At 46.4% G+C, this 141212-nt stretch overlaps 4 protein-coding genes across 21 annotated transcripts in view; 3 read left to right on the forward strand and 1 right to left on the reverse strand.

The window, feature by feature from the left end:
- Positions 1 to 6037: 6037 nt before the first annotated feature.
- Positions 6038 to 21728, reverse strand: SLC16A1 (solute carrier family 16 member 1). 5 transcript variants are annotated; one of them, XM_030232080.2, is made up of 6 exons: positions 21637 to 21655; positions 20779 to 20937; positions 12735 to 12992; positions 9292 to 9435; positions 7968 to 8828; positions 6038 to 7551 (listed from the first exon to the last, which is right to left on the reverse strand). In XM_030232080.2, exons 3-6 carry the CDS (start codon positions 12949 to 12951, stop codon positions 7286 to 7288), a joined length of 1488 nt encoding a protein of 495 aa, XP_030087940.1. In that variant the 5' UTR covers positions 12952 to 12992; positions 20779 to 20937; positions 21637 to 21655; the 3' UTR covers positions 6038 to 7285. The 5 variants fall into 5 exon arrangements, with proteins under 5 accessions (XP_030087940.1, XP_030087939.1, XP_030087938.1 ...); XM_030232079.2 differs by lacking the exon at positions 20779 to 20937 and adding an exon at positions 20634 to 20761 and having other exon boundaries at positions 21637 to 21653; XM_030232078.2 differs by lacking the exon at positions 20779 to 20937 and having other exon boundaries at positions 21637 to 21728.
- On the forward strand, positions 21078 to 64393 carry LRIG2 (leucine rich repeats and immunoglobulin like domains 2). 10 transcript variants are annotated; one of them, XM_050985431.1, is made up of 19 exons: positions 21078 to 21217; positions 22793 to 23038; positions 24125 to 24219; positions 45818 to 45889; positions 46929 to 47063; positions 47580 to 47723; positions 47854 to 47997; positions 48746 to 48889; positions 49123 to 49266; positions 51403 to 51483; positions 52305 to 52376; positions 52516 to 52584; positions 54032 to 54195; positions 55440 to 55760; positions 56730 to 57011; positions 58276 to 58725; positions 59198 to 59347; positions 60229 to 60510; positions 61398 to 64393. In XM_050985431.1, exons 2-19 carry the CDS (start codon positions 22976 to 22978, stop codon positions 61622 to 61624), a joined length of 3039 nt encoding a protein of 1012 aa, XP_050841388.1. In that variant the 5' UTR covers positions 21078 to 21217; positions 22793 to 22975; the 3' UTR covers positions 61625 to 64393. The 10 variants fall into 10 exon arrangements, 9 of the variants coding, with proteins under 9 accessions (XP_050841388.1, XP_050841393.1, XP_050841386.1 ...); XR_007780208.1 differs by lacking the exons at positions 21078 to 21217; positions 22793 to 23038; positions 24125 to 24219 and adding exons at positions 40438 to 40727; positions 46367 to 46441; positions 60895 to 61260 and having other exon boundaries at positions 61398 to 61543; XM_050985436.1 differs by lacking the exons at positions 21078 to 21217; positions 22793 to 23038; positions 24125 to 24219 and adding exons at positions 40438 to 40727; positions 44639 to 44721; positions 46367 to 46441.
- On the forward strand, positions 21297 to 22016 carry LOC127060782 (uncharacterized protein C10orf95-like). The gene has a single exon (XM_050984962.1). It carries the CDS (start codon positions 21297 to 21299, stop codon positions 22014 to 22016), a length of 720 nt encoding a protein of 239 aa, XP_050840919.1.
- Positions 64394 to 85445: 21052 nt separating the features above from the next.
- Positions 85446 to 141212, forward strand: part of MAGI3 (membrane associated guanylate kinase, WW and PDZ domain containing 3) — a 57401-nt gene continuing 1634 nt past the window's right edge. The window contains exons 1-22 of one of the 5 annotated variants that reach the window (XM_030230922.2): positions 85446 to 85834; positions 112287 to 112403; positions 113838 to 113957; positions 115386 to 115595; positions 116891 to 117065; positions 117834 to 117913; positions 119119 to 119176; positions 120213 to 120307; positions 120911 to 121099; positions 122480 to 123079; positions 124078 to 124109; positions 125893 to 126046; positions 126537 to 126628; positions 128287 to 128479; positions 129174 to 129359; positions 131105 to 131290; positions 134737 to 134830; positions 134920 to 135040; positions 135559 to 135702; positions 137843 to 137981; positions 139333 to 139421; positions 139834 to 139967. In XM_030230922.2, the coding sequence (XP_030086782.1) occupies positions 85513 to 85834; positions 112287 to 112403; positions 113838 to 113957; positions 115386 to 115595; positions 116891 to 117065; positions 117834 to 117913; positions 119119 to 119176; positions 120213 to 120307; positions 120911 to 121099; positions 122480 to 123079; positions 124078 to 124109; positions 125893 to 126046; positions 126537 to 126628; positions 128287 to 128479; positions 129174 to 129359; positions 131105 to 131290; positions 134737 to 134830; positions 134920 to 135040; positions 135559 to 135702; positions 137843 to 137981; positions 139333 to 139382 (3357 nt within the window). In that variant the 5' untranslated portion in view covers positions 85446 to 85512 and the 3' untranslated portion in view covers positions 139383 to 139421; positions 139834 to 139967. Of the gene's footprint in view, positions 85835 to 112286; positions 112404 to 113837; positions 113958 to 115385; positions 115596 to 116075; positions 116419 to 116890; positions 117066 to 117833; positions 117914 to 119118; positions 119177 to 120212; positions 120308 to 120910; positions 121100 to 122479; positions 123080 to 124077; positions 124110 to 125892; positions 126047 to 126536; positions 126629 to 128286; positions 128480 to 129173; positions 129360 to 131104; positions 131291 to 134736; positions 134831 to 134919; positions 135041 to 135558; positions 135703 to 137842; positions 137982 to 139332; positions 139422 to 139833 lie in introns of those variants that run through there. The other 4 variants (XM_030230918.2, XM_030230919.2, XM_030230920.2 and 1 more) reach the window with 4 other exon arrangements.

Raw genomic sequence — 141212 nt, forward strand, 5'->3', positions numbered from 1 at the left:
CCATTTGTGATGCTGACAGGTACCATTTCCAAGATGGAAATGGAAGAAAAAAATCTATAAATCATTTCCTAAGGGTTATAATAGTGGATTATGGATTAATAGGAGAGGGTAGAGAAAACATAGGAAGCACTGAAGGCCATAAATCCTGTAAATTAAGTAACTCTGTGTGTCAAATGATGGTGGCTGTGTGCTCAGGTCCTTGCATGGCAGCAGATGGATTTTCTGCCTTGAGGAAGCTTTAATTCTCACCAGTATCAGGGCCAGGCACTTGCCCTCAGCTTCCCAGGAAAGGTTGAGGGACAGCAATGCTGAATCCTGTGGGTTTCCTCTAGGCTTTATAGGTAAAGGTCATTTCAGTGAAATGTTCAGAGTTCCATCTTTAGGAAGTTTAATTCCCCTCCCACACTTTGCTTTCATTCCTTCTTTTTTATTTCTCTGAAGCCTTGGAGAGCAGCACTTCTGTATTCAACCCTGCTGTGCATTCATCCTACTTGTTCTACTTGCACAAAGACATTCTGAGAGTGCTCGTACTTATTTTTCCCACTTTTTCTTGTTTTGGTTAGTTTGGGTTTTTGAAGTTCAAGGCTAAATAAAGCTGTCATAGAATAGAATTATAGAAACATAGAATCATCAGTGTTGGAAGAGAACTTTATGATCATCCAGTGCAACCATCAACCCATCACTGCCTCTCTAACCCCTAAGCCACTAAACCACATCCCCCACTGCCAGATCCAGACACCTGTAAAACACTTCCAGAGACGATGACTCCACGCCCTCCCAGGGCAATCTATTCAAGTGCCCAGCCATTCTTACCGATGAAAAAAAATTTTAATATGTAATCTGAATCTTCCCTGTCTTAGTTTAAGGCCTCTTCCTCTGGATCTCTTACTCTACTTTTAGGGTAGAAGAGTAGAAGGGACCAGCTCCCATGTCACTACAGCCTCCTGTGGAGAGTGGTAAGGTGCCCCCAAACCTCCTATTCTCTAGACAAAGTCCATTACCTCTACCAACGAACTAGCCAGAGGACCAGCACAGCACGGTGTGTCAGCAGGAAGTGTTTAACTGTAGGACGTGCCCTCTCTTTCTAGCCTGAGAAGAGAAGGCTCCAGGGAGAGCTGAGAGCCCCTTCCAGCGCCTAAAGGGGCACAAAGAAAGCTGGAGAGGGACTTAGGACAAAAGCGTGGAGTGGCAGGACAAGAGGGAATATCCGGACGCTGTCTGAGGTCGGCTGGGTGGGATGCTGGGGCAGGGCTGGGGGGACTGGTCCGGGCTGGGAATGGCCCTGGGAATTCTCATCCCGGGAATTCTGCAAGGCCGCAGGGCGCCCTCTGGCGGCCCCGCCGCCAGCGGCCGCAAGCTTCGCCCTTGGCCCCGGCCCCGCAGCCGCGGGGCAACTGCTGGAGCCCCCCCTGAGCCCCCACAGAACCTTTCTGACCCTCAAGTGCCCCCCCTGAGCCCCCACAGAACCTTCCTGACCCTCAAGTGCCCCCTGAGCCCCCACAGAGCCCGCGGGACCTTTCTGAACCTCAAGTGCCCCCTGAGCCCCCACAGAGCCCGCAGGACCTTTCTGGCCACCCGTGTTGGGATCCCCCACGCTGCTGCATGGATGCTCTCTTTAACATGGCATCAAAAAGCTATTTTGGGGAATTGTGTATCTCTGTTTCCCCTCTGGCCCCTAGCATCGTGGAGGTGCTTCTCTGCCCACCAGGCCAAAGTCCTGCCTGCTGGGGCAAGCAGGTCAGAGACCCCCTCTATGATTAGCACTTATCAGAGTCCCGAGGTCTGGGGTGACAGGAAGGAGATGCTCTGGTGACTAGAAGCTTAGAAGTCTACATGGACACAGCAGTGTGGGCAGCACGTGGTAGGGTGAGGAGGGACAATGGCCACAACAGGCTGCATGCCAGCCCCATATGCCCATGGCAGTGGCAGGAACACCAACAGGATGGTGGTTGGGGTGCATAGGAGGCTTGCCCAGAACTGCTGCAGTTCTCCCATGGGTACACACACTTCCCAAACACCTGGGATGCTCAGGGTGTGCCTGGGCACATCATGGGACCAGCGCAGCCTCTTCCTGTCATGCAGTCCAGCTCACAGCACAGACAGGACCAGTCTGCCCACTGTGTGCCTCCAAACAGCTTCTCCTCCTTTAACTCGTTGGCCTAGACCACCTCGAGCCCTCCATGGGGATATGGTAGCAACATCCCAGCCTTGCCTGGACATCACTACAGAGCCCAGACTGCAGGGCTGTTCCCTAAGGCTGCACCTGAGCAACACAGGGATGCCAAAATCTCTGGCTGAAGCAGAGCAAAGGTCCTGGGTCCACCCAGGGGACAAGCTTGAGCAAAGTGCAGCAGAGTTTGTCCTTGGCAGTGTTTGCAGTGAACACAGCCTGTGCCCCACAGAGCCACCATGGGCATGTGCTGCGCTCCATCTCCATGTGGCATTGGGGCACCCCTCACCCCCTCTGAAATAGCTCCATGACAGTTGGGTATCCTTCACCTCTCCCCAGACCAGCTCTGTGACAGTGGGACATTGCTCAACCCCCCACCCTAACACAGCAAAGGGCTCTCATTAACAGAATATAAAGTGCACTGAAAATAATTGGCGATCATCCTGCAGCCATTGATGCTCTGTCTCCTGCAATTCAGCTTTGCTCCTGTTAAGGGGCTGTTGTTTTTCCACAGAGCCCAGTCCAGGCACCAAAGGCTGAGCCGTGGCCCTCTCTCTCTGCCCGTTCCTGTACATCTGTCCCTGTTCCATGCCGTGCCAGGGCATGGACAGGACTCTCCAACATCAGGACTAAATCAGGTTGCTCATTGTGCAAGGGTGTTCAGTCTTTTCCAGGGCACAAAGCTGGACACATCTCTGTCCCACAGGCAGCCCAAGGTGGAAGAGAAAGAGGAAGCCTTCCCCGTGGGCCAGGAGCTCCTCCTACAGGTTCCTCCTGCTCCTCAGCTGCAAGAAGGGTGGTTTGAGTGATGCTGGAGGAAACGTCTCTGCAGCCATGGCTCATCTCAAAGCCTTTGTGGGAGTCAGAGCGGGCACTGCACAGCTGTGGTCATCCTCATATACCCACCTGCAGCAGGAAGGTGGCAGCTAGCAGCAGCAGTGTGGGTGGCACTAATCACCCTGACATTTCTTGGAAGTGTTCAAGGCCCGGCTGATGGGGCTTGTAGCAACCTGGTCTAGTGAAAAGTGTCCCAGCCCACATCATGGAGTGGAATGAGATGAGCTTTAAGGTCTCTTTCAACTCAAACCATTCCACGATTCTATAATTCCCTCTGCCCCTGTCCCAGCCTGGGCAGACAGCCACAGCCAGAGGCAGTGCTAGCTATGGGACTGACAGACCTTTGCCAGCAGCTGCCCACCCTGCCAGGCCCCACCAGTACCTTGGCAGCAGCTGGGAACAGCAGCATTTGTTTGCAGAGCAGCAGCCCAGAGTGCTTGGACAGAGATGCACACTCAGCATAACCCAAATCTCCCAAAAGAACTGAATAAAATCCCTGGGCAGAACAGGAGCAAGCAGGGACCCAGATCCCCTTCTCATGCTTGTCACATGCATGAGCTCTGCAGCCAGGCTCCCCTCTCCCCAAGAAGGGGATTGTGATGCGTTGTGGAGAGGATTAGGCTGTTTCTGTTTTGGGAGGCTGGGAATGTCTGTGGGTTAAGAGCTGTAGGGCTGCCAGGCCTCTTGCAGAACCACAGGCACCACAGCCCCACAGACCAGGGAAAATGGGCTTAAGGCAGCCATGGGGTTGGGGTGCATTTGGGCAGCAAGGTGATGGAGGATGGCCCAACAGCACAGCAGAGGCAGCAGCAGCCTCCCAGCCCATAACCACTGCATTCAGAGAGCTCACAGGTGAACTGCCCCCATATTCCCTAACAGAGGGAAGAAGGGAAAGGAGAGAGGACAGCTGAGGTCTGCCTGCCCCATCCCAGTTCCCACCATCAACAGGCCTAGCTGCCACCAGCAGTCATCAGCCAGGAGCAGTTCCCAGCCAGCAGCTGGAGCACACCCTGCTCCTCTAGGAGGCCCCAAACACCCCCAGCTTCTGCTGAGCAACCCTAGCTGGCAACTTCAGATGTTTGGGAAAACAAACTCCAGGGAAATTAGCTCTCAAGTATTTCCTCAATTCTGCTCGCTATGAAGAGAATTTTATTTTACTATCCCTGGAGGAAGGAAGGCAACGTGGCCAGGTGCATAAAGGAAACCTGTGGAAGAATGGCAGGAATCTGGCCAGCAATACTCCCATTCCTCACAGCTCCTGGCAAGGGGAGCAGTGAAGCACACATGTCCCCATGGATGTACTGTGGTCCTTTCCAAAGGGACCACATCCAGCAGATCTCCATCTCCTCCAGTTAGGCAGTGCAAAGGGTTCAGCCTGCAGGGCAGCCCTGGAACACAAGGGCTGGTTTGAGCATCCACTGCCCACTCAGCCATCACCATGGGTAAAGCCAGGGCTCCCATCTGCTTTTTGGAGCCCTGTGCCTAATTTTAGCTCCTGTTTTACAGGTACATAACACTGAGAGGCTCTGGGAGCCCAGGTCATGTACTTCCCAGCACTGTAGATAACTTTGCTTGCAGAAATAACTTGACTAAATATAGCTCTGCTGCTCCTGAGAGCTGAGCTAGGAGCAGACACAGGGACAGCCACTGCCTGGTGGGGGAGGCTGGCCCGGGGCAGAGGCTGGGCCTAGAAGGGATGCCACACCTGCCATAGCAAGGACTGTGCTCCACCCCAGTCAGGGCACTTATTGTTTATAGCCTAATACAGGGCAAGAGCAAGTTTCTCCTCCCAACCCAAGACACCTTTCTCTCTCACCTCCATTTCCACAGCATTGGATCAGAGGAACAAGTCCCACAAGAGATCCTGGAACAAGGACTGACACCCAGCTCCAGAAGGGGCATGGAGATCACCAGTAGAGAACAACCAGAATTTACTACTGAAGTGTTCCCAGCCAGCCACATCCAAGCAGCAGGAAATTATTTAAACACTTTTTTCCTGAGAAGCAAGGTTGGCTTCCTGCCCTAGCTAAAGTGAGCCTCTTCCAGTGGCCCTGGCTACGGGAACACCCATGTCAGCTGTGGACACAGCCCAGGCAGGATCCCCAATGACCACAAGAGATTAGGGACCCGCAGAAAAGGGCCGAGCACATTCTGCATTTCACAGGACAGATGCTCTTCCCAACAGGCATCACCAACGCTTGGCATGTCAGAAGAGGCCAGGCCCTCCTGCAGTCTGAGTCCCACCAGAGACCATCCCACACACAGGGGACCTTGTCTGTAGCTACAAAAATTTGGATAACAGGGCAAGTTTCCCAGGCATTGGTTATTGTGATGCGAGCCCATATCTGTGGTCCACCAGACACCCCAGCTATAAAAATACAATTACCTGGCTTTACAGTATCACAGCTCAGTAACTGCACAACATCCTCTTTTGCAAAATACTCCCCTGGCTTAATAATCTAGTCTTAAAGAAAACCCCAACAATTCAGGCTGCTTTATGAGATGTTTACACCAAAAAAAGGCAAAATGGGCCTTGCAGACAAGGGAAAGCAAGGAAAGCAGTTGCAATGCAGCACTTGAACCTGCCACAGACTCAGAACAAGTCCCTCAACACCACCTCCATTTAACCCCTCATTTAGTTTCAACCCCCATACAGGTGTGGATCCACTCAGCTTGGAAGGAAACAGACAGCAAGAGCATCTGCACATTATTCAGCCTTTTAAGTGCATGTCCCTCCCCCACACCATCAAGACAGTTCTCAAGGGTTTTTATAGGTTTCTAAAACCAGAGTGGCATGAGAACACCATGCTGTTGCCATCCTAACTGCTGAGCAAAGCCTCCTCTTCCAGCTGGAAAGGGGCATCTCACTCTCTCAGTACGTGTCCAGCTTCCACAGGGTGCTGGAGCAGAAAGTGGAGAGCCAGGCCCCACCACAGCCCCACTCACCCTATCCTTAAAATTGATCCTAAATCTATGTGATCTGGTGCATAGAAATCTCACTTTTAAGAAAGAAGTTCAACATTTGATGGGTAAATTGTAAAAAAACAAGTTTATTTGAAAAAACTCAAGCCTCTTAACATGAATTCTGATCAACATTGCTAGAACTTGTGAGCCATTAACCTGCTCCATGTACGTTGAGATATTTTCCAACACTAAAAAATAAAAAATAAATACGTACAAATTCTTTCCTCCCCCTTACGTGTCCTAGATGTGAGAGGTTCAGCATCCATCGCCTTAAGATCTCAGTTGAACAGAAGCAAGTAAAAGAGGTTTCTCTAACAGATAAAAGAGCAAAAGCAGAAAAAGTCTCAGGGATGTACCATCTCCACCCACCTCACCACTCTGCCTAAGGTCAGGCACCCAAAACACTTGGCTGGATGGGATGCTCTGGTGGAAGCCCACGCCACGGGCAGGATGGGGCAGCACAGCCAACAGCAGCATGAATGCCAGCACCACAACCTGAGCCCATTTCACATCACCCAGCACTGGGATGAGAAGAGGCACGATTGAGGCAGAGTGGGGAGGCAGGGGGGACCCCAACAGTCCCCAAGGAAGGCTTAGGCAAGCAGGGCTGCCACAGCCCTGGAGTGGGTGACACTGCCCCAGCAAGAACCCCAGCCATCTTTCTTCAACCTGAATATCCCATGAGAAAACAGCTACAAAAAAAGGGATTTTAAAGAACTACAGTAGCTAAAGTGTTTTCAAAACATACCTAAAGACCACCTAAAGAGCTAGGAGGCACTGGGCATGAGGGTTAAGGAGCACCTTGCCCCATGCCTGCATCTCCCCTGCAGAGGACCTGCAGTAAGAAGCGTGTGAAGCAGTATTCATCCAGGGCCGGCCCTGAAGCCCATTGTGCTTCAACAAATCCAGTATCCTGCTTTTTATGGCTTTTTAACAACAAAACTCCCCAAAACACACACATATCCCCCCACCCCCCAACCCGAAGCAGAATACAGAGCTAAAGCACAGTTTAGAGTTAAGGCTCGTTCAGATTCAGCTAGATATGGAGACTGTAAGGCACATATTAGTACATTCATGTTACTGTTAAAAAGCCAGACTATAAAAGCCCCCCTGCCCCTGGACACACGAGGATACTGCATGTGTAGTCCTGTTACCTTTGTTTAACACAGATGGAAAGACAATTCAGAGCCTGTTTAAAAATGAACACTCGGTTTAAACACTTCTTACAGCCACCCAGCGCCAGCAGAGCTCTGCCCCGGCCGCCACACCAGGGCAGCAGCGCTTCCCCGACACTCCGGGAGTAACACCAGTCCCTCACATGCGGCTCTCCTCCTCTTTGACACCACCCTCCACATTCTTCTGAGGTGAGGGGGCTACATCATTTTTTGCCTCTTTGTTCTTCCCAGTCTCATCAATGTTGGTCTCGTCCTCCTTCCCTTCCTTCTTCGCTTTCTCCTCCTTGGCCACCAGGCGATAGTTGATGCCCATCCCGATGAAGAGGTAGATCCCGGAGATGATCAGGACAACCCCGCAGGCCCAGTATGTGTACTTGTAGTCACCATACATGTCATTGAGCTTCCCTAAAAGACAAGAGAGGGTACAGCTCAGCACAAAGCCCCCAGAGCAGCTCCAGGTCATGGAGATATTCCCAAAAGCAGCCCAAGCCCATCACCCTCACATTCAGACAAGGATCTGTCCCACGTTCCTTTATTACCTGCTCCCCTACTGTGCGCCAGGGGCTCAGATCCCGCTTCCTTGGCCATTCCTCAGATGCTGGGGCAGTCTACTGATCGCTCTCCCAGGGCCATGGGCTGCCCATGGCTCAAGGGAACCCACCACCACTCAGCAAGCCCAGGCAGGACAGCCAGAGTTAAAGAATCATAGAATCATTAAGGTTGGGAAAGACCTTTAAGATCATCAAGTTCAATCACCAACCCAGCACCACCCCACTAAAACCATGTCCTCAAGTGAGCTCTCCAGGCACAGCACACCCTACCTAGCATAGGGGGTCCCAGAAGAACAGGGCAGCACTCCACAATGGTCACCAGGCCAACAGCGCTGGAGAACCGCTGAGCTCCCACCAGGTCCATCAGGGTCTCAAACAGGATTGAGCTCAGCCAGCCAAAGGCATAGCCAAAGAAGCCAGCATAAATGCAGAAGCCAGCATAGCTGGTGGACATGGGGAGCAAGAGGTGGCAAACACCATTGTAAATAATAGCGATGGCAAAGAAATACTGGATGCGGGGTCTGACCCACTTGGTGTTTGCCACCAGTCCCATGGAAGGTCTGGCAAACATGTCCACGAAGGCCAGTATGGAGAGCAGGAAGGCCGCAGAGTCACTAGGAATCTTCTTGCTCTTTGCATAATTGCTGAGGAAGACCAAGGGAGCAAACAACCCGAAGAACATGATTACATTGCCTGACAGATAGAGCAGGAAGCCCCTGTGTGTGAATAGAGACAGGTCCAAGAATTTGTTGATTGTCTGGAAGACTGAGCGCTTCTCTTTCTTGGCCTTTCCATCAATGAGGTCCGTGCTGGTGTCACCATCATCCTTTTTCTCCACTTTCCCAGCCTCCTGCTGCACTTCCTTATTGGCCTCTTTCTTCTGATCTGGCTTGGGACCTATGGGCCGCATCAGGGATCCAGCCACGCAGCAGTTCAGCAGGAGGCCACCCAGGATGAGGAAGCTGCCACGCCAGCCAAATATGCCAAAGAAGAGCTGGTTGATGGGTGCCAGGGTAGAGAGGAAGACAGGGCTGCCTGCCATTGCCAGCCCATTGGCCAGTGGACGCTTCTTAAAGAAGTACTTGCCAATCATGGTTAAGGCAGGGTTCAGGTTGAAGGCAAGTCCAAGACCTGCAAGAGAAAGATAAGGGGCTCAGGGCTTGGATGCCTCCAGGAGCACTGGCAGAAGGGCTGGTCGGACAAGTGGGGTTTCAGTTCTGGGAGTTCACAGCTCCATTTTCTAACTTAGAATCATGGAATCATTTAGGTTAGAAAAGCCCTCTAAGATAATGGAGTCCAACCATTGCCCCAGCACTGCCAGGTCGCCATTAACCCATGTCCCCAAGTGTGACATCCACATGCTTTTTGAACAGTTCCAGGGATGGTGATTCCACCAGTGCCCCAGCAGTTCATTCCAACAACTGACCCATCCACTTCCCAGCTGCCATGAGCAGGAGTCAGCCCCTGGTGCCAGCTAAAAAGGTACCCAGGCAGTGACAAGAACCAGAATTTATGCAAATTCAGACATCAACTAATAATTACTGGGTTGAAGTTGCTCCTTTCACTGCCCAACTAGGGCAGAGCTATCACTTACCCCCTATGACCCCAACACAGAAGTAGAGCTCCTCCACAGTGTTGCAGAAGGAGGCTGCGATCAGCCCACAGCCAGAAAGGCAGCCACCTACGATCATGATGGGCCGGCTGCCATACTTGTTCACCAGGATGCTGCTGATGGGACCTGGGCAAAAAAAGGAGATGCATCAGAGAGGAGTTATCTTTGCATGAGAGACCAAACACACACATGCAAGCACACTGCAGCTTTACTGCCAGAGGATTCCAGCTTTCACACAGCATTGCTTCTCCCAATAAGGAAACTGGGGTAAGGGGAAAGGACAAATGGTTCAGAGGCAGCTGGAGATAAGAGAAGCACAAAATGGTTTGGGCTGGAAGATCATCTTGTTCCAGCTCCCTGCCATGGGCAGGGACACTTTCTACTAGAACAGGTTGCTGCAAGCCTCATCCAACCCAGATGGCCATTTCCAGGGATGGAGCAGACACAGCTTTTCTAGGCTTCTCTGTACTAGGGCCTCATAACCCTCACTGAAGAATTTCTTCCTAAATATCTAATGTAAACCAACCATAAGAGAGAGAGAATTGTTGAAGCACAGAAAGCTTTGATGTCTCTGAGCAAGTTGCCTTCTGTGGGCTGAAATAGGAGCTGCCCAGCCACCAGCCAGGCACCCAGAAACAGGGCTTTGGGACAGGCCGAACCCACCTGCCTCGTGCTGCACTGTGGGCTCTGCCCTACTTGCAGCCACCCAGCCACCATGGGCTGGGGTTTCAGCCATAAAGCAACTGCACATTTCCTGCCAGAGGTTTCTGATCAAGACCAGACAAAGCTGGGAGGAAACACCTCTGGGTGGAGGTGAAGCTCCCCAGGGCTTGGGGAGAAGCAGTACTGCCCCAGGAGAAGGGGTGCTTCTGTTTTCACTGCTACCCCTACCGAAGACAGGGGCCAATTGCCCTTTTAAGTGCTTCAGTATCAGGTGCTTTAATCCAAAGCAAACAGTGATTAGAGACTTCCAAGCATGCCCTACAGACACTAAAATGTATTTAAATACACTGAATGAACATCCATTGAATATTAACAGACCTTGATTTGCCATTAACAGACAGAGAGGTTGTCAACATGTTATTCATGGGTCCTCAGATGGTACTTGACCTTTTTGCCCAGTTTAAACAAAGCCTAGAGCAGGTTACAGAAGCCTTAGTGCTGCAGAGTCTGCTCCCAGCCCCACAGCATTCTGCTGTCTGCTACACAATGCCACCAGGGATGGGCCATGGCTCTGGTCCTGTTAGAGGCAGCAGCAGCACTTGGGAGCTGCCAATCACAAGTCGCACAGAGCACTCAGCACTTTGGAAAACCTGAACCTTGAACTCCGCAAGCGTGATGGCCCCTGAAGAGTCAAAAGGCAGCCACAGACTTTCTTCTGGGAAGTCCACCTGGAAATAGCACACTCCAAAGGGCAATCAGCAAGAAGCCACCCAGCTGGGCAGTGCCAGGTACTCTAGGGGCAATTCTCCTCAACCCCTCTCCCCTCCTTTTTTTAAAGAAAATAATACCCACACCTTTTTTCTAGATTCACTGGAAGCATTTTTGACTAAACATTACCTGATCTAACTTGATTGCTTAAGCTGCCAAAAACATGTAAGTAATGGAATCTAATCCCAACATGGGGCTGACAAAGGAGCATTTGACACCATGACATCTATGCATCCTGATGGTGACTGCACAGGGCAGCTGTAGGGAAATGTGCTGCTTCCTCACACCTAGCCCTACCCAGGACAGAAGCTGCCCCTGTTCCATGAGATTCTACTACTCCAGAGGATGAACTACTTTTTCAGCCTCCAAGCAAGCAGGTGTCCTAGGAGACAGGGAAAATGGGATGCACACTGGGACTGCTCCAGTGCAATTCAGACACTGTAAAGGGTCTGGTTTCAGGCAGGAATGAATGGGGCAGCAGCAATTCCTGTGCTTCAGCAGCTGGGGGATGAATAAAAAGTCTTGAGATGAAAGTGAACCTCAAGAATCGAGTCCAACTCCTGACTGAGTACAACTCAGTCTTGAGGCTGTGGCCACTGTTCTGGGAAGCCTGTTCAGTACCTGACCACCTTCTGGGGAAAAATGCACCCAGGTAGATCTGGAGTACTTTCAGCATCCCTGCCACCAGCATATGGGCAAGCAGCTCAAGACCAGCAGCTGCTGGAATTTAATGGCTACAGCTCAGTGGAAGCAGGAGGGACAGAATAACCATGGTGGGAGGGGGACATGGGAACAACCACTACTCCAGTACTGGAAAAGGGAGTTCTTACCCCTGCTGCCAGGCAGCTCCAGACAGTGCCCCCAGAAGAACCAGCTCTGAGCTATTGGGAGAGGAGGAATGGCCCAGATTGGGTCTCATTAAGGCAGTTACATGGTTTACAAGCTTGTTACAACATTGGAGCAGGGAAATGTGCTGGTCGCTTTGCTAGCTGAGTGAGGACAAAGCAGAGCCTGTTCCCTGCAAAGGAAAAGCCTCATGCTCAGCCGGGAGCTGACGTCAGCTCCTTTGGATGCACAAATCCAACACGGCTGCAGGCAACTTGCCAGCTGGGGACTGGCAGCAGGGACAAGCTCCCATTTGCCTCTGAAGTGACCACAACAGCAGGCTCAGAGTGTTTTTCAGCTCAGCACAAGACTGTTTGCAGGCACATACAAGACCCCAGGGTCCAGAGACGAGGAACACTCTGCATGTTCTTCACCCACTAAAAACATGCATAAAGTACCCAGCTTGAGAGTTAAAAGTCTTCAAAAGGCAGCTTCAGAAGGACAGGGGAGGGAGTGGAGCTGTTTTAGTTTAGGTGGGCTTGCCTTATTCTGTACTCCCAGTGCACACTACCATGCTCGAACTGCACAAGCTGCCTACAGCACTGCTTGGCACCAGCAAGCAGTAACACGTGCCATGAGGCTTCAGTGCACTCCAAGCACAACTGAGCTGCCAAGAAACTGAGGACAGATCCCTACATACACCCACTATTCCCTGAATTGAAAAAAATAAAAATTAAAAAAAAAAAAAAATCAATGTCTTATCTGAAAGTGCCCCTAGGAGCAGGGCTGCCACACTGCCACATGTAGCAGGGCAGCTCCCTGGCCTTCAGGAGGACGCTGGGAGTAGACACAGCATCTGCAACTCACTGTAACAAGGACAAGGGCAGAATTACACAAGTCATAATTCCCCGGAAAGATTTTACAGCTTTGCAGAGGACAGATTAACCTGGTTTTTGCATTCTGGGCACTAAACGGAACTTTCTGAGCAACCTCCTTTAAGAAAACTCATTAAGGGACATTTTGCTCTCAGGTAAGGAGAGAATTCAAAGTGTTAGCAAAATTTTGGTTGTTGTCACTACAGCCAAGTGGGAATCACCAGCCCCAGCAGGAGAGCAGCACCTTGTGCTGCGATGCAGGAGCACAGGTACCACTGCCTCCACCCCACTTACCTCCTGCATACATAACAGCCAGCATGATGGAGGAGATCCAGGACACTTTGCTGCTGGAGGCATTGAAGATGACCTCAATCTCTTTGAAGAACACTGTGATAGATTTGGGGAAGGCATAGGAAAAACCAATGGAAATGAAGGCTCCGACGACCACCGCCCATCCCCATCCTCCTTCAGGAGGAGTGTATCCTGCGGGGCCTCCAATGGCCGGTGGCATCTTGAATCAAGTCGGTGATGATTCAGTTGGGGATCAAAGATCTGCAAAGGACAAAGCATTGCCTCAGCTGAAAGCACAATCTCTGCTCCTGGAATACAACTGCACAGCTCAAGCTCTGTTTGCAAGGCTGGCACAGCACAAGTGCCCCCACCACCATGAGGAAAGTTGATCCGTGAGGTGAGAGCACCCTAAGATCACCAGTGGGCCACTACAAAGCACATGCTCAGATTGCAGCTGGCCTTTAAGAGCCCAGTCAGCACACATTTTTAAGTGACAAATTTAAGACGTGACACCCTAACCTAAGCTGGAAAGGGCAGGCAGTGTCTGTGACAGCAGCCAGGACTCATCTGCATGGGCAAAGCTCCCACAGCATCTCGAGGAGTGCAACCCCAGCACTGCAAAATCCCAGGAAGCCCCAGGCCACCTAGAGCAGGAGCTGCACACCAAGGTTATTAAATGCAGATACACAGAGGGGAAGTCCCCATGCACAAGCTGAACAGGACACCCTTATTTCTGCTGAAAAAGGGCAGTTGGGTGTCACAGCACACATACCATCCGCAAAGGTCAGTGGCTATGGCTAAACTTAGCCTGAGCAGTGGGTGACCAAGGAAGGCCCCCATATGCCACCAGAGAAGGGGGAGGTGGATCCACACAGAGCAGTCCCAGCAGAGCCTGGTTCCCCTGTGGTTTGGCCCTGGCAGGGCACCTCCAGACCCAACTGCATCCAAACCTTCCTCCTTAATCAAAAAGGCTACAGCAGGTTTCACAAAGCACTCAAGTATAAAAACAATTCACCTAAAAAGTTCAAAACTAGAAGTGACTAGAAAACAAAATAAACAGGAAAATGTCTTTCAGGCTTGCTGAAGTGTGGAATCCCCTCAGAGAGGCTGATAGGGAGCAATCCAGAGGCCATCAGGTCAGGCTCTTCATGCATGGGCCCACACAGCAGCAGAACTAGATCACACACCAGAGCCTCTGTTACTCCAAATGAAAGCTGGTCCAGGCAGCTGAGAGCAGCACAAGGCATCACAGCAAGGAACTGTAGTAAGGGCAGCTGCTCACAAACAAGGGTCACAACAAAGGCTTCTGCAAAGCCACAGAAACCACGACCAGCCCCAGAACTCCTGTGCACCCCCAGGGATTTCAGAAGGTATTTTCTGATGGACTGCAGCCCTCCCCAGCCTCACAGCCAGAAATACCCCCACTTTACCCACCCTTATTAATAAGCACCACTAGCCAAGGGGACAGCATTAGGCTCCATCACCAGAGCCCACAGCTCTCTGCTGCTCAGCTTTGCACTCAAGGGAAAAAACCACCTTAGAGCAGGAGAGTCTTTTCCAGAGCTCCTGAGGTCATACCAGGCAGAGTGACAACTTCAAAACTTTAAAGCAGTATGTTGCTGGCTCAGAGAGGTGCAGCCTCCTATTTATAGCCTGTAGCCGCCCCAGCTCACAGCGATTACCATCTCATCCACAGCTGCTGACATGCCAGCATTTACCTGGCACGTCACTACAGCACAGACTACAGGACTACGGGCTCCTGCCTTTTCACTCACTCTGTGTCACTTGGTGCACATCCAAGGCTGGGACCCCCTGTGTCCTGGTCGAAGCACAGCTGGTGATCCAGAGTCATGGGGAGATCCTGCTCCTTCCTACCTGGCACTGGAGGTACTGGCGGCAGTTATCTGATACAGCAACAGGTTTGCCAGAGCCACCTGACACCTGGCTGCGGTGATGCCCCAGACCCACACGGGGCGAGAGGAAGAAAAGCACAGGAGGTTGGATTCTGTAAGCTGCTAAGACCAGTTTAGTGTGACCCAGACAATGAGTTTTCACTGGCAGGGTATTTTCCTGCATCCTGGCCAGTGCAACACATGACCATCATGAGCAGCTCCAAGCTACCCGCCACTCCAACAAAGGAATCATTGACAAGACGCTGCCCCTGGCACGTCCACAGCTGAACTATGCCCAGGAGCCAGAGCCCATTTCCTCTGATTTCCTCTCTGGGACTTAACAGGATGAGCCACATCTCTGGTGTCTGGCTGCAGGCAGATCCCTGGGCCAACACACACCTGTGGGCACCCACGTGGGACCAGCAGCCACCGAGGGAGCTGCCAGGCTTCACAGAGACTCCCAATGCAGTCTGGTCTCTTGGAACACAGAGCAGCCCACCAACCCACCATGGGCACTGGGAATTGCTGAACATGCCCTCCCCACACAAGCTGCACACTGGAGCTTCCACCACCTCTTGCTTTGAGTCACACTGAGCTTTCACAGCCTTCAGTGAACCCTAAAGCATCATCCAACCACAATGATTTATCCAAAAGATTTTCAAAAGCTGAAACTACCAGGTGTTGGCTATAAAAGCTCCCAGCAAGGAATATAATGTACTTGTGAACACTAATTAAAACTACAGGCAATAAAAGCCATCCAAGGCAAAGGCTGAGGAGGCTTTGATGAGGTGTTGGGGATTTTTCCCTTTTGTTCCTGAGACATATACACTGGTTTAATTCTTTCACTGCTCCCAAGGAGCTCAACTCTCCAAAATGACTGTGGCTTGGTTAATTTATTTTTTCCTCCCCTACAAGCAGCATTTCTCCTCCTGTAGGTGAGGTGGCATCTCTGTAAAATAAAAGGCTTCTGGCAGGTTAAAACTATGACTGGCAGGTTATGACTTCTCTTGCATTGCTGAGGCAATGAAAAACCTTGAACTGAACAAGGTTTTGAGACCAAAGATTCCCAAAGTCTGATGCCAGAGACTTTACACAAAGAGTTCTGCATGCCACAACACTCTTCCCTGACTCACTGAAAATCCTTATTAAGATCAGTTTTAGAAAGCTCATCATTCAATTGCATTAGGCTTCTTAACGATTTACTCCTTGCCCCCACATAGAACTAGTTTCAAACAAGCAAGGAAAAAAAAAAAATAAAGCACATGTAAGGCAGCCAGCCCAACTGGAAAGATTCCCTCCCTTTTGCAAAAAGGGAAATGAAAAAAACAAAACCAACCTTAACACAAAGTTATGACATTTACAGCTCTGTTTTGGAAGAGCTGCAACATGTAAGATGTGATTAGAAATCAAATTCACAGCTGCCAGGCAACCAGCTACAGTTCACCCTATTAGGAAATAAAATAACCATATTTGCAGTAATTAAGACTGATGAGACCAAGTAATGACTGTGAGTATCACAACTCCTCCCTATAAAAGTTCTGAGTAATCTGCAGGAATGGGTAGCCTACAGCCACCCTCTTCTGCACAGCAATAGTGAGAGCAGGAATTGAGACAATGAGGATGGTATCACCTCAAAACAGACCCCTCAGGAAACTAAAGCCCTGCCATCTCCTAGGTCCCACCCAAAAGCAGTTATCCTTTCTCCAAAGGGGCCTGGAACAGTATGATTTCAAGACTTTTAGTTACATAATGCAGTATATTGCTCCGCTTTTGAAAGCTCAGATTGGCAGGACTCCAGCACAGAAAGACAGAAGCTCACATTTATAGAGCACTGCAAATGCCCCAGAGTATTTCCAGGGCAAAGCCTTTATTGAAGTGGTTCACATTGCTTCTTTTTGGGGTTAAAGAAGAGGGACATTCCTCCACCCAAGCAGAGACCCTGCCCAGGCACAACACACCTCTGCCTCTACTCGCACATCCCTCCAGCTCAAGGCTTCCCTACAGTGGGTATACACTCAGTGGCATCTGCTGCCCTTTGAGCTCACAAAACATTTTCCCTGGAGCAGGGCTCTCTGAGTACCTGGGAACTGGAGCAGGGCATGCAGGGAGCCTCAACTCTAGCTCCATGGAGCAGGACAAGCTGAGAGACCCATATCTTTCTCCCATAACCCACCATCAGCTTAGTGCCCACAAGATTTGTGCTGCAGCCAACAGAGGTTCATCTGGCATCTTCACAAGTGTGAAATCCACAGTGGCTCATCCCAGCCCTGCAGGCTTTGCTTCCTGCTTTCTGCTCCTCCTGTGCTCCCCCAGCTTGAGATGGACATAGCATTGTCCAGAGAAGGATCTCCACAGCAAAAAGAAGCCCAGGGATGTCCCAGCTATCCAACGGCCATTTGGGCACCTTGTGCCCTTGTAAGCTAGACCCAGCCTTTGGTCTGGAAATGCAATCAGTGAAACACCTAGGCCAGGCAGGATGGGCACAAAGCTGCCCCTTGCTAGTAGCAGAGCTTGCACTCCCTGAGGGAACTCTTTCCTCAAGCTCTCAGCAGAAAGGGGGATGCTGTTCCCCAGGAGCTCATTCCCATCAGCCCAGCCCAAAGAATTAGCCACATTCAGCTCCCCCAAGCCCAGCTCACCACAAGAAGCTCTTCCAGTGCCCAGCACAGGGCCATAAACATCCATGGGACTTTTGCCCAACATGGGGAGCTGGCAGGCCCCCAGAATCACTCCTTCTGATCCCTGAAACTAAACTGAGATCTCCAGCTGGGGAAATGAAGGGGCTGGCAATCAACAGCTGTTCACAGCCAATAACACTCTATAGCTTCAAATTTGGCCTTTTTCTGGCCTGAAGTGAGACGAAATAGAGATTGTCAGGAGTTGAGACACCACTTCCACCAGTTTTAAGCGGGTTTACAGCATTATGCACGGAGCTCTAATTCCAGCAGGCACCCACAGCCAGGGTTTAAACCTGGCAGCACATGGCCTACGTGACTCCCCAGCGCTTCCAAGGGCTCTGCACCAGGACAATAGTCAATTGAGGCCCTGCTCAGCCCCGGCCTTTGCTGCCGGGGTGACCCAAGGTCAGCAGCACAGGCAGGGCTCACTCAAGGCCGGCAGCCCGCACGGGCAAGCTCAAGGTTTTGGCCAGAAGCAGCCCAGCCCACTCACTGCCTCTTCCCACCAGGAATGGCCAACACACTCCCAGACATGCCCCGGTCTGCCGGCCCGGTGAGCCAGCACCAGCACGCAGACAGACAGACGCCATGGGGCATAGCACTGGCAGCCACCCTCCTTCAGCTCCCCCACTGGCAGCACAAGCCTCAGCCTGCAGAGGCACAGATCATCCTGCTCACCCGACCGGGCACAGCCACAGTCTTTCCCTGGACACTCACAATTGGTCTCTCTGGTGGACACAGCCCCTCAGCCCCCATAAAGCTACCAGCATGGCACAGGGCAAGAAAGGCTGCAAGCTGCCCTGCAAAGTGAGATGTTGGGATAGTTTGTTGGCAGCTTTGAGGGAAGCCAACCAGCCAGAGAGATGAGCAGCTATTTGTGTCCACCAGAGAAGCTCCCGTCTGGGGCTGCTGTGACTGGTTGTTAGCATCAGCAACGCTCAGTAAGGACCAACCATCTTACTGGTGTGAGAAAGCATGAAGCCAAGCTTAAGCAAGCTACCAACAAGCCCAAGGAAGAAAGCATGGCTTATTTCTACACCAGAGCCTGGCTGTGGTCATGGCTCTTCTAGAGCCCTCTAATCCAAAACCCTGCAGCCAGAGGGTTTTGCAGACCAGTTACAAGAATATTATGTGAAGCAAGCAGCTCTTGCACGTAGTCTAGGATCACATCAGCTTTAGCCCTCAGCACAGCACCTAGAGTCCCCTCTCTAACTGCCCCCCCATCCCTAGGGACAGGGATCCTCAGGGCACCAGCTGCCAGCCAAGCCCCTGTCTCAGGTGGAGACAGGGGCTGCTCAAGCCCCTGCACAGGGTTTCCCAGTCACACCCTGAGCACAAGCTGTGCTCTGCCAGGACACAGAGTTGATCCTCCCTGCACTACTGGAGCTCAGGAACGCTCCCAGGACACCCTGTGAACTCCCAGAAATCCTCAGAATGAGAAAAATGTAGTATGGACTAGGATCGGCATTCTTTCATTAGAGACCCACAATGCCAGCCAGAGACAGCTCCGGGTGTCTTGGCAAATCACAAAAAGTCACAGCGGTTACCATCAAACTGAACTGGCTGTCCCTTCCCTAGGAGCAGGAGTCTGAATTTTGATGCCAGCCACTGCCACATTATTGCTACCTTCAAGCCCTCAGACCACAGATGAGTAAGCACCAGGATGGAGGTGGGACATGCACACCAAGGACTCAAAAGCACAAGGGTGGAGGTGGGAGAGTAGGTCACACCAAGGACCCAGGAGTACACAGATGGAAGTGGGACACTCACACCAAGAACCCAGCCCTCAAACCAGGACCAAGGCAGTACTGGGATGGAGGCAGGAGAGGAGGTCACACCGAGGGTCCAGTAGCACTCTGGTGACTGTGGTTTCAGTAATTAACTACAGCCCAACATGGATTTTCCTCAGCTACAGAACTACTCCGCAGCGGCTCTAAGGACACAGTGAGTCACACTGACACCACCAGTAAGAGGCTCCCGCTTTCTTAAGAGTGTGTTATAGGCTGATTCCAGAGAAGGAAATGGGAAAAGCCATAAAAGTGCAACAGTAGATTCGCACTACAGGGCCTAATGAGATGCACATCCCAAGCCTACGTGCAGCTTTTCAACTCCTCATAAAGGAGATACAAAACGACAGTGTGAAGATCACTGGGTATTTTCCACCTTAGCTGCCAGATAAATCAGGCCAACTGTGCCAAATAGGAGCCAAGAGAAAGCACACGCGAACATTCACACCTTTTCCAGGTAACACCTCCTGAAAGGGAACAATGTTTCACACCTTCCCAAGGAGCTAGGACAGCCACAGGCACCCCCACAGAGAGATTTGCCATACATTAGCAGAACTCGCCTGTAATTGGGAGGTCCTTCACTCCAGCGATTCATCTAAGACCAAGGAAGTTCCTTCCCAACAAAGGCACTATCAGGAGCTCGGGGGAGTTTCTTTACACCCAGCACACCCCTGCTCCCTGCCCTGGCCCATTTCTCAGCACTGCTCCTTTCCTTCCAGACACAGCCAAGGAAACCTCAGCGCCCAGGAGAATCCCAGAGCACTAAATTACCTCACTTAGCATGAAAATGGGATGCCTGTGCACCACAAAAAGACTTAAGGCTCACAGAACGGCACAAAACCAGAATCATTATACGTGCTTCCTTGTGATGCAACTAAGAAAACCCACCTTTTTCCTCAGAAAAAACTTGAAGCTGGAGAACATGAGTAACCATTGTGCAAAAGGTCCACACTTAAAGGGGCAGGGTGTGAGCACTCAGACCATTTACTGTTTCAGGACACAAATCCCACCTCTCCGGCCGAAGATACAATTCACAATTTCCTCATGATCCTCCTGCTCACACTCATCCCCTCTGCCTGAGTCAACTTTCAAACCCTCCGGCATTGTTAATTTTCATGATGCATTTGTGCACCCTTCTGCTGCAGGACTCCTGCTCGACCTGCAACACCCACCCTGGGTGAAGCATTCCAGCAGCATGTCTGAAGCCCAGCCCCGCTAAGCTCCCCCGAGCATTTCACCCTGGGGACAGCAAACACCTGCCAGAGGCCACCAGGCTTTAACCAGAGCAGACCCCAGGACCAGAGCCGGTAGGTGCTGGCTCTAGAAGTGTTCTGAGAGCCCCTTGTTGCCCAGCGAACGTAAGCTACCACCAGCTACCACTGAACTCTAGCAGCCCCAGCTTTCTGCTGCTGGTCACCACAACACCTTCCCAGCTGACTGATTCGCACACCAGAGGGTGGATGAACGCCCCAAACACCTATGGGGCCATCATGACCTTACTACCACCTCCTCCGTGAGCAAAGCAAAAACAAGCGTTAAAGGCACCTTTCCTGGAGCCAGAGCACGGTTCCACAGTCTATCCTGCACAGCCAGCAAGGGATCACGGTGCTCGACGCCTTGGGTCACTCATCCACCTGAGCAGCCTCGAATGCCCGAGGTCCAGCAAGGAGCACCTGACAAGAGGAGTCACCTGAAGGCCGGTAGGAGCGGCATCGCGATGCAGGGCTCACCCAGACGCTGAAGGCTGCAGGAGTGCTCCCCACGGCGACAGGGGGTAACCCCGTGCACCCCAGTACCGCAGACCCACTCCCAGGACATGGCTCCCACGCAGCTTCCAAGTCCTCTCCGCCTTTATCAGGAGTCACAGACACACAGTGATCACCTCCTTCCTGCGCCCCAGAGTTTATCGAGCACCCTCAAATGGTGCGGAGAGTCCCCCGCGCGGCCCCACAAATACGCTGGGGGAGCGGCCTGAGGGGCCGGGCAGGGGAAACGAGGAGCTCCCCAGGACAGGGAACCCCCACCTCGGGGCACCTGGGCAACCCGGGCCCCCTGAGGCCACCATCCATCCTCACCGCTCGCCAGGAGAAGGAGACCGGGGAAACCCCCGCCCCAGGGCGCTACTGCCGGTAAGAGAGGACCGAGGGCGGTCGGGGCAGGGTACTGAGGGATCCTCACCACGCGGCCATACCAGAGCGGGAACAAAACATGGCTCCCCCCTCAGTCCGGGGGCGGGGGAGACTGAAGCCGCGGTTCCAACGCAGCCACAAACGCCGGTGCGGAACCAACCGGCCACCAAACGGACGGGCTGCGCGAACGGCCACAGGGGCGGCCCCCCCGCCCCAAGAACGGCCCAGGACCACACAGCCGGGTCGGCAGCTGCGGCTCCGGGGAGCGCGGAGCCGCCAGAGTGCGTGGGGCTCCCAGAGCCAAGGCCTGACGCCGGGGCCTGACCCCGAGCCCCCCCTCGCTCTCTCGCCCCCTCGCTCTTTCGCCCCCTCGCTCTCTCGCCCGTCCCAGCGCGCCACGTGGGCTGCGCGCACCCTACCTGCGGGTGCCACCGCCGCCGAGTGCAGCCGCCCCCGCCCCCGCCGGTATAAGGGCGGAGGGGTGCGGGGGCGGGATCGGGGCGTGCCCGGCCACGCTCCGCCCCCCTCGCGCCACGTGCTCCTCGCGGGCCCCCCCGACCCCTGCTCGCCCTCACGAGCCCTGCGGGCTGGGCCGTGCGCCGCAGCACGTACCGCCCCGGCACGGACCGCCACGGCACGGACCGCCACAGGACGGACTGCCCCGGCACGGACTGCCCCGGCACGGACCGCCACGGCCCTACGGGCCTCCGGTGGTGGCGGTACGGGCTTTGGGGCCGAGTGTGCTGGGAGGCCGGCCCGGATGACTGCCCGGAGCAGCGGCAGCGCGGGACTTCCCTGAACTTGTCCCACGGAGTGACTCGGCCCAGGAGTTTCACTCGCTGGGCGGGAACAGGGGGTCCCCTTGCCCTCATCCCTCCCGGGGGTCCTGGACACGCTCCCGAGAGTCCTGACCCTACTCGTGAGGTTCCTGGCCCCGCCACTGGGGATCCTGGCCCGGCTCCTGGGGGGCCCTGACCCCACTCCCGGGAGTCCTGGCCCCGTTTCTAGCATACCTGGCCCTGCCTCCGGTGCTCCTGGACCCCTTCAGATGCAGAATGCTGCACAGTGTCTGTATTAAAATACGGCAGTGCCTAAAAATCCATAAAAATACATTGCCTGATGATTGTGCTTTTGTGCTCACCTCAACATTTCTTAGCATTGCCAACCCTTGCTAGCAGCTGTGCTCCCGTGAAGGTAAGGACACACTGCTGGGAGGCATTTGTGGTGATCACAGTTATTTCAGCTGGGCCATTGTACCCAGAGATGTGAAGGAGCTGGATGCCCTCACCATTTCACTCGCAGTTTGGTTCTGCATGCCGAACGGTGTGTGGGAGAGGTGCGTGGGAGAGGCCCCTGCTGGCAGCATGTTCCCACCCCAAGCAGAGCTCCTCATCTCTGGATGCAAACCAGCCTGTGGCAGCCGTGCATCCCATGCTCTTCACTCCCTGCATGTCCCAAGTCCTGCACAAAGGGACTGTTACCTGGGCATGTTTTTCTCTGGCTGCTGTCTCCCAAAGCCTAATGATGCTACTTGACTTCTGCGTCGCATGTGTAATGCTCTAATTTGTTTCACAGCCAAAAGAAGAGTGGTGTAGTTCAACTGTGAGTTAAGGAAGGGAAAGAAGGGAATAAACATCTCCACAGATGGAGACAGAGCAACTTTGGGGAGGTACCAGCTCTTCCATATCAAAGGAACCACTGCTCCTCCATCACAGCAAGCATGGTCACGGGTGTACTCTGAGCATGTTGAGGCACTGAATGGACCAGGTGCACTCAATAAAAGGCCAGGGACTACAACCAACTCTTTCACCCACTTCTGAGGTGAGACACCATAACCCAAAGAGTGAGTGCGTGGGAGGATCTCTTGATTCATCTGCTCCTGTGTGACTGAGCAGGGAGAGGCCTGTGCTCTGTTTTGCTTAAACAAGATAAATAACAATTCATAGGGGCAATTTTGGATCAAAGTGCCACTTGGCTCTGCTGCTAAGATCCTACCCAGGCTCAAGTGCTCTGCTCCACTGGGGACAAGCAGTGGGAAATGCTGTGGTGGATCCCAGGTGGGACATGGTCTTCCAGTTTCCTTTGAGAAGACCCAGTGTTGCTCGGATGAATGCAGCCAGAGACTATGTCCTTCATATGGCACTGATGTGCAATGCCTCAGTGTATGGGTTTTAGAGCAATGTGCAAGACAAGAATCCAGGGATGGCAAAGCTCAAGAGAGTAGGGAGTTGCCAGAGCAGTGATGGACTGGAAGGGCAGGTGAGAAACTGCAGGACATCTCTGCTGCTCCTGCTGCTCCTGCTGCTTCTCCATTTTTCTGAAAATGGGAAGGAGTCCTTCCTGCTCTGTGTTGCTGCATTTTTGTCTCCTTTAAAAGACGGATTTAATAATAATCCTATTAGGATTTTTTTTTCTTGTGAGGAAAACAGGATATTGTTTCAGGATATTGGGCAACAAAGCTGTCCTTGAAAAGCAACACTAAGCAGCCTTGCAGTCCTGTTTCTGACTGCATTTCTGGTGGACACTAATCAAGTTCAACATCCGGGACAGCCAAACCATTTCATTTCCAGAATGTGAGAGGCCTCAGCAGAGCAGTACAAATTCAGGTTTTCTGTTTTCCACTGTAAACATTAAGGACCTCTAGTAATCTCAAAACATAATCACTAATTCTGATTTCTCTTGGAATTAATGTCTGTAGCAGATGTAGAAGTCTAGTTCTCATCTGTCATAAATACACGTGTCCTGCTAGATAAGAGAGGTAACAACATGAGTCCAAATCCAGGAATTCTTGGAAATCTCCTCGGAAAGTCTGTTCTATTGAGATATCCATCCTAGTTTCCTGACTAGGCTTTGGAAAAGAGTTTTCTGAGCTTTTGGATTGACATTTCACTTCAACTGAATTTCCAGGCTCTGAGTTTACCCCATGACAACAGAAGCAGAAGAGAAGGCATCAGATCACTGTCCTTACAGAATGTGCAAGTTCTCCTCCATGGATGGTATAGGTACGACATTGTTCAGGGGTGTATTGGTGTAACAGCCTCTGCCATTGTTTAGAAAATAACCTGCCTTAGAAAGAAAGAGCCTGCTAAGATGTTCAAAATGGCCATTATTGCCATGGAAGACCTCTGTGGTTGTGTTCATTTTTATGCTCATTTAGATCAACACTTTTTACCTGCCTGGATTCCCATTGCTGCTCTGTTGCCGCCTGTGTCAGGTTCACACATACGTTCCCCAGGGATGCAGACCAGCATTTAACAAGGTTGTGTATCCCCAAAGATCCCCCTTGGATCCTGACACTTGTGGCCATGTCAGAGAGACCTGCATTTGCCAGCTTGAACAACCTCATACTTGTTACCTAGTGGCAGTGGAGATAATTCCTTATCAAAATTGGCATTGGGCCACCATGTGACCAGTGAGTGGTGAGACACACAGTCATTTGCCTCATGAGATGATGTGAGGCTAGAAGGAGGATAATCTCTTGCAGTCTTTCTCAGAAGCCCTGACCAAAAGGGACTGCCACCTCACTGTGAGCTCCAGGGGAAGGGGAGTGAGGAGGATGGTGTGGTGTGGTGGCAGTCAGAGGCAAGTGGCAGCAAGTCAGCTGGTCCTGCTGTTCCAGATGGGAAGAGCGTAACTGTGCCCTGTAGAGAGCTTTGCTTGCAGCATTTGCTTTGACCTGGCTTTGCTGCATCCTGCCTAAGAAAGAGAAGGCTGTGCTGGCTCCAGCTGCATCCTGGCAGCTGCCAGTCCTGCTCTTTGCTGCCAGGAGAAGCATCCTTTCCTTGGAGGGCTTGCCTGGAAATAAGTGAATCTTGACCACATGGAGACCACATGGCAAAAGCTGAGATGTCACCATTGTTGTAGTCCTCCCTTGTCCCTTGCACTGTGCCTCTTCCTCATACTCTGGGTTAAGAGCCCCCTGGCTCTGTTCAATGGGCCCCTCATGCTACAGCCTGCACAAGCACGTCACCTTTTGCCAAGGAACTTATCTGGCACAAGAAATGGTATTTCTATTCCTCCTGCCCCTCCGTTCCTGGACCAGAGGAAAGTGAGGCTGTTCAATGTCCTTTTTCCAATACTAACTGAATGCTCTGTGAGGACACACTCATGAGGGTCTTTGCTCTCTCTTCAAGGAGTATGTGGGCTGCTGTCTTTCCCTGATTGCTATCCCATATGTTCCTAGTGCAGTAACTTGTTCTTTCCACATTCTCCTTGCTTCTTTCCCAAGTGCTGGCTGCCTGACTAGCACATCTTGGCAACACCAGTCCTCACTCAAGCAGGTCCATCCTTTAGGGTCTGTAGCCAGTGCTGTCAGTGCCTCCAGGCAGGCAGGGGAAGGGGCTGGTGTTTCCTCTGGCATGAGGGGCTTGGTGAGTGAATATCACCCCAGAGAGTGAGAGCTCACTGGAATGGAGCATCACCACGGAGGAGACACAGAGGTGAGGCTGCTGGATGAACACTCAACTGCATCCCAGCTACACTGTTGTGTTGTTTTCTTCAAGCTGGGGTCACCCAAACCAGTCTGACCAGCACAAGATCCTGTTCTGCTACATACACCAGATGCTGCGATCATCTTTATCCAAAAGCCTTCTGGCAGAGCTGGGGACCCCTGAGGCAAGAGGCAAGGGTAATTGGTCAGGCCATGGTGGTGGGTGTACTTCTTGCCGTGTCCAGCTCTCCCATGGGATCTCCACTGTCCCAGAACATACTGTTTTAATTACTCTATTCCTGTTCTTGGGGTGGGGAGGAAAAGGTGGGGGCTCAGCAAATAATTTAACCATATCCTGCACCAAATAACTTCACGTGTCATTAACACTAGCTCACCTGCATTTCATTCTCTGTTGTATCCCTGCCCAGAGAGACTATTTCCTCCTGCATAATCCTGCATAATCTCTGGCTGTCAAGAGGTTGGTGGCATTCCTAGCCATGTCTCTTCATCTTCAAACAGGATTCAGCATCTCTCCCTCTCCACAAATGCATCTTTAGGATCAGTTTCCACTGCTGATGGGTTTGTTGACTGGGCTGCTTCTAGGAGGATGCTACCTTCTAGAAGCATCTCAGAGCATTCTAGAGCTCGGGGTAGTTTCACCATGTGGATGAGCTGGAGCTTGGGGCTGTGCTCTAGTTCCGTTTCTCCTTTGCAGCATCTATAGCAACTGTTTTCTAAAATATTGCACAAAGCCAGGCTTCTCTCTTGTAGTACTTGACATTTTTGGTCCTGCATCATCTCAGGAGAGCTTGGGGCACTCTTGTAGGTCTGAAGAGGAAGGGAAAGGACTGCAGGCAGCCTGAGAGCCAAGAGGTTTGATCAGCTGACCCTGACACCTGTGAAGATGTCTCTCAGTCCCTGGCCATGCTGGTCCCACTCCCCAGTTGCTCTCAGGCCACTCCTGCTTCTAAACAGGGCTGCACACTCCTGACCCATAGCACGCTGTGGTTGTCTGGCCTGACACTCCCCTCCCAAGTCACAACATGGCTGGGATGGCCATTGGGATGGCCATTGGGATGGCCATTGGGATGTCCTGACCCCACAAGTCCCTGGGGAGGCAGTGAATGCTGAGACAAGCACATGCTGAGAACAGATAAAACCACAAACCCCAGTATTTGTCCAGAAATCTGCTCAGAATTGCTTTGGCCTTGATGAGCCTGGAGGATTTTTTTCCTTAGGTATTTTTAGACTGGATCCTGGCAAGTACCAAATGACTGGGATTTCCTGGACTGAGCATCCAACTGATGGACAGCATGGAGCCTGCTCCTGACACTCCACCTGGGAGCCCTGATTATCAGTGCATCAGTGCACTGGGCCAGCCAAGATGACAAGCACTTAGGAAGAAAGGCACTTGTGGAGTGGGCTGTGAGGTCACCCCTGGGCCATGTGTACAGCTCCTTGGGTCTGAACACCTCTCCACTCTTAGGGAAGGGACTGAGCCCCCTCCCTCTGCCAGGCCAGCACCAGTGCAGATTCCCATGTTGTTCTGTATCCTGGGCTGCTCTGTATCTGGAAGACTGTCAGGGAATAAAGGCAGAAGCTGCAGTGAGGAAGGCAGGGACATGCTTTGATTCTCTTGCACCAGCAAGGAAAGTGCAGAGCCCTCAGGTGAGCTCCTGGTGGTTCAGACTGGGTTTCTGAGGAGGACTACCTCTGGAGTCACACCTGTGCATGTGCAGTGAACATGACCCCATTTGTGGGGCCAAGGGGAGGCAGAGGGGACAATAATCTGTGTGACTCTCCCCTGGCATCCCTACCCAGGTGCCTTGAACTCTCTTGCCCCCATGGATGGCAGCAGCATGAGGATCCTTCATCCCCATTCTGCTTCTCTGGGCTGGCTCAATACCTGAACATTTTCCCCAAAATAGCCCCCCAGAGGCCATCAGTAATGAAAAGAGAGAGAAAGGCGGTACCTGCACCACATTGCCAGCAATGCCCCAGCTGGTGCAGCTGCCTGTCTCTTTAAATGCCCAGTCCCCAGCCCATCAGGCTGCATGGAGGTGAGCAGGGAGACAGGAGAGCCAGCACTGGCAGTTTCTTTGTGGTTGAGTGTGTCACTGTTTCCATCTTCCCTTTGCTGGCAGGACCCAGTGGCAGGACAGCCACAGTGTGCTCACATCCCATACTGTGAGCACACAACCTATTGTGTGCATGTGTAAATACATATTTGTGCTGCTTGTTTCCAAAACCCCTCTTGTTCTGTTCTCAAAGAGTCTGGACTGACAATGTCAGGAAAGCCTCTGTCCCCCTGGCTTTGTTTGACCGTGCTTGTTTGGAGGAAAGATCCCCAGAGAGGAGCTCACTGCTGCTGCATGCCCTGACACAGGTTTGCTCCTGACAGGGAGTGGGCCCCAGGTCTAAGCAGGGAGGACACCCTGCAAGCTCTGTTCCCTCACAGGGCCAGCCCAGCATCATTTCCGACCCTGGGCAAAAGGGAGGAAGGAGCAGTGCCCGTGGCTGGCTCACTTGGAGATGGTTCTTTCTGAAGTGGGTCAGGTGCCCTCCCTGCACAAACACAGGCCTAAGTCCAATGCCACCAAAGCAGACTAATAGTTGGAGGCAGCCTTTGGCCCAGAACAGATTTTGGGGACTTTGCCTTTTGCTACCACGGAGATGGGATTTCATGCCCTGCCAGCAGCGAAGCTCAGGTCAGGATGCAGCTGGCTTGTCCTTGGGAAGCTGCTGCTTCACTGCCATATGCACCCTCCCTGCCCATCCCACTAGGATGGTATCCCCACTCTGCCCACCTACCCTACTTGCTCTGCCCATTCTGCAGGTCATCACAGAATCATAGAATCATAGAAACATTCAGGTTGGAAGGGACCTTACAAATAGTTTCATTCCACCTCCCCATCAACAGCAGAGATGCCTCACACTAGATCAGGTCCCACTCTTCTCTCTCTGAAATAGTGTTGTCCATAGTGTGACCAGAAATAAGGCTGTTTTGGGGAAGAAAATATATTTACATAGCCCAAGTCCTACCTTCCAAATCAACGTTACTGGAGATAAGGTTTCGACACTGTGAAGTGTCCATCAAAACTGGCTCTCACCAGCAAATTCAGTTCCACCTTCTTCACAGGCTGTTTTGTGTGTGTCTGCACACACTTTGGTGACTGAGCTCTATAGGCAGGAGGAGTTACATAAAGCAATTGAATTAGTCTTTTGTGCAAGCCAGAACTTCTTCTTCAACTTGGCAGGTACCCCATGAACTGACTTTTGTCCCATTGTGGCAGTACAACCACCCATGGCTCAACAGTTACATAGGCACAGGATGGGTGCACCATGCTGGCTCCAAAAACTCTCAGCAGAAAACAGAGAATAGGGTTAAATGTGCCTAATAAGCTCATTCTAAATTGCCACTAGTGCTCTAATAATAGTTGATAAACCAGTCTTTTGTGGGACAACAAACATTTCTGTTATTCCCCAAGCCCAGCTCGGGGATAGGATAAATAAAGCCAGCTCTTGTTTTAAAGCAGGAGGTCATGCTTCCTCTTAGGATAAAGGCACTGCTACCCTTTCCCTGGTTTACAGGCTTAAAGGAACAAAATTGAGTGAAACAAAATGTCAAAGAAAATTAGATTTTCGAGCAGGATCAGCTAAGGACAAGTCAGACTGACTGGCACTGAGCTCCCTCCACATGTGTGTTTAGCAGATAATTTGTTATCATCCCAGTTCAAAGTTAACCTGCTGGAAAGCTGCTGCAGGAGAGTTGACTGATCTGCAGTGTTTCAGATTTCCATGTTTCAGTTGGGTGCAAACAAAAAACCTCAAAAAGCTTGTTTTTGATTAAGCTTGTTGCTGCTGGGCACAAATACTTACTTTCTAGGTGGAAGTTCATTAGGGCACAAGCACCAAATGTGATTAATCACACAGTGCCCAGTGCCATGACTTGGGTGGTCGCAGCTTTCAATGCTGTCCTGTGATTTTCACTTCCCTGTCCTGAGCTGGAGGGACGAGGGGGGAGGAGGAGGAGGATGACAGAGTTTCCTTACACCCTCTGTCTTTGGGGATTCAGCCGCTAGCCCAGGTGGGTCAAAGTCTCAGACCCCTGCACCGGCCACCCTCCTCTCCAAGCAGCACCATGGGTCCCCCCAAGTCCCCATTTGGCTCCAAATGTCCCAGTGCAGGGATTCAGGGACTCCTTCAGCTCCGCCTTGTTGGGCCTGTGGCAGGAAGCTGTGGTCAAGGCTGTTTGTCTTCCCCAGCTCATCTGCTATTCTTACCTTGTGGGGGTGAGCTGTGTTTTCACTGTCTCAGAGATGGGATTTGCCTGTTGGGCTTTGGAAAAGCAACCAACTGTGGTGCAGGGAGCGGGAGGAGAGGCACGTGGTCTGGGCTCACAGCAGATGTTTGTCATAGGGCTAGTGGCAGCTGCAGACCTTGCTTCCAGGTCTCCTGCAGCACCCCAGCCCCCTTTGCCTTGTGGGACGCCCTGACAATGCTCCCCTAGGATTCCCAGGGCTCAGGTCTCCCAGGAGGCAGAGTTTCCCTCTAAGTGTCTGAGCTCTGTCAGAACCAGCCCAGCACCTCTGTTGCGTTCTAAGCTGCATGGCCGCCTCTTGCCTCTGCCCTAGGAGCCCATGTTGGGGGCAAGAAACTCAGCCCCAGTACTGCCAGGGCAGGAATGACCACACTGCCATCTGTCAGTGTTCCTCCTGCACCTTTCTGCCACAAAGCCACGGCACCCTGTCCCAGCCTCTTGTGTGTCTTGGAAAATCCCAGGTCCCAGCTGTCACCAGCCACCCTTGAGTAAATGACCCCTCCTCTGCTGTCTGGTCTCAGATCATGCCTCAGCAAATGTACAGGCCAGGCAGGTCCCCATGTCACCAGGCATGGGCCCAATAGGGCTGCACATGCACATGGCTGTGTAATGCCATAACGAGATTACACTGCAACATGACGGTTGTGAAATAATCCACAGTATCATTCAGTAAATCCCAGGATCCAATTACCTTTCCACATGACACCCCTTCCTGGGCATGGAGAGGCCAAGAGATTGCAGCCTAGTGCCCTGCCCTTCCAACAGCCTCCTGCTCAGCTCCTCCACTCCCCTGCACCTCTCTACCTCCTTGTCATTTAGGATTATCAGAGTTTGTGTTTCTCTGCAGGAGCCCTGACCCTCTGCTAGGCTCTGCTGCATTTTCACAGCCGCCTGTTCGCTCTCTAGCAGCTCACTGACCGCCTGCCCAGCCAGCCTCGGCTCAGTCACCACCCCAGCAGTGGCTGAGCTGCTGCTCAGCTGGCTCAGGCAGTGATTCCAGCCTGCCCAGGGTGGGGCAAAGGGCCAGTCTGGCTGGTAACGGGCCCACAGTATGCGGGAGTGCTGAGCACACTGCGGTGTTGAAACCAGAGAGCTCCAGCATGCACCCTGCCTCCCACAGCAGCAGCGTTGTTTGCAAACATTGTTTTTTCAGGTCATTTTCCTTGTCCTGGCAGAGCTGTTCCCGAGAGCCAGAAGATCCCTTTCTGTGAGAATAAAGCCTGGGGCACAGGTACAGCCACACTGGGCGGCCCAGCAGCAGTGCCAGGGCATGCACGGTGCCCCCGCGGCCGGCGCAGCGTGCTCCACTGCGGGCGCCACAGTCGCTCCTGGCCCTGGCAGGTGTTCAGACATCAGCGCTGTTGCCAAGTCAGGCAGGGAGTGTGGCCAGCTGCAAATTTCAGCTTCGTTTTTGGAGCCTTTGAATCACTGGCCAGCTGCCAGGGTTGTTATTTGTTAGTCTAAGTATTTTTTTCCCAAGTGAATTTCAAGCTGGTCAGAGGAGCCAGGCTGAGGAACTTGGCAGAGGGGCCTTCGGTATCCTCAGTACTGGGGGAGTGGGAGTGCGGGCAGGATACTGTGGAGTGGTCTGCTCTGCCCAAGAGACCCCAGGCAGCAGGACAGTAGGCTGCATCAGTGCTGGCAGAGCCTTCACACCAGGAAATCTTTAGTTTTACTTCCCTTGTGGGGGAACTCAGATGAAACTCACACTTATGGGGTAGAATCCATGGATCAGCCTGCTTGGTACAGAGTCTACACCTCTGTACATCCTTAATGCTGCACGGGTCTTGGTGAGGTTTCAAAAGCTGTGAGCCCAGGCATAGACCTGGGGTGAGCAGGGGATTAATATCACCCATTTCTGTCTGAAGAAAAACAGAATCCCACCTGAGCCAGCGCTGAGGCCATACTGAGGCTGGGGCTGTGTCCCATCTGGATACCAGAGCCCAGGAACTCTAACTCTGGCCCTGCTCTCTACTGCTATGCTGTCCATCCACCCTCTGGCGTGGGGGGCTGTGCTGACCTGCAGCTTTGTGCTCGGCCAGCTTGCACTTGCTGAGCCTAGGGTGCAGGCATCTTGCTGGGAAAAGCACCTGGCTCCCACACCCTTTCATGTGAAGGTTTGGGCAGAGTTCACAGGGAGCTCATATTTACTGAAGTGGCCCTGTGTTCCAGGGAGACCCACCACAGCACCAGTGACAGGAGCCCTGGCTTCCAAGGCTGTGTGAGGAGAGACAGGAAACAAAACAAAACAGGGGCTATTTTCAGGGGAAGAAATTGCTTTTCCACTCTGGAAACCTGAGCCTCTAGCTTCCAGAGATTGGGAAACAAAGACTTTGGGAAGGAAGGGCTGGTGGGTCCTTAGGAGAGCAGAGAGCCATGAGGCAGGGAGCTGTGGGGCAGGGAGCTGTGGGGCAGGGAGCCATGGGGACAGGGATGAGACTGCGGCCCGAGGGAAGTGCCAGCAGGAGGGAGCCTGCCAGGATCTGGCAGGGACAGCGCACAGGCAATTGGAGCGTGTCCTGTCATTCCCCCCACGCTTCCCATCTTCCCATTGTTGGGCAGCCCCGGGGCTGAGGCACAGCATGGAGAGGCTGTCTTTTCTCCCTTCCTGCCCCTCCACCTGTGCTCCCACCCCACCACCTTGCAGGTGATGTCTGAGCCCTACCACCAGGCCACATGCCACCAGCTCCTCAGGAATGTGGGTCTGGCACACCCTGTGCTTTGCCTGCCTCAACACCCCACCACTGTGGGGAACAGCAGCCAGCTTATCCCAGGACAGTGTGGCAGCAACCAGCACCTCCCCAGGAGCCCATCCATCGCCAGGAGCAGGGCCAGGATCCAGGTCCACACAAACAGAGACACCCACAGCAGTTAGAGGGGCTCTGTGGGCCTCTCTGTTTAGATGGATAAATCTTCCATGATCCCGTCTCCAGGCAAAGCCATTTCTGCCATGTTGCCTCATTCTCCTGACATTACCATGATGGATTTTTTAAGAGACCTTTTTGCCAAATTGTCTGAGTGTCTTTTCTGTGGCTCAGCAGTGGCCACTGACTGGCCACTGCAGCCAGATCAACCTGTCTCTTCCAAAGGCAATCCCAGCCCACCTGATGGCAGATTGAAAGGCTGTTCCTGCTGATAGAGTGGAAAAATGTCAGTGCCCACCCAGTACATGGCACAGTGGCCTGAAGCTCTGTATTGGGGGGATACTTCAGACCCCTGGAGATCCCTCTGTGTGCAGGGACCCTGCTGACATCTCCCAGCACAGAGCTGGCAGCCCATGAAGCCTCACAGACAGCACAGGGGGCACATGGGAGCCCCCTACGCCACAGCTGCAAGTCCCACACGAGCCTGAAAGATTAATGACCTTTTTCCAGTGTTTGCTTTAGGCAGACGCTCGTGCTCCAGGGCTTTGCTCAGATAACAGTCTGGTATGAGAATAAGCTCCCCTGGTGAGGTGCAATTTGGAGAACTTGAATAAAGGCTACAAAACTAGTTGCAAATAAAGAGATTAAGATCAGTATTTGTCCTTTTCCGTTTTCCTTCCTAGTGGAGCAAAAATATTCCTGTTTATTGCTATAAACCCTTGGGGGTTGTGTGGTAAACTCCCAGTGGGAATTACTGTCTCAAGAGATCAGAGATCCCGAGAACATCCCCTTGCCAAATTTACAGTTATCGTTAGTTTTAATTAGCCTTGTTTATCTCTCCCTGCGGTGGTATTTGGGGAACTAGCTCAGGTCAAACACGGAGCAGTTCCCTTATTGTTACCAGATATCCAAAATCTCCCTTCAGGCCACTCCAAACTGTCACAATGTGGACACCTTCCTCAGGCCTCTCCTGGAGCCTGGTTCTGGGCTCCTGCATGTCTGTGAGGAGGAGTAAATGGTGATGAGGAAAGGCCAGGAGAAGAGGAGACCCTGTTATCCCACTCCCAGCATAGCTCCTGCAGCCCCCAGCCACCCCAGCCACTCAGCTGTGGTGCCTGTGCCTCCCTGCTCTATATTCTTCCTAAGAAAATAAAGCATCACTGTCCCATTAATTATGTGAGTTCTGGAGCAATATTTTTCCCAGAGTCACCTACTGGTTCACGTATTCGTTTTCCAGGCAGCTTAGCCAGTAGCTTGGCAACATGGTGACCTTCTGCTCTGCTCAGCTTTGAGCATTTTATTAGCCACACTGGACTCTCTCCACCGCTCCATATTGCTGAGCCCCTCATTAGTACAATTAATAAGCCGCTGCTGTCAATTCAATCAAATGCCAGGCTCGACAGCAGGAGAAAGCTTTGGCAGATCAAGTAGGGGAGATTCTGGGTAGCACTGGGAAATTGTAGGAAACCTTTCATCTCCCCCAAGGAGCCGAACAAGAATGGAATTGTGGGATTGGGATTCTCTCAGGTCATGTTTATTTATCGCTGGCTCGTTAGTACAATAAATCAGGTCCCCTGTCACTTTGAATGAACTCATAGGTTTGCTGGAAGGAACTTGGCAGAACACCTTGATATTATTAGTGATGGTGTGGACAAAGCCCCCTGAAAGGCTGTGCCCTGGCTGGGGTGTGTGGGCACCTCACACGCACCCACTCAACCCTGCACCCCACCAGGGACTGGCACGGTCAAGCCAGGGGACCGGGATTGTCTTGGGACACACCACACAGCATGTCCCAGGTACTCAATAGTCACAGGAATGGATGATTCTCCCTGCTCCTGTGCTTGCTTCAGGAGACGTGCATGGTGGGAGACATCCCCATCTTGGCCCAACGTGTGCTGCCAGTGTGGAGCGCTGGACAGACAGTTTGGGCGACGTTCTGCGCTGGCAGTCACGTGGATCAGGCACATGACAGCACTTTGCCTTTCACACCTTTCTGTGTCCTGCCAGACTTTGTCCTGTCTCTGACGTCAGTGTGCTCTTTGGATCCCATGCTGGCTCCAGGAGCTCCTGCCGCAGCAGTGTTAGGAGGTGCTGCAGCTGCAGGACAGATGGGTGGCAGGCAAAGGCCTCGTGCTCACACTGGTGCTCACTTGCTGCACCAGTGTGGCTGTGGCTCCTGAGCCTGATCCCTGTGTCCTCTGAGTGGGACATACTAGCAGCAAGGTACCAGGAGTTGGCTTTCACATTTCACCTCTCCCTGAAGTGGGCACACCCAGTGGTTTGCCACAGATGCTGGAGGTCACAGTCTCCTTGCCTTGATCCGGTGCTTTTCCACACCAGAGAAGGGGATGTGCAGGTTGGTTCCCACATTGGAAATAATGCTGAGTGACAACAGGATGAGTTGTGATTGGTGTCATAGTCTGAGTACCCCAATAGAGCAGCATCACAAGTGTATGTCCCAAAACCCTTCCTTAAATAAATTCCCCAGGAAATCCTTTGATCTGGTCTGATGGTGAGAACAGAAATTTGAGCATAGCTTAAAGGTTACAGAATAACTGTTCTGGTTAATTGTTTAATATAAAATGGTGTTTAGTCTCCCTGATGTGATAAATATTAAACTGTTCCTAAAATTCTTTTCATAGACCTTCTCTATGAAGACCTTCACCTTTCACTTTCACCGCAAGTCAATTCTATAATCTTTGAACTGGACCTGCACCACCCTTGAAATGCAGGGATTCCCAAATCAGTTGTGTGCTGTTGAAGCATGCCCCATCTCCATCCCACCATGTTCCTAGTCCATAAGAGCCTGGGAAGTTCCTGGGGCCATGCTCCCGCTCATTAGCTCTCTTGACTCCACCTGACCTATAAATGTTAAAGGAAAAAAAAAACAAACTGCTGGGAGGGAGAGGAAGGGCTGTAGGTGTTGGCCACATGTCAGTGCAGCCAAGCTAGACTCCAGCTGAAGATGCTATTGTGTTGCAGCGATTTCCCTGGAAAAACAGGCCTGGAGATCTCCTTACTGTTCCTGGGAAGCACTTGATGACCGGGAGGGTGTGGATTCAGGGCACCCGGAAGGCTGTGGGGGTATTGGGGGATTTTGACAATGTTGTGAATGTGACCCTGAGCAGACGTGACTGCAAACCTGCAGGACTGGACAAGGCACCAGTGCCCAGCTCCAGCACACATGGCTGGAAGTCCCAAGGCTCGGCTCTGGTTCCCATACAGATAGTGGGTGTCTGCAAAGACATGCAGGTGCTGCACTTGGAGAGGTCCAGGACACAGGGGCAGCAGCTCCTGGGCTGCTGCCCATCAGCAGCTGTAGATTGGTGGTCCATTGGCCACCAAACCCATAGACTGGGAACCAGGAAGAAGACTGTGGCAATGGGGGTGTCTCCCATGTGTGGTCCAGGCAAGACCTGTGAGCCCTGGCCAGGCCCATGGCTACTGCTCTTTGGGCTTTGTCACCCCTTTCAAGGGCAAAGTTCAAAGTTCCCTCCTGGTTTGTTGACAGAGTGGATGTGAGAAGGTTAGTGTTCTGCTCTTGGAGCAGATACATAGCAGACTGCTGCCTCCTGGGGGTGTCCAGGGGAGGCAGTGCCACCAGCCCCCTGGCACTCATCCCTTCCTCCCAAAAAGTGCACTGGCCTGCATATTGGGGCCATGGGCAGACACAGCCAGGATCACCAATTTGCATCCCATTCCTCAGGGCTCTGGGATGGTGCAGACACCCTGGGAATGGACTGGAGGAGACAGGAACATTCTAAGAACCCCAGCCAGAACTCAGCCATCTCTGTGCTGTGAGGAGGGTCTGTGGTTGATGGAGTTATCCCCAAAGTGCCAGCCCTCTCCAAAGCTTCACAGGCAAATCACTTCAATATTTTTAAATGTCTGGTTTAAACCATCACCCAAGCATCCCATGCATCCCCAGTCCCTGCCCACACAGCATGGTACATGTCTGGGGACACAATGCTGTCTTCTCTCCTGCACCACAGGGGAACCTCCTGCATCCGCCACCCCTGGACAGTCCATAAATGCCCCCTCCCTCCTTATCTTTCCCTGAGCAGCAGGGGTCTTGGCATCTCCTTAGCCCCTGTTTCCTCTTCCAGCTCCTGTTGACACAGTGGCCGTGGGAGAACAATGGGGCCAAGGGCAACAGAGATACAACCTGTCTGTTCCTCTGGCTGTCCGCTCACTTTCCTGGACACAGCTGGGCCACAGGGGCCTGTGATACAGCTGATGAGGTGGCAGCATCAGGGAGAAGCTGGGCAGGGTGACCCCACAGGGGGCCCAAAGCCTAAGCAGTTTGGCTCTGCCCCATCTCAGCTCTGCAGCACTGGGCATCCCACAGCATAAGGCCACCCTGCACTGCCTGGATGCTGGTGGAGATGTCCCAGTGAGGAAAGGGATGCAGAAGTACCTCTGTGCTGATGAGAACAGGGCTGAGAGGGCAACAGGGGCAGATAGAAAAGTGGCTGATCACGGATTTGGGGGAGAGAAGAGGTTTTTTTGTGAGTTATTGGCCAGGCTGGCATCCTCTACCCTCAAGCAGTGTCATTGGCGCAAAAATACTAAATAAAGAGCTCATTTCAGGCCGCGCTTGTCAAGGCCAGCAGGTTTAAAAACTTCCCTGAATTTCCAGCCTGCGAGGAGCAGGGACGTAAGCTCAGCCTTATCTGGAGGGAGTGCTTGTCAGGAAGAAAACTGTGTGCTCCTGAGGAGCGGCTGGACGCCTAGCCGGAGGTGCGGCAGATACTGTTCAGCCAAGGTCAGAGTCCCGCTCCGACCCAGCTCCGACAGTCCCGAGGGCGGCGTGGAGGGAACAGACGCGAGGGGCCGGGAGCCCAGCACCTGCCAGCACCTCCGGCAGCCTCCGGCACCTCCAGCCCGCGGCCGGCAGCGCTTGGCTCAGCACCCCAAGGCCACCCAGGCCCCTCTGCTGCGGCTTGTGTGCCATCCAGTGGCGAAAGGCTCTGCTCCAGCACAGGCTGAGCCTTCCCACTCTGCCGCTCAGCTGCGCGAAGGAGAGAACCGTGCTGGGTTGGAGCCTGGAAAGCATCTCGCCATGGAGGACCCCGTGTTGAAGCTGCAGATAGCAGTGGGATGCGCGGAGTCTCCATTGCCACCCAGCTGGGGAGGCATGCCCAGGCCAAGGATGCTCCTGGCCGGGGCGGGGAGCCTCCTGCTGCTGTAGTGGGATCCTAGGCTTCCCCTCGAAATGCTCAGGAAGCAGTCCAGATGTTGGGAGGGGAGAGTGTCCCGAGGGGGATGAGCAGGGCTGGGCTGCAGCAAAGCCTCCTGCACCTTCCCTAGGGATCCAGGATCTGTCCTGGGGAGTGGGGAGACTCCTCATCTCAGGGAGATGTTCAAATCCTTCCATGGCAAGTCCCTGACTACTCCATCTGTCTTGTCCCAGCCAGGGACAAGAAAGGGATCGAGTGCCTCTTCCATTTTAAATCACACTGACACTGATGGCTGGGCTGGAATTACCTCCAGCAGCGTTGTTTCGGTTGTACCCTTGGTACCTGCCCTGCAAAGGCTTGTGCCCACTTTAGCACGGTCAGCAGGAATGGGCTTTGGAACACCTGTGGGCAATCCTGGGCACACAGGAGGTGTTCTGTCTATAGCACTAGCCCTGCATGAGCAAATGGATTCCAGAGGCATTGTCCCAGAGGACCTCAGAGGAATGTCATGTCTAAATGGATACAGGGGGCAGCTGCACAGGTCTTTGAGCTGTGCTGGACTGGGACTGGCAGAGGGAGCAGGAGAGAGAGTTTTAAGGGAATTGCCTGAGAAGGCAGGGCCCCCAGCAGTGGCAGTTGTACCTTGGTGAATCACAGCAGGCTCTTTCTGCTCCAAGCTGTTAGGAGCAGCTCAGCAATTAAGACTGGCTTAATATGCAAATTTCTGCTGCCATGGCAATAATCTTATAACTGCAAATTGCACTGGGAATTATTGTTGGAGAGACCTGTGCTGGGCCCTGGACTTTGTTTAAGTAGATTCTCCTAACTGAGCTCCACTGAGCCTGGGGCAGCTGCAGGCAGCACTGCCAGTGGCCACCCTGATGCAGGCAGCAGATTCCCACCTGGCATCATCCCTGTCCTTGCTCAGCCCTTTTTGCACAGATCATAAAGAATATCTTGAGTTGGAAGGGACTCACAAGGATCATCGAGTCCAAATCCAAGTCCTGAACAGGACACCCCAAAATCCCACCCTCTCCCTGAGAGTGTTGTCCAAACACTCCTTGAGCTTTGGCCGCCTTGGGGCCATGACCATTCCCTGGAGAGCCTGTTCAGTGCCTGACCACCCTCTGGGAGAACCTTTTCCTAATATCCATTTTAACTGTCCCCTGACAAAGCTCCAGACATTCCCTTGGGTCCTGTCATTGGTCACAGAGAACAGAGATTGGAGCTGCACCTCTGCTGGCCTCGGGAGGAAGCTGCAGCAGATGCTGATGAGGTCTGACTTCAGATGCCTCTTCTCTGGGCTGAAGAAACCAATGATCTCAGCAATTCCTCATTCAACGACCCTCTCACTCTGTACAACTCCATAAGAGCAATTCCCTGGGGTCAGGCTCTGCTTCCAGGGAACAAATGACAGGACAAGAGGAATCTGTGCCAGGGGAGGTTTAGATGGGACATTAGGAAGAATTTCTTCAAAGAAAAGGTGATTAGACATTGTAACAGGCTGCTCAAAGAGTCACCATCGGTGGATGTGTTTCAGGAACAACTGGATGTGTCATTTAGTGCCATGGTCTAGTTGACAAGGTGGTATTCAGTCACAAATTGGACTTGATGATCTTGGAGGTCTTTTCCAACCTAAATGATTCTGTGACCTTGGCCACCCTGGAGGCCATGGCCATGGCAGTGGGGTATGGGAGCAGCCTGAGACCCCCATTAGGACGTGAATGGCATGGAGGGGCTGCAGAGGGCACATAGTACAGGGCACACAACCGGTGGTTTGGTGTATGCCCAGATGTTGTAGCCATACTGGGCACTGGCGATGCCCAGCGCTGGCGATGCTGGTGTAATCCAGATGAAGCCCTGCAGGTCTGTTTGCACTCGTGCTGGCTGTGGGAGATCCAGGCCATGGTGCCAGTGGAGCCGCACAGCCTCGGGGACACCTCAGCACAGGTGCGCTGCACCCCCTGCCCAGGGAGAACGTGACACCGTCCCGGCAGCACCTAGGTCGTGGGGACACAGAACGGGTCCGCTTGGAAGGAACAGCAGTGGGCCCCATCTGACCCGTTCCTGCAGACCCCGATACCCACTGACAGGACAAGCTGAAGGTGCAAACGGATGAAGCGGAGCTTCCGTGAGCGTCCACCTCAGTAACGCGCCTCAAGCCGGGGCTCTCCTGGGCCCGCCCCTACGTCGCCCTCCGTGGTGGGAGGGGCTTGCGGTGGCACCGCCCACCCCGTGCCTGGAGTCCGCGGGGCCGCCCGGGCTGCCGGTGGTGTCGCCGCGCATGCGTACCCCGCCCCGAGGGCCTTGTCAGGGGCACTGGGCGGGGCTTGAGGTGGTGCCTCGCTCCCCTGGTCCCGCCCAGCCCGGGTCGGTAAGTCGGCCGGAAGGCAGTGAGGGCGTGGGGTTTGTGTTGGTCCCGCCCCTCGCCGCCTGCGCGTTGCGGTGGCTCCGGGCGGAGCGGCGCGGCGCGGCCGGGCCGGGGGATGCGGGGAGCGGGGCCGGCCGTGCGGGCCGCCCGCGGGCCGCCGCCGCGGGGCCGGCCGCTGCTCTTGCTGCTGGCGGCGGCAGCGCTGTGTGCGCGGGCGGCTGCCGCCGAGCCCTGCGCCGCGCCCTGCTCGTGCCGCCGCGGCCTGCTGGACTGCAGCCGGCAGCGCCTGCCCAGCGGGCCGGGCCCGCGGAGGATTCCGCCGCTGCCCGCCGGCACCACGGGGCTGTGAGTGAGCACGGCGGGGCTGCGGGGCCGGACGGGCGGTGGGCTGTGCGCAGGTCTCGGCCTGGCGAGAACGGGGGTGCGGGCCCGGAGGCGCGGCGGTGCGAGGCCCGGGCTGAAGGGCCGGCAGGGCTCGGGGCTCGGTGTCCTTAGCTCGCTCCTGACAGGTGGGTGCAGCTAGGTGGGGGTCGGGCTCTCTTCCCAGGTAACAAGCGATAAGACAAGAGGACGTAGTCTTCAGCTGGTGCCACGGGAGCTTCAGGTTCTACATCTGGAGGAATTTCTTCACAGAAAGGGTGATTAGGCATTGGAAGGGGTTGGCTGGGGAGGTGTTCGTGTTCAAGGAATGACTGGACCTGGCACTCAGTGCCATGGTGTGATTGACAAGGTGGTGTTTGGTCATAGGTTGCACTCGGTGATCTTGGAGGTGTTTTCCAACCTAATTGATTCTGTGATTTTGTCCGCTGGATGTTCTCACGGAGCCCAGAGCGCTGCGGGCAGAGCGGCCCGGCAGTGGTGCCCCAGGGTGGGAGGCAGCTCTGCAGGTGGGGTCTCACCTGGGTGGGGCAGAGGGGCAGAATCGCCCCCTCCTTTGCTGCTCATGCTGGGGGATCAGCCCAGGGTTCAGGGGGAGTGTTCTGGGCTGTAGATGCACGTTTCTGTTCAGCTTCTCATCCACCAGCATCCCCAAGTCCTCCCCAGAGCTGCTCTTAATCCATTCTGTGTCTGTTCTCTGTTGTGGCTTTCAGGATTTTGGCACATGAAGCATGGGTGATGTTTTTTCTTCGCTAGTACTACTCTAGCAGTTCTGAATCTAAATGAGCTATAATGTGTACCAGCTGCTTAAAATGAATCAAAGCCTAATTTTTCTCACATGATCAAGTCCCTGATGTGCTTTTCTCTATTAGTTCTGTGATACCATTTCAGCTGGCACTGAGGACTAAAAATTCTTCTTTTTCCTACTTCTCAAATTACTTGCAGGGGGTGCTTCCTCTGTGTGTGTGTGTGTGCACACGTGCACATTGGTTTTATTTTCACTTTTTGCTTTTGATAAAACCAGCAGAACAGAACTTGGTTTTCATGATGGAAGAACTCAGGAAACTCACTTCATTTTTCCTCTGAAGTTATATGTGTTTTGTGGCTAACCTGGTGGGTGATGAAAAGCCTTGTGAAGTTAGGGAGTTAGGAAATTTTTTTTTTGTATGTCTGCCTTGTAACGTTAGTTTCTTTAGAGCAAGGAATGCCAGCCCTGTGTGTAGGGGCAGAGAGAGAAGCACAATGCTGGTGTCACTGCCTCTAGTCCCATAGTGGCAGGTGTGTTTATATATCCTGGTAACCAGAGAGACAATGAATAAAAGTAGTTCAGGTATCAGTTAATTAGTTCAGCAGGTTCTGTTCACAGTTGATTTTTTGGGTGAGTTCAACTGGCTGCCTGCATTCTGCATCAACACCTCTACAGTGCCACAGTATGCTCAGCTTGGCTGAGTTAGGATCATTCTTCATCATCCATAATCAGTTTGGTATGTGTGTTCTGTTTTATTTACTTAAGAGATGAGTACTACTTAAGCTCAAAATGAATGTTTAGATGATGTTGTATACAATACCAGATGAATCTCTAAATTACAAATTTTACATATTCGCTCTGTATTCTGCACAGCTTGGCCCTCCCAGTTACAAAGGCTGCTTAAAGGATGGGTTCTTAGGTATTGGCTTTTCCAGAGCAAGGGAATGGCATCTGGTTCTCCAGAATAGCAGGAATCTTAGCTGTGTGATTGAATGATCTCTAAACACAGAAAATCAGCCAGTGTATTTAATTCTGTATTTTGTGATCAGTTGGTCTGTTTGAAAAAGAAAAGCATTAGTAACAGAATGTAGATATAAATAATGTCAGAATCACTTTAAATATCAACTCTACCCAACTTCTTGAAAGAGGACTTACTGTAATGAAAACTTTGTTGTAGTCCAAATCTGAGTGATAATAGAAAAATACTTTCCCTGTGCTTTCTGAATTAAGATTTTAATTTCTAACTCAGTAATTAGACAATAGGCTTCTGGGGAGGGATAACTGGATGTTAGCACATCCTCATCACCCTGGCCCCATGGCTGCCAGTGTTAAGGATGAATTTGGAGGAATTCAGTGTACTGAATAATTTTAGCTTTCGGTCAGTCCCGAAGTAGGCAGGTTGTTGTATGTTCCCTACCCAGCTAACATATTCTATTATAGTCTTCCTGAAAGCCTTAGAAAAATCAAGTTTCAGTTTTCTGTGTGTATTAATCTCGCTTCCAAGATCTATGTTGGTGTCCGCTAGCTGTGCCTGACACACAGGTTGGTCTGGCTCATAACCCGTGGCCTGGTTTTGCTCATTAGTGGAGTACCTGCACACCTTGAGGGTTGCAGTGTTATCTTCCATGTCCATTGTCTCCTTCCTCCGTCTGTTGCACACTGATTCTTTGGAAACAACATGGCTTAGTACTTCCTGCTCTGGTTAAGCACTCTGCTCCGAGATTAGACTGCCAGCACTGGCTGGGTGCCTGCATGTTTGAAAAATTCAGGAAAGTTTACTGCTGGGATTTGGAATCATATTTCCTTCCACCTGTCTGTGCCAGGCTCCTATGGATGCCCAGAGGCTGGGGCTGAGTGGGGTTCAGGGGAGTGTGGGCAGCTGGAGAGAGTGTCTTGAGCATTCAGCCCCCTGAGGTGGGAAGCCTGCTGAGGAGCAGCTCATGCTTGGTTGGTTTTGTGTTTTTCCTAGTGTTTAGGGCTGGCTTAATTACCACATGTACTGAGGAAGCAGAGCTGCAGGATAGTTCTGCAACTGGCTGCAGTTCCTCTCCTCTCCGGGTTCTCTTGAGTCTTTTTGGGTTTTTGGTTTTTTTTTTTGTTTGTTTGTTTTTGTTTTGTTTTTTGTTTGTTTTGTTTTGGTTTTTTTGTTTCCAAACCCACACTGCTCTAGCTGTATAATTTGCATCTTGGTGTAATTAAAAGAATACATTAACAACTGCCTGACTTGCCATGACACCCAGGATTTTAATAATTCAGCATAATTTTTACACTGAACCTGAGTGAAAGTTAACAACTATAACTATAGTGTAGTCTGTCAATTGTCAGTCCGTGTTGTCTTTTAGTAGGTCTTACAGATCAACAATAGTCTGCCGGAGCTCAAGAAGTGTTTGTACAATGCTCTTAGGGACACGGTGGAATTTTGGGGTTGACCTGTTCTGGGCCAGGAACTGGACTTAATGATTTTTGAAGGATCAAGTTTGGCCCTTGGTGTATTTGGAGTCAAGCACAGGCCCAAAGCTATTGCAGGAACAGAGGAGTGTGTGGATGCTGTGGCTTGTACAAACATGGTTGTCAATGGAAATATTTTGAATTATACTAATTTGCATTTTAATATTAATTTTAACAGATAAATACAGTTTTGGTTGCAAAGTGTGATTTTGTCTTGTGCGTCAGCATAGCTGCTGCCTGCCTGATAATCTGAAAACTAACTGTAATAAATACATACAATGCTACTGCAGCGATGATGAAAGGATCAGTGATACAGGACCTTACCAGAGGAGCTCGTAGGGAGGGGAACAGCTTTGCTGTAAACAGCTTTTTAGAGCTCTCTCCTTAACATCAGAATTGGAAATGGGGAGGGAAGCACAGTGTCTTGCTAGGCTAGAACAACTAGCTGGCATAGAACATTTTGAGCTAGAACAGACCCAAAAGAATCATTGAGTCCAACTCTTGGCCCTGCATAGGACACCACAATTTCCCACCCCATGCCCAAGAGCTTTGTTCAAATGCTCCTTGCGCTCTGGCAGCCTTTGTGTCTTGACTGCTCCCCTGGGGAGCCTGTTCAGTGCCTGACCAGTCCCTGGGGGAAGAACCTTTTCCTGATATTCAACCTAACCTTTATCTGACACAGCTCCTGCTGTTTCCTTGGGTTTTGTCTCTGCTCAGAGAGAGCAGAGATCAGAGCTGCCCCTTGGGAGGAAGCTGCAGACCCTGGTGAGTTCTGACCTCAGTCTGTTCTTCTCCTAGCTAAACAAGCTGAGTGACACTCCTTGTATGGCCCCTTTAGACCCTTCACTATCTTCGTAGCCCATAGACATAAGCTGTGTCCAGTTATTTTTGCACTCACCAACAGATTTCCGACTGTGGTGAGGGCACCAGTCTTATTGTGCAAGCATAGTGGCAGTGTCAGGTCTGTTCAGACACAATGACTCAGGCTCTGGGCGTGATCTTTCAGAGATTCACCTCTGTGCTGGGCTTGTACCAGCAAAATGTCACATAGATGGGTTTGTTTCATCTTTTGGACTGACATCTGCCTGTCCTTTCTGGTGTGGTTTGTGTTTCCATCACAAACCTAATTTTTTTGGTCCATTGTGACTAGAGGCAGCCTGTGCTCGGAAATGGATGCATCTGTTGCATTTATGCTCCAAGTCCAAGGCAAAAGTAAGATACTGTGTAAAGCTGCAGCAATGGGAATAGCACAAACACCCAGTTTGAGCATTAAAGCTGGATTTAATGACTTGCCCATTGAAAGAGTTCAACTCTTGCATTAGATTCTTATAAGTAAAACCAACTGGTGCTAAAGCGTCTGTCTGTAAGATTCCCAGCCTCAGGGTTCTCTCCACTCCAGCTTGTTTGGGAATTTGGTGTATATTGTTCCTTTAAAATAATCCTGCCTTGGCTAGTCAGCATCTTCAGAAAGCTGAGAAAATGGGGGTCATGCCGCAGGAAGCAGTTCAATAATGGGTGTTTTGTAAGAAATTACTCTCGTGTCCCTGCAAAGTTTTTCCTTCTGGTAGTGGACAAGTGTTGTTAATAAAGCTCTGGATTAAAGCCAAAATTCTCTGTTCAAGAAGCTGTCAAGAAGCTTTAACAAAAGTTTTTTGATTCAAATAGAGAAGCAGAACTATTTAGACTTCTAATTGTGAGTGACCACTAAAACAAGCTCTTTTCTTTAGTGAAGGAGCAACTGTATAATATACATAAATGAGGTTTCAAACTTGAGATTGCATAAAGTATACATGTTTTGGGTTTGTTGAGCTTTTGTTATTCTTATTCCCAGAACTAAATAACTTTTTTCTCTGTTCTCTAGGGATTTAAGTCATAATCATTTATTATCATCCAATTGGAGCATTGATTTGTCTGTCTCTACTCTCCAAGAAGTGTAAGTTGTTTTTTATGAGGATAAAGTCTAAAGATATACTATGTAATTCTAATTAGAAGGTTTTATTGCATGTCAAGATACCTGGTCTGTCTTGCAGAAATATTCAGTGCAAGTTAGTTAAAAATTGATGCTCCATGTTGGCAGCACATTTTATGTATAAAACTATTGTGTTGTGAGCAGAAATCTTTCCCATGAAAGATCAAAAGACCAGTATTTTTAAAGAGAAATGAGGAGTAGTTGTTTTGGCTATAGCTGATTTTAAGTGAAAGAGAAGTCATAGTATCCAAGAAAATGAGAAAAGCTAGCATGCCAAATTATTGGTATTTAGGCTCTTGTGGAGTCTTTTTTTGTCAACTACTAAGTATTGTTAATACAGTAAAATTTTTAAATGCATTGATATGAATTATTTCTGCTGTATACAGAAGGATTTTTCTCCTCTTTGAAGTGTCAGTAATTTTTTTTTGCCCTCTGTTTAAGGAAAATGAATTACAATGAGCTAAGTGAAATTCCATATTTTGGAGAAACAACTTCCAATATAACTCTTCTCTCATTGTAAGTAATAGCTCATCTGCCTTTTTCTTGTTTAACAAATGGGAGAACCATGTTAGAGTTCTGCTACCAAATTGTATGAAAACATCTTTTTTTCTTGAAATACTGCTCATGTGAAGAGCATCAGGGAATATGTAAGCACTCTTTAAGGAAATACAAATCAGTTAGACAATCAAGTCATCCTAAATTACCAATAAATTGCAGTCAACCAAGGCAGGCAGCTTTGAAGGGGCGGGTTTCAGTCCAAGAACTTCCCACAAGGACCAGCTCATCTGTAGGCCTCAGAATTTGAATCTGTTCATATGTCATGGTGGCAAATAGCTCTTGGATTTGCAGTATTGCTTTAGGAATTAACACTTATAAGCATGTTGTGCATGTCCCATTCATGAAGCTCACTAGTACTGTTGATATACAGAATCCTGTTGCTGTTTCAGCTGTGCATCCAGAAGGATGAGATGTTGTGATAATATTTATTGCTGATCTTTTTCAGGGTGCACAATACCATTCCAGAAATAAATGCTGAGCAACTCCAGGTCTACCTTTCATTGGAAAATCTAGATCTTAGTTCTAATCTTATATCAGAAATTAAAGCCTCTTCCTTTCCACGAATGCAACTGAAGTACCTGTAAGTATGAGTGATCTACTGTCTCTGGGATTCTGGCTCTACAATGATAGTGTTGGAGACCTCATTTATCCTTAAATTAGTGTCTTAAAGTTGACATCTTTACACAGCTTTGAACTGGTAGCAGTGCTTAATGGAGCTACAGATGTCCTTGAAATAAAATAGTTTTCATACCAATCTGTATTGTAATTTCCCAAATAACGCTGAAAACAGCAATTGCTGTTGTCAGAATGCAAGTACATAAGCCATCAGGGACAGGGAATAATTTCTGCCCTGTTTGAGTAGATCACTGTGGACATTGTGTTAACCATTTCTAACTGAAACATGGACATGCTATAAAAATCAGCTCGTCACACCTATTCCTTTGGGAAAAAGTATTTAGCTTGGTGAATTAGATTTCTCATGTGACTTCACAAGTCTTGGGTTCTGTTAATCCGTGGTTGCTCTGAGGTGCTTGTGCCATTGTGTTCATCAAATTCTCTGTGTTCTGACAGGCCTCTTTCCTTCTTCCTTCCTTAGGAATCTGAGTAACAACAGAATAACTACTCTAGAAGCAGGTTGCCTGGATAACTTATCTAGCTCACTAATGGTGATAAAACTGAACAGAAATAGGATTAGTGTTATTCCACCAAAGATCTTCAGATTGCCTCATGTGCAGTTTCTGTAAGTAACAGTCTTGAAAACATCCAAACAACATTTACAGCTGAGCTGTTAATCTCAGCCTGTTCTTGACTTTCACACAGTGATGCTTGTTGCAAGGTGTCTTAATATTTGACTGTCATCTTTATGAAAGGGAACTGAAAAGGAACCGGATTAAAATAGTGGAAAGTCTTACATTCCAAGGATTGGAATCCCTAAAATCCTTGAAAATGCAGCGCAATGGGATTAGCAGACTAATGGATGGAGCATTCTTTGGCCTGGGTAATATAGAGGAATTGTGAGTATGCCCGGTTGTGTAATTTTTTAGCATAAAGAAAATGGCTCTGGGGAGTTGTCCTGTATGGTTTCCCTTGCATCAAGGCTGTGCTGAGATATTGACGAAATCATAGGAAAATAATATTTTCCCATTATTTTTATGTCATGTCTGGTTACTTTGGAAGTGGTAAGGTATGCTCCCCCATTCCTGGAAGTGTTCAAGGCCAGGTTGAACAGAGCAACCCAGTTTAGTGGAAGGTGTTACTGCCCATGACAGGGAGTTGGAGTTGGAAGATCTTCGAGGTCCCTTCCAACACAAACCAGTCTTGTGATTCCTTTATATTGGTCCTCTTTCCAGCTTCTTCCTACATGCTGATCAAGAATGTTTGCCTCTGTAGTTGCTTTTGCTTGTTTTCATTTGCAGTCTGCATAACATGGGGTTGTTCTTTCCTCCCTGGCTTTGACAGTGTGAGCACAAGCATGTATGATGCAGTGTTAGCAGAAGACTTCTTTTTAAAAAAGTTATTTTAGATAATAGAGATTATAGTTTTGTTTCTGCCACTTGATACCTGAAGCTGGTGTTTAGTTACTCAGTTCTTCATCTACTTTAGTTAATTTTTTAAAATTCAACAGGATTGAAAGAATCATGCGTTTTGTATTGCCTAAGGCTTAAGGTTAGTAAATAATTGAGATCCACAAGGTGAAATTTTGTAAGTAGATGTTTCATTGATTATCTGTTTGGCAAATGTTTTTTCTGTCTAATTCATTAGAGAACTGGAACATAATAACTTAACAGAAGTAAACAAGGGGTGGCTGTATGGGCTGCGGACATTGCAACAACTCTATGTTAGCCAGAATGCCATCACCAGGATCAGCCCAGATGCATGGGAATTCTGCCAAAGACTTGCTGAGCTGTAAGTCCTAGGCTACTATTTATTGGGGATTTTTGAAATGTTGCAATTATTGATTGGCAAGAATGAATTACCGAAGGAAGTACTCAATTTCCCTGCTAGGCCCATGGTAATCATGTATTTTAATTATAAGTATTCTGTTAGAGAAATTAGAACACAATAGTTAATCAAGTCAGATAGTATCTTAATAATTAATCCCCCTGCATGCCTTTAATGTGTGTGTTGAATGTTTTCAGAGACTTGTCATACAATCAGCTCACTCGCCTTAAGGAATCTGCCTTTGTGGGACTTGGTTTATTGGAGAAGCTAAACCTGGGTGACAATCGCATTAATCACATTGCTGATGGTGTCTTTAGAGGTCTGACAAATCTTCAAACCTTGTAAGTACAGAAAACTTCAAACAGAAGTTTCAGTTTAATGCAATTTTAGTTTAAGTGGAGCTTTTGGAAGTAGAGACAATGGATATTGAACTGTGGGAGCTTGAGATCATTGTTGGTGCTGTCCTGCCTGCAGGTGTGGTAGGGCTGATAATCTTTTGGCTTGCCAAGATGACAATTCCAGCCCAGGTAAAACAAGACTACCACTCAATTGTAGAGGTAGTAAGAAACAACGACTTGGTGACCTTGGGTGCTCAGATGTGTGTCCTGCAGCTTCTGAGAGGTGTCGGTACCTTGTGTGTCCAGTTGTGGAGCAAATAGCCTGGAACTCTTTACTCTAGAGAGTTTCTTTAGGTTTGGAACCTCAGAAACCAAGGACTGAACCCTTCTGTGTTATAGAAGGTGTGGCTTAGCCCATCTTGCTCATGTGCTGGCCTCACAAACATAACAGGGGGTATAGAATTGCTTCTTGCTGTTGAAGGCACGGCTTTGGACTTGCCAGGATCTTTTCCAGCAGATATTGGATATTTCTGAAGAGACTCAGTTCTGTCCCAAGTAGATCTGAACAGTTGTAATTATCCTAAACAGCAGTACTCGAGAAAGGAGTGAAAATTTATAACCCCTCTGTCCCTTCATTAAATAAATGCTTAAATAAGCAAATTCACCAGAGAGATTCACATAAGCAGTCATACTCTGTTAACCTTAATACAACTTTTTAATGAAATAATTAAACATAATTTCTTAGATTTAGAATAGCATGAAAAAGAACAAGAGCAGATTAATTAGTAGGTTGTCCTGGGCTCTCAGGGGTGTCAACAGTGAGGGCCTGGCCCTTTGCTTTGGGACTGGAATGTGCAGGATGGAGAGCAGTGGTGATTAACAAGGCTCCAAGCATTAGTGCCCAGCCAGGCATGAGGAGCCAACTCCTCTCTCACACAATGAGGGGTTTTCTTTTGGACTGCTCACTCATTTTGCTGAGTGGTCTGAGTAGTGGAGTGTAAAAATACCTCAAAAAACAAGAGATACCATGTGATTGTAGTTCCATTGTTGGTTGTGTGCTGGTTGTTTGGTGCTACAGCTGGTGTACGTATTTCTGTGTGTGGTTTTAACAGGGCTTCTATATTTCAAAGTAAGAAAAATAAGAAAATTGTGTGTTACCCACTGATGGTGTTCTGGAGGTTGATCCCAGTCTCTTCCAGAATGGTGTTCTACACAGTTTACAGTCTCACATAATGGGGAAGAAGATGCTTCATTTTCCCCTCACAGCAAAGAAAGAGAGGTGTTTATATGAGTGGTATATACAGTTACCTGTGTATGCAGCTGGTTTTGTGTCAATTGACTTGTTTGGAAGCTTCATCTAGCTGTTCATGGAACATCAGGTAAAACACAGGGCGGACTATTTTTTATTAGCGCGATTTCCTTTAAATCACTTCTCTCTATGCATGGTGGTATCAAAACAGATGCTTTTGGCTCAGTCCATGCCATTCAGGCTAAAAATACAAGTGAATTTATTTCATCTTTTTTCTGAAATCCTCTCTAAACTATATTGCTCTATTGGTTTTGCTGTTCAGACCTTTCTTTTCCATGAGGGGCTGAAGTGCTATGCTGAGGTCAGTCAGAAATAGGTATTCATTAGCTGATAACAAGATTTGTGAGCAGAATATCAACTTTGTCTTGTAAAGCCACCAAGGTGTGCCTGGCAGGCCTACACTGTAGCCTGGGTGTAATTCCTTAATATGCTAATGCTGTTATAAGCCTGTTACTTGTGAAGATTAATGCTGCTGGTGTGTTGGTTAATTCCCTTACATGAACCAACTTGCTCCAGGAGACTCTCCCAGCTCCTGGCATATAGTGCACATGAAAAGTGCTGGTCAGACTGTGGCTTTCCTTAAATGCCACATCAAGAAGTTGTGCTGCAGAATTTGTTTGTGGTGCTTACTGCAGAACTTACCATGAAGTTTTCCCTTTTGCCCCTCTGTAGTGAGAAATTTATCTCCTGACAAGTTTAGTTTTGTAAAAGATTTGAGACCTTCCAGGTGTGCCAGAGCCCCATACCTGGCCTGTCTTCCCCAGCTCATCACTAGCCCTGGTCACAATGATGTTCCAAGTCTTCTTTCTGAGAAATGTCTTCTCCTGCAGGGACTTGCGGAACAATGAGATCTCCTGGGCCATAGAAGATGCAAATGAAGCTTTTGTGGGACTCAGCAGGCTGGATAAACTGTATGTATTACAGATTAGGGGAACAACAGCACTTCCCAGGCATGCGGAGAGAGTCAGGGCAAAATATTGAGTAATTTTCAGTCAATGACATGAGACAGAAAGACTTTCTCACAGTGTTTTCACTTGTGTGTAAGATGTAGTCCTGGGCTCCATGTTCAGGAGCATCGGATCCATGTAGCACTTTAGTTCCTTACAGCACTGGTTTGATGAGATTAAGCATAAGTATTTCAATGCATTTATTATTGAATACCTCACTCCCTCTGTGTGGTGCTTGTCATTTCGTGTGCTTCTTTGGTGTGGGTAAAAGTTACTACTTATCAAAAAAACAACCCCAAAATACAAAGTATTTTTGAGCAAATTCAAAACACTATTGCATTAACAAACTGCTTGATACTTAGACTGTGCACTTTTCCTCCAGTGCCACGTGTTTTGTAGGAAGCTCCATCCTGCCTAGTTACAAACATTGTTTATAACAAATAGCCTGGTGTGAGGGTGCAGTCCGGGAAGTTGTGTGATGGTTGCAGGTTGGTATTAGGAAGTTATTGCTTTGTTCCCAAGTTCTACTTATTGCTGTTTCATCCTTCTGACTTAAATTATCTTCTTTCACATTTCTAAGCCAAATCTCTAAGCTGAAAATAGAAAAGAAGCCCTGTTCGCAGGAAAATTAGTTGAGCCTTTAAGCTAAAAAGAACAGTATTTCGTTCTGTATCTCAGCTAGAATTAGAAAAAAAGTGTAATTAAGCATCATAGGGTATTACTTTTGGGTCTTGTTTGTGAACTCATATTGACATTCAGACTGGTTTCTGGGCCTTTATTTTCAGAATCTTGCAAGGAAACCAAATTAAGTCAATTACCAAAAAAGCATTCTCTGGTCTCGAAGGACTTGAACAGCTGTAAGTATTTTAATTTGTAGAACTCCTAATTATTTGTCAACTTCAGTCTTGTGTTCTCTGTGAGATTTTCAAGTATTTAACTGAAGGCAGCATATGAAATCGCACTGACTCCTCATTGTGCTCTTTGCTTAACTTACAGAGATTTAAGCAACAATGCAATAATGTCCATCCAAGAAAATGCCTTTGCCCAGGCTCAGCTGAAGGAGCTGTAAGTTAATAACAATTATTTAGAGATTCTTTGCAAGCCCTACCTTGAAAAGAATTATTCAGCCATTGTAGGGTTCTTTGAAGTTGTCTGAAGTGTGCCTGCTTTCATCATGAAATATTTGCAGCAATGCTGGTAAAGTATCAACTCAAAGTTGGTAGCAGAATATTTAGATTTAAGGTTTGATAAAATCTTCAGCTGCATTTCCTTATTTGCAATTAGGAGGATTTAACTTTTTTCTTGCAGTACTGAACCATTAAGCTTTTCGTATCCTATGATTTTGCAGCAGGCTCAGCACTGCATGTAGGCAGTGAACAAAACAAATAATTCATCAGGAATCTCTCAGGGGGATTAGCAAATCCTGTGTTTTTCTTTCAATTTTTGGGGGCTAGGGAAAGGCTTTAAAAATCACAACTAGACAAGATTTTCTATGTGCTCAGCAGATGTTTAAGCTCATAGAGTCTCTTGTGGTCTTCAGACATCTGAAGTAGTATAATGTGAAATGACCTTCCCACCCAAGACTAATACTACTGTAATGCAGTACTTTCTGTGAGATAAAGTCTCTGACTGTTGTAATCTGGTCTAAACCTGTTACTCCATTACTTAACCTTGGCCAGATGGACTTAGTCTGCAAGATCTGCCACTGTAAGGAGACAATTTCAGGTGTTAAATTTGCCTTCTCTGATGTATTTTAAAAGTGATGAGTCATTGATATGTGCAGGCAAAGACTAGGATGGAATCCTGGCTTGTTTGGTGCCTCTTTTCTCCCATGACTGGCTGCATCTTAGGACAGATCACTTCTTGTTAGATGCTAGACAGTCTCAAGTCAGTCAAACTCGTATTTGGAGTATGGCAAACAAAACTCAGCCCCCATGTCTTGAAGTCAGTTCAGAGGTGGCATCTGGCACTCCAGCGAATGAGTAATGACACTTAGGAAACTTTGAAAGCAGATGGTAGGAAAGAAGAGACCCATCATTGTTTTCTGTTGGTAGGTGTTCTGTGGAGCAGAGAAAATGAGCTGCAATTCATATCTGTATGAAACAAATCACTTTTGGCCTTAAATATTTATCAGCTGGCATTAAAATGAGAATTGAGGCTTCTACTCAGCTGCGCTGCAATGTTATGTTCTTTTAATTGCTTTACAGAGGAATGAGAAAATTTTAAAGACAGGCTTAGTGGTTTTGGGATTTTTTTTTTTTTTTAGAAGTTGAAACTTTGAGTTTATATTCTCCGGGATTAAAACTAAATGTTAGGTTTTAATGCTGACATAGAGGGACTGATTCTAGCATAAATACCCAAGATTTTATGATAAATACCCCTAGGTATTAAATAATACTGTAAATCTGATATGTCTGTATGTGTATGCTTTAAGTTGCTTTGCTGTGTGAAATCATGTGTATGCATTTGAAATAAACTTCACTCACCCTTTTGTTTTGCCCTGTTTCTGCAGAGTGTTGAACACAAGCAGTTTGCTTTGTGATTGCCAGTTGAAATGGCTGCCCCAGTGGCTCAGAGAGAGCCATTTGCTGCAGGCTGTCAGTGTCAGCTGTGCTCACCCTGAGTGGTTGGCAGGACAAAGCCTTCTCAGTGTGGACCCTGATGACTTTGTTTGTGGTTTGTATTTTTAGTGACCTTTGATACAAAGGCACAGTAACACAAGTCTTGTAGCTGAAATCAAGCTGCAGTTCTGAGGAGGTACATTGTCATGGCCATGGTGCCCATGTACGTCCCTGAGTCTGCTGTGAGTTTGGGGCTTAATTTGGCATCTCTTTGCTCTGTTTTGTGATGTTTGAGCACTGAAGTTAACCCGAAGGAGTAGTGCGGTTGGGCATTGATTTTTATTGAGCTTACTAGTAAGAATGGATTATGCTTTCATTCTCCCTGCTTATGACTACCTTTAACTTTGTAAGGTCTGTTAAACACTTTCTTCCTGCTTCTTGCCCGTACCAGCATAATATTGCAGAATCATAAATAGTTTGGGTTGGAAGGGATCTTAAAGTTCATCCAGTTCCTGCCCCTGACATAAACAGGAATGCCTTCCATGAGAACAGGTTGCTCCAAGCCCTGCTCATCCTGGCCACGAGCTCTTCCAGGAATGGGACAGCCACAGCTCTGGGCAAAAATTAGAATAGTTGAGGCTCTGGCACATTTTCTGGTGCTCTGTAACTGTGATGTTTAAGGTGGTCTCAAACTCTTTGCCCAGAGTCTTCATGAAGCCTGTGGCAGGCCTGATGTTTCCTTTTCCTGGTAAGCAAATTTATAACAGTTATTTGTGTATGTGCAATTCTTTCATTGCTTTGGTGGCAGAGCCTACAATAGTAATCATGTTAGGTGCACTCACCCACTTCTCCACTCCAGTACCACCATGGTGGCATCTGACAGAGCTCTGCATGTGTCTGTGGGAGTGTCTTTGTTGAATTTATGGATATGGAAATCAGTTGCATTGAAGGGGATGAGTTAGTGAAGTTCCAGCTTGTTATGCTTTGTGCTGGTAGAACTTCAAGGCTCTTCAGGGTATGTAAACTATCTGAAAGTAAGTCTCAGTCCTTCATAAAATGGTCTGGCTTTTCAGCTGAGCAGGATTTTTGAGTGTGATCTAAATATAGCAAGTTTCAGAAGTTGGACAAAAGGCAGGGCTGCTCAGCACTGCATTTCTACACTGATTGTTTTCAATGCTGATTCTTCTGCCTCTTTCACAGCTTGATTTCCAGATCAAAATAGCCTAATTTGTGCCCCTCAAGCAGGGCATCTGTGCCCAAAGTTTTGGGGTTGTTTACATTCTCTTTTGAGTGAGTTTTCTTGCAATATTAATTCAAGTTTAAGAGGAAACTAGCTGATCTTCATGCTTTTCTTTTCAGATAATTTCCCTAAACCACAGATCAGAGTCCACCCAGAGACTACGGTGGCCCTGCGAGGCACAAATGTGACCCTGATGTGCACTGCTGTGAGCAGCAGTGACTCGCCCATGGCCACGGCCTGGCGCAAAGACAGCGAGGTCCTCTATGATGCTGACGTTGAGAACTTTGCCAGCTACCAGCAGCAAAGTGGGGAGATGCTGGAATACACCACCGTCCTGCACCTCTTCAACGTGAATTTCACGGATGAAGGGAAATACCAGTGCATTGTCACCAATCACTTTGGCTCCAATTATTCCAACAAAGCCAAGCTGACTGTCAATGGTAAGCGGTAATGATAAAAAAAGGAGAAAACACTGTGAACCTAAAACTCCATTTAAGTAGCTACAAGTCTGTGATTTTTTTTTTTTTGGTGGATGAAAAGCCTCTGTTTGCTTTTTTGAAAGTAGCTTTTATCTCCTATGATTTATTGGAACACAATTAGTTGTTCATCTCATTAATTGGAGGTGGAATTCTTTAAACTAAAAGCTCCCTCTACTGTCTCCTCAGAACTCAGCACTTTTCCCACATGTTTGCAAAACTGGGGAAGACTCATGAGAAAATAAGTGGTAAAAACTCTGAAAAGTCAAAAGTGAAGTCTTTTTTTTTATTATTTTTAGCCATCATGATTCTGTTTATTTTGAGGAAAGGGGGGAGGTAAGAAGACAATGTTTACATCAGTCAGCAGACCACTGGTCTCCACAGTACCTCAGAGCAGAGGTGGCGAGATGGAAGCATACCTTCCCTGTTAGCAGAGAAGAAAAATGTGGCAAAGACTTTTCCCTTGATTCTTCCCATAAGAAATCATCTTCTTCGCATCATCTTTAAGGAACTGAATTGCTTTAAACTGAGAGTATGTTTGCATTGGATATTAGGAAGAAATTTCTCCCTGTGGGGTTGGCACAGGTTGCCCAGAGCAGCTGCCCCATCCCTTTAAGATTTCAAGGCCAGGCTGGACAGGGCTTGGAGCAAGCTGGGAGAGTGGAAGGTGTCCTTGGGCATGAATTGTCTTAAGGGTCTCTTCCAACCCAAAGCATTCTGTGATTCTATGAACACCGTAGATACTGTATTTAAATTTTGGGAGAAAGGCTCTTAGAAATAACCACTGAAAATTTGTGCAGTTCTTCAGAAGAATCTGTTGCTCTCTCTTACAGAGTGTTTCAGATATGTTTTCAAATTTCCTTTCTGTTGTGGAGCTTTTGCTGCATTTTACCTGATAATGAAAATGCTGAATTGATGTCCCCTTTGTTCCAGAGCTCCCTTCTTTCCTGAAAACTCCCATGGATCTCACTATCCGCACCGGGGCCATGGCCCGGCTGGAGTGTGCTGCTGAGGGCCACCCCCCCCCACAGATCTCCTGGCAGAAAGATGGTGGCACAGACTTCCCTGCTGCAAGAGAGAGGAGAATGCACGTAATGCCTGAGGACGATGTGTTCTTCATTGCAAATGTGAAGATGGAAGACATGGGGATCTACAGCTGCATGGCCCACAACATCGCAGGGGGACTCTCAGCCAATGCTACCCTGACTGTGCTGGGTAAGTATAATTGGCCTGTGCTGGCAGATGGATCCCTGCACATCTGCAGTGGAAGTGTAGCTTGGCTATAAGGAGCAAGTTGAAATGGTGGAGAATGAAGTTAAAACACAAAGAGCAGCACTTGGTGTGCTGTTTACACAGTGAAGCTTTAGAACCTGAGTTGCAGAGCTGCCTGGTGGAGTTGGAGTTAGTGTGATCTTTGCAGGGAGCTGAGGGGCAAATCTTAGTCCAGCAGTGTAGATCAGGCAAGTAATTTGTGTTGCTTTATAGCAAATTTTGTCACAGGTAATAAAATTGCCACAAAAAAGATCAGTGGGATCTTGGGATGCATGAGAAAGAGCATTGCCAGTAGGTCAGGGAGGTGATTCTGCCCCTCTGCTCAGCCCTATTGAGGCACATCTGGAGTGCTCTGTCCAGTTCTGAGCTCCTCAGGACAAGAGGGATGCAGAGTCCCTGGAGCAAGTCCAGAGATGATGATGGGACTGGAGCATACTCTTACAACGAAATGGTGAATGGTTGGACTTGATAATCTTAGAGGCCATTTCCAACCTAAATGATTTCATGATTCTATGAAAGGCTTATGGAACTGGACTTGATCAACCTTGAGAAAAGATGGCTGATAACAGGAGCCCTCATCAATGTGTGTCCGTGTCTGCAGGGAGGGGTCAGAGGACGGACCTGGCTGTGCTTGGTGCTGCTCAGCAATGGGACAGGAGGCCATGGGCAGAAACTGATGCACAGCAAGCTCTGCATGAATGTGAGGAAGAACTTCTTTACTGTGCAGGAACAGGCTGCCCAGCGTGGAGTCTCCCTCACTGGAGATGTTCCTGGATGCAATCCTGTCCTGTGTACTCTGGCATAACCCTGCTTGAGCAGGGAGGTAGGACCAGATGACCCACTAATGTCCCTTCCAAGCTGATCTATCCTGTAAACTATGCTGAGTAATAATGGAAGGTCAGTTCCTTCCAGAGCATTTTTTGAAAACACTGACTCTTAACATTATGGGCAAATTTAGAATTGGACTGGCACAGGTTTCCCAAAGCAACTGCATCTGTCCCATCTCTGGAAGTGCTCGAGATACTTGGATGGGGCTTGGAGCAACTTGGTCCAGTGGAAGGTCATCAAAGATCATCCTCTCCCATCCCCTGTCCCTCTCTATGGCAGGGGATGGGAGAGGATGATCTTTGACGTCCCTTCCAATCCAAACCATTATAGGATTCCATGATTCTTTAAAGTTATCTTACAATTTCACTTTTTGTCCCAGAAACTCCTTCCTTCATGAGGCCTCTGGAGGACAGGACAGTGACCCGAGGTGAAACGGCTGTCCTGCAGTGCATAGCTGGTGGCAGTCCTGCCCCTCGCCTCAACTGGACCAAGGACGACGGTCCCTTGACAGTCACCGAGCGGCATTTCTTCGCTGCAGCAAATCAGCTCCTCATCATAGTGGATGCAGGACTGGAGGATGCTGGGAAGTACACGTGCATCATGTCCAACACACTAGGCACTGAGCGTGGCCATATTTACCTAAATGTCCTGGCTTCCCCCAACTGTGATTCTTCCCAGAGTGCCATTGTCCATGAAGAGGACGGCTGGACAACAGTAGGGATCGTGATTATCGTTGTTGTGTGTTGTGTGGTGGGAACGTCCTTGGTGTGGGTTATCGTCATCTACCACATGAGGAGAAAGAATGAAGACTACAGCATCACTAACACAGGTTAAATGTCAAATCAACAGTCTCTGGTCCTGTTTTTAGTCCAAAACACTTGAAATTTCTGGATTTGTTACAAATGGAAAAGATTAAAGAACTGAAGATTTCCTTCTAAAATCCCTTCAGGGTTTTGCTCAAATTCCTCCATTTTAGAAATTCTTTTAAATACCAGAAGTGTGCTAATTCTATTCCTTATACACTAGGTTTGCCCTACATTGAGGGAAAACAGTAAAGTTTGGAAGTAGGTATTTGAATAAATTTAGAAATGTTTTCAGGGCTTGGAATAATAGGTGTACAGTTTCTTTCTGGCCCTGTCATCTTTGAACTGGCTGTCTGGATTTGTAATTACTGAGGTAGAAAAAAGATACCCAGAATTTCAACTTGCATGTAGGTATTCTTGTTAATGTGGGAATAGTGCTGGTAATACCTTGAAATCTTCACACTATTTAATGTTGCCAATGTTAATCCTGCCTTGCAGAGGAGATGAACCTACCTGCTGACATTCCTAGCTACCTGTCCTCCCAAGGAACACTGTCTGAGCCTCAGGAAGGCTACAGTAATTTGGAGGCAGGGAGCCATCAGCAGCTGATGCCTCCAGCTGGCAGCTACATGCACAAAGGCACAGACGGTAAGCAGAGGCCTCAGGTGTGTTGCCAGTGTCTCATCAGGATGCCAATGCACAGTCTCATCCTCACAGCTTAAGTGTCAAGATAGATCTTTATCTTGTTTCTTTCCTTTGGCATCTCAAGAGCCCATGCAGAGGAGGTGGAAATAGATTTTTCTTGGAAGCTGACTAGCTGTGACTCCTGTCCTTGGTATAAGGTTGGCTGGTTGGTTTGTTACAGTTATAACTAAAGGGTCTGCACTATTTCCCTACCTTGTTTGGACAATTTTCTGGATGTTCATGTCACTGAGCTTACAGAGATTTCAGAGATTTTTGAGCTTTCTTTGTCATCAAAATGCTGAGGACTCTTCACTTGTTATAGGCTGGCTTGAAAATTGATCCTCAGTGCAAATTTTTCACACCTGTCCATGGTCCTTCCAGCCCAGTCCCACTGCAACAGAGTCTATATCAGGAAGGAGTTGAGAAGCAGCTCATCTAAGTGACCAGTTTATCATCAGCTCTGATGTGTGTGGGCATGCAGGGGCAAGTCAGGTCCAAGATGGATGTGGGCAGGTATCCCAGTTTAATCCCTAGGCTCTTTCACCTTGATGTCCAAGCTTGGCTGCACCTGCATTGAACTTTTTTGCCCATGAAATAGGGGAACATGTCTATGGTTCCCCTGGTTAGCTTCAGAAGGGGACTGCTGTGGAGAATTTGGATGGGGGAACCTTGGGGGGTTTCTCATGTGACCTCTCAAGCCGAGTACTCCGTTACTCCCTTAACTGTAAAAAGACACTTCAATCTGTGCTGCTGTAATAAATGATCATACCAGGACATATAGCCTATGGAAATCTGGCATCCTCATCCTTTTTGAGAGTATTCTGTTTTTCCATTGTGTTCATCAGGTGGTGCAGCACCATTAGTGATCTGCTCAGATTGTTATGACAATGCCAACATCTACTCCCGGACCCGAGAGTACTGTCCCTATGCCTTCATCACTGAGGAGGACCCACTGGATCAAACCCTCCCAAATCTCATGGTGCAGATGCCCAAGGAAATGTACACAGCACACACCCAGAATGAAACCAGTGCTCTGGGTGATCTCTTAGCAGACAGAGATGTGCCTGTCTTCCTTACCAACCATGACAAAAAAAGTGATAAGAAAATCTCTTCCCAGCAGATTATTGGTGAGTGTCCACTTTTCCTTTTGTTGCTTTGTAGTCTCTGATAATTTTCACTTTGGTTATGCTGCCCTTCGTTATTGACACGCAGCTTCAAGTGCTGGTAGTTTGTGAAACAACTCACATTTATTAACCACTTGTTCTCCAAATGCCCATGTTGCATTAGCAAGCAACAGCTTGCATCCAGTACTTGAGATTAAAGAGGGTGATGTTAAAAAGATAGAATTTCTTAATTTGCAGGTTTAAGTTTGTGGAATGTGAGCATTTGCTTATAATTCAAGGACATGTATTAACCAAAAGTTAGAGCTTCACAACAGCATTTCTGTTTGAGCTGGCCTGAAGTTCATAGAACTCCCTTAATTGGTTATTTTTCTGTTGACTGTCTTCCAGATCACCTTTTAAAAAATTCACACTGAAGCTCTGTGTATTCCTGGTTACTGTAAGAGATTGCTGGAAAAGGAGACCATCTAGTAAAATATATTCTCAAAACCAGAGAAAATCATCTCAGAAGGATTGTAATTGCCAAGTCACAGAGCTCAAATCTTTTTAAAATCTGAGTGTGATTGATCTCTGCTCTTTGTGAGCTGTGACAGCACCTGAAGGAGCAGCTGGAGCTGTGTCAGGGGTGGTTTGGATTGGGTGTCAGGAAAAGGTCCTTCCTCCAGAGGGTGGTCATGCACTGCCCAGGCTCCTCAGGGAATGGGCATGACCTCAAGGCTGCCAGAGCTCAAAGAGTGTTTGGACAACCCTCTTCAGGTACAGGGTGGAATTTGTTGGGGTGCCTATGCAGGGCCAGGAGTGGGACTCAATGATCCTTGAGGGTCCCTTCCAACTTAGGATTTTCTTTATTCCATGAACTTGCTTCTGTTCATCATCTAATTTTTCTCCCTCAGAGCCCTTCCAGGTTCCTCTTTGGGGAGGCAGCAAAGACCTGGCTTGCTCTCACCCACAGTTCCTGCACCATCCATTGGCCCACGAGGCCCCGCAGCCGCTCCGGAGCGATGGTGTCGCCAGCAGTGGCCGGGACCAGGCATCACCCAGGCCCTGCCACAGGCTGCAGGAGGAGAGTTTTGATTTTAACAGGACACGGAACATTCATGACCAAAGTGAAACCACATAAAACTCTCGCAAAGCCTTGAAAGCAAATCCACATCGACTGACTGTATTTACTACCTCAGTACTAACCTCAAGGCCAAAGATGCTTGTGTATGTGTCTGCAAGTACTAAGAGTCAGACTCTCTTGAAGGAGATGGCACATTCCCTTTTTTCTGCAATTTTTCCATTAAAAATGGGAATGTGCACCAGAGAACACATGGAAAATTAGTGCTATCTACAAATATAGCATTAAAACACGGATTGTGTGATGCTGGAAGCAGTCTTTGTGGTGGTACATGTTTTGGAAAGCTCTCAAGAGCATGTGTAGCTATTTCACGGTGTTTTGTCTGCTTTGGAAACAAACCATCAGGGCCTCCTCATGGAATTCCCCCTGGAACTGTAAGCGTAATACTCTTGGCCAGCTTTTCCTTCCTTAGACTGTTGGCAGGTGTCTGTTGCTAGTCTAAATTTGGGGCTTGTTTTCTTCTAGGAATAATGGACTCCAGTTGTAAATAAACTCGCATTTATAAATATTTTGTATACACTAAGCATATAAATGTGTTGACTGTAATGTAAATTATTTTTTATTATGCCAAAGTATGTATCATACTGTTAGTCTTGACAGCTGCATATCAAGCCATATGGGGAGCTTGGGGGGATTGAAAGCTTGTTTGTGGGGGAATAGAGCTGTCTTTGTTTTGAAAGGTGCATTTACTTATAGATATGCGGTAGAACTGTGATATTGATGAATTTCATTGTTGCCTACAACTGCGTGCCTGGCTGACCTGGCTGCAAGCTGATCCATTTCATGACAGTAGCAGAATTTCAGGGTTTATCTAAGCTTTTATCTATAAAAAACCCCTTTGTTTTGTATCTGCTGAGAGGGTCTCCGTATGTTTCCTAGCTGGCAGTTAAGTGAACTTTTAAAAAGAATGTGGTGATGAAAAGCATGAGGTAAATTGAGAGAGCACTTGATGAATACTTATTTCTTCTGCATAGCCAAAGGCATATGGAGTTTAAAACACTGGTCCTTTTCTGTTGCAAAATATCAGGCTACATTGTTGAACTAATACTTCCCTTAAATCTTGGTGTGGTCAAAATCTTTAAATATTTGACAGGTGAGAAATGATACAATGCAGGGAACCCCTCACTACTGCAAGATCTTGCTGACACAGAGGAAGCTCAGACTCCATAGTTTCAGTGAGATGTGCCTGAGAAAATGTGGAAGACAAATGACATTATAAAGACTTTCTGGGAAGTTGTTCTTTTTGGGGGGAAATGCCCCTTTTTGTAGAAGATGTTTAAAAGACTCCTCAGGGATGGTTTTTGGCCCAGCTCAGTTGTAGGTATGTAAGAATTCCCATTGATCCATTCCTGGACTGAAAGGTTTGCGACTCAATTGTCAGGTCTAGTCGTGCAGAATCACAGCGGAATTCAGAGGCTGTGGTGAAGTATTTGAGAAAATGAGTGGGGAAACACTGGGACTAATGATGCTTTTCCCATGGCTCTTTGGACAGGAATAATGGTCAAATCATTGCAAATGAGTAAATATTTTTAAGGCCTCTTCCCATGCTCTCAAAGCCAGCATGACTGCTTTTGTAGGCAGCAGCTTTAATGAGAAGGGGATGCAATTGTCCTTGACCTTTGAGTAAAATAGAGAGGAACACAGGTGTGTAAATTTTGGGATTCTGACAGGTGAAATCCTTATTAAAAAAAAAAAAAAAGATAAATTATCAGTTAATTTCTTTCTGGTTTTATTTCCTCCAGACTTTTCCTTCCCAGACAGCATTTATTCTGACTCCAACGTGCTCCCTGCTGCAGGGACCAGCACTGTCAGTTTAAATCCAGGTGAAAAAGGTCATGCCATGAAACTGCAGCAGCAGCAAAGCCTTATCATTTTGGGCTGCTGTCTCAGCCAGTAGTCACTCAGGCTACTGGACAAGGTGCTACTGGCATCCGTGATTCCCAGCAGTGGGAAAACCACATCCCTGCTGCTGCTCTCTCATCGCTGTTTGGCAAATGCTTGTTCCTATTTCTTTCATTCCTCTCTCGCTTTGTAGGAGCTGAGCTCACGCAGATCTGTCACAGTGCAGCTGGCATCGTCCAGACCCTTGAGAGTACTTGGGGTACAGCTCCCTGGAGCAAGGTGGGTGAGACCTGCTTGTCCTGGATCAGGGCTTTAAAATCCCTGCTGGCTGTACCAGGACTGTGCTGGCTGTCAGAGAGTGCAGCTAAAGCTGCTCTGATTTCTGTGAGAGAGTGGCCTATAAAAGCTGAATCCTGAATTAAGACATTTACATCCTTCCATGAGCATTTAAAGTCCATAAGCTGGTTGTAAATAGCTGATGCTTGTGAGTAGGTGACACTTTGCTGCACTGTGGAAAAACTTCTTCGGTAGACTTGGAGGAGCAAATTAGGTGTCTTGTTTCCCCTTTGCAGAGGGACAGAGTGGCCTTTCTTTTTTCAGTAAAAACAAGCAATTGCCTCAATCAATGCCAAAGCACTACCAGTACAGGAACTGAGAGGGGTCAGAAGCAGCAAGAGCAAAGCTGCTTCTGTTCCCTCTTACTATTTCCTATTGTCTATTTATATTTTTTTCACAGCAGAATGTATATTTTGTATAGCATCTGTAATATATGTTTGTCCATTGTAACATACGTCCAAACAGTAAAATGCTGTATACATTGAGCATTCAGTGTAACTCTGTTAGTTTGCAAATTGAATAATTATATTTTGTCCTATAGTATTTACTCTGGTTTTTTCCGTCTCTGAAAATTAAACTTTGCCAACTGGATGTGGTTCTGGGACTCTGAGATTTGGACAAGGTGACCTCCAGAGGGTGTTTCCATCTCAACCGTTCTCTGATTCTGTGATTCTCATTTCAGTTTTCCTGCAGGAAGTACCTGTACCCTTTTTGGAAAATGGAGGAGGGGCGGTTCTTCCGTGGTAGTGTTAACTCTGGACCAGAAGCCTTGCAGATCACTGTGCTCCCCACTTTTCTCCTGCTTTTCTAATGTTGCCCTCCTGCTCTTTGGATTCTCTGAAAAGGATTTTCTTTCCCGCAATGCACTGTCGGCACAAGTTGGGAGCATTTTCCACCTGCCAAATGCAGGAGGTGCTGCTAGCCCAATCCCCCCTGAAAACCAGCATGAGCTTCTTATTCCTTTGAATAGCTCCCTCTCCCCCTGCATTCTTCTGCTGGTTCATGTTCTGATGATTAATCACCTTTGTTTTCCTGTGCTCTGCCCTGTGTTCTTCACTCTTGTACTTGTTCCCAGATCTCAGCACCAACTAGCTTTTCCCAGGTTAACTTGAGCTCCTGCAGCTGCTTCATCCCTGACTCCTGCTGACAGAGATGTTTACACCCAGGGAGAAGAGCTCCCACGAGTTCCCCCCACCCTAGGCACACTGACCTCCATGTTACTCTGAAGGACTTTGCACAAGGGCATGCAGTGTCAGGACAAGGGGAAAGGCCTTAAGCTGATGAGGGAAGATATAGAGTAGATATGAGGAAGAAATTCTTCCCTGTAAGGGTGCTGAGGCCTTTGCACAGATTTTTAAGAGCAGCTGTGGCTGCCCATGCCTTGAAGTGTCCAAGGCTGGGTTGGGCAGGGCTTGGAGCAACCTGGTCTACTGGAAGGTGTCCCTGCTGATGGGCAGGGGGTAGAACGAGTTGAGGTATTAGGTCCATTCCAACCTAAAACATTCCATGATTCTGTGATTTATCAGCTCACATTCCTGATAATCAGGGATTCCTTCAGCCTCTGCCTGGACTAGGACACTACCTGCCTGGGCAGGGGACAGCAGAGACACCTGCTACCTCAGGAGGACCCCCTTATATTTATAAACCATACTGAGGTTTCCCTGGACCTGAAGCATTCAGTGTCCACAGCATTCCCAAATCCCAGCTTTTTGTGTCCTCCTAAGTATTTTCAAGCCACCTCAATTGCAGGAGAATGGCCTCAATGATCCTAACCAGCCCCACAAGCCCTGATTTATCCAGGAGTGTTATGGAACCCCACCCCTGTGATCATTTCAACAAGATGCTCAGGAAAAACCAGCTACTGCCTTCCCAGGCAAGTTCAGCTCTCCCTAGCACAGTGTCAGAGCCAACAGCTATTGCAGATAACATCATGAATAGTTAATGTTCTCAGTTACCCAAGCATATTTAAAAATTAACACAAGCCTGATGCTGATGAGACTAAAAAACTGGGTCATCAAAGACAGGAAAAAAATAGAAAACAATTGCATTTACCCTTGGGCTTCACTAATGGCTGGGTTTTTGTGGAGGATCCTAGTCCTTTCTCTCTTTAATCCTTCAGTGCTTTAATACTGGATGCTTCATTAAAGCACCTTCCCTCTTGCCTGCCAGGTTCTCCTCTCCTCCTTCCCTCCTGCAGGAGTTTCTGGCCCCTTTGGGTGTGACTCCAGGCTCTGGTGTGATGGTTGATGCCGTGAGCATGGGCCTGGGCACCGCGGAGTGAAGGAGCTGATGAGCACAGTGCGGTGGTCAGGGGTGTGTGACATGGGGATGGGGGCAGGGGGATGGGTGAAGCCCGCTCTGGGAGCAGCCCCCTCTGGGAGCAGCCCCATGTGTCCCTGGGGTACCTCCAGACACCCACTTGGAAAAGTTATCCCCTCATTTGTGGGTTGATGTCTTCACCTTCTGCTAAACTGAGCCCCAAGTCCCTCAGGTCTGGGCTTAGCAAGGGAATAAGCAAATAGCTGAGTTGGAAGGAAAAGACAGTCCTTGGGTCCATGGGACCCCCAGCCTTGGGGGCTTTGGACTCCAATCCCAAGGCAGCCATGGCTGTCACCTGTTTGGGAGCCCCATGAACTCCAGGTTGCTGTTCCCTACACATAGGAAGCTGGAAGATACACAGGGTCTTTTTTCAGAATGAACCCACATATTCATAGGCAGACAGGAGTACAGGGAACAAATAAACTCCAAATCCGGATTTTTATGACTTTGGCCCTGAAGTGGCTCACTGGGAACACCAGCAGCGGGGATCACCACCCCAGAGAGGAGCAGCTGTCTCCAGCCAGATGGAGACTGGTGGCATAGGAGCAGTAAGTCCCAACTGCATTGAGCAGATGAGGGTAGAGATCACACAGGGAGGTCTGCTGTTGCAAGCAATGATGGGCATGTGAACATTCACAGCATGTTCACCTGGGCTTCCCCAGCTGAGAAAAGGGGTGGTTAGCTCCCTTTGTGCAGTGGAGATGAGATTTCCAACACCCTTTAGGAGGATGGGTGAGCTTGTCCCCTCCAGGTTACAGGCACTGAAGGAGGAAGGGAACAGCCCCCTGGAGAACTGGCATGCGCCAAGCCCTGGGCTTCCACCCAGTGCTTCTTTGTGTGTCTGACTCAGGTGGTTCTGGATCTGCTCTGAGCTGACCAGGATGGAAATGGGCTGAAACACAGCACAGCAGAGAAGGGACAACCTCAGAGCATGTCCTTTAATCCAAGGGCCTTCTCCTGCTGTGCCCAGAGGCAGTCCGGGCTGGGCTTGCTATTTGGAGGGCAATGGAGCACTGTTAAGGCCACTGTTTATCTCATTTTCTCCCAGTGAGTTGCCATTTATCTGCTCTGTGAGGGACATGGCACTGATTGAACTCTGAGGGGTTACTGACAGGCACAGCCACAGGGTCGCTCCTGCTCTGCCCTTTCCATCTCCTCGTGATGTTTCACGTCAGGATTTCTCTCACACGAGGCAGAGCTGGGCTGAGGGAATAGTTAAAGCTCCATGCCAGGAGCCCTGACCAGAGATCAGAGCATCCTCTAGCTTGGATCAGGGCTCTCATTCCAGCTCATATCTCTTGGCAAAGGCAGATCTATGAACAAGACCCTCTTGCACATAGCTTGCATATAACACAGGATAACTGCTCTGCTCATCGCTTGGAGGGTTTGATTTCACATTAGGTTTAATGTATCTTCTAAAGACTTACCCATGTAATTTTCCCCAGCAGTTGGAAACATCTCTTCTGTCCTTGCACAGATTTATCAATGACACTGTTTGCTTGATGCTGGAGGCTGCAGGAGCATCTACTGAGCAGAGTGCTGTGATTTGTGATTTGCCAAAGGGGATTTTGAGATGCAGAAATAAATGTGCCCTGCTCCATTAATAGCTAACAGCCTGCTGGCAGCATGTGTGGCTTGGGAGAGGTCTGGCTGAACTCAGTGAGGAACTGTTCTGTAGAACAGGACTGATACTGTCCTGAAAAATTTTAATTAAAATAAATGCCCAGGAAAGGGCCAACCATTTGTGCTGTTGCTTCCTGAGCCTCATCCCTGCTAATTAAGCAGTGTGTCAGTGCGAGTGACCTACAGCTAAGGCAGCACCCAATGCATATTTAAATTAAAAATTATATTTTTAAAATAAAGGTTTCCTTAAGTCCTGTCAGTCTGTCTGTCCAGGCATACACATTAGCAGCAGCAGCCGCTCTGGGAGCCTGGATAACACAGGAGGTGTCCTCTTTCCCTCAGATGCTCCGACAGGGCCAGATCCAGAGAAGTTTTACCTGAGCCTCTGCTTCCAGAGCTCTGGGGTCTGTGTCCAGGCTGTAAAACCTCAGGACACTGCTCCTGACAGTGAGGGGCTCTCGGTGTCCTTCCAAGTGGGATGTCATTTTTGCACCTGGTGTTTTTCTGCCCTATGTTGGCACTGTCCACAGCTACAGAGGTCTGCAGCTCCTTGTTGGTGCTGGGGCTGTGCCAGTGACTTTCTGGAGAGCTTTTCCCTCTGCTGCTTCCCAATGCAGCACCTGCCCAGGCCACTCGGGCTGCCCAAAGCAGCTGCAATGTTCATGAGTGGGTTGTATAATGGGTATCATGATCCCACAGCAACTCATGCTAAACCAAGTGCCTGGAGGAAGCAGGAGCATCCAACCTGGGAGAAATGAGCATCAGGCTCTGCAGGGGCCTGGCTCCAAAGTGGACAGGAGCTTGCACAATTGTTGGCTCCATGTGGAGGGGGTAACCTCAGACAGCAGGATATGTTGTTCCTGTGTGCTTCATGATGGGGATTACAGCCTTCATGTGGGGTCCCCCCAGTCCCTCACACTAAGTGTCTGCCTGCAGCATCCACCATGCTGTGAGTCAGATCCTCATTCCAACACTGGGGGATCCCTAAGGTCCTTAGCGAGAGTCAGGGACACCCTTTCTGGAGGAGAAGGTCTGTGTGAGGGGATGGGATGGAAGCATTTCTGGCTCAGTAGAGCCCAATAGCCCGTTGAAACACTCTGGCAGCACTGTCTCTCTCCCAGGCAAGTCTTCTCAACCACACTTGTGGTCATGGAGCTGGCTAGTTTCTGAGCTGGCTGAGGTGACATCAGGGTCCTCTCATCGTCCCTGTGGCCACATCCCAAACCTGAGATCCTACGGTGCTGGGATGCCCCATGGACAGTGGTACCTGCCTTCTTGCTGCACTCCTGCCCTCCCTTTCTGCTTGGATCTGACTGTTTTGATTTCTTGCTCCTGGTAAAGGAACACAAGGTTTTTGACAGATGCCTTTGCCATTATTCTTCCCTTAATGTTGTTGTTTTGTGTTACTGTCAAATTGCATCTTCCCAAAGTCCTTCCCATCTTGTCAGCTGCAGATGCACACGAAGGGCTGAGTAATCTCCTGGCTCTGACTGGGGAAATTGCCTTTTATTATTGATAAGGCAGCACTGCCTTTGGAGGAGTGTGAGCTGGAGCAGGGTTGGGGAGCAATGCTCAGCCCTGCCAGTGCCTGGGGGTGCTCGCAGGGAAGTTAACCTGCCCCAGGCCTGAGCAGGTGGCGAAAAGAACCAAGCAATGCTGCAGCAAGGTGGATCTGAGGCTGGGAAACTCCTGTCAGGCACCTCTCCTGGAGGAGAAACCTGCTGCAGGAAAGAGGCTGATCCTGCTTGGAGCATCCCAGCTTCTCCTCCTGTACCTCACAGGGAGCAGGGCAACTACTTTTCCACTTTGTGCTTGTCCCTATTGCAGGTGAGCAGTGTGGCACCTGGAGGCATGGCTCAAAGACAAGCCCTGTGAGGATGGGACAGTGGGCAGGGAAAATGTGCCATCCTGGCTGATTTGGGCTGGGGGCTGCTGCGTACAGAGGTGAGCCGTGCACGTCCACATGCGAGCTCTCATTTTGTTCAATCCCCTTGGGTCCTGATGGGGAGTCAGGGGGAAAGAAATCTGGGTCATGGTAAAAACTCTCTCTCTGAAGAATAAATATTTATGTGGGTTTACAGCGTGTTCCTGCTCCTGGCTGCACACAAGGGGCTGCAGTGCTTGGAGCAGTGAGTGTTCACACACATGTTGTGAAGACGTAGGTGTGACAAGGTGGCCATGGGCCCCTCGGCCATGGGTGACACAGACATGACTGGTCCTGGGCCTGGCTCTGGCTCCTGTGCCCATGGCTCTGCTACTGTTCTTGGAGGGCCTTGGTTTGCTCCCACCTGAGATTGGCACTGGCTAATGGCCCAATGGGGTACCTGGTCCCAGGAGGTGGAGGATAAGAGTAGAGGGTGCTGGCTGGGAAGGGAGCGCACAGGGGAAGGACATCGCTCCTCTGAGCACTAGTATCCCCTTTCTAGGGTGGATCTTGAGCTGCTGAGGAGTTCTAGTTACACTTCACTCCATGAACAGTCCCACCTTTGCAAAGTGACTGACACTTCCCATGATGTGCTAAAAGGTCCTTGGCACCAGAACAGTTCCAGCAGCATGGTTCAGCTGGTGTGAGCTGCTCCTACCCCCAAAGCTGTGTACAACAGACCTGGACTGCTGCAGAACAAGAGGAGCAGGGCAGACCCTGCTCCTAGGTGTGGGAAGTGGCAGCTCAGAGATCCATGAGGTACAGGGCAGGTGGTGCATTCCAAGATGCAGCTTTACAAGAACTGCCTGGATCTTCCCATAAATATTTATACCCTCCTGTGCCGCATAGGAGCGTGGCCAATGCTCAGCTGTTCCTTTGGCCTTTCTCCCAGGCAGCCACACAGGGATCTGCCAACTGTGGGCACAGGGATGACAGTGCCGCTGCTGCATCCCGGGACCCTCGACCAGGACCTGCTGCCACCACTGGTACATGTCACAAAATGTGTTAACCCTGCTTTGTGGGTGCTGTGGAGCAGGACAGACTGATGGTCCCTTGAGCACACATCCAGCTGCCCAAACAGCATCCAGGCTCTTTGCAGCACTGAGTTCATTGTGCTTCCATGAAGGTCATTCCCCTGGCGTGGGCCTCCTCCTGCTTGGCTTGCTGGTGGAAGTCCAAAGTCCAAGGCAGTCCATATCCCAGTGGTGCTGTGAGCAGAGCACCCAGGCTGGGAAGGGGCTGAGGGCTCTGTGCTAATGCCCTTTGGTGATGAATTGGGCAGAAAACTGCCAAGTCAACACAAGCCCAGCAAAATACTCTTGTTGGAAGCCACCATAGCAAGTGCTACTATTTTGCTGATAAATCTGATTTTTAAATGAGCTGCATGTCAGGCTGGTAAATAATGCATCTTGTAAATGAAGAGAGCTGGAACCAGGCTGGAACAAGCAGCCGGTGCTGCAGGTACAGCAGGTCCTGCACAGCAGAGAGAGCAGTGGGCAGCCATTATTGGGAGCGCATTCCCTGCGCTGCTTCTCAAATTGCTTTTAAAATTGTCAGTTCCCACAGCACATTCCATCACAGCTTTTCACATAAGCATAAATCCAGAAGCAGTATTGATGGGAACAAAAAGGTTTTATATATATGAACTTCAGAGAGCAATAGGGAAAGCAGGAGGCTCTTGAGTGAACAGTCCTTGGGAGAGATGGATCTTTTTCATTTCAGGAGCATTTGCAGCCACATCAGAGCCATTCTGGTGGCCTTCTTGCTCTAGATTCTGACAGACAGCTTTTCCTAGACTCTTACCACCAATACTTGAGTAGAACAGATTGTTAATTACTATTAAAAGTCCCAGGAGCTGCACAGTACTGTGTGCTTCCTACCTGCCTGGAACAGAAGGGGCAGAAACTCCCTGAGGTCTTGGATATTTGTGACTTTGCACTGGATAAAATTCTCTGTTACCTCCAGCTTTTTGTGGGGAACTCCAGTCCTGAGTGGGCTGTGCTGGGGGTGGGGGGTCTGTCCTGGGTGCAGCCCTGAGATTAGTGCTGGGATCTGAAGGGTGAGAACTTCAAATCACCATGCTGATCAGTCTTGACAACCACTTATGCTGAGGGCTGTCACTGTCTGCTCGTGGCACATCCCTGTGCACATGCTAGCCATACAGAGCCTCAAGGTTGTCCTGTTTGGGTTCCAGCTCGTCTACAGATGTTTCAGGATCAAGAGATCTGTGCAAGGGAAGGATTTGGAGTCAGAAAGCACTTGGAGTTCATAGCAGCTGGACTTCGTCTTGATGAACAGGTTTCCTCAGGGCTGCAGGGGAGTAAACCTGGGGCAGATCCCAGTTTGTTTTGTAAGTCCTGTCCCCATCACATCTGGTGGGGACCTGGGACCTTCTGCAAAGCAGAAGCACTGGCACAGAGCACCAATGCAAACACCCCAGGAGTGGGGCTGGAGCTTGGTATGGTGGCAAAGCTCCAGGAACCATGACTTCCGAGGAAGGCTGCTGCCCATCTCTGGAACAGGCAGTGGCACAGGCTGCTCAGAGCAGCTGTGGATGCCCCATCCCTGGAAGTGCTCGAGGCCAATTGGACAGGGCTTGGAACAGCCTGGTCTAGCGGAAGGTGTCCCTGCTCATCATAGTGGGTGGAATGGGATGAGCTTGAAGGTGCTGCCAATGCAAACTGTCCTGTGATTCTATGATCTTCTGGCAGGCTGCAAGGAGCAGAGCTGCTCAGTGATTAATAATGTGCTATTGAAAGAAATTACTGATCAACAAAGTGCCTTGAGGCAGCCTGAGGCTGCGGGAGGGATGTGAAACTAGTACAATGGTTTCCTTGAACACTGCTGAATGGCTAATTAAAACTCTGGATGATTTCCAGGGTGATAGTCAAGGTGCTTGTGAACTGGTGTTAAAAGACAAATTCTTCATTGCCAATCCATTGCTACCATCCTTGTTCAGTTAAACTCTGCAGCAGATCTCCCACAAAGGTAATTTTCTGCTTCTCTGACTAAATTCTATTCATATTTTAGTGGGTAATTAGCACCACTTGGTCTCCTAATATGCCCAACTGAAACAATTGCACCTAGTTTCAGGAGTGAAAGTTAATGCCTCTCCATGAAAGTTAGTGCCATAATTTATGATGACGGCTGGGGCCAAGCAGAGGTGGGGACCAGGGCACCATTGCCACTGCTGCTGCTGCTCCTGCTGCTGCCAGAAACCCGGTGCTTGCTCCAGTGCAAAGATTCCCCAGTTTCCATTTGAGCTGTTTTCTGGATGCTGTGGCTGGCAGCAGTGAGCCCACAGTGCCAGTGGCTGCCTCTGCTACTCAGCAATGGTCGGGGGGTGCAGGATAGACCTGATTGCTCCAGGCAGCGTGTGACAGTAAAAGGATGCCAAGGGCACACCATGGGCACACGTGGTTTCAGAGTCAGAGGGGACAGTGACAGGGCTGTGACCTGCCACACAGTCAGAAGGGCTCAGCCAGCAAACAATGCCCAGCAAATGGCAACCAGACATTGTGTTTGGAGGCCTCATTTATGGAGCGGCTGATGAGGCATCAGTGACTTTGATAATGTCAAGGGCTAGAAAGTAAATGCTTCCACTATAAATCTTGTCTGCTTTAAAAGTAGGTTATACTTTCAAAGAGCTTTAGTTCTTAGGAATTTAATATTTCTATGTCAATTGTAAGACAAGTAATTGGATGGTGAGAAGGTTGTTACTGGAACCTGAGATTAAAGGCAGGATTTGAAATGCTGTGTTGTGTGCAAGTGGGTGTTTTTGTTCACTGCAAATGTGACTCTGGAGGTTTTGCTGGCATCATTTCTGTTTGAAATCATGGAAGCACAGAATATCCTGAGCTGGAAGGGACAAGGATTGGATCAGCTCCTGGCCCTGCACAGGAGAACCCCAAAATCCACCCTGTGCCTGAAAGTGTTGTCCAAATGCTTCTTGAGCTCTGACAGCCTTGGGGCTGTGACCATTCACTGGGGAGCTTGTTCCACTGCTCAACCACCCTCTGGGGAAAAATCTTTACCTAATTTGCAGCCTAAACCTCCCAGCACCCATGGAATGGCCCTGGCAGAGAAGACCATTCTCCTAGCACCTGCCATGCCCAGGGTACTCACCCACAGAGTGGTGCGTCCATGGAGGGAGCAGCTCCAGATGTGGGCTAAATCCTCCCTGGGAGTGGGTTGTTTTAATCACACCAAGCAGTTTATCTGGAGGATATCAAAAGCCGTTTTGGCCCATGCTGGGAGATACTTGGGCTGCTTCTAGCAAAAACTCTGCCTCCTTCTACCTTCACTCACCCCTCCCTACCTAGGGAAGGAGTTTCCCACACCCCATGAGCAACATTTCCCTGGTCTGTCCCTTTCCAAATCACAAGCTGCACTAGTGCAAGCTGGGATCAAGACTCTGAGGTGAGCACAAGCTGGCTGAATCTGGCTGTGGGGCTGCAACCCCAGAGCCCCTTGACATGGACCATAGCTGTAACACCTTGACCATGGATTTCCCTGAAGGGATGAAGCAGTACTGGTGAGGTCCTGGGGCACCCTCTGTGAAATTGCTCTGCCTGTGCCATGCTCTCACCCGAGGGGTCCCAGAGCTTCATGCCCAGCCTGTCTGAGCTGAGAGGAAAATGGGCTCTGTTTAATGACAAGACTTTCATAGTCCAGCCTTAAACTTTCTGTGAACCAGCAGCTGCTGGACAGGTGAGCTGGACTCCTGCACCTAATGTAGATTGATAGCAGATCAACTTTTCTGTCTTAATTTGCTTATGACCTAGAGAATTAGCAGAGAGGATCTGTTATCCTGACAGTGAACTAATGACTCTGGCAAGAGAAGGGCTCCCCAGGGAAGCAGTGGTATTTGCTAACCTTTCTCCAGTTTGCTTTACATAATAACACACTCCTCCAAATGTCCTCGGCGTGACTGGCCATTCCCCTTCGCCCACACACGCCTTGATATTTCACTCTTTAAATTTCAAGACTATCGCACAGTAAGAAAAGGTGCTGAATGCCTCATGTCATTCATCTTCCCTCTCCCTTCAGAGGCTATTCTTAGCCACGCCATCGGTTTAGCAATGCAAAAGGAGGTACTTTTCCTTTTCAAGGTCTCTAGAGATTTCCTGTATCTATATGTCCAGCTAGAAAAGAAAAACAACCTGAATGTGCCTGCCAGTCTACCCTTCAGCTCAATGCTTTCCTCCAAAATGGGTTGCAAGGCTGGGAGCACAGCAAAGACCCTCTCCAGGGGCATTTCTAAAGGCAGTGGGACAGCTGAGTACACAGTGTGCGGAGGAGCAGGCAGGACACTCTAATGACACACCATCCCAATGAGTGTTACTGCAAAATATCATGGAGTAGCCATGGAAAAAAGGACCTGGGGGTGCTGGACATGCATGAGTCGCATGTGCTGGGACCCAGAAAACACCCTGAGTCCGGTGGGCAGGAGGGGAGGGGGGATTCTGCCCTGCTCAGGTGAGATCCCACCTGCAGAGCTGCTTCCAGCTCTGGGAACCAACATCAGAAAGATTTGGAGCTGCTGGAGCAAGGCCAGAGGAGGCCACTGAGATGCTCCAAGGGCTGGAGCCCCTCAGCTCTGGATCCAGGCTGGGACAGAAAAAAAGGACTCCAAGGGAGCAGCTCCAAGGCTCCAGGGATTAGAGTCCCTTCCAGTGCCTAAAGGGGCTCCAAGAGAGCTGGGGAGGGACTTTGGACAAGGACCCAGAGGGATAGAACAAAGGGGAATGGCTTCTCACTGCCAGAGGGCAGGGATAGTTGGGATATTGGAAAGAAATTTTTGGCTGAGAGGGTGCTAAGGCCCTGACACAGGTTGCCCAGAGCAGCTGTGGCTGCTCCGGGGACGGGGACGGGATCTGTACAAAAGGGGATGATGAATGCAGTTTGTCCAAGCTGCCACCATCACTTCATGTGACAGGTCTTTGCAGATACCATTCTAAGCTCTACAGTCTCCCTGTGCACCCACCATGCCCTCCCTAAGAATCAGTTCATTCCTCACCCTGACGGCCCAGTCCAAGTGCCAGCAGGTGCAGCTATTGCTGTTACATGCTGCCATTTATGCATTTATGCTGTTACATGCTTTCATTTCTACAGATTCTTGACATTAAAAGCCCATAATAAGGATAATTATAACAAAGCCTTGAAATCAGCATATTTCAATAAGATGTTTTAATTTACAGGTGAAAGTCCTGAACTTATTATTTAAATAATGTTATCTTTATTGACAGTATGCAATATCGATCTGAATTGCTTAGGGTATTTATGATACTAATTTCTTTTTAATTTGATGAGCACACATCAAACCTCCAGGAAATCACAGAGTAGCTCCTCAGGGAAGCCAAGCAGTGCTATGTTGGTGGTGCCTGGGATTGCCATGGGGAGGCTCTTTACAGAACTACAGCTAGGTTGAGGCACTGCAGTGATCACAGAATCATACAATACTGAACTGGAAGGGATCCACAAGAAACATCAAATTCAACTCCTGGCTCTGCACAGGACAACCCCAAGATCCCACCATCTGCTTGAGAGCATTGTCCAAATGCTCTGTGAGCTCCCTCAGGCTGTGACCACTTGCCCAGGGAGCCCATTCCAGTGTCCATGATATTCTACAGCATGAAGTTTGGGTGGCCTCTCCAAAACACTCAAGAGAGAGATTCTGGCTCTGAGAAATGATTTCTCACTTCACTGTGTCAGAGGCTGTTAAAAATAGCTACTGTCAACATCCAAGAGCTCTTGTGTGCCAGCAGTGGGGCGAGAGGTTGGAAGAGGCTGGTTGCTCATCTTGCCAAAGGAGCTGGAGTATCTCCTATGTTCTCTGTTTTGCTCTCTACCCCTGGCCCCTGGGGCAGCCTCACAGGCAGCTATCCTTGTCCTGCCCCGCAAGTGCGGGATAGTCCTGCCTGCTCGTGCCTCCATTCCATCTGTGCCTCCATCCTGCCTGTGCCTTCATTCTGCCCGTGCCTTCATCCCACCCATGCCTTCATCCTGCTACATCTCCATACCAACAGACACAGTCTTACAGAATAGGCAGCAGCAACAGCAGACCTTGATCCTCCTCTAGAACTAGAGACTGCCTTTTTCCCCCAGCAATGTCTTTGGGAAGGTTTTTTGCAATGATGTCCCTGTGAATGTTGGTGTCACCCCAGTGTGTGCAGTGCCACCTGCCAGGACAGTGCCTGCAGCCAGGCTCCTGCCAAGGACAGGGGTGGGGAGGATGGTGTAACTGATGTGCCCGTGCTGGCTGCCGGGTAACAAGTGTCTGCTCTGGTTCACCTGACAGTGCTCCAGAACACAATGCACCCTCCCTCAAGAGCAGGCTGCAGCTGGCAGCCCTTCAATTCTCAGGCTTAAAAATAGCCACAGGAGTTATCAACAACCTTGCACAGAACACAACAGAAACCTTGTTTTTCGTCCTCTCCCTGTTCCTTGTGGGAACAAATGCTCTTATCTCCTTTCTGTGCTTGGTTGACTGCTCTGTGCAGGAGAGAGACATCAACCATACAGCACATCCAGCACCTCGCCTTGTGTAAAGGAAATTATCTATTTATTTATTTCTGCTTCTGTGATGCTCCAAGTTCTTCAGGGGAACCAGGATGAAGCAGCAGCTCAGCAGCCACTGGAGAATTGTTCGGAGACTGGTACCCATCAACCTCTGAGCTTTCAAAAAAATCTGCTTACCGAGGACAGACTTTGGCCCTTTCTCAAGAGCTTCTTCAAAACCCAAGGGCTGTCTGGAAGACTCACATTAATAAACAGTTGCACATTAACAGTTATGAAGTTTTTATCTTCTGCTAAAAAGGTATGAAATATTCAGCAGGGAAATACATGAGCTAGTAGTGTGTAAAGAGCTCAGAGCAGCCCACGGATCCACTGTGTGGAAGTGCTGCGAGCCCTGTGGTTCCCCTGTCTCTGCCAGCCCCATTCTGGCTGTCAGCAAGTTGGTGCACAGGCTCTTGTCCCGGTTCGGTGCATGCCAGTTCCCAGGCTGGCCTGCAAAGTCTGTGAGCATGTCTGGCTCTGCTCTCCCTCGGAACGACACAGCTGCCAGTGCTGTTCCTGCCTTGCCATGCCACCAGCTTCACCACATTGGGCTTTCCCCACAGAGTGGTGATAGTGAAAACCAGAGCCACGCTACTTTGCTGTAATAAGGCATTTTCTGTAATCTTTCAGAGCCTTCCCTTCACTGCCACAGGGGAAAGCTCTTGATGCTGGCTTTCAGTCTGGCAGTAGCTTTGGTTTTTGGGGACCTGACTATACAGGGCTGGATGCTTCATCCCACCTATGTGCTGGAACTATGGCAGTATTGCCTTCCTGACCTTGTTCCCTAAATCAGCTGCTATTAAGGCTTTGTTCATAGCTCTGCTTAACCAACAGAGTGTTGCATGTAAAGGTTCTTATTTATTACTTGGCAGACAGGAGTCTGATAAATTGCAGGTGGAAATGAGTTGTGGGAAGATCAAGCTCTTTGCAGAAGCTTCCTTCTAAAACAATGGAATGGGACCAGGGACATGGAACTCATGTACCCCGTGGCACCGCCCTGGGAATGAGGGACAGCAATTATCAAAATTAACTTCATATAATCATGAAATGGTTTGGAAAGCTCATTCCCTCACCTCTGCCATGGGCAGGGACTCCTTTCCCAGGCCAGGTTGCTCCTCACCACAGAGGATTCTGTTCCACAGCTCCCAGGTCCTGTTGTGCCACTCACACACGTGATGCTCTCCTGCTTTATGTATGCTGTAAATCCTGAGAGATTTCCTGTCTTTTTTCTCTTCCTTCTCTCCATGCACAGCCCCTGAATAGCCACCTCTCTGCTTACTGCTCTGTATGGAATTTTTACTGGTGTAATGTACGTTTTGACAAGGATTGTGAAGGCCTGAGTGCAACAAATATTAATTGCACACTGAATTTTCCACTCACTACTAGGACAAAGCTTCCCATGAAATAATTCAGAAGCAGAAGAGATGCTGAGGAAACTACTTCTCCAGAATAGTGTCCAGGCTCTCATGAGCTGAAGGAGTTACAAATAAGCAACAGGCAAAGAGTTTGACATAGTTTTATTTTCTTTCAGCATCACTGTGATCTATAAGCCATAGCAGGCAGATCTTTCCAAAGAAGCTACAAGAACTCATTAATTCATGCTGTTTAATCATGAGGCAGCAATGGCGCAGCAGCGATAATACCCAATGAGTTTTGATGCACTGAGCTCACATCCCTAGAGGCTCCAGCTCTGCCAGCTGGCTGCTAGGTGATGGACAAGATGCTCTGCTCCTCTTGTCTTGCTCGGGCTTGTCTCCCAGCAATCCAGCCACTGCTGTTTTCCATCAGTCTGCATCTCAGCCAGGGGCTGTGCCCTGGGAAAAACCCCGCTGCTGTGTTTACCCATGAAAGACAATCCTTGGAACCTGCTTCATGACACCAGGCAGCATTCAACATGAACCTGCAGTTAATTAGGCATTCTTGCTAAAATAGTTGAGTTGCCTACATTCTGATCACTGTAATTGCATCCTAATGAATTTACATGTCAGCTTGTTACATGCAACTTTGGTGTTCTGTAAATACCAAATTAAGTTGATCATTCAGTCTTGAGGCACCTGAGGCACAAGTAGTCCACAACCAACCTCCCAAATGGAGAAGGCTGAACTTGATTATTTTGGAGGACTTTTCCAAATTTAATGATTCTATGCTTCAATTCTATAGTTATTCCAGTAGCTTAGATGGGGAAGGGCTCAGTGCCAGACCTTGCTAGGGACAGAGTTAGGCTCTGCTGGGCAAATAGAGGGATGTGGCTCCAGTACCAGACCAGTGCTGGGCACCCCCTGCCACCAGCCCCAGCTGTTGGAAAACACTGCTGATGTTCTGCCAGTCCATGGAAGGGGTTCCTGAAGAGTCAGAGAAGAAACTACAAAACCATAAATTAACCTGGAGAACAGAAAAGTGTAATCCTATTGACTTCAATGAGAGTTAAAAGCAAACAGTTCTGTTAATTGTTTTAATTGAACAAGATCAAAAGCCCAGCCTGTGCTCTATGAAGAAAATGGAAGCTTCTACAAAAGTTACCAAAATGATGCCATGATTCCATCATGGCTCTTTACAGAACATTACTTATTGTCAATGTTTTTCATGTTTGCTACCAAAATACAAACAATAGCTCCCTACAAAACTGTGCATGTTAGTTAACCTCATTAAATCCTAAAGGATTAGTCAGCTGTTCCTCAGAGTTATGTGGCTTGGAAAGTGATTTTCTAATATGCAAACTTCAAAGGAATTTTGAAATCCTGCAGCGTAAGCAAGACAGACAAATTTTAATCCGCTGGAGTGCTTCTTAACGGCCTGTTTAATTTTTGTCTTGTTTGGTCTCCGTAAGCAGCTGGACATGAAGGCTGCTTGCAATTCAGCTTCCTCTTGTATCATCCCACTCATCGAACATGGATTCCTCTTCCACATGGATGACAGTGCATGCAGGCATGGCCATGCTCCTGCGTCTTTTCCCCAACCTACAGCTATGCATGGACACAAACCCACCTGGGGAGAGCCTCCTCAGGCCCACTGGTTGGTGATCACAGACTCCTGGAATGATTTGAGTTGGACGGGACCTAAAAGCTCATTCCAAACCCCCTGCCATGGGTAGGAAACTCTACCACTATCCCAGGTTGCTCCAAGCCATGTACGACCTGGCCTTGGACCCTTCCAGGGATGGGACAGCCACAGCTTCTCTGGGCCACCTGTGCCAGGGCCTCAGCACCCTGACAGGGAAGAACTACTTCCTAATAGTTAACTTAATTGTTTCCTGGTTTAGTTAGTGTTAGGGAGGACAGGGAGTCTGTGCCTGCCCAGCATATCATGTGGAATTGGGAACCCACCATTGCACAGTCTTGGTGAGGACTACCCTGACTCAAATAAATAATGCTTTTAACTGGGAAGTAATGAAGGAATTAAACATGCTGAATTTTGAGAGCACAAAGAACTGAAACTCACAAATTAATCAAGGTTCATAGCCCCTCTGTGCGACTCAGAGGTAATTGCTCAGTTCATGATTCATGTGGGAGAAGAGGGAAAGGAATGTGGCACAGTGGTAGAAGCTCTGTAATGTAATAGAAGAAGCACAAGTGGCACTTCAGCCCCAAGAAGCTTCTCCTGCCTCCCCTGCGTCTCCTGGGGCTCGCAGTGGACTGGAGGAGCTGGGCTTGTGTGCTCTGGTGTTGTGAGTGGAGTCTGGACAGAGATCCCTGGATCTGGTCCCATCCCATTGCCTTTCCCCATTAAGCCCTGCAGCATCAGCCACATTCTGCCAGGACACTCAAATGAATCTTGAGATCCTTACCCATAAGAGTTGGAGGGCGTTGCTGTAATGAAGACAGCCAGAAGTAAAGCCAGCAATCCAGGCTGAATAATGTATTCACTGCTGTGTTATCAGCTGGGAAACCTGTTAGTAATAAAAATACATGAACAGAAGCAAGAGCACATGAATGTTTAAAGGGACAAGGCCATTCTTGAGGATGACACTTAGGCAGGCCCAGTGTGAGTATGGGGGCTGCTGTATGGAAGCATTTCAGCATGTCTAACATGCAGGGAGCACAGCTTTGCCTAAGGGATCTTATTTCATTCCCCTAAAAATGAAAGGCATCACACCATACTCTGGAGACCAGCGAAAGATCCTGACATTGGACTCAAGATCTCAAAAGCCTTTTCCAACCTAAATGATTCTCTCCTCTTCAAAGTGAAGCAGCAAGATGAGAGGGAATGGCTTCAAGTTGCACCAAGGGAGGTTTACATGAGATACTAGGGAAAATTTTTTCATCAAAAGGGTTGTCCATCATTGGAACAGGATGCTCAGGACAGGGGTGGAGTAACCATCCTTGGAGGAATTGAAAAGATACGTAGATGTGGCACTTGAGGACAAGGATTAGTGGTGGTCTTGGCAATCCTGGGTTAATGGTTGGACTTGATGGTCATAAAGGTTTTTTCTGACCTAAATGATTTAATGATTTTTTGATTCCTGACTCTTATGTCAATAACAGATAGCGTCCAAAACCCACAGAGCCATCTAACAACAGGACACGCTCTTTTTTTCTTTTTTTGCAAAACTGGTTTTGAGAGCTGACATTGAAAGATGACCGTGTACTCCCTCCCCTCATCCTTCAGTGAGGTTGAGCCGAGCAGTGGGAATTGAGAAGTGATATCTGTAAAACAGATGCATCGGCAAAGAAAGAAAAGTCCCTGCTTTGTGAGAGGGAAATTAACATCTTCGTTATAAGTCAGAGGAAATGTTGGTGCTGGAATGGTAAGCTTTGAAGATTATCATATTGTCATTATTCATTAATGACTACAAAAGAAACTGCCTATAAATGATAATGGTGGAGTATAATGGTAAACCTATGAAGCTTCTATTAGATCCCATTTACTCCCAAACAGTCCTTTGCAAATAACTTATTAATAAAACCCAGCAATATTAGTCAGGTTTTGGCTACAGTGACATGTGTTGCTGTACAAACACTGCCAGGAGAAAAAAGAATCTAGAAAAACTCTTTTCCTGTATTTAGAGCAATAATTTAGTAACTAAATTATAATAGGACAGGAGCTCCAGAATTATGGATGTCATAATGTAGTGGGAGGATTTTTGTCTGGCTGATGCAGGAGGAAAAAAAACCCCAAAAAATAACATAGAAAAAGGTGTGTCACCAGTGTTCTCAGAGGAACGGTGAGATTGTACATAAGCTCTGGTTCTGAGTCTGTCCCTGCAATGTGCTGAAAACCATGCTGAAAGGGGGGAACCCGATCCAGAACTGGACACAGTGCAGTAGGAAGACAATTTATTTCTCAGTGGATGCTCAGCCATGGCACGTCTCAGCAAGAGTGCTGTGGAAGTCACAGAAAATAAGGAGACTTTTACATCTCAAGCATGGGGAGCTCTGGGTGAGTTGCCATGTACAGCCTCAAACCAAGGGACCTCTGAAGCCCAGGTATATTTTTTCCAAAGTTCTGCTTCTATTGTAGCCACAGCTGGGTGACCTCTGCCTTGAGGTGAACTTTTTTTCTGTCAGAGTGCGTTATTCTACTTACTGTACTAAAATGTAAATTAACTTAAAACCTTTGTAAGCAGCTTATTCAATATGAGCTGTAATTTCAGCTGGGGCTGTAAAAAATTCTCTCTGTAAAACTTTTATCAAAGTTATTTTGTGTTATTATTGCTTTCTGTGATGTGTCTGGATTTTCTAAACAGGAAATAATTCTGCACTTATCTTGGTTCCTTTGATAATATTTTTTATGACAGATCTACTGAGACTCTAGCTACATTATTAACATTCAAAAAGAAGAATGGGGACATTCTTTTCTTAATAACTCTTTGTAAACCCTTGCATGCTACTGCTTAAATACTAATTATGGAAAGACAAGGAATGTATTAATCATAAAGATTTATACAAGTAATGTAACTAGATCAGCATGAGCTGTTGTTCAGAATAACGAAGGCAGTCGTCCTTAGGCTGGGCAAGGTTGATCTGCTCAAATTAGGCTTTCTGGAAAGTACAAGCAGTTGGAAGACTGACAAAGTGATGAAGTCAGTGATGTCAATAGCAGTCAAAGAGAGATTGGCTGTGTCAGTCTGAAATCACACCTCAAACACCAGGGAGCGATCCCAGGAGAAGACTGATGCACACACAGGTAACCCTAGTGCTCCCTCCAAATGTAGAGGTGGGGAAGGAGACTTGTTTTTCACTTCCTAACACTCCAGTGCTCTTCCTTCATCCTTTTTTTTAGAAGTCAAGAGAATTGTGTGCTGTTGCAGCTCAGACCCCCTCTCCTCTGTCAGTAGGGCTAGTGGAACTGGAGAGGGCAGGATAACGCCTCAATCCTCTGTCACTGGTTCCAGTCCACTCAGATATTTCAAGGTGTCTGTGAAAGACAAGCTCAGACCTCATGTGCAGGACTCAGGCTGGGAGGTGATGACTGACAGGAGTGGGCATCAACTCTCAAGAAAATTGAGTTTCCTTTTGCATTCTCCAGAGAAGTTTGTGCACAGATGCAGAGGGCTGGGAATAATGCTCTGTGAGCTTTGACTGGTCATCCTTGTTTCCCCAGGCTGCTCAAGAAGCTGACATTCAGCGAAGAGAGAGAAAGTTACTGCTGAAAAGGAGCAGGAATCAGAGAGGTGCTGGGGGTTACTTTTATGAGACAGACTGGAACAGGCTTTTGGACCATGCCAGCTATTCCAAATCCCTGTGAACAGGGTTATAAAACTTGACAAGGCTGCTGCAGATATTTCATATCCTATTAAAGATGTAAAACCACTGACAGAGATGAACTGCTTACAGATGCCAACTCAGTGCTGGTGATGGAAGCTGACAGCAAGGGGAAGGTCAAACAAAGGATTTTAGTGGGTGATGATCAGAAACACACCCAAGTGGAGAGAAATGGCTGAATGGATGGTAAAAATTATAAAACGTCAACAAACCAACAGCTTCTGCCATTCCTAATAAATGGATGAATAGCATACTTTGCCAGTCAGTTCCACACGCAGGGGAGAATCGGCCTGTGACACCCATTAGCCAGGGTTTTATCCCAGCACAGACCATTCCCAGTCATTAAATTTAGAGCTAGAAAGTTGATCAAGAGACTGGAGCATCTCTCTTATGAGGAAAAGCTGAGGGAGCTGGGCCTATTCATCCTCAAGAAGGGGCAACAAAGAGGGGAGCTCATCCATGAATATAAGTGTTTAAAGGAGGGCCGCCAAGAAGAAGGACCAGGCTCTGCTTGGTGGTGCCCAACAGTAGGACAAGAGGCAATGGGCAGAAACTGATGCACAGAAAGTTCCACCTGAATATGAAGAAGAACTTCTTTATATGTGAGTGAGACAGCTAAATACATATGTGAATCAGAGCTAAATAAACAGGCTCATGTGAAGAGAACCCACTGGATTTGTGTTTTCCAGTTGAAAAAGTATCTGCATCTGTTTCTATTTAAATTGTACGCACTGTTCTGAGCTCTACTTTGGCCTGAGGTGCTCAAGCTATTTTGAACAAACTGGTTCCAGTGGCAGTAGCCATGGGAGTACTGGGAATACACAGGACTGGTGTCTCTACCTGTCTGGTTGAGCAGGCACTAAGTGCGAGCATAAGAATGGATCATGGACACCCCACCTCAGCTCTCACACCCATCTCGAACCCAGCTCTCAAGGGGGTCTCCTGGATAAGGGAGTTTACTCTGGCTGACGGTAAACTCTTCCTTAGGTGGGAGCTGACTGGCAGCTCTTCACTGTGTAAGGCCCTGGCTGAGGGGGGCTCCTGAGGAGAGATCCTGACAGAGATGCTTGCTGACAGGAGACCCTGCCTGGGATGGTCATTGACTGAGGAGCTCGTGGCTGAGCAGAGATCCTACACAACGCAAGCCCTCGCTGAGAGGGGACCCTGCTGCAACGGGCGCTGGCTAGGGAACTCCTGGCTGAGGGGATATCACGGCCTAGGCGGGGATTGCCTGCGGGGCTCTTTCCGGGGCAGGGGGCCACATCCGGAACGTGCGGCAGCTCGTAGGGGGTCCCGGAGGGGCCGTGTCTAAGCCCCCTACATGCCACGGCCCGGCCCGGCGCCGCACAGCCTGCGACCGGACGGACCCCGCGCCAGGAGCGGGTCCGGCGCGCAGTAGGCCGGGAGGGGCGCGGCCACTGAGGCCGGCAGGGCGCGGTGGAGACGGGAAGGGCGGAGCCTGCAGGGGTGGGGTCGGCGAGGCGGGGCTGGAGCGGCGCGGCGGGGCGGCAGTCGGGCGGCAGCCGCGGCCGGGGCGGGAGCGGCGGCAGCGCGGGGTGGGTAGCGTCGCCCCGTGTTGCGGCATGTCCAAGACGCTGCGGAAGAAGCGGCACTGGCTGAGCAAGGTGCAGGAGTGCGTGGTGTCCTGGGGCGGCCCAGCGGGCCCCGACCCCGATCTGCTGCGCGGCGGCGCCGAGCGCGGCGAGTTCCCCTACCTGGCGGGCCGGCTGGCCGCGGGCGGCGAGGGCGCGCCGGGCCCCGCGCTGCTCTCGGGCAAGGCGCCGGCACCGGGGGACGTGCTGCTGGAGGTGAACGGTACCCCGGTGAGCGGCCTCACGCACCGCGATACGCTGGCCGTGGTGCGGCACTTCAGGGAGCCTGTGCGCCTCAAGACCGTGCGCCCAGGTGAGTGCCCTCCGCCGCCGAGCTGGACCGAGGCCCTCCCGCCGCCGCCCGGCCGGCCGCGCGTAGGCCCGGCCGCGCCGGCGCCCTGCGGGGCGGCGGGAGGGCCGCGGCGGGAAGCGGTGCCCGGAGGCAACTGGGCGGAATCCGGGGCGCGGGTGCCCCGCTGGGAAAGTTTCCGCGGGTTTGGGAAGGCGGCACTGCTGAGGGGGATGGTGTAAGGGGGGAGGCGGTCCCGGAATCCCGGGGCGGCCCCGGAACAGTGCTCGCTCCCTCGTCCCGTCCCGGTGGCTTCTCCCGAGGGTCCTCTCCCCGCCCGGAATGCCCGAATTGGCGCTGCTGCGATGCGGTGTTTGTGCGGTTTGTGACCCTCGCGGACCTCCGGGTAACTCAATGGCCCCCGGAGGGTCCGGTGCCTGCGTCCTCCTCTCGGAGATGCAGGAGGTACTTTCCTATTTTACATAATCCGCTGCTTGCAGAGGTCGAGGGTGGCTGGGGAATGGCTGGGATGGAGCACCGGACTGCCATCGCTTCGTCCTGCTGGTTTCCCATTTGGCAGAGAGAAAAACGCTGAGAACAAACCCCGGCTGTACTTTTTTTCCACGGATTTGAATTATTTTTGAGTACACTTCAATTAACTAATGCTTGTGGTAAAATCGTATTTATCAACGTGCCTGTTAAATGTCAAATTAATGTTGAATAGTGGCACCTGCAGCTGCATGAATTAATTAATGAGCTCCAGAGGTACCTACTGCTTTCTTGGTCAGGCAACACAGATGTGAGCCTGCTGCCTTATAAGAAGGTGTCTTGGGAAAAAATATTTTTCTCTGAATCCCCGTGGATATCAGAATGTCTGTGATTGGGGTCTATAATATTTCTCATAGAGCTTCTTTGCTGAACACTTGTCTTGTTCTTCTTCGCCAACTGTTGGGTGCTATTTGACTTCATGTAATAAATATTTTAAGTCAGGTTTTCCCTGTTTGACCACTGATGGGAGGTCATCTTCCATAGAGAGACTGTGCTGTTGATCCTGATTCATATAACTTGCTAAATTAAAACAACAATCAAAAAAATGAAACAGACACACATCTTAAAAGCACCTACAGAAGCCTGGTAGGTTTTGAAAAAGGTCTTAGTTTGCAAAATTGGAAATCCTTTCTGAAGGGACAAAATGGAAATTAACAAACAGCTGTAAGTTAGGTGTGAACTAAGAGGATTTAAAAGGAGGGACAAATTGTTTAGGATAGAAAATAATCTATTTTTAAAAGAGAAAGCTTGAGGAAGATGAAACTATAGTTCAAAGGGATTTCTTGTATTTCCTATGGAGGGAAATAGGAGTATTCTTGTGCTGGGAATTTCTTTAACACGATGTCAAACTGTCAAAACTGGCAGAAAAGATTTGGAAGAAATTGCTGCAATTAGCAGTAGAAAATGGCAAGAGCCAGATGATGTTCATGAGGACTTCCAGGTATCAAGTATTAATAGTAGTGTGTTACCTGTTCCTTAAATTCTGGGTGGTGTGGAAGGTATAGGAGCGGGGAATATAGAGTACTGATGAGAACGGGGTCCAGAAGATCAACAGAGACTGGTTGGTGATTCCAGCAAGTTGATTAAAATTTGAGTTTTAGAAGAGAAGGAGAATATTGGGCATGTGAGCCAATACCACTTAATGAGGAGAAGAGTGGGCTGCTTTCACTGGCTGGTTTAATCAAATCCGAGTATTTTGGTGAGGTGGATTTTCAAGTAGGCTTTCAGTAAGGTATCACTGACTTGGATGAGGATCTTGCTGAGTGAGCATGGTGTGGCAGTGTAGCTGCCAAAATACAAGAGCAGAATTCTCGTGTGGCTTAGTAACTGGTTAAAACAGAGGAATGGTTTTTTCAACCAGAAGAAAACTGCTGCTTGAGTCTTGTAAGGGCCTGTGCTGTTTAGCATAGTCATCCAGGGCTTGTAAACCCAACGCTGGTGAGTTGTACAAAGAGAAGTAGTATTTTTTGTGCTGATTTTATGTAATTTTTGGAGCAAGCCAAACTGAATCTTCAGGTCCAGCAATTTTTCCCATACTGGAACATATGTACCACATCAGATGATTTTTGTAGTCCTTTTCTCTGTTAGATTTAGTGTCCATGAATACAGTATTTTAAAACATACTGGTTTTTGGTTGTTTTATGCAAGGCTGCCACAGCTGCTCAGTGGCAGTTTTCCAGTCAGGGTATATGTAATTAGGAAAGTTGTTGACAAGGCATTCTCTATGAAGACCTATGACTTTGAATTTGGCTTCCCTTTTGATCCAGAGCCATCCAAACCTGCCAAGTTTTGGAAGGCGTCTGGGAAGGTGCATGGGACCATGTGGGTGGTTGAGATGAAGGGAGTGAGGGCCCGGAGCTGGTGGTCCCTGGTATGCACAAAGTATGTCCAAATTCTCAAGGACATGTAATTGCATTACTGCATTTCAAGGTCCTGTGTTTCATGATTTTCCTCAGTCAAAACTGAAACTATCATTTGAAAGGCATGGAGTGCTCTGCCAGCAGACCTTTGTGTGCCCCATGGCTCTTCAGGCTTGGGCGCTATTGGGACAGAAGTTAGTTAGGCTTTAGAGCTGTCCGGGGTTGACCAGTGTCAGGAGTTGACAGTGAAGGATTTGTCTCCCTGAATCTGAATTGTAGGGTGTTTTTAAGGTCTTGATGCTCACAGTCTGCCTGTGCATTTTAAAGGGTGAATTTGGTACTCCATCTTCCAGGTGAAGTCTGTGCTGGTGACCTGGTGACCTTGGACAGCAGGATCTGGACTGCTTTAGTTCAAGTCACGATGTAGTCGCTCCCTCATTAAAGGCAGTAACAGCTTTAGTTGACAGCAGTAAAATCTGTGATACTTCTTGCAAGCTCATAGAAAATTTAAAATGGAAATATCAAAATGCTGTTTAGGCTTGTTTGATAAGACACTTGAAGGATATGAATGTTAATTTGAACGCCATCTGTTAACTGCACATCACAAATGATGGACCATTTGGTTGATGGAGAAATTCGTCCTTCCCATTCTTGTTTTGTCTTTATTACAGAATTACAAAGTCAGCTATGTTGGAAAAGACCTTTGAGATCATCAAGTCCAACCTATGACCTAACAGCGTCTTGTCAACCAATGCCATGGCACTAAGTGCCACTGCCAATCTTTTCTTAAATACCTCCTGCGCCACCTCCTATGGCAGCCTATTGCAATGTCCAACCACCTGTTCTGTGAAGAACTTCTTCCTAATGTCCAGCCTGATTAGCTGAGGAGGTAGACCAAGACCAGTGTGCCAGGGCTGAGTATCGTGTCCTGTAGCAGAAGCAGGGCCTGCTACGGCTCCGTGGAGGGATGTTTAGAGATAGGTATTTGCTGAGTCATGACAATTGTACCAGGAGTCCTCACTCTGGTTCTCCTTATCTTTCTGTGACCCCATAGGCTAGTTTCCCTAACCCTTACAATTGGTCAGTTTTCAATCCTCCCTAACCCTATAAAAGAGGCGGTCTGGGCCCATTTTCTCCAGAAGAGCAGCTTCAAGACCCTTCGCGAGACCCTCAGAATAAACCATCGTGGAACGCTCTTGGCCGCCTTCTCCTCTCTCATTTCGTCTGCCTTCCAGGAGCCACGGCCAGCTGCAGCCCCTACAGCAAGCTGAGAGCTGAAATCACAAAAGAGCTGACTTTCACTAAGAGCTGAAATCACTGAGCTTGCTAGAGGTCTCGGCTGTGCGGCTGTCTGGCCTAGGGCACCCCAGCCCCCAGAGGGCTGAGGTGTTCGGCCTTGGGCCGCTTACCCTGCAGGGAACCAGCTATCCGGCTGAGAAGCTAGCCCCTGTGGCTCCATTCATTTTACAGTGAGGATGGTCTCAGGTGTGTGCAGACTAGCCAGAAAATCCACATGTCCATTATGGTTAGAGATTGACTCAGCATAGTCTGTGGAAGGCCAGTGTTGAGTACTCTGCCAGTGGCCCTTGGGACTGATGCTGGGATCGAAGCTGTCTAAATAAAACTTAAATTCTAGATGAACTTTGAGATGATAACCACACCTCTGTTTATGTGTAGTTCATCATTATCATCTTGATTAGATGAGCAAAGCAGCCATACAGAGAGCTAGGGCAGCTTGTGCAGTAGGATATCTGTATGATTGTGCACACAAGCTGCCAGGGGACAGCTCATCCTAATGAGTCCATTTGTATTTCAGCCATGCTTGGGTAGTGCTGGTTTTCAGCTAATTGCCTGCTTACATGCACTCAAACAACCCTAATTCAGAATTAGGTAGAAATATGTTTGTATGTGCAAATGGGATTGCTAAAATACTCATCAGGACAACCCTGAGTGCTTTCTTTTTTCACAGCAGCATGGTAACTAAAATACACCAAAACTAGACTGGGGACTTAAAGTAAGAAAATCTACTGATATCTACAAGTTCCTCTTTCTGCAGGCTGAGTTGCCAGGTAGGAAGGAATGTGTTCTCCTTCCAGATTAAGGAGCTTTGATATCAGAATACAGCTACTCTGTGTCAATTACTATCCTTTCATGGCCACTATAAGGAGGATGTGGGAGGAAATGGGCAGTCTTACTGCTCTTCCACTTGAGAAATGTTTCCAGAGCACATAGTTTGGTTCCTTGGTTTTGGAGTGAATGCACCTTGGCTCCATTGTGTCAAAACTGATCTTTAATCAAAAAATGCAGCAAGATGTAATTTCCTATAGTTTTGTTTCAGAGTCCATTCAGTTGTGGCTGGAGCTCATCCTCCAGCTGGTGCATTTATTCCGTGTCTCCAATCAGGATTGCGTGGCCTCAGGCGAGCGTCATTTGTGCTTTGATTTTTTTTTTTTTTCCAGTGGAACACGTGGAGGACATCCCAGCTCATACTGACAGAACTGATGTGATCTTTTTCCAGTCCTTCATGCAGTTTTCAGTAGGTTCAGTACGTCCCAGTCCAAAGCAGATGTGTGTTGCTGCTCTGTGTGCACTCAACCATTGTCTGCAGTTTTGTGATGTGACACCTCTGAGTGCTACAGATCTATTGCTTTATTTGAATTGTAGAGCATTAGTGCAGAGGATGAGAGGATTGACAGGTGGATGTACTCATATCAAACTGATTTTTTTTTAAGTCTGTGGCCTTACCTTCCCAAAGAGCTTTCCTGATCAAAATCTAATAGAAGCTTACAAGAAGATAACTTATTGCTGGATCCATTTTTTCACATGACCATGATGAATCCCTAATGCCCAGATCCCTAATGCCTCTGTTACCAGCAGGAGTTAATGGGAATGTTATGACTTGGTTTATGCATGGTGGGGTATCTTTTCTCTGAAGCAGAATGAATGAAAATGGTGACAAATCCAGTGACTCAGACCAGGATTCAGCACTTGAGACACAATATTTGAAGCCAAGTATCTGAGGTTCATTTACATTTCCTCTTGTGCTTGAGGTAGGCACAAAGCCTATGTGGGGGTAAACGTTTCCATGTGTAGCAATTAGGGCAGAGAGGAAGGCGAGCCACACTCCCTGGCCGTTTTCACAAAATCGGATGAATTTTAAAGGTGCCATGTTGAAACAGAGATCAGAATACATATCCTAGGATAATTTTGTCTCTCAGAGGAAAGGCATTACCCTAATTCTGTTGGAGCTGGTAGTGGTCTAGCTCTATGATGGAAGAATGGGTTACTCAGGAAGCCCAAGGAGCTGTGCATCCAGCTCAAGTCCCATAGCCCTTGGTGGGTGTTGGGTAGAGGCTACTGAGTGCTGGGGGAAACTGCCCTCTCTACTTGAGAGTTAGCGGGGAATCGACCTGTTCTGGATGACAGAGGAAAGCTTGAGTCATTTAATCATGCTGCGAAAAGCCCAGAGCATACAGGTCTGCTGTAATGAATGGAGGTATCCCAGTTTCATCAAATGATGCTGTCTTGAAAAAGAAAACAGAAGGGAAATGCTTTCTGCTGGAGGCTGTTGTCTCTCTAAAACTGTCCTGTATCAGTTTGGGAGCTGCCTTGCACAGAAAGCTTGCACCTTAAATGTATGGATGCAGAGGACTATTAAGTGCTAATACCACTGGGTATTAGGACGTTCATGTAATTTATAATCTTGCTTCTAATATTTCTCTTTATATAAATGTACTCTTGACCAAGACCTTATTGCCTTTCCCTTTCACATACTTCCTTGTTTAAATTTTACTGCGATGAGCGCTGTGGTAATGATCGCACCAGCGATGCCCTCTAATGATTCTGCTCTTCCTTGGTGTGGTCATTTCAGATGATAAGGAGGCCTCACGTGGCTTTTGCGACTAATTTGTATACTTTGTTGTTCCTATCAGGAAAACAGTTTTCTTCTCTGTTTCCATCCCTGATGTCTCTCGGGAGAGACTCTTTAGGGTAGTGCATTTATCTGGAACTGGTGGTGGGGCAGGTGATGCTGTCTGTTCTCTAAACCCACCTCTTTGGGTCCCCTGTTTCAGGGGAATCAGATTTTCACCGGGACTGTACAATTGAGTACTTGTATTCCAGCTATTCCTGGAAAGAACTTTTCTTGTGTGGGTAGACAGTTTCAATTGAAATTCTTCCATATAGGTTTATGATGGGTTTTTACTCACCAACCTTAGGTGTCCATGCCAGCAGAGAACATGCTTAAAATCCCTGAAGAGTAATTTTGCTGCTAGTCTGCAATGGCAGGAGGGTTTTTTTATCTGTGAATGAAGTCAAGAGTGAACTAAAGATGAACCTTTATTAGAACCGATGATTTCAACAGCAGATTCAATCTCAATGACTTTTGTCTAGGTATGACTCTTCATTAAATCCAGACAAGAACTTTCTAGTTCTTGTCTGGATTTAATGAAATGCTAGTCAGTTGTAGAAAATGGCCTTTTTTTTATCTCAGAAGATACAATATCCTTAATTTTTTAAAGGAAGTTTCGTTTTTCTTTGATAAAGCAAAGACACTTTGAAACTAAAACATCTTTTTGGAAACTTCCTAAAGTAAGCAAGTGATGCTCATATAACTTGCTATACACTGTGCTCTTTTATTATTGAAGCGTCTGCTTCACGTTATTTTTCAGCTGCAAAACTTTAAAAGAAGAATCTTAAAATGTGACTAGGGTGGTACATTCAAATTGACAGGTGAAAAAATTATTCTAGTTTTTATTATTGGTCTGTTAGAAGATCTTTAAATTCATTCTTCTGGTTCTTGTTTTGAATTCACAATGCTTCCTTTTAAGAAATATCTTGTGTTCACGGGCTGTTCATTAAATTGCTTCTTGTTTGCTGAATGCGAACAATTTTCTTCTTTAACACAACTATATTCTTGAGAAAACTAGATTTGAAATCAGAAAAAATAGGAGCTCTTTGTATTTGCAAGTAAATTCCTTTTGTAGTTCTGCTGAACAGAAGGTGAGATGAAAAATGAAATAGGAAGATTGCAGATTTGTGTTGATCTGCTACGTCATCACAAAAATCAGAATTACTAGTAATTTGTCATCTCTGTTGTTAAATGGTGTTTGAATTTGTGTTAAATTGGTCTTTTTTTGGGCCCTCTGTGGGTCATGATGGAAATGGGATCTTCTCCCAGGTGCTATTTCAGCAGAAGTTGAATAACATGGCTTCCAATCTGATCAGCTTTAAAAGCAGGAGCAAGTACTTTAGGTGGAAAGGGTGGTATCTTAGAAAGGTGTTTGTCAAGGAGATACTAAAGGCGCTAATGGTGACAAGGGGGTTGTAAAACTTGTGTAAAGCTGTCCCCATTTGTTTAAGGTGCAGAGGCAAGTTCTGCCATTAGTCCAGGTGCAGCTTTCAATATGAAACACAATCACAGCAAGCTTTTGTTCAGGCTTATATCACTGTGCTTATGCAACCTGTTAAAGTAATGGTTTTGTGTGGAAATGTGATTCTGTTTGCAAAGCACAGCCAGGTTGTTAGTTGTAACTCTGACAGGAAGCTTTTAAAGTGTGTTTTCAGGGCTATGTTTAAAAAAGCTTGCTTAAAGCTACTTTTCAATATGTATGAGTCTCAAGCCTGTAATTTTTTATGAATTGGTGATTGTTCTCAGTTGAATGCAACTTCTTCAAATTGAAAATCCCTAGTGTGTTTGCTATCCATCCTGTATTGCTCTTCACTTGCTGAATAGTGTAGTTCGTATAACTCCATCAACTGTGAATTATTTTCTTGAGATACAGTTAAAAAGTGAAATCATTTAAGTTCTGAATTGCCATGTCTCTTCAGTTACTTGTGGGGAAAAAAAAAAGTAAAGCTTGAATTGTAATTCTATCAGATCATGGTGCACTTGAATAGTGGTTCTTGCTGTTTCATTATTACCTTTGGTAGTAAATACAATCAACCTGGCAGCTGGTGACTGATGAATATGGATTGAGGGTGCTGTATAAATATCAGCAGTATTCTGGGTTTTGGATTCTGGAAATGCATTTTCCATCAAAATGGTAATGAAGTATTCTTTCAAAAAGGTGGTACAGGCAATTGACAAGGTTAATGTAATCCTGTGAATTGTCTATTAGTATTTCTCTTCTTATATCCGGTGCATTTGGAGCTAGTGAAGATGAAATCCGGACTAGTTTGCCCTGATGCGAGAGCCTAACAAAATCCAACTACAACCACAGTTGTAGTAGTACAAAACTGGGTTGGTTTGGTAAGGGTGGGACTATCCAGGACTGTCTCTGGCACTGGTGGGTGAAGCTGGAACCATCACTGCCCTCTTAGCAGTCCTCCAGCCAGTCGGAGCAGGGCACAGTGGCATAAACACCAGTGTTGTGTTTAGGTAGAAGAAACATATTAAAAAATATCTCTTTCGTGTTGATGAAAGAACAGATGAGAGAAAAAATTCTCTCTGAGGTATCTGCTTAATTACTGTTGGATACAGTGATGTAGTTTATTAAATTAAGTTGTTAGTGGAAGCACTGTTAGGATAGAAAGTGTTTTTTTCCTCGGGAGCAGTAACTTTCAGCTTGTTTGTCTGAATTTTCCAGTGTCACTAAGTTTTGTGTGGCAAACTTGAGCCTGCTTGAAATCTGTCTGCTCCTCCTAAATGTTTCAATTAACACCGTGGGAGTCCCTTGGGGCATCTCAGTCTTCAGTGGCCTCAAGCTGGGATCCACTGCTGCAGGGTGTCTGACAGTGCTGCAGCTTCTGACAAATGACCAAAAATATTCCCAGAAAGAAATTTAAAATATGGTGTTTAAGGTATTTGAGTAGGTCTTAGATTATATGTAAATATGTCCGTCTTAGCTCATGAAATCAGGCAGCTGGGTGAATCCAAATAATTAAATGAGTTTTAATTCTTGGTATTCTAAGAAAAAATTACCTGATTTGGTTTTACGTGTAAAGAACATAGTCTTGTAAGTAATTGAGAATGAAATTCCTGTGGTGGTTAAGACTGTTAGTAAAAATGATAAAGAAATAGAGCAGCAGATAGGCAACTTCGTGCTTTTCTTTGTGTGGTGTTTTTCACAAAGTTAACTTAAAGATAAGAAAATGAAGTATGTATTTGAGCGTGGTCTAGTGGAAGGTGTCCTTGCCCATGGCAGGGGATGGAACTAGATGAGCTTTAAGGTCCCTTCTGACCCAAACACTTTCGGGATTCTATGATGTGATCTTTAGATAACTGGGTGGTTTGCTGTCTAATTTAGTAATCCCTGTAAAAGTATTGTGTCTCTTCAGTAGCTGCTGTAGTTTAGTCGAACTTTAGGAAAAAGCATGTATGGTGTTGGGTGTGCGCTGTGGGTTCTGAACACACATGTATCAGAGGAGGGATGTTCAGCATAAAACTTAGTAAGTCTGGGGAGGAAAATCACTCTTAAATCACTCTCATAAAAACTAATGGAAACACAAAGCAGAAGTGCCTGTTTTCATATAAGATTTCCTTTTCCCTGCAGGAGTTTTTGAAAGATCACAGCAAAAGTGTAACTGAAGCAGAAGTGAGGGCCATGTGCTGTGTCTGGCATGTTTCTGGTGTTTGTGCAGCTGGTTTTGCCGACCAGCTTTGTCCTGCAGCTGAGTATAGAGGTGCATGTATGTAACTTCCTTCTTTTGCTGACATTATTAAAAAACAAAGCATAAACCCATTGATAAATAATTTGAACTTGGTGTAAGTTGATAGGCTGATTAAGTACTTCCTTCCTCTAAGTGATTTCTATGAAAAACCTATGAAATGTTTCTATGATTTTAATTCTATGGATTTAAAAATTATTTTGACCCAATTTTTTTCCCAAATAGGCAACAATAACACCGAAATCACTTAAGCCAACCCCCTCTTTGAGATTTCATTGCCTGGAGATGCAACTTTGCTTTGGTTATACACCAGGTTTGCCATGACCTTGTTGCAACAAAAAGCAACAGAGTGTGTTGGTACTATTCATTAAATGGAAGAGGATTAAAATCCAGTTTATTTCCTCTAAAACCACAGAACTATCAGGAAATAACTAAGCCTTAAAGTTTTAGGTTTGTGGAAATTATTTCCTCCTAATGCGTGTACTTGGGGGGGGGGCAGTGGAGGAATTTCAGAATCCTGTTATGTAAAAGAGAGTCAGAGCCCTGGGAATTATGTTTAATGGCTTGTTTCATCCTTTATTGCTCTAAAGAATTTGTCAAAAATCAGCTGACTAAAAGTACCAGGGAAGTATTTTTACCTCTGTTGCTGCAACTATTATCTCTCAGTAATTTCACTAATCTTCTTTTCGGTGAGATTAGATTGGAAATGCTTTGGTGCAGGGAGGACTTGTTTGTGAAAATTGCTTGGTACTGCGGGTGCCATCAAGGGAAAGTACCAGTAAGTAAACAAATGTGGTGTTCAAGTGCTAAGTAATGTATTGAGAGATGTATTGCCTTGGCTTTCCTTCTAGTTGACAGTGCTTCCTTGGAAGATGATGTTTGAAAGCTGAGCTTCAATGAATTGTATTTGGCATTTTAAAAAATACCCATGATATAAGTTTGACAACAAAATTGCCGTGTTTTTCTTTCATCGCGAGTGTTGGTCCCTGTTTAAAAAAAAAAAATTGTTCTAACCCAGACTATGCTATGATGATTCTATATGGTTCTATGACTTAAGATCTGCAATATGCAGATGCCACTTATGCATGTACTTTTTGTTTTATATGGCAATAATATGCCATATATACAACCAATATATTTTTTAAATGTATTCCCTGCTAGATAAGGTATGAACTGTGGATGGGTGTGTGCAGCTGGGGGTTAAACCATGCAGAACAGCTGAGGTAACAGCTTGTGCTGTGTCTTCTTATACATTTTGAAAAAGGCAAGTAGTTATGGCCTTTACATACCTGAGTACTATTATTAAAGCCTATTTTAGTGGTTTATATACAGGCAGCAGGAAAACAGTTTTACTCAATCAAGGGCCTGAAGTATTGGTCGTGTTGTGGAATTACCGACTACACAACTTGACTCTGTTGCAGGCTTTCCTCTCTGCCCTAGTTACTCACTCTAAAAAAAAAAACTAATCGGGTGGATTTTATTTACCTCTCTGTACAGCAGCAGTGAGTAATTACTTTTCTGTGGTGAAGGTAGAAATGCTGGAAAACTTTAATTAATGCTCCTTACGAGAAGCTGCTAGTACCTAAAGGGATTCATTAGGGCCGGACTCGTAATGTTAATCAGAATAGCAAATAAATGCAGTGAAGTGAATGTTGTTTACACTGTACTGTGTGGTATATTTTTCTGTCCTGCAAAATATTTCTGTCCTGCAGAAGATGTAGCTCCTCCACAGCCAATGATATCTTTTAATCTCTTTAAAGTGTCCAGATTAAAAATGAAGTTTAGGTTTATAGCAGAAATCTCTTAAATGTCCTTTGTCGATATGGAATTGAGGAACTTAGGAGAAGAGTTAAATATGTCAGCTCAGCTGTAAGGTGCCACACTGGGAATGCTTCACTGTGACTTTGGGTGGCTGAATGGCCTTATTAATTTGAATTCTTCATGTTGTCTTTCTACCATGGTAAATAGCTCACAGGAGGTGTTTGAGAGCATGGTGACAGCAACTTCTTTTGTGCCCCAGGGGCCCTGCGTAGTGCCAACAGGAGTGCAGAAATAAAATCACCTGTAAGCTGATGTGCAGGTTTGGGTGTCTTGAGTTGGAAATAACCTTGAACTTCCTCCCAGAGCAGCCCAGACAGCAGGTGAGATGCCCTGTGGCCATGGCTCAGGTTGGCCTTTGGTGTCTCCCTGTTGGTGGATGTTGGTCAGATCTAGTGGCTTCAGGATCTGCCCTGGGTTTGTTTAAACTCAAGTTGTGGTTTGAACCTGAAGCTACAACTTTTTTTGTAAATCAGAAGTATTTTTATTGTTAAAGCAATGTTCTTAGCACATTTTTTAAAACTGTAGTTATTTGCACAGCTCTTCCGTTCCAGCTGTTAGCTGTCTGATGCTGAAGCTGACACTTGCCTCGTAAAGAAGCACTGGAAGCATTTGTGTTACTCCAGCAATTCCTTATCCAGAATACTGAGAATTGGAACTCTGTGGATACTGAAAAACTCTGTTACCATGCTATGATTTGCATAGCTTTAATAGATTTTGACACAGTCAGATTTTACCACAAATTCTGTAACAAAATACAGGCGAGACAGGTGTGTCTGGTACAAAGCAGGAGGTTATTTAGTTTCTCTGGCCTTTGAGGAGGGAGGGAACCTGAAATGAGGGAGCATGAAATCTATTGTGTAGATGAACCTCTATTTAAACTGTGGTGTTGGACACTGCTTAAAATGGAGTTATTTTTATCAGACATTGGCAGCCAGTCGGAGGCAGTGGAGGATGGGATCTTCAGGGTATTCATTAACCTTTTCATCAGTCTGTATTTGTACACAAATGTGGGTAGTGTGTCCACAGGGAAGTTGCAAAGTATTTAGAACTACCAATTGTTCTCTCAGTGAAAAGCCTACTAAAAATAGGGTATTCTTCCATTCAGACATCAAAACCCAATCTCTAATGTGAAGTGTCATGCTGTAGGAATAGTAAAAAAGCTTTTACATGAGGAAGTTCTTTCTGTGAGCTGTTTCTTACAGTGGGTGAAATGCAGCAAAAAGAAAAAGGACTTGAGTAACTTTCTGCTTTATTGAATTACCTTTGGGTGGCAGGAAATTTATTTGAAATCCTTATTTATTGCCTTTTGGCAAATACATATGAGTTTTTTCTATTTGAACTATGTTCTTAAGAGGTCTGCTGGTCTTCCTGGTGTGGGGCTACAGAGATGTTGGATATTAAGAATGGCAAAGACAGAAACAGTGTTTTCCAAAAAACACCCAGTTCTTTGACAGAACTTGCTGTTATCTAAAAAATTTGAAATTGGGACACGAGAACTGGGTGCTCACTTCATATTGAAGTGATCTGAAAAGATCAGCATTTGTTGTTTGTTAGCAGTCTTAAGTTTTAAATGCCGAATGCAAGGCTTTTCTCAAATTCTAAATGCAAAGTGCAAGGCTTTTCTTATTTAACAAATAAGCGGAGATAAAAATAAAATCTGCTTTTTGAGGTAACAATGTGCATCTGGTTCAAACACAGAAAATTTGAGCGATTCATGCAAACTTAGCTGGACCCCAGTGCTGTGGCAAATTATGTTAAGAAGCAGAAGATATTTGGAATTTTGCTGTGCAAAGACTACTCTTAACCTGCATGCTGGACTTGCACTGTTATTTTTTAGAGTAACAAAAGATGCAGTTGGCCCTCTCCAGTCAGACCCTCCTGGCACCATAAATCTTCCAGGTGCCCTGTGCTGGGCGGGTGAGGATGTGCTGCACACACACAGCACAGCCTTGGTGTGTGTGCAGCACAGCCTTGGCTTCACCTGATTGCTCTGACAGTGCCTCTGGGAAAGCCTCGTTAAGTCTCCTAATAAGAATTTACACTGGCAGGTAAAGACAAGCTAATCTCTATTTCATCCCATGATTTATTTGAACAGCATGATGTCTATTTCCTTTTCTTTGCTGTCGCCGTAGATCTGCCAGTGGGAACTGAACAATAACTTTGGGAATTTAAATGAATTTATTTAGTAAAAATCAAGTGCTCGTTATGTAATTGCTGACTGATTCTGACTCAATATGAAGAGTAAAATTGGGAAGGATCTTGACTACATTCCAGTTGCAGTTTTGTGAAATTATTAACGTGGTTAGGACAGGTGCCTGCTGTCAGATTTGCCCAATGTAATTCTTACGCTTGTGGGTGCAGGATGGGTTTTCATCACCTAGCTGAATGTTTTATCACATTGGTCAATTGATATATAACATATACTGGTATTCAGATAAAAATGTAACCTTTTAAAACTCTTATCTTCAGGTTCATGTGTGTCCTGGAAGTGAGGAGAAAAGGGAGTGTTTTAAAAAAAACCGCCTACTGAAAGTAACAAGATCTGTGCTCTAGTGATCATGGAGCATTTCAGAGAGATTACTGCAGATCCTATGTGGTCAGACAAGGATGATAGTAAAGGAATGATGCAGTAAATACAGGAACAAACTCTGTGCTATTAGTTTGGGTGTTCCTGTTGAGTTGCACAGCCATAGCTGCCTTCTAGTTGATTGCGAATTGTGAACAGAAATTGGGTTTGGCTTTCCCTTCAAAGCTGTCTCTTCATTTGAAGTGCTTTCTTTCAAGGATTCCATTTCTGTGTCAGTCTTTAATTTAGTGAGCTCTTTAAGCAAATATAAATGACTCCAGTCTTTGGAAACAGCTCCATACAGATGCCGGTTGGCGAGTTTCCCTAGCAGAATGCACTGCAGTCTGAATGCATTGAAACTTCTGTTATTGTAACTGAGGACTCTTTCCATCTTGTGACCTAGACAACTTTATTATTTTGCTTACAACATTCACCTTGTGCCAAGCATGATTGCGTAAACATTAAGTTATAGAATTGCAGAATTGTTAAGGTTGGAAAAGACCTTTAAGGTCACCAAGTCCAGCCATCAAACAGTACCACAAAAACATATCCTCAGTCAACATGTTTTTTAAACGCCTCCAGGGATGGTGACTCCAGCAGTTCCCGGGGCAGTCTTAATTGAAACAACACAACTGGTGCAAGTTAATCACTGAATTTAATAGCATATCAGCCAGACAGTTGTCGCAGACATCTGCTGGGGAACAGTTGTTTGCTGCCTTGTTCTCTAGACTTTGATTCTTGTTCACTGCTGAAGTGTTTATTTTGTCATTTATTGTACTTGGAGAAGGGGTAGTAGGTACCTTTGAAGCTGGCCACGAGTGATTGTACCATTTGTACCTTGACTACAACCATGGCCCTGCAGGAATTTCTAAAATCAGATGGTTTAGGTTTTTGAAGTGTGTTTGTACATGGCTTATGCTGGAAATCATAGAATGAAAATGAAGTTGCTGTGGATTTGTTGCTCATGTTCTTTTTCTCTGCTTTGAGTAGTTCTAATTTACTGTATAGAGTAGTGGAAGAAGTTTGCTCTGAAGTTACAGCTAATTGGAAATACAGCTGTGGTGTTCCCTATTTGGAATGACCTCTCCATAGGTGAGGAAGTACTGACACATGCTAGCTAGAGCTGAATCTGTTATACAGTTGACCACTGAAAGAGTAAGTTTTCTTTTAATGTTCAGTAAATACCAATTATGAAAATCAAATTTATCCTTTTAATGAATAGGTTATTTGCCCATTTTTAATCTGCCAATCTCTTGAATGCAGGTGGTCTGAACACTTTATTGCAGAAGTATTTCTTGAAAGGAGATCATCATATTGCTGTTATATTGGGGTGGTTATGTGCACGGCCAGGAGTTGGACTTCATGATCCTCGTTGGTCCCTTTCAGCTCAGGATATTCTGTGATTCTGTGAGTTGGTTATTAATATGAAAGTTTGTTTCAATAGCTGTTGGTTACGAGCTTCTTTTTCCACATACTGACGTCCTCCTTTGAGACACTTCTGTTGCTAACTACAGATAGATAAGAAAAAGAAATGCTGAGAAACAGATGATGCAAGACCAAGTAACAGCTGTATGCTAAGAAAATGAATATCATGGTGATTAGTTAACAATTCCTTGGCAGGCAGAGGCATATGTAAAACAATAAACACAGCATGCAGAAATAATAATATTAATTTAGGAAAAAAAAGAAGACATTTCTGAACGTTAAACATTGGCAGCATCAGTTCAACCACCTGTGTTCCTGAAGAGCTGACTGTATTTTGGTGAGTCACACCGAGGTCAGCCGAGCTGATATTAGAACTGATTTTAGACATGTTTTCCTGCAAACTGGTGATGGGGAAGTGCATGGATTTTTCAGCTTAAATGCTGCATCAGTAATGAGAAGAAGTCTGTTAGCCTCAGCTGGCTGGGTTTGTTAGAAATTCCAATGACTGTGCCAAGTAGTGAGGTGAACATCTCTGGCAGCTCTTTGAATGATCTGTGGCTGTCAGTAGGATCCTGCACCACTCCCAGACATGCTTTGGAGCTCATCAGTCAGCACCTCTAGTGTATTTGTGCCAGGTTGGCTGCTGTGACCTGGGTTCCTGCAGGGAAGGGCTGTTATGGGATGTGCCAGCACTGCCTGGGCAAGTCCAGCATGCTTGTACTTCATTAGAAAGCAGGTGGATCTCAGAGACCAAGCAGTTCCTCTGTTGCTGGCATCCAGCTCCTCACATGCGTACTCCTTGGAGAAAGCACTCTTTTGTAGTTAATTGAAAATCCTGGGTTCCATAACTAAAAATAAGTCTTATAAAATGAAGAGTGATGAAATAATAGGATATCTTGTGCAAGCAGAAAGAGAAATTCCTTTAATTTTTGATGTTATGTGATGATTAACTGAACACGTAGGGAAATGGTCTTCTCTTACTTGATTACTTAAACAACCGCCTGTGATAAAGATTGTAAACAGAGGCTTCTCTGCAAAATTGGGTTATAATAGAATTGGAGTTCATACAGTGACACCAGAGGGATTCATGGATGTGATAGATCAGCATGGATCAGTGTGTCTGCTCTTTGTGGGATGCTGTGCAGCACACTGGTGCGCCCCTGGGCCTTGGGTGTTGCAGGAGACTGAGTAAAGTATCCCTTGATGTAGAATTGCCATAGAATTGCTGTGTGAACTGGGTGAGTCAGACACTGACATTAGTCATGGCTGGTGCACATCTGGATTTACAGTGATTTCACTGACTATCCATGTTGTGCAGTGAGCACTGTGGAGGGGGGTGTTTTCCAATTAAACTGAGATGTCGCTAATCAATACTGCTGTGACACAGCAGTTCTATGGGTTTGATCAGAGGAGTGCTGCCCTGGCACATAGATCTTGGTGATTCCGGGTTCCTGAGAGTCCTTCAGAGTGTGGTCAGTCACAGCAGTGCAATCTGTAGCCTTAAGCATCAGCTGTCCCTTGGGAATGCTGCAGCCCACGCTGCAGCAGTGCTGGGATTTCCCAGGCTCCTTGAAAAGCCGGTTTCAGGAAGCTCTAATTCCTTCATAAAGGTTGCATAATGACTCATGTTTGTTGGAGCAGGAATTGCTCCTTTACCCTTGTGCTCAGGGGGCCTCTGTGGTGGTGGGACCTTGGGGAGGGTCTCATGGGAAAGTGTCATTGAGAAGCCACTAAAGTGCCCTTGGGTGACATTTTTATATGGAAATGATCTGTTACAAGAGGTGTTAATACTTGCAGGCAGTGCAAAGCAGCAATGTTGAGGATGGGGCTGGTATTTAAAAGCCCAATTTGCCATTGTGTAAATTAGTCTATAGGTCCAGCTGTGACAGTCCACGCACTGCTGCTCACTGGCGCAGCTAGAGGACACCTCTGCACGTATGGTCACTCCACAGGTTTGTCTGCTCAAAGGAGAACAGGCATGCAGCATCTTTCTCAGTAGATCATCTTTGTCAGACTCCTGCCCTGCCAAACTCCATACTGAAATAGGTTAGTGGGCCTAGAAATTGTGCAGACTGTAATTGCATATCTTGCTTCCTATGGAAAGCAGGCTAAAAATAAGCCTGTCTGTGATTTGCATAAATTCTATTCTGATCTGAACACTCAAACAAGGTCTTGGCATGTGAACACGTACCCTTCTGTTGGGAAAGCAGCGCCAAGTCCCAAGTAGATTAAATGGCTTGTGTAACAGAGAGCAGCTGCAAGGACATTTTACTTTGGGGATGTGATTGAAGTGTGTCATTCTGTAGAGCTGCACGCTGCTTAAGCAATGAGATACAGTATGTTAGACATACGTCACATCTGAAACATGCTGCACTCTCTGGACAGACAGAAGGATTGGCAGTTTCTGCCAAGTGCTATGACAGGTTAACCTGCACAGGCGTGCTGTGTGCGGCCCCTTGTTGCGGTGTGACATGGAATAATATTAAATGTCAGTAAGTTTGAATTTGCACATAAGCTGGAGATTTCCAAAGGGAAGCATTAATAGTAGAACAATCTGGGGACTCAAGTAACATTTTGTTCAGTTGGATATGTTAATTATGCTTTCCAGACCAAATGGGTTTGTTTGCTGTCTCAGTAAAGCATTTTCTCTAGTGTGAATAAATTAAAACCTCACCTTGTAAATTTAAGGGAATGAATGGAAGATTCATAGTTAGCCCTAGGAAAATCATCTTCATTGTTCAGGTTATTTGTCTTTGTTTTGGTGCTTCAAATTTTCAATTAAGAGCATACTAAATGATTTATGTATTACTGTAACCTGTGACAGCTACAGAGGACTCTTATTTCATGGCTGTAATTGTCTGTGTTGGACTTCACAGTGCAAGTGTTGCAGCAACAGATACTACTTACCCAGAATAGCCTCTAGTGTATTGAGCTGCTCAATGATTAAAACTCCGCAAGGCCTTGAGTGCATAATTAAGAAGTTTTAATAAAGTGCTATTGTTAAAACAATTTTGTATTTTAATTTTTTAAAAAAAATTGTATTACAAGTTTGTATTACAAAATTATTGTATTAAAAATAAATTTTAAAATAAAAAATTGTATTAAAATTTTTGCTACAAGTTCTGATTGTTGTTTTGACCTTTTAGAGTGTTGTAACATCCTTTTAACATGTTTGAACCCATTGGTGCGTTGCTGTACCATCTCCATCACTTGCATGGTGGTTTGAGTAGATCATGATCAGGAAATGGCCTCAAGTTACACTGGGGCCAGGGTTTATGTTAGGTGTTGGGACATTTCTTTCCATGGGAAGGATTGTAAAGCTTTGGAACAGGCTGCCCGGGGAAGTGGTGCAGTAACTATCCCTGAAAGCATTCTAAGAAACATGTGGATGTGGCACTTGAGGGCCTGGTTTAGTGGTGAACAGAGTGGGTGCTGGTTGATGGTTGGACTTGATGACCTTAGAGTTCTTTTCCAACCTTAACAATTCCATGTTCTATTCTGGTCAGTGTATTTGATTAATCTGCTGTTGTGGTGTCAAAAGCCTGTTTCCTCTTGTGCTTTACGTCCCTTTGTCACTTTGAGAGTCATAATTAGATCTTGCAAATCACATTTGGTTTTTGTGAGGTGTTTCAAGCTCCCAGGCTGGGCTCAGTGATTTTTTTTTTCCATGCATCCCTGTAGATCCTTTTCTCTGTCTCAAACCTGACAGTGGCAGAGGCTCACAGGGTGCAGTTTATCTGGATTCTTGTTCTTTACCGTCACTGTCAATGCATCTGACTTGAAATGGAAATCATGGGCCAGTTTACCCTACATTTGGAAATACAGCAAATCTTTATAAATAGGCAAAACATTGTTAATCTGTTCAGTGTTTTTTCACTTCTCAAGAAAATATCAAATAAAGGGAAGAAAGGGAAGTCTCCATATATAATAAAAAAGGTCAAACTTCCCTTGTGTAAAGTTCTTTTGCATTTTTCATCCCCACTATAAAGTTGAAGAAGATGGTTACATTTACATTTTATTTGAAACCCATTCATTATTTTAAATTACTTGAGTTCTGCGTATATCTCCTTCAGTGTCTGATCTTCCATCAGAAACAGCTGCACAGATCTTTCAGCCTTGCTGTTCTCCTATTTAATAATAGAGTATTAAGATACTTGGCATTACCAGAGTAAACTGTGGTCACTGGTAATTCTCCTGACTGTATTCCCATAGTTAATGAATTTTTGTGTGTGTGCAATGTATTACTGCAATCATATCTGATACTGGTGTGTGTGAAGCTGGAGTCTGAAAGTTGGAACCACTTTACTCAAAAGAATTTTCATTTTAAAAATCCTTAAGGTTGTGGGCAATTCATTAGGCTATGCAAGTTTTTTTACTGCCAGTGCAGGCCATAAAACCAACTTAAAATGCTGCTTTTCTGTGGAAATCATGCATAGACTGAGAATGTCTGCAGATGTAACAAGATACAGAGAAGAAAAGTAGAGACCCGTTCTAGAGCTGTGTAACTGGGTAGTATAACTGCCCTACATACGGGTTTCCAAATGCAACTGGTCTCAATTTCCTACTTTTTTCTTAGTTCCGAAGTGGTGCGTGACCCCGCCCTGCCATGTGCTGGCTGGGGATGCCCTGCGGAGGCATGGCTGTGTCCCAGGAGCAGATGGAAGGGAAGGGGCAGGCATCTGCCTGGAGCTCTGCTGATGCTCTCCCTGCTCAGAATGCATTCTGTCATGTGAGCTGCATGCTTGTGCATTTAGGTGGTTTTAAAAAAAAGCTGTTTGTTGCTGGTTGTGCTTAGACCAGAGCTGCCCTCTGTGGGTGCAGGAGAGTGTCCCCCCACCCTGCCCATGAATATGCTGGAGCAGGCAGGGGAATGAACTCAGGGTAGGTGGCAAAAGGTTAAGAACCCCTCTTGGTTTCGCAGTGCTGGATCACAGAATCTCAGAATGGTTTAGGTTGAAAGGGACCTTAAGGATCGTCTCATTGCATAGCAACCCTCCTCTAGACCAGGTTGCTCCATGCCCAGTCTAACCCAGCCTTGAACACTTCCAGCCACAGCTTCTCTGGAGAACCTGTGCTAAGGCCTCGGCACCCCTACAGGGAGGAATTCCTTCCCTCTGGCAGTGGGAAGCCATTCGCCTTTGTCCCGCATTGCAGGCTTATTCTTCGCTTCCAAGCTTCAGTGGTTCTGGTACATCTGTGAACAATGGCAGGTGTGAACTGGGTACCAAGTGTCATTTTCATACACTGCCCAAATGGCACTGACAGCTCTAGCTAGATTTTTTTTTCATGGCACACCCATAGATACTCACACTCTAGAGCCTTCTGTTACAGCTAACTTTTCTCTTTCTATACACAGAGAACTAAAATCCAGGAGGGCTGCATCCAAGCTCCCACTGTTTACATTTCACATGTTGTCCCTCTCAGCTCCAAGTATATTTTGGAATAAACAACGCATGTTTTGCCGCTCCTTTTTGTGTTTCTCAAATATGTTTTGGTGACATGCCATTTGAAGGATATTTTAGTTATCTTCATAACTTGAAATGCTTTAATGATGGAATTTCATGAGCAAACACAGTCATATTAGTTTTTCACTGGTTTACTTACAGTGGCCATGTTTATTGGGAGAATCTTTCCAACCCTGTAGGATTTCAAGGAAACAGCACAGAATCCTGGGATATTCAAGAATGTGGAATGAGAAACTTTGTCTCTCTGTATCAGTTACCACCTCGACTGAGGCTCTGAAGGCATTATCCTGTGAAGGCTGGGGTTGAACACCAGCCTTAGTTTTTAGTAATGAGTGATCTAAATCTGGAGGCTTAAAAAGTCAAAATTCATAGTTATTGGTGGTTCTGGAGTCAATTTTGTTACTGACAAAAGTAAGAAAATCCCCAAAGTCAACTGGGATGTACATTCTGTAATGGAGTTTGTGGTAACCTTATTTCCTTGATCTGGATAAACAGGTTTTCATTTCTTTCACCTGTACTTTAAACACCCTGTCAGTATTTTGAGCAGTCTGGTAAATGATTTATTAATACTGTAATGCTTACCATAATTTCTGTAAGTCAGACTATATTACCAAGAATTTATTGGATGGCATATCGCAAACTATGACTAAACAAGCCTTTTGGCATAACCCTAATATTTCTCAGCTTTCAGGTAGTAAATGAGTTTGGTTTAATGGATTATTCTGTCTGTGAAGAGCCTTGAAATTTAATGCTTCACCTGACAGGGAGCTTGCCTGCATTTTGAAGAAGCTGCAGTTTTTCAGGGAATGAGCAGAAGTTACCCTGAGTCCATAATGGGGCCAGGATCTCTTTTCCTACATGGGTCACTGTTTCAGGCATGGTTGTCACCTCACCTCCCAAAGTGGCCTGGATTTTCTTAGGGAATTTGTCTCTTCCACAGGCTTGGGTCCCAGCTTGGGTTCCTACCTTCATTACCTGGAAGGGAGACAGGGAGGTGTTGAGTGTGAGCTTGCCATGGAGCCCTTGGTGGCCTGGGACACAAGCTGCCAGGTATTGCTGCTCGTCTCAGCCTTTCTCCTCAAAAATCCCAAGGCTGTGGGCTCCCTTCCCTGAAGAAAAAGCAGGCTTCTGCACAGGAGTCCATCTGTGCTTCTAACCCACAAAATGAGGAAGCGCCTGCTGATTGGGTTGGACATTCTCAAAATGATCTAGTCTCTTTCCAGTATTAGTTGTAATCATTTGAACCTTCCACCTTCTTCTTGTGCTGAGAGCATAGGTGTGTATTTGCCAGGTCACAGTGAAGTACTTGCAGGTGAAGGACGGCAGGTACCGACAGCTACGTCACACTGGGTCTTTCCAACCTCTCTACATTTCATGGATAGAGCGATTCTCTTGCGTGGCTGGAAATCATTCATTGTCCTCAGTGAGTGCATGTGTTCAGATCTGGAACTTATGTAAAATCATCATATGTTAATAGCTGTTAGGGAATATAATAAAGCTCATGTGTTACACACTAATTCTGGCTTGGATTTCCTAGCACTGCATGCCTGATTTGTGGAGCTGAACGTTTCTTCAAATAGCTTATGCTTGGTCACATCAAAAATCACTTAATCTCAGTGGGTGTATTGACAGCCCAGTTTAATTAAACAGTAATTGTTTTCCACTTGATGAGCCCTGAGAATTCCTATTTTAGTTAGACTGTGAGTGAAGCCATGGAGCTGCTTTATAGCTATTAATGTGTGTTTCACTGGAATTTTCATAATGGGTGGCCTGTGGCAGCCACAGCTTATATAACACATCATACAGCTGAGCGAAGCTGTTGGATACTCTGGGATTCTGTTCACAGTGTGGAATTCTGGTTACATTTCTCCTCTGCTATGTTCTAAGTGAGAAAACAAAATTGTATCTCAGTGCGTAATATCTGCAATTTTCACCCCGCACTGTTCAAACTTGCCTGGGGAGGGGAGAGAGAAGACTGGGTGTGGAATTAAGGGGATCAGCGGGAGGTGGCGGCAGATCACCGCGGGCTGGGCCGGGAGAGCTCCTCCCTGCCCAGTCCTCGAACTGTGGGGGCTGTTTTTTTGGTGAATGTGAGAGGCTGGATGTGCCCTGGCTACATGCACTGGGACCCAGAAGCCAACCCTACCCCCAGCCCCCTTTGTCCCCTTAATTTGTCTCCCCAGTTCATAATGCTGTGTTTTACTGCAGTGGCACTTGAGCCTTTTTTTTTTTCCCCTCAGTCATTTAATTCTCCTCCCCTAACTCCAGTGTGCATATCCTCATTTGATCAGTCCTTTTTGGTTAACTTAAATTAAAACTGAAAACAAGAGGCTTGTGCCTGTTCATCTGGCAGAACCTGAGTGGTATAAAGTATATTATTCCTCTTGACTGGTCCCTGTGTTGCCATCCTTTAGAAGCGGCTCAGCAGCACAACAAACACAAACCTAACATTTGTCAGGTCATTTTGGAGACGCTGATACATGAGGTTTTCCTAAAAGCCTGTGTGAAACAATGTAAAAGAAGCATGTTCAGCTCCTGTTGGGAAAATAATCTGACTTTTGCCCGAGGTTGCCTAAAGCATCCTTAGTATTACTTCATTTTTCTGCTTTCTAATGCACACCATCCTCTATGTGAATTTCTGTAACTCTTCCTCTGCCCACTATTTTGTTTGACTTTTTTCGGTTTTCCCCAGGCAATCCTGTCAGTCTTCAATTCAGTCATCTTGGTCTCACAGTATAGTGTAGTCTCTAAACTTTTAATATAAAGATTAACCCTTCAATATTGGCGTATCCTTAGTAGCAGCCTTGCCTTTATTTTGTCTTTAAACTGAGTTGATATTTATTGAAAAGGGTTTATAAGCTTTTAAAATTTTAAACATGAAGAGGGAAAGATCAGTGGGTAAACAAAGTCTGTAATTCTACATCCAGAACAGATTCTCACATATTGTCTGGTTTTTCCAATGTGCAGTACTGTGAAGTAGCTGACGAACAGATCCATCTGCCTCAATGAAATAAAAGTGTATTGATCTGCCTAAGTGAAATATGCTGGGATTGCTGAAGTGCATATCTGGCTTTGACAAGGAGATGGATGGACCATTTTAGCAGCAAAACATTTTCTTGTTGTTGAGGAACTATCTTGTCTATAAAGAATAATTTGTAGTTAGAAATGGAAAATACTTTTCCTGCTGGAGATTACTCCATTTGTTTCCATATTCCATGACCTGTTGTGCTCATTATGCTGCAGGAAGCAAATCCCAAGTTTTACAAGGAACAGTTAATGCTGGTAAAATAGGGAATTGAGGTGGGGACTGTGGAATTGCTGTGCATTCCTGGGAAGGGGTTGGTTGGAGAACTGCATTAGTGGGAATTGCTGTTGCTTGTATAACTGCTGGACAGCCACAAGGACAATGCTAAGGTGTTGTCCTAATACTGCAAAATGCCTTTTGTGTGTTTGGAAGTAATTTTTAAATAAATGACAGTGTTTAAGGAGATGGGAAGTTGATTTCATTTGGAGCTCAGGACTTGTGTTCGGCACGGTATGTGCTGCTTGTTCAGAGGGTGTGCTGGGCTTAATCTCTCCTTGCCTGAGGGTTTAAGGTGATTTTGTGTGTGTTTTGCTTAATCTGTGAATATCACTATCCTCTCTGAAGGGCTGATAAGTTATCTTGGTTCCACTTTGAAATGCTCATCGTGGCATGGTTTTGTTTGGAGGGAAGACGGTGCAGATTGAAATTCAGTTTGCTGGTGGTGAGTGGTGGTTGCTGAGGGTATGTTTGAGAGTTGAGAACAAGATTTGGAATGCCCTCACCTTGGCCAAAAGGGAAGGGAAGGTATAAACTTGCCCCAACCAAAACATGCAACCAGCTTTGCAGAAGTGCCACATGGTTGGGAAAACTAGGTTAGTGGTGGGAGGGTTTTGATGATTTGGGACTTTTTCCAAATTTGACATATATGTAAGTACGGTAATTGATTGAAGATGTATGTGAATGGGCCTTGTATGAGGACTGCTGTGGGGTCTGTGATCTATTTGAGGTGATCTCCTCAGCAACTTTGAGCTCACAGGCTTCAAAGGCTCCTGTCAGAAATGCTTCTGGGGCAGGTTTAGGCATTTCATAACCTGTTGGTGATGTAATTTTACAGGAGCAATTGTCTGTTCCAGCCTTTTTCCCTGCTGTTGTGCTACACCAGCATCCATCTGCTGCTGCCCATTTCCTTCTCTAGGTTTGGAGACAAAGGTTGAGCTTTTTCCCTAAAGCCCTGAGTGTTCTGCTGTAGTGCGTAACTTAAATTTACCAAGATCACTGAACCCTATTTACTGTGTTTTCTGGGAGGCTGACAGGGTAGAAAAGATTGGTTTGTACCCTCCTGTCTGAAGGATGAGGCAGTAATACAAGAGCTCAGTTGTTTTTGTGCTGAAGGGGCCATGGTTCTCCAGTGATGTGACAGATTCACTAATGATACCTGACAGAAGCATTGTAAAGGAGTAATTGTAAAAAAAACCAATCCCCTTCTATTATGCAATGTTTTTAAGAAGGAAATATTTTCTTTTTATAATTTGAAGAATGCAAGTTCCCATGTGACAAAATATTGAACTCAGGTGACTGGTGAGTAGGTGTAAATTGAATGAAAACTACTTCAAAATACAGTGAAATAGTTTCTTGTCTGTAGAGACTTTGAATTTTGGTAATAGGTTTTTGTATCTTAATAGTTTATATTAATTTTCAAACAATTCCAGACTATTGTCACTGTCTTGTTCGGGAGATGAGGGGGAATGGTTGTTAGTCAGCTCTGCTTAAAACCACTGTGCCAGAAGAAATTCTTCTCTGTCATGGTGGTGAGGCCCTGGCACAGGGTGCCCAGAGGAGCTGTTGCTGCCCCATCTCTGGCAGCATTCAAGGCCAGGTTGGTTGGGGCTTGGAGCAACCTGGGATTGTGGAAGGTGTCTCTGCCCATGGCAAGGGGTGAAACAAGATGAGCTTTAATGTTCCTTTCTGACATAAACCATTCTGGGATTCTGTGATTTGATAGCACAAAATGATATTTTCCATCGAGGTTGTTGTATTTAAAACAACACAATGCTTCCTACTGTGTGCTTTTTCTGAAACTTCTATAGCAGTGAAACACAGTTCTTATTGTGAGATCCTGCTTTAAATTTATTCTAATTTATTCTTTTTTCTTTCTAAGGAAAAGTCATCAACAAGGACTTGCGCCACTACCTGAGCCTTCAGTTCCAGAAGGGCTCGATAGACCACAAACTCCAGCAAGTGATCAGAGACAATCTCTATTTGAGAACCATCCCTTGTAAGTATGTAAAGATCAGCCTCATTTCATCAGTTCCTGCTAACTCCCACATAATTTGTGAGCTTGAAATGCCTTCTCTCTTAATCTGATTTAGAGTTTTACCTTGTCGTGGAGACTTCTGGCTTTGCTACAGTAGCTTCACATTTGAAGTTGCCATGAATTGGTGCAGCCAGTATGGACTGAAAACCAGCAAAAACTTGAGAATTCAAAGTTCAGATTGTTTCAGTAATATCTGTGTGTTGCTCTTCACAAGTTCGTCAGTAGTTGTTAGAATGACCCTGGCCACTGCAAGAAATCTTTCTCAGCATGATCAAGCAGTGCCAAAACGTCTGGAATTTTGTCAATGTATTGGGGTTTTTTTTCTTCACAAAGAGCAAACTGAGACCTTGAGTGTCAAGTGCATTCGGCAGAGCAAGGCAGCTGAAAGGAGGATGGGAGGAGGGGTTGGGTGAAAAGGGGTGACAGTGGCAGAACGTACAGGCAGACTGTTTGCTCATCCTGAGAAGACTGATTGAAAAGGCTCATTGTTGGCTGTTTAAATATTCATTGCACTAAAAACTTTGTCAAGTAAAGTTTTTGTATCTACAGGAATTATGCTCTCTTCTCTCTGAGCACGCCTGAGAGTTAGTGGCTTTCTTAAACTGCATTTCACTATTACTAGCTTTTATTTACTAGCTCTTGTTCATGCTGCTGCCTGAAAAAAATGATACATGCTTTTAAAATGCTATTAGATGGTAGGCAGTAATGAATAGTAATGAATCAGTGAAGTCCTTTCAGGAGAGCTTTAATTAAGCCATTACAACTATGGGAGGCCTATTTTTATAGACAAAACGCTTTGAGAACCTCTGCACTAACCCAGCAATTTACTGATAAAGTTTACCTACAGCCAGGGGTTGGAGTGTTGCTGAATTGCACTCTGAATTGTAGGTTAAAAAATAAATTCTATGCCGAGTTATAGATTTGGTGGCCCAAAAATCAAATGTGTTTGGTCATGATGACCTCATTGCAAATTAGAGAGTTGGTGCTGGTGGAAATAGGGAAAGATGCAGCACCCTTACATCTGGGTTAAAATAAAAATAACACAGCTGTTCCCAGAATCCCAGAACTGGGATTGCATGGCCCAGGTGTCGTCAGCTGCCACAAAAGTTGTTTTTGGTTTACTGACCGTAAGAAAGAATTCTCTCTTAATTGCCACCTCACCCAGCTGCTTCTCTCCTCCTCCCCCAATACCAGAAATGTCGTTCCTATGTAATTTCCTGGCTCAGTTTTTGTACGTTGTTGTTCACTTGCTTACCAGTTGTTTTAACTCTTACTGGAGTGACATCATCTTTGTATAAAGATTTGAAAATACATTGTTTTTACTGAACTGTACAGCATTTGGTAACAAGCAGCATTTAACTTTCTTACAAGAGTGTTTTTTCTCTGTGTTTGCAGGCACTACAAGGGCTCCCAGAGATGGGGAGGTCCCTGGGGTAGACTATAATTTCATTCCTGTTGAGCAGTTTAAAGCGTTGGAAGAAAGTGGAGCCTTACTAGAAAGTGGAACGTATGATGGTATGCTGGTCATGTTTAATGGAATGGGAATAAGGACCCAGTACTTGAGTCCAGGATCTTAGTCCAAGTGTAGCTCCTTGTGGTACCACTTTTCCCGCTCGCTTGATGGTCATGACAGTAGTAGAGACAATAGTTAGTCTGTTTTTGGGTTACTGTGAAGAGGAGGAGCAATCTCGTTTTAAAGCTTTCTAATAATCTGCAGATTGTCCTTTCAACCACTCTTAATACCACCAGATTATTTTCCCCGTTGCATTTTTGGGAAGCATTCTGAAAAGGTTTGTCTGTGCCTGGTACAAATTTAAGAGAATTTAGTCAATTTTGTGTACACCGTAGAGAACAGAGCCATGTTCTCCTCTCAGGTGTGCATCAAAACAACAAAATGCAAGAGAAATTCTGACCCAGCAGGGAAACAAAAGCATTTTTCAATGGAAAGTTGAACAGCACTAGACCAGATTGTCCAAATCTGTAGGAAAGTTGGGTTTGTTTGGGTGAGAAAAAACATTGTAATGGAGATGGTGAAAAAAGAAAAGATGTCAAAAGTAGACAATCATGTGAAAGGCTCTGTGCCTCTTGTTTTCCTCATCCCACACTATCTGTTAATATTGTCCAGTCTGTGGAAATCTCCTAAGCAAATTTAGGCTAAACTAGTAGGTTTTTTTCTTTATTCCTGAGCTGCACTTTATCTGGCTGTCCCCTCTCTGAGCCTTGCCCTTGCTTGATACTTGCAGAAGGGTTTTCTTTCTATAGGTATGTACGTGGTCAAAACCATATCCAGGCACTAAAAGTTATCCCAGCAAGAATTCTGGGAAGCTTCCTTGCTTCATGTTCAATTCCCTAATAAAAATCATATGAGCAGTCAGGAGAGAGGTCAATTGCTGAAATTCTTTTCCAGAAAACAGCAGACGATTCCTTTGTACTTTAGATTAAAATATTGAAGGAAAAATCTGTTCCTTTTTCTGAAGTAAAAATATTAGCATATTGATATGAAGATGTTGATATGAAGCCATATCAACATCTTTGTTTTGCCAAGTGTATTGTCAGTAGAAAATCGCAAGTGTTGAAAATCAATTACTCATTAACTGGTTTTATGGAAATAAATACCTCATGTCTGCATAAAATTAATTTGCTTTTTGACTTCAGTATTTCTGTTGCTCTAAATCCATTTTTTTCTTTAAAAAACTTGTAGCAGGATAAAAGTTTTCAGGTAACCTCTTGTTTTCTGACAACTAGTGCTGCATTAGCAAGAAGTCAGTGTATGAATAAATAGGCTTTGACTCTTGATTGGGTTTTGGTAGTGCTGATGTCTTCTTTGAGTCTTTAAAATTTCACCAAAATACGTTTGCGAGGGCACTAAACTGGTAACAGCCACTGCTAGTGTCTTCAGCAGTATCAGTGCTTCAGTGATCCTGAATTCTGTTTCATTTTCAGGTAATTTTTATGGAACTCCAAAGCCTCCAGCAGAGCCCAGCCCCTTTCAGCCTGATCCAGTGGATCAAGTTCTTTTTGACAATGATTTTGATACTGAATCGCAGAGGAAAAGAACCACATCTGTCAGCAAAATGCAAAGGATGGAAAGTTCTCTCCCTGAAGAGGAGGAAGAGGAGGAAAAGGAAGCAGTTAATGGCAGCGGAGGGATAGGTTGGTTGACAAGGGAAGAAATTCCCTGGAGTATGTTATGAATGGATAAGGACCATACAAAAAACATTCGTGCTTCCTTAGTTTTGGTGAAATATGAAGGCAGTTTCTATTCAGGCTGATGCTTCTACTTGATTTTGAGATGACCTTTTAAAAAGAACCAGCTGTTCTCCCAGCCAGATGTGCAGTTGCATCATAAAATGCACTGCTTGGTCAAGGACATGCGGGGCTGCATATGGGCCAGTTACACAAGCAGGAAGGAAAAATTTGTCCACTCTGAGAGAGTGGACAAATAACAGAGTCCTTCACAGTGTAGAATTCATACCCTGCAAATATTACTGTTGAATTTTGAAGCAATCACTGAATTTGTACACAGGAGATTTTAAGGAAGTGATTGGTTGAAGGGGCAACATTGGCTCATACTGTAAAATTTTCAGATGATTTTTCATAGGGGAACTACCACACAACCTGAAACCACCCAAGGGGGAGCTCGTGGGGAGAAACAAAGCCAAGCGTGTTGAGGCTGGAGCAGTGTCCAGCAGGAATTTCTGGGATTGGCAAGATGCCCTTTTCCTTTTCTGTCATGGTTACTTATCTGGAGGGGGAAGAGTTGATGGTGGAGAGGGACTATCATCACATTGCATTTGCAGCTGATCCTTTGTGTGACTGTTTAGGACAGAGTTACACTGACCAGACCTGACCTAATCTTGTCATTTTCAGGGCTGGCAACACGACAGAGGGGCCAGTGGTCAGGCTGGTGGCTGGGTGAAGGTCACGGACATCATCATGTCACAGAGAGTATCAAGCATAACCTCTGTTCTGAAGGGTAGAGGCTTCTATTTAAAGTTTCCTGCAGGAATTTTTGGGATCTTTTTCTAGTTGTGGCTTGTAGGAAGGTGTTGTTTATTTTACAGGCAGTTTGGGTCTTCTCTACATTTCCTTCTGATTCTTTGAGGAATAGTTTTGGATTTTTTTTTTTATTGTTTTATGGCATTACAAACACTGTTCTCTCTGTAGAAATGGCAACAGAGCATAGTCAACTTGGATTTCTGCCAGTGTTGATTTTTCAGAGTAGGCTCAGGCACATAATACAAGGTTAATTCTGTTTGGCAGGGGAAGAGCAGAGTTCAGTCTTTTCATGTCAGCTTTTCAAAGTTCACAGCTGAAAAAAAAAGTGAAAAAAATGCACATCGCATACAGGGACGTGTTTGACATCCACTCATAGCCAGATTAAGAGGGTGGTTCTTTGTGAGAAACAACATAAGCATCTGACAAACACTTTCCCTGAACAACTGCAGAAAACAAAGAAAAACATTCAGATTCTCCTGACTGGATGAAACCTGTTCCCAGCTACAACCAGACAAGCAGCAACATGGACTTCAGAAATTATTTGTCAAGGGATGAGACCCTGGAACCACTACCCAAGAACTGGGAAATGGCCTACACGGACACTGGCATGATCTACTTCATTGAGTGAGTAACTCGCTCCTTGAAGGAGAGAAGTGCTGGTGGTTGGAAAGCTTGCTCTTTCACCTCTCTTCTTCTCTTGCTGTTTCTGTTTCTTTATGAAATTTACTATTTTCTTACTGTTACATTCCTTAGTCAGTGTTGCACCCTCAGTACAATTGCCATTGTGCAGGAAGACCGTGTGGTTTCACCTGCAAAGTCAGTTTGTTTGTTCTAAGTTTTGTATCTCACAAATAGAAAGCTGGCTGAGTATTGCTATGGGACATGGAGACCTTCTCCATGTCAAATTTCTCTGAAATTTGAGACCTTGTTTAGCTTTTCTTCTCTGCTTGTGTTCCTTGGCTGGCAATGGATGTTTCAAAATACAAATAGCCCAGATGAAAGCCCAGGATAGGAAAGTAGCTCATGTGTGCACATGTAAAATTGCTGCATTTATGAGTTCTAAGGTAAAAATGAAACAGAAACCTTCCTGAGAGTTTAGCATATGAGGAGGCTAAAAATATATATTGTTTTCCTATCAGGTAGAAACAGCTGCTGTTCCCCTATGAGCTTTTGGGGGCTGGGGGGTGGATCTGTGCCTCTGACACTCCCTGTGAGCCCTGGAGAGTCTCCAGTGGGCTGGTGCCTTTTCTTTTTAGTATTTTATGATGTGACTGAGGCACAAATAAAGGTTGTATTATCTAAAGTCTTCAGTTTCCTACAATAGTAAATACTTGAAGGAAAGTTTCTTCAGTGTGAGGAAGTTCTCTTACTGGCATGTGTTCTGCTCCACAGTCACAACACCAAGACGACCACATGGCTTGATCCCCGACTCTGTAAGAAGGCCAAAGCTCCTGAAGATTGTGAAGATGGAGGTGAGATGTTCAGAAAGTCCGTGGTGTATTTTCCCTGGAGTAATAGAATCTGGTCAAACGAAAGGTTTATCTGCATTCCTGAGCAGAATATGAGATGTTTTGTTCCAGTTAGTGTCATTCTTAAGGAGAAAGCTGCACGTGAGTGATGATCTCACTGGAAACTGTTGTATAGGTGGAATATGGCAGAAGGAGAAGGTCCATAAGTAACAGAATATAGGAATAACAAAGAAGGTATGGCAAAATACATATTGCCAATGATAATTATTGCATGTGACATAGCATTTGAATGCAGAAGCTAAGGGAACAATCTGACTGATTGAAATTCCTTCAAGACTTACAGGTCAGTAGCCTCCAGGCAATTTCTGCAACCATTTCCTACAGGTGGGCAATTTAGTCTGCTAGAAAAGAGTATCAGGTATCTCTGTCTTCAGCAAAAGCCTGACATGTTCCAAAAGCTGAAGTAGGCTCAGAATGACCTGTCATCCTCCAAAATTGCCCAGCCTAACAGCCACGTATCCATAATAAAGCCAGCTGGAGCAATGGCTGCATACTGCTGCTCATTAAACATACGTGCAGCTCTTTAAACAGAGATGCAGGATATCCTTAAATTAATAGACCCATTGGGTCTTTAGTCAGACCCTGTGGAGCAATACTGGTATTAGTAATTGGTAACATGCTGTCATACGCTCGGGAAATTCCTGTTATTGTCAAACTTAGTGCAGCCTCAAACAAGATTGCAGGGCAAATTTATCCTTAAAATGTCTGGTTGACTGTATTCATTATTCTAGTTTAAATTTCCATAGTCAAGATAACTATAACAATAAACTTGATAAGCTGACCTCTCTGGTAACTGCTTATTACATTCAGTCAGTCATGAGCTGCTGACATCCTCCTACCAGATGCTGAATTTACCATAAAAAGGAGCTTTTTGCATGTAATTTTCAGTACAAACAGGTCTTTAAGTTTATTATGTGTTTAAAGTCGTGTGATTTCGTTGAATACAAGGCTCATCATTTAGTGCAAGAAAGAGTAAGATTTGCAGGGCTTCACATTCCCTGGAACAGGCTTTTACCTTTCATCGGAGAAGAAAACGGGACCTCTATTTTCCTCATATTTTTCATGAGCCGAGGTGTTCATTAATGAAAACTCTGATATTTGTGGATAGTTTTCCCCTGTAATGGAGAATTCGGTCTTTCTGATTGCAGAACTTCCTTATGGATGGGAGAAAATAGAAGACCCTCAATATGGGACATATTATGTTGAGTAAGTGCTAATTATTGATTTGGCATACATAAAAATTGAGCATACAATTCTGAAGTCCTTGATCCCCAGTAAGTAGAGATTGTAATGCAGTGAAAGGCCAGGTTAGACAGGGCTAGGAGCAACCTGGTCTCATATCCATGCTCATGGCAGGGGGTGGAACTGGATGAGCTTTAAGGTTCCTTCTAGTCCAAAGCATTCTATGATTCTGTGAAACTATTAAATATATCCAGGAAAAACAGTTCTGGGGTCACAAACTCCTGGCGCAAACTTCTGGTAGCACTGGCATGTGGGGAAATCTGCAGTGAGACCTTAAAGACTTAAGGACTGTTTTTCATCCGGGCAAGGAAAGCAAGTTGCAAACAAAATAATTTACAGATGGAAATGAGCTGATGTCATTTTTCTTAGCTTAACAAAAACAGAGTCACTTGACTTGAGAGTGGTGCCTGATAACTTTAAAAAAATAAAAATAACTTGTAGATCCTTGCTGTCTTCAAAGAGCCAAGTCAATAACCACTAAACTGCTGCAGGAGCTCTTTTGTATCTCCTTCAGGCCAGAGGAAATCAAATCCCTCCTTAACCATGGAGAAGAAAAATGGTAAAGTTGAAAATGTAGCTTCAGAAAACAAGCAAACATTTTTCACTTAGCAAACCCAAGGTATTTGAATTATGCCAAATTTGTTGGGTTTCCCCTCTTATGCTGTACTTCTCCGTGATCTGCTAGGGAAAAGGTGGTGCCTGAGTTTGTAAACAGTATCGGTAGATGGGTCAAGAGAAAAACCAGGTTCACTTAGATCTAAACTATTACAACTCTGCCTGATGATTACAGGAAGTAAAATTTTATTTGCCTCAAAGTAAGAATAAGCATATTTTCAGTATCGGTTATGAGAGGTTTTTTTGTTCATTTCTCCAGAGCATTCATTGACATAATAAAAGATAGTGTTTGTAGGTGTGGTTTTTGGGGGTTGTCTTTTTTGGGAAGTAGTCAGAATGTTTGCTGACTACTTGAAATCCTGACCTACCTTTTGTATGCCTGCAGTCATATTAACCAGAAAACTCAGTTTGAAAATCCAGTATTGGAAGCCAAAAGGAAAAAACAGCTAGGACAGACTGATGCTGGCCCTTCCAAATCAGGTATCACTGAATATTGTGTTCTTTGTCACAAATCTCTTTATCTGCAAGTATGCTTTATAAAAATCAAATTCTGGGATTCATGAAGGCATCAGCCTTGTCTTTTTGCTAGCCATTACAGCGTTACCCTCCAAGATCTTTTGGCTTTTTTGAAGGATTTTTTCATGTTAAAATTGAACCGACACACTAAGACTGCTTTTAAATAATTTTGGTTGTTCTGAGGCTGGTTGTCATAAACAGCTTTGGAATATATGGAGAGTTAGAAGAGCCATCTCGAAGTGCAGGTAAAGCTGCACCTGGAGTTTTTATGCTTTTGATCTACTTTAAATTTGGTATTCAAGGATAAAAATTGGGAATTCGAAGTGGAGGTTTGCATACAGCTCTGTTGCAATCTGTTCAGAAAAACTCTTTTCCATTCACTGAATTCAGCTGGAAAATGAGTGTAGCACTTTCCTGTCTGTTTGTTTATCCTTTAAAACTGCTTCAGAAGCTGACCGACAATAAACAAATCATTAACCTTTGTGACACCTTAAAAATAAACAAAAAACTTACTGGAATTAACCCTGGTTTCCTGCCCTCCTGTCTCTCTACTCCATAATTCCAAAGGACCGGGGAGGTCTGTCTTCACTCGAGATCCATCCCAGCTTACTGGAGCACTCATAAGGACATCCCTGAAAAAAAGTGCTATGGGATTTGGCTTCACAATCATCGGAGGGGACAGGCCTGACGAGTTTCTCCAGGTGAAGAATGTGCTAAAAGATGGACCCGCTGCACAAGATGGAAGAATTGCTCCAGGTCAAGTATTATTTTTGTAAACTTCCATTTCCTGGGGCACTTTGGAGAACACAGCTTGAGGTGCAGGAAGTTGGATGACTCCATCCACATCCTCACTAAATTAAATATTTTCATATTTGTGAAAGATCTGTGCAGAGCAGTGGCTGAAAAGGAAAAGAAGGAGCATTCTAGATAAAAATTGACTTTAAGGGCACTTCTGAAGATTTCAATACTTCTGCTTTAGCAAAGACACTTGTTGTCATGTTTATTCATAGAATGGTTTCTCTCTCTGTAAGTGAAGTAAAAATAATGTGTTTGAATCCTGGTCTGTTTTGCCTTGTTGCTGCCAAAAAACCACGACACCGATTATTAAAACTGCAAAAAGCACACAGCAGGAGTGAGGAAGCAAAGTTGTGTGAGCTGGACAAATGAGGAGAGAAGAGGGATGAGCAACCCATGAAGACTTTTGCATTTTTTCATGGTTATTACATGTGTAATTAGGTTACCTGTAACCTTACCATAACCTCTGGTGTGCATATTAGAAACGGCAAAATGCTTCTTTACATATAACATAAACACTTACTCTTGAGGAAAGGAGTAAAAGAATTTATACTTTGAATGATAAATACTATTTACTTACGAAATGGAACAATTTCCTGTTTTGTTGCTGATATATTGTTTGAACTTATATATTTATATGTGGTTCATTTTCCACCTCTGCAAAAATGTAAACAAGAACTGCAGAACTGTTGGAATGAAAATATGTGTAGATATTCTGATTGTAGTTCATGGCATAAGGGAGATCCCGTTTTATTGGTGCCTGGGCATTAAAGGAATAGGACACTTTGCAGGATGTATTGTACCTCACATGCAAAGTTTCACATCAAAATTATGAAAACACTAAACAAGGTTTTGGGATCTGAAGCCTACATAAGTTCATTTTGAAAATGTATTCTTAGCCGCGTGTGGCAGCAGTGTAAGAGTATGGAGCGTGTGTGTGTGCGCAATCCTAGCTTATGTTCAGCTAGTCCTAAAATAAACCCAGGGCCAAAAAAATCCGATTTATTCTGCATAGGGTTTAGGATGCTCTGCAATGTGAATTAAAGTAGAAGACATCTGCTTGCTGTTGTGTGCGTGCTCTGCTTCATCTCCCGTGGCTGTACAGTATCATTTTTTAAATCTGCTGCAGATTAAATTTTATATATTTAGCACACTGTGTCCTGAGATGAAATAGAATAAATGCAAAGAGGAAATCCTTTATGCTTTTTGGCAATATTAGCCATGAGGTAATATCAGACATTAGTTATTAATTTGAAGATAGCACTGTGATTTCTTCAAGGTAGGCTTTTGTTGAAGGTTTCGCTTCTGTTTTTGACATCATCAAAATTTCTTTGGTAACAGGCGACGTCATTGTGGACATAAATGGAAGCTGTGTCCTTGGCCATACCCATGCAGATGTTGTCCAGATGTTTCAGCTCATTCCCATCAATCAGTATGTGAACATGACTTTGTGTCGTGGGTACCCTCTTCCTGATGACAATGAAGACCCCGTGGTGGATATCGTGACAGCTACTCCTGTCCTTAATGGCCCGCCGGTGGCCAAGGGAGATGCTTCCATGTCAAGCCAAGATTTAGTAGCAGCAACAGTTGTGTTGGACCAGCATGGGAAAGTGTTGGTCAACGGTCGCCTGAACGGCCCTTCCATGGATTCAGCGGAGCAAAGGGTCTCCTTTGCCTCCTCAGGAGGCTCTCAGCCGGAGCTGGTCACCATCCCTCTGGTCAAAGGGCCTAAAGGCTTTGGGTTTGCCATTGCAGACAGTCCCACAGGCCAGAAGGTGAAGATGATTTTGGACAGCCAGTGGTGCCAAGGCCTACAGAAAGGGGATGTCATCAAGGAGATTTGCCATCAGAATGTGCAGAGCTTGACCCACTTGCAGGTGGTGGAGGTGCTCAAGCAGTTTCCAGTAGGAGCAGAGGTGCCCCTGCTTATCTTAAGAGGAGGTACAGACAAAATTGCAGTTGTCATATTGGTTATAAGCTTTTAAAAGTCCTATTTTAGTGTGCAGTCTTGACAGATAAGCAGCAGTTCATTATATCTCTGAGCCATCATTTTCTAAGTTTGATTTATACCCCTGACTATTTAGGGTGCGAGAATGTTGCTGGGGTTTTGTTCGAGGTTTTAGTTAGGTTTTTCTTTGGGTTTTTTTTCCTCAACAATTATACGGTGATATGTTTATGCGCTGTCTCTTCCAAGTCTCTGGGGAGTGCTAAAGCAAACACATGGTCTCCAGTATAATGCAAAGCATATGGTGGACTGAGTTTTGTGAGGTTCTCCAAATATATTCTAGTAACTGTGTCTGTAATGAACAGGGGATTGCAGGAGATGGGAAGAAGCATTAGCAAAGAGGTGGGGCTGATCACTGGGAATAGCAGAAAACATTAATATTTTTTCTTTGCATATTCATACCTCTTCCTTGCTTGTCAGTCTCAGACCAGAATACATCTTCTCCCCAAAAACTGTAGTAGTTAGTGTGTGTTGTCTTTCAAAGGGAGCTGAATCTGAATGGATTATGAGGCAGCTCATGGCTTCTCAGTGTCCCTTCAGGCTTTATTGTAACCCTGGCTTCAGCCACTAGCATTTGCAAAAATCTCTGGATCTTTTTCTGTATAAATACTCCTTAATCAGCTAGAGAATAATTAGATTTCTTTGTGGCAAGTGAAATTCCTTCAGACAAGTACATAAGTCTCCGTATGCCATGAACTGAGGGGTGACTTGGTTGACCAGCTTCTAGCAGAAAGAGAAATAGATATTTTTCATTGTTGTACAGCTTTCACTTCTAAGTGAGACTTCTTTATAGTGATGGTTTTGGTCACTGCCATTTAAAAGCACAGTGAATCAGCCGCTATTATTTTCATCCCAGGGGCAGCTGATTATATTGCTGAAATGTTGTTGAAACTTTTTGTAACCTGCTATTAAAGTTACTTTCTATTTTCTTCAGGTCCACCCTCCCCTACTAAAGCTGCCAAAGGAGTGAGTATTGGTGATTGTAATTAACTTGTTTCCGACCTGCTTTGTAATCTCATTTCCTCTGTATTTTAGTCCCTGTGATAACCTGCAAGATGGTTTAGCAAAACCCCATCTGCTTGGTAGGCATAAATTCTTCGTCTAAGTACCTGCTGTTACAGTACCCATTAAAAGGGAGACAAAGTACAGCATCTATTTGTTTCATTCCTAAAGGAAGTTTATGATCCTTTGATTCTTCTCAGTCTTCGCGTAGAATTAATGGACTGGTTAGTGCTCCGTTCTGGAAATGCTTATATTTGGATCCATATTTTCAGCAAGTCTCTATGGAGCTGTACATTCCTAGCTCCATACTCATTGCTCTTGGAAGTTTGATTTGTCAGGGCATCTTTAATATATATTAGCTCAAGAATCCTTGAGCTTTTATTCTCAAGGAGCTTTTATTATTTACTAATATATATTAGTAAAGAATCCTTGGTCTTAATAGAACAACCTCTGATTTGATAATGCTCGTATTAATGCTTGTGTTTATTATGAAGGTTTCTGTTGTAAATTAGACTGGTCGAACACAGATACTTCTTTAGAAATGCTTCTTGTGCAGAACAAACCAGGGCAATTTATGAAAACCCCTTTACCAGAACATAGCTGTAACTTCTCTTTCTCTTTATCCTGCTGTTTGAGTGCAACCTTAGTTGTATCCCAGCAGTGGAATGACACAAGCATACATGTTCACCATGCTCAAAGATGACTATGCTCAGTAAGATCTTCAGATTCAGTTCCTTGCAAGCATCCACCTGCCTGCACTGAATAAATCAGAGCAGAAATCCCTGCAGTTGGAGGGCCCTGGTCCTGTCAGCATGGATCCCATGGCAATGTGCTAAAAATAGTTTGGACTTGGGGACTGGCATTCTATTCCAGCACACATACAGCAGCAACAGCCCACAGAGTGCTCAATGCTCAGTGGCATTAAGCAGTGTGGCAAAATAATTCACTTAAAAAGGGCAAGTTCTTATGTGTATAAACATACAAGAAGTGTCAAACTGCCGAATGGCTCTGGGCAGTTTCTTCTGCTCTTGGTGAAAGTGCAGATCTGCGTCTGTTCTGCTCCTGCTGTGGTTTAGCATGCACTGCCGTGTGCCAATTTTCCAGGCTGGGTTTCAGCCCAGAAGAAATATTTATTTTTTTGCATAATTGATTGGGGATTTAGATGAGGGACCACAAGGATGTTTGGGGTCCTTGTCTCATGAACAGGAGTGTTTTCAGATCATGAAAATGCAAAAAGAGTTGTTAATACCTACACTACCCAGGTGTGTCCTCCTGCCCCATAAGTATATTGCTCGAGCAAACAGCTCATGCTGGGAGCACCCCTGGTGCTTGTGGGGAGAAGCTTGGCAAAGGACAGGAGGCAGTGGTGGTGGAGCAGCGTGTGCCTATGGTGCTGGATTGTGGCCCAGAGCCAGTCAGGCGCCTGACATTCGGTGTCTTCTCCAAGCATGATCGGTCCTTTATGCCCTAGTTCATCCCATGTGTTGGTAACTACCAGCATCTGCCCATCTTCACTCCTCTCTGAGCATCACTCACTTCAAACTCTTTCCAAGCCAAGTCTCTAGTGGAAACTCATCTACCAGTGAGGAAGCCTTTAGTACTCTGGTCAGACATATCCACTGGAAAAGCTGTAATTTTGTTCCTTTCTTCCCGTCTATTTCTTCTGCATGGTGTTCATTGTCTTTGCACCCACAAGTGTAGTCATGCCTTTATTTAATGTGGATTTTGCATCCATGGGCTGTTTCAGAAGGAGAGGCAGGACAGTTCCGGGAGTTTGGAAGCTGTCAGCGATACCATTCCGCAGCCGATGCCCTTCCCGCCCTCTGCTGTGCGACCAGGCTCTCCTAAACTGGACCCATCTGAAGTCTACCTGAAGTCTAAGACAATTTATGAGGACAAACGTAAGTTCATAATCTTCAACTTGAAAATACTCACTTATGAAGGCATTTTTTCTTTTGTTGCATGTGCAGTCAAACTACTGAGACTTTGTTGCTAAGTTTGTTAACCTGCTGTGGATAAAGCATTTCAAGTAATGCATAATTCAAACACCAATCAGAAAAACAAAAAAAATAAAGTACGTTTCAACCGTATTTTCAGTAAAACAGTTAATTGCACAAATAATGTCAGGGATGGTTCTGAAGTAAACTGCAGCAGATCTGCTTATAAAAGTAGTTCTCTTGTGTTACAGAGTGGCTTTTATCCTGGTCTGCTGCACAGATGTAGTTGAGAGTTCTGCTCTGAAAATAAATGATACCATTTTGAAAAGAGAATATCACTGTTTTTCTGGTTGCTGTGTTTTGTCACTAGAAGACTCAGAGTGTACCACCAGAGCATAATCCAAGATAGCTCCTTACATGTTTTGAAATACTGTTGTTGTTTTTTTTTTCTTAGCTCCAAACACAAGAGATTTAGATGTTTTCCTGAGAAAACAAGAGTCAGGCTTTGGTTTCCGGGTGCTTGGTGGGGACGGACCAGATCAGCCTGTAAGTGAAACTGCTCACAGTTATAGTATTGCTGTTGGAATGATCCTACTCTGTCATCCTCATTTCCCATCATCCCATCCAGGCAGCTCAGTGATGGCAAAATTGATTGATTCGTACCTGCCTTTCAGAGATCAGGAATTAGTCCTCATTACCTTTATTTTTTTCCCCTCTTTGTGGACTCCAGTTTCCAAGGTTTTGCGCCTTTTTCACTACTGAGCCCGTCTTTGGCCACAATTTTCTGTCGGGCCGAGGACACTGGTGGTGTTTCTACAGCTGTCTCTGTCTCAGAGCCCTCGGAAGGGCCGTGCTGGTCCCCGGCCTTTGCCCATTGTCACCTGATCCAAATCAGTCATTGGTGAGCTGTGCACAGCAGTGCATCCTGGGAAGCAGCTGAGTGGAAGGAAGTGGTTGCTCCTTCTGTCAAAATTTCATTAGGCTGTTCCTTTCCTTACAGCCCAGTGAAACAAGGTTTGAGATGGTGACACACCCTTTTTTATTCCCTGCTTCTCCTGCTGGATTTTTAAGCAAGCGTTGTGTTGGAAGCAGACAGCCCTGGATGGTCTGTTCTCCAAGGGCAGGTTTTAGGAGACTCCCCTGTATTTTCAAACATGCATAAGTTTCTCTTTGGGAAGAAGCTCTAAGACTTGTACTATATATCAGGGACCTTTCTTTAAGCTGTTTAAGTGGAGAGAAAAAGCTTTTGGAACAGATCTGCATAGATTGTTTTCTGATTACAGTAAAGGAATTCAGTTTCTCCATTCCCAGCTGTGATCCAGTGCTAGCTTTTTTTTTTTTTTTTTTTCCCTTCCTCCCTCACTAACCTGCATTTAAAGTAAAGAGCAAACCCAGAGAATGTTACTTCTGTTGCACTTTATAGCATTTGTGGTATTTGGTTTCCATAACGCCCATAGCTGTTATGAAGTGTGGAGCTGATATCTTGAGTGCTGTGTACTGATGAGCTACCCACCATTGTTTACCTCCAGCATACTAGCTGTGGTTACCCTTAATCTTCCATTTAATTGAAAGTGATTGTAGCATATGAAATTCAGTGTGGTGTTCTTCTCTGTATTATATTTAGTAGCACTTTTAGAGGTGGGGGGTAAGCAGAACTGATGGTGTTTGAATTCATTATCTAATTACCAAAAGCTGAGAACTGAAGCAACTTGAAATGTGGAACTGTCTATAAGCAACTTTTCAGAAATGAACTTGAGTTTGTTCAAAAGCTTTTATTTCTTCCCCAGTCATTCTTCCTCATTCTTTGTAAAAAAAAAAAAATAAATAGAGTAGATTGAATGTCAGAGGCTTTTGTGTCATAAATGTCTAGGAAATCATATCTATAATAAGTACATGGTGTGTGCTCATTTCAAAACCTTTGCTCTCTAATAAACTGTCAAATATGCTCAAGAGAGAACTGACAAAAATATGGATTAAAGATTTTTGAAGTATTTAGTGAATGCTTTGAGACTCGATTGTCTCCACTGGATCAGTGTGTGCAGAGTACACTTGCTGGCTGCATTTCTGCTAGAGCTGGGCAGTGAAGTAGTCTTTAAAAGAGTCCTCCCCAAAAGACCTCTTCTGTGCAGATTCACCTGGATTCCAACCACTGTGTGTTCTGATGAACTCACGTTCCCTTTCAAACCCCTGGACTCTGCTCACAGATTTATATCGGAGCCATAATCCCATTGGGAGCAGCGGAAAAGGACGGGAGGCTGCGTGCAGCAGATGAGCTGATGTGCATTGATGGAGTCCCTGTGAAAGGGAAGTCACACAAGCAAGTTCTGGATTTAATGACCAGTGCCGCACGAAACGGGCAGGTGCTGCTCACTGTCCGGAGGAAGATCTTCTTCAGTGGTAGGTGTCTGCTTGCCTAGAAAAAGGACTTAGGCTGCTCAGCCCCACTGCAGTAATTAAGTTCCAGAGCAACTTCAGTGGATTTGATTACAAGCCCTAAGATTGAGGAGGGTGAGCTATAACTCTTAAATGGAGAAAAGCAGAATGTAATAGGCTTGGGCTGTGTTGCTCGCTAGCTTGCACTGCTCACACGGGTAAGGTTCTGAAAATTAGGACACAGGGGTGGTTTCTTCAAACCTTTTTGCAAGTAATAGTTAGAACAGCCATTAGTGCTATGGAAATTGCATAATAATGCAGTCTGTTTTCTCAGCATCCCGAAATGGTTTGGGTTGGAAGGGACCTTAAAGCTCATTTTGTCCCGCTCCCTGCCATGGGCAGGGGCACCTTATTCTCAAGTCTCTCGGCATTAGTGTGTAGGAAGATTAAATGTATTCAAACTAGAGCCGTTTCAGAGCAAGATCTTGAGATGCTGCAGTTTTAGATCAGTGTCCAGATCAACAGTTTAGAGAAGATTAGTCTGTGACTCCATGAATGACAAACCTGGGGTGGGATTTACAGCTGACAAGGGCCCACTGCTCTGATTAGCAGCTGCTGTTGCTGCCTCATGCTGGTACTGAGAACTGAGCTTCATGGTTGTGCTGAAGTTGCTTTGTGTGATTTGTTCCTTATTTGTTGTTTGTCTATTCCCTGCAAGGGGAAAAGCAGGCAGAGGAGGAGGAGCCACAGCCTGTCCTGACACAGAACAGCTCTCCTCGGCTGAACCGTGTTGACTTTGCCAACCAACCATGCCCGGAGGTCTACGACGTCCGTCTGCAGCGGAAGGAGAACGAAGGATTTGGCTTTGTCATCCTCACCTCCAAGAACAAACCTCCTCCTGGGGGTAAGTGCCATGTCCTGGTGGCTCTGCCTCTGCCTAACCTTGCTGGGGCTTCTCCATGGATATCTCTTCCTCTGCAGTGCTGCTATTTCCCTCATAGTCAGCTTTCATTTTCACTGGCACAGCTCAGCCAGTTGAGTGTTGGTCTGTCTTTCTTCATATTTTTGCTCTTGTTCACACAACTGTGACATAAATGGGGAAAAGGGAATTTATATGTCACACAACCCATACGCAAGAGTGTGCACTTGTCCCAGGGCAGCATTTGGGATGTAGATATTTGTCAGGCCATAGTGATGTTGCATTAATTCATGGGCATTTTAATGGAAGCATAGTTTCAACCTTGGCTTGATATTACCTAATCAGGTAAAAATTCTTATTTTGGGGATCTGAGGAAGTAGAGTGTACAGTATTTGGTGGAAAACAATGAACTTGTTACTGTCTTTGAGTGTGTTTGTCTAGAAAGATCATCAAAATGAAAAAGTAGTCTAGTCTGGTATTGCAGTTGTGAGATATGGACATGGCTCAGGCATAGTTGTCTCTTGTTCTGCCTCTGTGCTCGTCTCTGGGAAAAGAACTGAAATCAGTCTTTTTTCCTTCCTTCCTCAGAACGTTTCTTCTGTTCTCCAATCTGTCCATTCTGGCCGCATAGCTTTGGTTTCTGGAGGAGTCTGCACAGGGCACAGAGTCACTCTGGGGTGAACTGAGGGAACTGAGCCAGGAGAGCTGGAGGAAATTTGAGAAAATTATTACAAGTGCATATTCATCTCAGAGACCAGGAAAAGCAGTCAAGTCTGTGCAAAGCTGATGTAGCACCTTGCTGGCCTTGCACAGGCTCCCTGCTCAGGTCCTCACCTGACTGAATCAGTCCCCAGCAGGAGAAGTTTGATATATTTTTGAAGTGTGTTTAAGAGTTAATTTTTGTTTGCAGGTAGGAAGAGTTTGCCCATGCATCTGAATGTCTGTGTTACAGTGGATGGCCGTAACTCTCTCTGAGCCCACACTGTCTGTCAGGGTCGATGCATGAAATGGAAAACTACATTATATATGGTAAAACCAACTGTTCTGGTGCGCTCCAGGGCCACGCATTCTCACTCATCCCTTTGCAGATGTGATCCATTTCCTCCCCATGTTTTCCTTCAGGCACAGCACCCTGTACGTGAGAAGGCCATGCTGTGTGGTTGGCATCTCCATTCACTCACAATGAAGCATTCCTCGTTATTTGCAGGTCTGTCCTGTACAAGCAGTTTCACCCTTTGGAGCAGGAGACGAGGGACGAACACTGATCTCTGCTCTGTGGTGACCAGTGACAGGACCAAGAGAGCTGGAGCTGTGCCAGAGGAGAGTTAGGTTGACTATTAGGAAAAGCTTCTTCACCCAGAGGTTGGTGGGGCATTGAACAGGCTCCTCAAGCAAGTAGTCACAGGCCCAAGGCTGCCAGAGCTAAAGCAGTGTTTGGTCAACACTCTTCAGGCAAAAGGTGCGATTTGTTTGGATTTTGGGATGTCCTCTGCAGTGCCAGGAGTTGATGATCCTTGTGGGTCCCTCTAACTCAGCATATTTTGTGATTCTGTGACTGGCAGTTCTGGGTCTATGAGATGCTTATCTGATGTGCACATGATCGGATTCTTGAGGCTGCCCTGTGCAGGGCCAGGATTTGAATTTTCGTCCTTGTGGATCCCTTCCCGCTCAGGATATTCCATAATTCTGTGAATACTTATGGTTTTGCTGTGCCTGTTCTTGTTTCTTAGTGATTCCTCACAAGATTGGGCGGGTTATCGAGGGAAGCCCAGCTGACCAGTGTGGGAAGCTGAAGGTGGGTGATAGAATCTCAGCAGTAAACAGCCAGTCCATTGTGGAGCTCTCCCATGACAGCATTGTGCAACTCATCAAGGATGCAGGCAACGTGGTGACCCTCACAGTGGTGGCTGAGGAAGGTAAGGAAGGTGCCACCACACTATCAAAGTTGGGTATTTATCACTGCTGAAGTTTATTGGCTTAAATGGAGCACTTGAAGATGTTTGGAAATTACGGAGAGTAAATCTTAGAATATCCTGAGTTAAGTGGGACCCATGGGGATCATCATCTCCTGGAAATTGAATAAGTTGGAAGCTCATGTGTTTGCCCTGGAAGAGCTGAAGGCGGTGGCACAGAGAGAGGAGCTGCCACAACAAGGTGCTTGTACCCAAAAAGGAGCTAAAATTACTAACAATTCAGTGGAGAGTGAGAGAAATTCTCATGTGAGAGAGAGAGAAAATGCTGCTAACATAGAAACATCCTGTCCGGACTTTGTATTCTCCAGCCAAAGAGAAATGACCCCTCAGGGGGCTGCAGCAGCCACAGGATCATGCTTAGTGAGAAAATCTTCTCTCCCCAGCTCAGGGGCCCAGCTCCTGCTGCTGCAGGTCCTGCCAGAGCTCTGTTCCCAATGAGGCCACTGCTGTCAGGATGCTCTGTCCCTGCTCTAAGGCCACAGGGACTCCTGCTTTCCAAATCTCTCCATTTAAACCATGAGTTTTTGCTTTCTCCCGTGTTAAAACAGACAAATTCCCTAATGCTGCATCCCTGCAGCAGAAACATGCTGCAGTTCTGTCTGCCAAATCTCCCTTTTGGAAAAGCGTAACATCCCACCGCACGGGAAAAAAGTCTTGACAGGATTTTCCTGTCAGTCTTGTGCCTGCAAAACCTGCTGTGTCACCTGAGCAGCAAAGTGAGTCCTAGGTACTGCAAAGTCCCATCTTTGGAGACTGTGACGTAATGACAGTTCCCATGTAACACTGCATGCACTGTGGTATTGTTTCTGAACAAAAACGTAATATATAAAAAATCCAGTAATTTGGAGAGAAAAGCTGTTTTCCTGCCCTGCATTTTTCTTGAATGCTGCTTAATTAAACTCCCTGTCATTATTTTGTTAGAAAGTTGGCTTTCTTCACCTTTGAGATAAGAAATACCTAGAGCCAGGCTGTGAATAAAGCCAGCAGATGACTGTCTAATTTCACATTCATTGCAAATATTTAACATGCCATCTCAGCCTGCAACACAAAATTTCAAAGACTTAATATTCCTTTTTGTTAATGCTTGAAGTAGAGAGGCCTCTATAAGTTGTTATTTTTCTATTGAGATTTTTATTTTTATCAAATCTGGTTCATTCCAGTTTGAAGGGACACACTTCAAAGCAGTTGCCATGGGTGATGTTTATAAAGCAACTGAATTTGAGTTGGTTGAATTAGATCTGTTTTCTCTGCAGCTTTTAGTCATCAAATACAGACTGATTTGGGTTGGAAGGACCTGAAAGCCCATTGGGCTGCCATGGACAGGAAGACCTTCCACTTGTTTTCAAAATAAGTTTTCAGACTCTCAAATTTCTACCCATTATTTGTGTATGGCCTTACATGGACTTTGTGTAAAAACCTTTCCCGCTGCCTCAATTACAGATTTGGAGCCAAAATACAGAGAGAAAAACACAACCTGGGGAGACTCAACAAAGAGAGGAAAGAACCCCTCAGTACCAGGTGGTAAAACCAGAGAAAAGATCAGTCAGAAAAAATCTGTGGCTCAGAGGAGCTGAAGTTTGTGTGTTTGAGATGTAAAGAATTTTGTGAAAATGAAGGAGAAAGAAGCAGAAATGGTTCCACTGGAGTGGGAATTTATCTCCACTTTAAAATTCCCCTTGATGTAGCTGAAGATATATAGACTTTCGCCCACAGTAGAGCCCTGTGTAGTGGGGGAATCCAGCATGGATGTGGGTGAGTCGAGGCTTCAAGTACTCAGGGACAGAGCTGAGCCTCACAAGGCTGGTTCACACCAGGAAAATCCAGGATACAGCTCCAAAAACACCAAATGCCCTTTTTGCTGGAAGCTATTGAGCCTCACAAGGCAGAAACCCTGACAGAGTTTGCTGTTCCCTAGCTTTGTCCTCTGAGAGTGGCAACAAAACCTTTGCCTGGTCCCCTTCCCTCCCCCCAGGCTTTCACAGGCCTGTGATCTTGGCTTTTCATGGGATTAAATGAATTCCCTTCATGCGCCAGAAGAGATTCTTTAACATTTTTCAAAAAAGCAGGAGCCTGTCAGCTTTTGTCATGTATTAGCTGGGAACACACTAGATGAGGCTGCAGAGATGGCTGCAGGATTTGTACAAACAGATGGCGTTTTTCTTGCCTATGCTTCTAAATTAAAAATCTGAGGATAAACCAGGAGTAAAAGTTGACATTTTGTCTCTAGAGAAAAACCTCTTTAAGGCATGTCATGAGAACAGCATCAAGCAGATGTGTGGAGTGCTCGGGAGGTCTCGCATACCTGAGAAATTCAGTGTAATATGCTTTAAATTTCTCTTCCCTTAACATTCTTGAGCACTTTTTTGTATTTTAGTGGAGTTTGTTTGTTCTTAATTAAGAAATGCAGTGATGTGCTGCACCTAATGGGGCAGGAACATCTCTAGTTCTGGTGCTGAGAATGATTTTTTGTTTTTTAACCCTTTCAGGGAAAAGGAGTTAATAGTTTATATTTCAGCACGAAAGTCCATCTTGGGCCACTGCTGGCCATTGAGATTCCAGCTAAGAGGCAGCTTTTTGCATAGACTGTGGTTCTTTATTCTTAAGCGAGAGCGTCATTTTTGTATCCTGAAACACGGGGCTTTCTCCAGAAATGCACTGGATTTATTGTAAAGTGCACACTAACAGTATTTTCCCGGGAGGAGAAAATAACTGGAAGTTATTTTAAATGGTTTTATCAAAACCTTATTTTTTACTTAGCTTTTGGGAGAAGGCAAAAGACTTTAACGTTGCTCTTGATTGCCTGCCAGTGAACTCCTTCTCCCAAGAGACCAATTCCTCACCTTGCCTGGAGCTGGGCAATGGAAAACTGTGGTGCCTTAAATGAGTTGGCAGTTTCCCTTTATTTGATGGGGCCTACACCTCTAAATCCCCATTTCTCCTGCAGATGCTCATTCCGTTAACTTTACAGAGGGGTATTTATCAAATGGACATTGTTCTTCATCTCTTAAAAAAATCTAATGATAATGAATATCTGAACCAATTTCATGGATCTGATCAGCCCTGATCCCCTCTGGCATTCATCAAGTTGCAAACAGGCTAAAACCCTTCTGTTCATGTTAGGATCCGTGTTGGTATTGTGTTGGTATTTCCAGAGGAAAAGCAGAGTAAAAGAATAAAGAATAGAATTCCTAAGAATTTATTCCATAGAAGTGATGAGCTGTACTTATGTCCCTGGCTTTGAAAATCCTCTCTCTGTTGTGCCCACATGAGCTCGGCTCAAGGTGTCATGACTGCAGTCCCTTGAGAGCCGTAGCCCCAGCACTGGTGGTGACCATTGTCCTGGCTGCAGATTTGTGAAGTTGTGACTGTTGATTTTGTTTGGATTCTAGAGCAACGTGGTCCTCCATCAGGAACAAACTCGGCCAGGCAGAGCCCAGCCCCACAGCACCGACCACTGGGATTGGCACCGATCAACCCTGACAGGTTGGGAAAAGGGGCTAGGAATGGTGGGAAAAGCTTGGCCAGAGGGATTAATGTGAAGGCAACAACCACGTCCTTTCACCTTTCCATAGGGGAGCTACAGAAGGTGAAGCTGGAAGAGAAGTTTCTAATAGTTACCGGCTGTCCTGGCCTGAGCACAAGCACGTGGCACAGATGGATGCTGCTTCAGGTGTTGGCAGCCGTCATTCCCAGGTATAAACATCCACCCAGAGGGTGTGGAGACAAAGGGAATACTCATCCATCAAGGGACTCCAGTGGTATTACCACAGAGTTCTCAAAAGCAGAATGTTAAAACATTTCCCTGTTGGGTACAGGTAGAACAGTTGTGTACAGAAACATACTGAAGTGTCTCACAGAATGTTTTTGCTCATGTTTCAAATGTGATTATCTCCTGTGGGTAGTTGAACACTCATTATAGCTATGAAAGAAACACAAAATGCTTGTAATGCAGTGACTGTAGACCCTTTGGCAAAGTTTCTTCAAGAATTTGGTGCCTATCCCAGACTTAGAAGGAAAGATGTTCTGAATGTTTGGACTTAGATTAAAACCATTACCCCGAGTCACCCAAAGTTGGGATGAATGCTGTTTAAGTACTCAAAATATAGAAATATTGGGATATTTTTCTAGAAAAACAGAATGTTAAATCTGCCTACAGGTCCTCATCTCTATTTTTTTTTTTTTTTCCTCTCCCCCTGTGACTTCCTGCACAGAATGCTGGCTGTTTCCCAGTGGAGTTGGAAAGGGGCCCTCGAGGGTTTGGATTCAGCCTCCGAGGAGGAAAGGAATACAACATGGGCTTATTCATCCTCCGTCTGGCTGAGGATGGGCCGGCAGTCAAGGATGGGAGAGTCCATGTAGGTTTGGCTTCTCTAATCAATTTGTTGATGCAGTTGACACATTAATTTGCCCAGAATGGCAACAAACTTGGATTCTCACAAGCACAGGGTCCCAGAACAGCATCTGGGCCTTTGACCTTCTTCCAGCTGTCCCTGTGGCCACAGACTTTTGGATGAGACGTCCATGAACAGCTCTGGCCATCCTAAAGGAATTGTCTGCTTTGCTGGGATTACAGTAGCATCCCTGGGTGTGAGCAGCAGGTTACTCACAGGTATTTTTGGAGCCCCAACAAGAGATTGCGCAGTGCACCAAAGAGCCGGGAGGAGAATCACTGTTCAAGTCAGTTAATTTTTGAGGAATGTTTGTGTACATTGGGCTGCAGCTGTTCTATGCCATTTCTGGAGATACAATCCTGATTTTTTTTCCCCAAATGTTATGTTAATTCTTGCCTTTGTGTAAGGAATTCACTCTCAAATATTGTACTAAAAGCAAAGTACGTGGACACACAGAAGGAACCATGGTAAGCAAGACTCTGTGGCTGCTGCCCAGGGTTGGATTTTCAGAGGCTGGAAGTATCAAGGTGAGCCAGGTGGCCATGAGATGCCATCCCTTGCATTCCTTGTGCTTCCCTGTTGCTGGCACGTGGCTCTGGCTCTCTTTGTCCTGTATTTGCAAAATGGAGCTGGCACAGATACTTGCTGTGAGGCTTAAATGGATGTGGAATTCTTAGTATTCTTAACTTCTCTTACCCTGTTCTTCACAGTAATTAGTATTTTCCCCCACATGCTTGAGAGACAGCACAAGTTTAGCATTTAGTACTAATATTTTTTCTGATAGTCCTCCTTCAAGTGGTGTCACACTGAGCTCCAGGGCTTTGCTTTTTGGGCAAAGCAACCAAAAAAATTGTTCAGCCCAGAGAAGAGGAGCTGGAGGTCAGACCTCACCGGGGTCTGCAGCTTTCTCCCAAGGGGCAGGACTAGTGGCAGGCCCTGGGGGAATGGCTGGAGCTGTGTCAGAGGAGGGTTATGTTAGATATTGGGAAAAGGTTCTTACCTCTGAGGGTGGTCCAGCAGTGGAGCAGACAACCCAGGGAGTGGTCGCAATGCCAAAGCTGCCAGAGCTCAAAGAGTTTGGACAATGCTTTCAGGCACAGAATGGGATTGTCTGGGTGTGTTTTACAGAGCCACATCTTTGATCTTCTCATCCTTGACACTGAGCTCCTCTCAGTGCTAGCTTGTGCCAAGTCCCCAGCCCAGCCCGGAGCACGAATGGGCTGAGCTCACCCAGCCTGAGGTTATTCACACTTTTCATTTCTTGTCATCTGGATGTGGTGTCTCTTTCTGGTTGTACTTTAGCAGTGTGAGGAGGAGCTTCTCATCCAGCTAGCTGAGCTGTCCCGGATCCAGCCAGTCCATGAGGAGCTGGCAGTGACCTCCTTTGGCAGAGTGACTTCAGCAAAGCTCAGGAAGGTTCTCTAAGCTGCTAATTTTACACATCAGTGACATCTGTTGGCTGCCGTGTGCAATGCCAGATAGGCTCCCGCTCCCTTTTTTCCTCCATTTCCCTTCTCAGTTTTGCCTAAGAGAGAACTACTTTTGTGGTGTGCTATTCGAGCCCCTTTCCAGCAGCCAGGGAAGTTAGCGCTGGCTGAAATTACCTGCCTGGTACCTGTGAGAGTTGTTTACTGGCTCCGAGACCTCACCACTGATCTGTCCAACTTGAAATAACAATTCCTTTCCCTACGTCAAACCCGTTTGTGCGGTTTTCAGCTTGGTGCTGCGTCCTCCCCTGCGTAAGGTGACCTCCGACAGGTGTGATGTGGTGGATCCATGTGCTCCCTCCACAGCATGATCCAGAATCAATGAAAGTATAAGCACATCCTGTATCTGCCTCATCACTTGTAAATAAATAGAAGATGTGGTTAAGATTTCTGGAATCTTTTCCTGAGCAGACAACCTCTCTGCACCTCTGAACCCCCAGACCCTGGGGTAACAACCTGCTTGTAATCCGTGGAATGGTGTCACTAATGCCCACTGGATTTTAGCACGAGAAGGAAAACAGAAGCATCTGCCTCTGTTCTTTTTTCTTTCTAAATTAAAAACCAGTTCACAGTGTCCGAGATTCCCAAAAACTAATCTGCTGCTCTTTTTTCCTCAGGTTGGTGACCAAATTGTGGAAATTAATGGAGAACCTACCCAAGGAATCACTCACACACGAGCCATTGAGCTGATTCAGGCTGGAGGAAATAAAGTTTTGCTGCTGCTGAGACCAGGGACTGGATTGATACCAGATCACAGTACGTCGTCTCAAGGGCTTTTTTGGTGTTGAGGGCGCAAGGCAGGGAAGTAAAGTGGGATAAGGAGATTCTGCTGCTTGTTCACTGCAGTAGTTGGCAGTTGCCTTTGTGACAGCTGTGCATTTATTATTGAATTAAATTAAAATTTAAAATTAGATAAAATTATAATTGTTGAATTAAATTTAAAATTAAAATGATATAAAATTGAAATTATAGTTATTGAATTAAATTAGAAATTAAAGTTTGAAAAATAAAAACTGTATTTTCAAATACAATGAATATTTGGGGTAAAATTAGCACATGACAGTATGTAGGAGTATTGCACAATCTGAAATTATTTCATATTTCTCAGTTCTGTCCAAGCTAATCAAGTTTTTCTATAAATATACGCTGATTAACCCTGATTGCCTTTTAATTTAAATGAAAATTCTCTGTGCTACAGTATGGTTAAAAGTTTGTTTCTGTACATATTTACTTCTGGTTTTAGCCTTCTAAATTATGAAACACTTTGTTTTTCAAAGCCAGCACTTCAAGAAGCAGGAAAGGAACAACTTTACTCTCCAAAGGCATTCAGTTTGATTCACGGTGATTTCTGTGTCTACAAAAGGAAACCACAACTTTGTAGGCCAAAAAAACAAACCAAAAAAAACCCAAAAAAAAGCCAAAACAAAAAAAAAAACCAGGAAGGACAGCAGAGCAAATGTTTGTAGGAGCCACAGAGTTCAGAACTGATGACTTTTCCCAAGACTGCAAATCAGAGACTTATGGCAGTTGTAGCAGCAGCATTTTAAAGCAAAGAACATATAACTTCCTAAATATGCATTTTAGTCTTTGTAAGCCCTGATGCTGACACCAAGGTGCTGATGGCTAAACTTCCTAAATTTTAGGGTCACTTTTTCTGATAAGGAGTTTTTCAGTCAGAGCAACCCCAAGCTTATCCTTTCAAAATCCCAAACACACAGTTTGAGCTACCAAATACTTAGTGTGTTCAGTCACTTACTGGCATTCACTCAAAGGGTAAAATCTGCTCAAAGCTGTCTCAGTTTGTTTCCTCCTGAGAGCTAGAAAAGGGTCCTGAGCATCACTACTGGCCCTGCTGGTCACAGAAATTCCCTGAGCTTGAGGGAGAAACAGAATCAGACAAAAGGGAACCTCTGGAGCATGTCCAGGCCAGACCTCTGTCTAGAGTGGGGCCTGGGATAGGTGAAGGAAATGGTGAAGTGGGGAAGGGTTTATGGCCTCTTGCCTCACTGTTTAATCCTACATTTCTGATTGATGTCTTGCTTGCTGTGCTCTGTGATTTTTTTTTTTTTTGGTATGTACTTCTGGGCTTTTTCTCTTCCTCCTTCAGGTTTGGCTCCTTCCAGTCTGTGTCCCTACATGAAACCTGAACAACATTAAGGGCTTTCAGTGCTTTTCTTGGTTTTCCTTAAAGACTTGGTAAATCTGCATGTCTTCTTTCATCTCTTCCTATTTTTAAAGTGCAAAGCTATGAATAACCTCAACTTTTCACTGTTTCAGATTTCTTTAGGCATAACAGTTCTGGTTTGTTAGGTTTTATTAAATAGTGTAGGTCGGGGGCTTTTTAATTTGAAGTTTTGCTGTGTAGGCTCTAAAATTGTTTTGATTCAAGACCGTGTCAGTCCTGCAGAGACATAGCATTCTGACCACTAGATATTTTTTTCGAAAATCGCATCTTCAGGGTTGTTGTAGAACAACACAATTCAGAAAGCTGGCTAAATAAAGCTTTGAAAGTATGATATACTCCATAATGTTTTTTGAATTTAACTCAGTAGCTTGCCAATTATTACTTTTTGTGTGTTTAATCAAATCTCTTGCCCTTTGCTTCCAGGTGATTGGGATAGCTACAATCCTGCCTCATCAAATGTAATATATGAAGAACAGTCACCATTATTATCCTCATCTTCCCATTCTGCTTCCCCATCTGAAGTGTGTTATTTAGCAGTACTAGGAGAAGCTTTAACTAGAGTTCAGCTGTCTGAGGAACTGGAACAAACAGAGAACACTGTGCCTGACAAGATAAGCACTTTAACTGAAAACCTGTGTGAGAGGAAGCCTCAGTCTTCTCCCCAGAGAACAAAGAACAGATGGGAATGTCCCTCAAGTCCTGGGTTTGCAATCACTAAAGGTAGTTCAGAAGCAGGGACCAGAAGGGGCAGATCTGCCAGTCCAGCAAAGTCAGGGGCTGCTGAAGGATGCCCTCACAGGGGATTCCACAGCCCCAGGAAAGGGGATCCTGAGAAAAACAATCTCTCACGTAAATCTGACGGTTCCAGGAGTGAGAGTAAAACCACAGGAAAAGGGATGAAGAATAGTGACAAAAAGGAGTCTTCCCATGGAAATCGAGGAAGGTCAGCAAGTCCCCAAAGGCATCTCAGCAAGCCAGGAAGCACAGAAACAGTGGGAAGGATCCAAACATCCTGTTCTGTTGAGCAGTTGAAAGGTGGGAATGGTAAACCAGAAGTCACCAGGAAAGAAACGAAGCAGAAGACCCCGGGAAAGACAGAAGGGTGTTCTGCAGACCAACATTATCCAGTGTTTGGTGGGAATAACCTTCCCTTTAGGGACTCCAAGAGAAATGCCTCTGAGGATGATTTATTAACCAAGTCCAGCTCTGGAGACACAGGTTCCAGCAGATTCAAAACCTCCAGCCTTTCCAATATCCCACTGCTTTCCATGGAGGAACAAAGGAGGATGGAAACACAGGAAGTTCTTCTGCTGAACAGACACCATAGAGAGAGACACACGGAGCTGCCCAATGAAACCAAAGATGGAACTTCCCACCTTGAGAATTTTTCTCCAGTAAGGAAAACACTGATAACTCCTGGGCCATGGAGGGTCCCCAGTGGCTGTAAGGCCACCCCAGCAGCAGGGGTGCCTGGAAAACGGGTGTGACTGACTGAGAGACACGGTTTTTTAGAACATGTTTTGATCAGTTTTCTAGTAAGGGTAATTTAAAGCATTGGTTTTTCTCACACAGTTGTCTTTTTTTTTTTTTTTCCCTCAAAAAGTATTTGATTTGTTCTTATAATTATCTAAGCTCCAGAAAGGACTTTCAGGTTGCTTCAGTGAAACCCTTCCGTGAGCTGCTGTCCCCATGTCCCTTTGCAGGCCATGTCTGCTGCTCCCAGTGTTGCACTGCTACAGATTCCCCAAGAATTGTGAACTCTGAACAAAGTTATTTAATGCCTCTATTGCCAATGTGATCCT

Source organism: Serinus canaria, chromosome 26 (genome assembly GCF_022539315.1).
Source record: "Serinus canaria isolate serCan28SL12 chromosome 26, serCan2020, whole genome shotgun sequence".
Taxonomy (NCBI): domain Eukaryota; kingdom Metazoa; phylum Chordata; class Aves; order Passeriformes; family Fringillidae; genus Serinus; species Serinus canaria.

Excerpts from the sequence above, each read along its gene's own strand:
- SLC16A1 (XM_030232078.2), bottom strand. The coding sequence starts at position 12,951 with ATGCCACCGGCCATTGGAGGCCCCGCAGGATACACTCCTCCTGAAGGA. Across the intron at positions 8,829-9,291 it reads CTGTGTTGGGGTCATAGGGG|GTCTTGGACTTGCCTTCAAC; the intron begins GTAAGTGATAGC and ends TTTCTCTTGCAG. Across the intron at positions 7,552-7,967 it reads TCTGGGACCCCCTATGCTAG|GGAAGCTCAATGACATGTAT; the intron begins GTAGGGTGTGCT and ends CTTGTCTTTTAG.
- LOC127060782 (XM_050984962.1), top strand. The coding sequence starts at position 21,297 with ATGGCTCCCCCCTCAGTCCGGGGGCGGGGGAGACTGAAGCCGCGGTTC.
- LRIG2 (XM_050985429.1), top strand. The coding sequence starts at position 40,498 with ATGCGGGGAGCGGGGCCGGCCGTGCGGGCCGCCCGCGGGCCGCCGCCG. Across the intron at positions 52,585-54,031 it reads CAGGCTCAGCTGAAGGAGCT|AGTGTTGAACACAAGCAGTT; the intron begins GTAAGTTAATAA and ends CTGTTTCTGCAG. Across the intron at positions 59,348-60,228 it reads CATGCACAAAGGCACAGACG|GTGGTGCAGCACCATTAGTG; the intron begins GTAAGCAGAGGC and ends TGTGTTCATCAG.